Genomic DNA, 101,043 nt, shown 5'->3' with positions numbered 1-101,043 from the left:
AGTTTCACGTTTTACCTATAAGTGGCTGGACGATTTGAAGGAGAAATCTACTTAAGCTGCTGGCTGCAAAATCCCTTGAGCTAGTGATCGGTCTGAGTGGTATATTATCTTTATGGGATTTTTGGAAGTCCATAAAGATGTGGTGGTTTGGTGTGATGTGGAGTTAACGTGGTCCTAATGTTATCCGGAATATAGTGTCTGTATTTATGGAGAGATTGGTAGATTTTTCCTTCAATCGTCTTAGTAGGGTCACTATACTAGTAATGTTATTATGAAATATTTAATATTGTACATTATAAATCACACCAATGATTTATGGCCCTCTTGGGAATTATTTCCTTCTACCTTACGTACCATATTTAGTAAACACTCCTCACCTCATTCGTTCCATTCCTAAATGCATGTATTGGCATCACAATAACAACAATTTTGGACATCTGCAATTAATTCTGAAATGTGATAAAAGTGTAAAGGAGCAAATTAATATCATCACTCTGCAGAGGGTGTTATTATTATAATGGACACCCTTTAAACTCGATACGGTCTATTTCTTAAAAAGTTGTGAGAAATTCAAGTAATAAAACAGCTCAGAAGAAATAAATTCCTATTTATTCTAGAAGATTGTAATTAATGTTCTGATATTAATTACTACCTTCTAATAACAAAATTATCCCTAACTGAAATTACATGCATTGAAGACACATTAAACTAAAGTATCTGTTGCTGCAGAATATAAATCAAATTAAATTCGATCATGACATTACAATACGTAATTATCCGTTTTCTTGAGTCTTCGATGTCCCCGATAGTGTAGACCAATTCTTTTCAAGCATATAAATCTGGGAAACTTCTTATTATCCAGCGGTTTTCATACGTACTATTTAAAAACGTTATCATATTTAAGCTGATCTATACTAGGGCACTCTAATACTCTTGTAGTTAACGGGGGTACATTACCTAGTAAAGGACGTAATTCTTATACACAACAATAGCACTCACTAGTTAATCTAAAGTAGAAAACGTGACCCAATTAAAAGATCACTTCTTACCAAATGTTAACAGCAAACTGATATTGATGTCTACATTTTTGGAAAGTTTTGAATTGCATCTCTTCAGAAACTAGCTTCGTCCGAACAACAAAACTAACAAAAGTTTGAACCCTATATGTACGGATATAACTATTCTTTTAATATCATCCATACAATTAATGCATTACCATTTAATTCTGTTGCATTTTTTATTATCTAAGAATTTTCTTTATTTCGTTATGCATTGCTTTAGATTTTATTTTTTTATTTCGATATGGTAAATAATATGAAAAAATTGTTTCTAAATAAAATATAAAATAAAAAAAAAAATAATGTCATTTTATAAAAGACGCGCGCGACTGGGAACGCTAGTAGGATTCCTAACAGGACACTGCCATCTAAAAAGCCGCTCATATCATGGGGATGGAGATAACAGCACATGCAGACTAACTAGCTGTGCTTCCGCTACGGGCAACCGATTAAGAGTACAAGAAGCTAACATTTATTGAGCCTGAGGAATAGGAAAAAGTAATAAATTCTCGTTAGGTATGCAAAGGGAGTACAGAATACAACAAATTATTACTTAAGCCACTTTTATTGTTTGTCATTGATTGGGGGTTTACATAAATTTATGGATTTTGCCTATTAATATCCATTCATCAACACTGAAAATGTTGTGCCAAAGTCGAGTCGCAAAAATACTCGCAAAAAAAAAATAATTTTATTTTTAGAGAACAATATAAGGCATTATGTAACTGGTGATCCATTATAAATGTTACCCCCCTCTAAGTTTTTTATTTTAGAAAAAGAAGCTGCAGGATTTAATATGTAGATTTTATATTACATTCGTATATTTACATGTAAGGAGTGACTGCTAACTGATAATTGATAATTTTCTTAAATCGGAAGCCCTGTATATTATTTCAGAAAAGTTCTTTATGCTGATTTCAAAAATATATGCCATGTTGTAGTTATTTTTTCTATTATGGCCAGAACTAGCCAAAAATTAAATCGCTACTAAGTTAACCATTATCTTTTCTTTAATTATGGTTGTGGCATATCTTGAATATTATTATCGTTCAAAATTAGATAAAATTAGACTTGACGCTTGAAGAAGATGAAAAATACTGTCGTATAAAACATAGGGAAATGTAATTTTGCTATATGTAATAGTTTTGGTGGTTAACCAATCAATAATTTGTTGTTTTCTCCAAGTTGCAGTTGGACACCTCTTTACCTATCTTCCTATCCTATCTATCTTCCTATCTTCCTAGTAATAATTCGATTTCTTAGGTCTTCTACATTTTTCACAGGACTAACGTAAACCTAAACGTTAACTCTAGGTGGTTCCATGTGAAAAAAATCGAGAGGGTTTAAATCCGGGAATCGTGCAGGCCATAAGTGAAGTCCACCTGGGCCAATCCAGCGATTTCCGTACCTTAGAGCAACCTGACTACAATCGGCAGGTGCCCTATAGTTCATAAACCACATTGAATTTCTTATTGTCAATGGTACGTTCTCCAGATATCCAAAAAGTTGCGATACAGCTCTGAGGTAAGTTTTCGTGGTAGGTCCAATTAGGCAGTCACCCACAATTCCAACCAAACATTCAACGACAAATTTATTTGTTTTTATTTAAATTTAATCTTGTTAACTTTAACATACATACAGGGTATTTTAATTTGATAGAATTTATTCACTGTCTGCATATATAAAATAAAATGTTTACTTGCATTATTCATATTAAAAATATTTCTTTATATTTACGATATTGTTATAATTTTTTGTATATACATATATATATTTTTTAAAAGTCAAATAATTCCACAATCGCCATATATAGAATAGATATAGAAGGTGGTAGACTAAAGGCATAATATACAGGGTATTTATTTACAAATTTCGAAACTCATACAATTAAAAAGACACCCGGTATAATTGTAGACTCTAAAATCATGAAAATTCATTATACCCAAGTTTTAGAATGCTTCTGCGAAAACATTCAATGTTCTGTAAGCTTTATCTTTACCTAATATTTTTCGCACAACAACTTTTTTGTCCCAATACGCGAAATGTCAATAAAAATCAAACGGCATTTTATTGTGTGCGCGAAAATACGAAACGGCGCGCGAAAAATTCGACAAAATTTAGTTCCATCCACGCTTACGTCCTATCGATCTCCCTGTTCGAAAAAATACACGCGCTCAGTTTTCTACTTTTATACAGCGCGCTATCTGTTAGTCCGGGGAATTATATTTTCAGTTCGTCCCGCCTAACCTTTTCGAACAGGCTATGCAGGTGGGCCGACGCCACCCGACCCGACACGATCGCGCCCGACCGATTCAAACTGGTCTTGAAACTTGGCGTATTTTCCATCGCGCTCCAGTGACGGACGGTGCTCGGTTGTTTTGTGTCGTGCGTTTCTCCAAGTATACGCTAATACCGTTGATGTACTGTGTGTTCCGTTTCTACTCTTCGCTCATTCGACTCGCATATTATTATTGAGATGCCGGTTGACGCGACAATGTCGCCGTCCAGCCCCAACAATTAACGATGTGGTTTGGAACTCAGGTAAGCGTTATTTTGTATTTTCCCGCTGAATTTCCGCGGCCGGTTCATTGGATTCGATTGGACACACTGCCTATTTCGATTGTTTTAAATATGACCGTGCTTCGCCTCTTGTTATAAATTAATTCTTTGGGATGAAGATGCACGTGACCTGAACGTCAAAGTCGGATCCAATTGCTTCTTCTATCGAGACACACGTGTTTTGTTTTGAAGCGAGCGCGGCGATTTCAATGTGCATTCAAATAACTGTCAGATCGCGCGCGACAGATGTGACGTCACTCATTTTTAATGCGCCAGCAATATCAAAAGGTGCGAGCGCCGCTAGTATTGTTTACTTTTTTTTTTTCGACGTTATATTCCGGTAACTTGTGTGCGTAGTATTTTTTTTTTGCGAAGTAACGAATAAGCGAAATCGAGGCGCTCGTCCGGAGAGAGCTATACCGTGTGTTACGCCCACAGTTGCCATGGCTACACACCAACGCAAAGCCTCGTCAAACTATAACTCTCCCGTTCCCCCGAATCGATAAATAGCGTAACGTGCCCCCAATTTGGGAAATTTGTTGCCGGCTTTTGGTCAATGGGGACGACAAGGTATCCAACGGGGCGGGTAAATCTCGCTTGAAGTCTGGCGTAGCAGTTCTGTGAAATCTTTGTTTTCTGTGGAGCTCATAAAAAAATTTTGAAATTATTTTTAGATTTTTAGAAATTTTTGTTATATTCCAGTTGCAATCCACAAAGTTACTTGGCGCTTTGAGGTTATAAATCATATATTTTTTATGGCACATACGATGCATTTTTCAGAACAAAATGGGCTTGATTATTTTGGTGGTACTTTGTTTTTAAGGTTGTTTTTTTTAATTTTCAGACAATAAACGATAATTTTTAATATCTGGTGTTAAACAGCTAAATTTTATGCGGAATTGCTTTTATCATTCATATAATAACTTTTGGGTGTATAAGGAAAATTCATAATCCCAATACTAAAAAGGAAGAAGTTATATTAATTTATGCATTTTCCAAAACTACTTTCTGTGCAATTCTCTTTAGGGTAAATTTAGGTTACACATTGAGATACAGTTTTGTAAACAAATTGTTTGTTGGTATATTTGGGAGGCGAAAATTCCATCTGCAATACGATGAAGCAATGAACCTGTCTATACAATTTTTCCATTTAAATTTTTAAGTCATCTGTTATGATTTTAACTTTATTTACATTTTTCATAGGCGTTAAACGTATAAGTTTATTTAAAAAAATGCTTTGCAAGTAATTTTATAGACAAGTTGCAATATTTGCAGATATAAAGTCTGTTCATAGATATAAGAAAGTGACTAACTGATACGAATTAAGCAAAGACCCGGGCAAGCTGTAAGAATATGGCAGAATAGGTCCGTACTTTGCTTAGAATTTAATTTGGGGGTTTTGTTAGGAAAGATACTAAACAATATTTATTTATGTATTTATATTTAAATCTAAAATAAAATTACAAATTGTTTTTATTACCTACTTAATTGTCAGCATCGCTTCTTTTTTTCCTGGCTGAAATGGGATTATTCACAATTTTCCATACAGTTCATGTTGGAATTTTCGTCAATGTGGCCGTTTCTTCTAAAGATGCTTGCTTGCTGGCACCATGTTCAATGAGAATCAAATAAATATTATTTAAAACTTCCTTAGTCTCAATAGAATAGTGTTTTCTAAGCAGAATTATATATATATAGAAGTTAAAGAAAAAAATGAAAAACAAAATTTGACAATATAAAAAATGTTTAAACCCGTTTTGAAAACTTATGGAATTTATAAAATTTATATTTATTAATTTAACACCGACTACACTGCTCACGTTTAATTTAATTGTTTTTTAATTTCGAGGGCATACAAAATTTTTCCACAGTACCTAAAAATTATTTTTCAAAATTGACGAAATACGTAAAATTTTAACGTTGTGCGAAATCTGGTGTATCAGTTTTATATGTTGGAATGTAGGGAAAAATTGATCCAGTTAAAATAGTAAATAACGAAAATTGCTGATTATTTTCGAAAAAAAAAATCGGATAAATTCCTACAGTGTTGTCATATTTGTAATGAATTTGGGGGAATTTGTGGTTTTGGTTAGAAAGAACTGCTGCGAGTTTGTAAAATTAATACACGAAGAGGACTATAAAGGAATCATAAATGAAGTTCTGGAATAAAGTAATACTCACTGATGAAAGCAAGATTAACGTGTTTGAATCGAACGGTATTGAAAAGTGAAAAGGAGAAAAACAGGAGAGGCATTAAATCCAAAAAATACAATGCTGTGGGAGTATGAAGGCATCAGGTAATTTTGTAATAATTGAAGGAACAATGGATGAAAATGTTTACCTAAATATTTTAAGTGAAGATTTGCAAGAGCGTGCACAAAAGCTTGGGTTAGATGGTGACCATTATTTCCAGCAAGACGACGACCCAAAGCACACTGCGCATGTTGTTCGTGTTGTGTTGTGAGTTACAATACAAGGCTTGAAACTCATCCTCAAAGTCTGGATCTCCATCCAACTGAGCACTTGTGGGATATATAAGGAAAAAGAATTCGGTGTCATGACATAACCAATAAAAATAAATTAAGAGAAGATTTATTAGATGCATAGAAAAAAATTAGTGGAAGAAATAACATAGCACAAACTGGTTTTATTCTATTAATAGTTTTTTTTTGTATGTCCCTGAACTTTTGCTGTTATAATTTCTAATAATTTAATACTTTTCAGAAAAATGTTTTTCATTTGCTGCTATTAAACCATACTGAACTTTTTTAATATTTTTTATACAAGCCTTTTCAAAAAAATTGTTACTATGCCCAGCCTTTTGCTGGCTACTGCAGGTAGAGGTCGTTTTACCGCTCAAAGAACAACTTTCGCATCGGGATAGTATATCTATTATATACCATTAAAGCCGCATAATTGGATAACGTGTGCGCTCATAACCGCTATGAAGACAATGAACTTGAAAAACAAATATTATAATTTAAAACCGGGCGACATACAAACACGGGACGTCACGCGGCGCTTCGTCATACGGTTCGATGACGTCACCGCATTTATTTTGTCCCAAACGGCGATAAACGCACGATGAATGGGCGTCAAAACGGTTAACGGGAACAAAAATAATGCGATTTCGAACGAATCGCCTTTTTAAAGGATGCCGCGCTTGTTATTATCGGCAGCGATCAACGATTATTACATTGTAATAGGTTAGGGTTATTATATTGTTACTTACGGGCCGGCAGTTAATTATAAATACGCACACTAGATGTGGTGGGAACGCGCGCGGATCATTTTTATGTAAATATGTCGAGATAAAAACGTTCCATTGTTATTTATTTGTGTTTACGTTTTTATTAGACCGGCGGAGCACGCTGCCGCCTCGCGAACGCGATTCGACGATTTGGCGGCCAATAAAAGCCAATTTTGTGAACCCAAATTTCGTATTCTACTTCTGACCGCGATATGCCCGAAACTATTTTTATCAAGGTTAATATCGAATTTTCTTCAAATTTCAAACATTAAAAATAATCGGAATCGCATTTTAATTTTGTATTCCTACAAAAATTAGAGCGTGGAATATACAGCCCAGTGAAAAAACAACGTAGTTTTATAGTAATTATAACGTATTAATACAACTTGCAACGTAAAATACAACAATGTCGTAATATAAATGAATTTCACCAATTGTTTGTGACAATATTCCCTAACTCTTATGACGCACGGTAGGTGTAGGGCTAGGTGGCTGCCTGCCATATGAAAGGTAAGGGACGCAATCGGCACTCATAGTCGCACTGTGGTCGATTTGGCAAAATTAGCAGTACTAAAATCAAAGTTATGTGGATAATGACATTTGTTTGTTTTAATTAACTTCCGTTTGTTAATGGTAAAAAATAATAATAAGCGCCTTTTTATAATTTTTGTACAGGGTATAAGTAAAACATACCAAAGCAACCATAAACCTATCATTTTTAGACAACGATTTACAATTATTTTTTATTTTATTTAAATATAGATTTAAGTAATTTATAATTAGAACGCAAAATTTGCGAATACCTCTATAAAGAATAAAGTAATTAGAATATGTAAAAGTATAGTATCTTTTCATTTATTTAATCTATTCAGGATTTCTCAATAAACTTAAATCGTCATTTTTAACAGACAATTTTTGTTGAATCAAACCTTTGGTTTTTTCGCTTAATATTTTTCGAGTATTTTGTTCTCGATAATACATGTATTCATTATGCAGAGCCTCTTGAACATCTTCAGACAGCTGGTCGATGAGTAAAAGTAATGATTCTGTAACATCAGCCCCATCAATAGACATATACAGACATATAAAGCCAAGGGTAAAGTCTTACAAACAGCTTTGCAGTTTCCAAGGTATAATTTCTAAACTAATCAACGTCAACGTGGTAATCACTTGGAGAATAATGGAAAAACATTGAATGCGTGCCTCATTAACCCGAGTGATTTCACTTGCTTTTCAGCAGTCTTCAAAAAACCTGCGAGAGTTGTTTCTGTCATTGATATTCCTATATCCTTGATTTGCACTGTCAACAAAAGGACCCAGTTCTGACTTAAGAGAAGATATAATTAATTTTTTTCTTTCTTCAAATGGATTTTTTTCTGTATCTTATAAAAAAGTTTCTTTAAATGTCCTCATAAATAAAAATGTAAAGGATTCAAGATAGGGGATCCTGTGGCCATGCTACGGGCCATATGTTATATGAATACACATTCTATTTCTCACTGCAGATCATTCCTCAGAAAATTTAAATATGACAAATGATTCAGTCTGGGTGAGAGAATAATTGGACCAATACTTTGATTTCTAATAATACCGGCCCAAATATATAAAGAAAACTAATACTGCAAATTTGCTACTCTTAGTAAATAGGGATTTTCTTCTATAAGTTACGAAAATTTATAATTCCCTTTCTTGTAAATGATGCTTCGTCTGTAAAAAGAACATGACGAGATCTCTTGGTAGAAGTTGTTGCACACATTTCCTTAGAAACGATTCCTATAACTTGCAGAGGATCACGTTACAACACTGCATTGAGAACAGCCTCCTCAAGTCGAGGTCGACGCGCCCGGAATTAGATTTTAAAGACTACCTTTTTTTTTGACCGGTCAATTGACCACTTTCCTTAATTGACTAGTCAAATTCGATAATAATGTTTTAAATAACATCTTGCAATTGTTGCAATTTCATAATAATATGAACTTTATAATATATTGTTATCTGTTTCTGATGTCCAATTATTACAATTATTCTTAGCGATCATCATTTTCTTCAATTTACAAGTTTTAGTTTCTAATACTTTGACAAGTCAATGACAGTGGCAACTTTTAGACCAGGACATAGCATATTAGATTTTCAGTGGATTAGGGATAAGTTTTAGAGAGATAATTAAAATCGCCTATATTGCCCATACGCACGACAGTGGTCAAGTTGCCAAAACTTTTTTTGTAGTAAAATACTAGTTTAAATATCTTTTACCCTACAAATTTTGACTATAGCAACGTTTTGGATCAATTTGGAGTAAATCAAAAAAATATAAATTTTTTAACATTCTGTAGCTACGAAACGAAGCAGAATCCCTTCAGTACATGTTTTTTGAAACACCCTGTGTAAACGTAATTCTGGACCATACCTAAAGCTAGTTTTCATCAACTGAATACGAGATAATGACTACAGTGCGACGCAGGAGAAATCCAGATGAAGTGGAGCTGCCATCTCAAAGTGACACGTTCAATTCTTTAACTAAAACTCCATATTTTTACTCTGCTTTAATAATATCAATTTCATTTTACTTAAAACCCTCTGACCGCGCGATATTTAGCTCGTCGCGAATTCGACCGCAGTCGTTTTATATTATGCACGTATTTCGTAACGCGCGTAAAAGCGTTTTATTTCAATTTTAAATGAGGAACGAAGTCGTTCGCCTCCCGTATTTTTTTATTGTTATTATTATTCTGTTCCCCGTGACGAACGAACGTTATGAATGATACGCGCGTATACGTAGACTTTTACTTTCTGCCGCGGTGATTTTGTTTTGACGGGGCAGACGATTTATATTTATGATCGTTATGCCGTGTTTGCGGAATTTTTAAAGGCGAAGCATTGACCTTCGCGAAGCGCAGCCTTATTTGGGCGTCGGCTCGCCGCTCGATCGACAGGACGGACCGTCGCGGTGCGATTTATGGTGTCGACGGTTGCGTACGTACTGCTAGTGCGTCACGCCGATCCTACTGCCATTATAACACAGAACTGGATCTAAAAAGTAAGAGTTAAAAAATAAGAAAAAATAAACGTAAATTATTGTTTTTAGATAAAGCGGTTGTATTGATCATCCCTTCCAACGTTAAGCCGTTATGGGTACGTCTTACTATCAAGTTTTCCACATTTCTGATAAGTCATAAGATGTGCAGTTTTAATGTGCAGCCATTTAAGGCAAAATTTTTAGTGTCATTGTAATTTTTTCCGCACCCAACACACACATTTTCATCGAAATCATACCCTTTCACCATTTTAACTGTCGGATATGATTTCTATTTTTTCCCCTCTTTGATACTTGAGGTGTCAAATTTTGCCTTTTTAGGATTTTTTTATGATTTTTCAAGTCCTTCTTATTTAAGTGCTTTTATTTTCTATGAAACCGATGGAGACAAATCCTGAAGAATTTTGGAGGCAGTTATTCTATCTGATGAAGCTATTGCTTGGCAATCTAGATGTATTAGCTATTGGTTGACTTGAAGTCAACGATGTAGTCTGAATTTTAGTAGTCGTTGGATTTGGATTTGTATGTAAATGCATAATTGGGTATTACTTCACGATTGAAGAGTATCGTTTATCTAAATCCTGAAGAATGGTTTTGTATTGTAACGGCAAGATTCGCAGAAATATCCTTTTAAGGATTAAACAAAAACTTCTGTCCAATATGTGAAGATAGTGCGTTGTGTGGCTTGGTAAACATTTGACTCACCAAGCTCTAGCAGTTTAAGGGAATTTACATGAGAAGTATGTCCATCCAGAATTATTAAAACTTTTCCCTTTGGTTTTCGCGGAACAAACTGAAGACGCAGCCACTGTGGACATGTTGTGGAATTAATATAGGCAGACTTCACTGACACTCTTGCTTCTTGCTCTTATCCCTAATGATAATCGCTGATGGTAGAAACTTGCCCTCAGCATTGCAGCAAGCAATTGTTTCTCATTGTCGGTGAAAATTAACGTTGAAACAGCTTTCGATTCTTTTTCATCGGGTTTGTTGTTTCGCGGCAGACCCGTTAAAAAAAAGGTTAAAAATATTTTCAGGTTTGTCAAATAAATCGTTTTGTTCCATTTCAGCATCATGTAAAGTAGAATATTAAATTTCAAGATTTTTTTTGACTGGGCAAAGACAACCACTTATTAATATCTAACCACTCACTAGTTCTCACGCTGTCTATCGCATGGCCATTTAACCCGTTTAAACACCGGGTACGAATTTTAAAGACACTTCACTGAATCCTATATAGTGAAGAATTCAAGTGACGTTTTTATGATTTATCAAGTCAATAGTATACTGTGCAACAAGTGTGGTAAACGGCATTGAGTCACGAGTTTATTTTGGCACGACAGACCGAGTGTTTAATAACCGAGTGCCGTTTACCGCACTTGTTGCGTAATATACTATAATAGCATACGTACTATTAAGCCAATTAAGGAGAGTTCTTTGTTTGCTTTTTATAATATTATTTTTTTTTAGTCCACGCCACTTCTCTGTAGAATTTTAATTTTGAAATTTTGTTTGCAAACATTTTTTCTTCTTTCCTGCCATTCTGCCAGAGAGTTTGGATTAGTTTTTGTAGCAGTTTGATATTAGCAGTTATCCAAGGGCTATACTTATAGTAGTTACTCTTTCTGTCAAACTTTTTAAGCGGTGCATGTATTCATTTACTGAGTGTTAAAATTTGTATGTCACACAGTGTATACTATCAATTTCAATGAATGTAAATAAAAACTAAAGGTAACTTTAAGATAAAATTTTTCAGGCAGAGTTGGACAGTGAAGTTCTTGTTCAAGTTGGTGCATTTGAACCAAAACTCATAAGATCGCATTTGAACTGTTCATAATTATTTGGTATGTATCTCAATCTTGCCCCAGTGCAATATAAAGACGATTTATGCAGTGATGTCGACTCACTTGTTGCCGCTCCCGGAAATAATAATTTCGATAAGTTTAAAGGATCTTCCGAAGATCGGGACATGGTGAGCGACTCTGCGAAAAGGCTCCTCCGCTAGTTAGAAGGAGAGGGAAATTGAAGATATAAATAATCGCATTATATCGGCGGAAGATGAGAGCAAACTGCTTACCTTCACTACTTCACATAACATGAATGAATCGGCGCTGTGTGGCGGCTTTATCTCCGGGAGAATTTCGATTCCTTTGCATTTTGCTACGTTGCAATCGAGAGTAAATTGCATTCATTCACGAACTTTTTGAAGAAGTGTTCAATAACTATAACGATGTATATATATGTTATACGTAAAGTTAACCTTGTCCACATCCAAAGAAACACAGAGGAACATTTTGTTGCCGGTTGTCGCAACTTGTTTATGGAAACAGAAACAACAGGAAAAGTTCAAAAGTGCATGCTCATTTTGGTGAATGTTTCATTGTGTTACTGCAGTGTGTTCCTAGTTTCTAAACAATGTTGATGTTGCACGACAAAGATTCACACGCAGCAACAGCAGCTGCAAATGTAATTATTTTACAAAACCCGAAAAAACGAGTCCGTAAATGTTGGACTGGGCCGAGTCTTTTAGACGGAAAGTCTAAAAGTCTAAAGTTTTTTAAGTTTCTTAAAAAAAGATGTGCCACCAAATTTTGAATTTTTCTTTTCACTTCATCAACACTTATACCAAGGCCAGTCCTATTACTGTACTATTTGTGAATAAATTCTTTTTTTGTTAACGGTCTTGTGGATTCCACTATTCCATTATTAATTATTGTTTTTATTATTAATAAACTCAATCAAATTATCAATCAAATGTTTTTGGAAACAAGGAATGACGTGTCCACACTAATAAAAATACTTTTGCGAAACACAAAATGTTTTTTGTATTTCCTTTGATCTTTGTCGCTAAATATGGGAACAAGCAACTTAATAGGATCTTTTGTTGCTGCAACCGCAAACAATGAGGAACTTCAATAAACTTTTGGCAACTTTCAGAAACGATTTTCAGGAACAAGTAACATAAACATAATGTTGATTTCGGTGTGAACGTAGCTTTAAGTTTACCCACCGGGTAAACTGCGAGATATATAATATTATTATTATAAGTATTTAGCGGATTTTTTTCTTTGCTACGTTGAAGTTTCAGGAATGTTGTAGTAAACGTTGACGAAAGTCTCTTCAAACAGTTTTTTAACATTTAAATGCGTTGAAACAGGCAGTACGTGCAATTGTCCGATAATGAGGATAAAAATTAAAGTATTATATAAATTTTACCTTCATTATACTCGTGAAACGATTCTGTTGCAGCACATATTCAAAAGACACTTTTTTTTCGTTTCCTTCGTTAGTCTGATTTTGAAATTTCCAATATGTCCACACTTCTAGAATAAAAATACCTCCGTGTACTGATTAACGGTTTAAGTCGGTTATTGCTTTATTGCTCTGTTTATTGAGGGTAAAGGGCGTTCCGTTTATGATAGACCAGACACTTGTTGATCATTTATTGTGTGCTGGAAGCTGGAAGATTTGTCTGGCACAAGAATGTCGCATTGAATTCGACATCTTATTAATCACGGTTCGATAAGAAAACACACCAAATCGTCAACGTAGAGCGAACGAAACCGCCACGAGTCGCTGCCGGCCTGTACCGCGAAAGTTTCCCGAAACTTCAAAAGCACAAAACAAAATAGAAAGTTGCGACCTTTCACGGAAAGCAAGTATATGGATCGTGACATCATTCGGCCGCCGTCGTCGCGCCTCACACACACATACTCGCTCATACACCTATTTCCGATTCATGTTCGGCCGGATGGCGGTGACGTCTCGATGTAGGTCAGGGATTTTGTGATAAAACTTCAGTCGGGCCACTTACTACTGCACATTCGCAACCCTCAAGTTTGCTCGCTGGGAATTTACTACGAATTATTGCTCCCGGTAGAGGGGTGGGGCGCCGACAAACGCCGGACCGGTCAATAGGAGACCTAGACGCGTGCTTGAATGACTTTCCGTTTATAATGAGGCGATAATTCTTAAGTGGTCGTTTGGAGATGTTGGCAGACGCGGACTCCGACCACTTGCCTGACACATATTTCATCGCAAACAAGAGGCCCTCGCAGACGCGAATCGACCTTTGATGATCGCATACCTTCATTGTTTGCTGTTCAAATTTTCTTTACCTGTGAAGTGAGCAAAGACTGATTTGATTATTAACCGATGTGTGGGGCAACTCGTCTTCGAGACTTCGGGTAAAAAATTTTATTACTAAGGTGGCTAAAAAAAAGAACCTGTTATTGGTAGTAGGAGATGCATGGGGTCAAATAATACACGCTGGATTTTGATGCTATAGAAATATTTAATTTCTTTTTCTTTTACGACCACACTCGGAACGTATCAAGGCAACTGGCGATCGACTGTATATATCATTCATATTTTAGAATGCTTTAAAAGCGTTTGGATCGCGCGGACGCGTGATCTTACATAATGATTTCATTCATAACAGCACGAAGTCCCTTCGTGATTCCTATATTATAAACATAAACATACCGAGCCAGCCGAGGGAAATCTGAACCAAAGAACCCTTGAAATGAAATTTTCGCAATATCCGTTGTAAATTCAGGCACAGCAACAATGTCTAAAAAAAATACTAATAACTATATCATCATAACTATTATCATTTTACAATAATTAAATTAATTTTAAAATCAAATAAAAAATGACACCAAACTCATAAGATTTTTATGCTGTTAGACGCTTTTTCTAAGAGAATGATGCTCCTAGCTTTTGTCCTCAAAATGATTCTCGCCATAGATATATAATCAAGATAGATGGCATTGTTGACATTTTAACGTGATGACAATTTCTTAACGGGCTGAGACAATGTTGCCAGTGCTGAGCCGTCGAAGTTTTCAAAGGATTAATACATACGAGGTGTGTTCAAAAAGTAAAGCGACTTTTGTAATTGGGCCGGTTACGTAAATTCGATCTTCGATATTTTTTTGTTATGTCAAATAAAATAGAACAAAGATTTTGTTGAAATGGTATATGGTGAATTTACTTTGAGCAAAAAAAATGTTTATAAGTGGTACAAGATATTCCAAGATGGCCAAAAACACGCCGATGAGGAACCTCGCTCTGGATGCCAATGTCAATAACTGATGAAAGCGTTTAAGTGAAACAAATGGTGTTGAAAAATCGTCGAATTGTTATTAGAGAAGTGGCTGAAGACGTCGGCATCTCCATTGGCTTGTGCCATTCAATTTTTCCGAAGTATTGTGCATGAAAAGTGTAGCTGCAAAATTTGTTCCGAAACTGTTTAATTTTCGCTCAAGAGCTATTCACCAACGTCAATGATGGTCCCGATAAGCTCAAAAAAGTGTAAAGCTCATAGGTGTATCGTTATGACATCGAAATCCAGCCCAATTTTCCCAATGGAAGAACCCAGAATCGCCAAGACCGAAGAACGCCCAAGTTCGATGAAATATCAAGGTTTTGCTTACTGTTTTCTTTGATTATCGTACATCAAGAGTTCTTACCACAAAGTCGTGCGGTCAATAAAGAGTATTACCTTGAAGTGATATGCCGTTTAGAAGCAATACGAAGAAGACATATTTGGCCAAAAACAAAACCACAATCATGCCTCAGCCACCATATTCCCCCGATATGGCCCCCTGCGACTTTTTTCTGTTCCCAAAACTGTACAAGAAACTGGCACAAGTCTATTATATCTGGGGAGTATTACTTTGAAGAGTAAAACATTAAGTTTGATAAATAAAAGAATACCTTTTGATAAAACTTAAAAGTCACCTTACTCTCTGAACTCTCTGAACACACCTTGTACACAATAAAATTTTTAAGTATAAAAAAGTATAGATAAATTAGTAATTTTATTCTATGTAGGCTAACAAAATGGCATGTTACTATTTCATTAAGCATAATCCATAAAATTACAAGTAAGTCTTTTTATCCTAATAGCAATATGGTTAGTAAGAAATGCCCTTTTATCATGTGAGAACATCCAAATTTTCTTTGTTTTTGTATGAATTTTTAAAATTGAAAAAGTGTCTTAAGACAATAATATTATAAAAAGTGATAGTGAAAATACCACAAACGGTGTGAAGTTTGTATTAAACTTGCCGGTTTGAATTCCAGTGTGTCATTTCACGGGTATGTAAATAAATCTGGAAAATCTGAAATTTGTAGCGTCTACTTTGAAACTTCAGACATAGGTGTTTTTCTAAAAATACTATATATTATAACTTAATACACTTATCTTAATATGACTATGGAATGTATGTTATTTCACAGAATTTAGAACCTTGATCTTGTTCCGCCATAAAATAAAATAGATATTAAAAATGTTATTCCTTTTTTTTGCAAGAATAGCGTGAACGGTTTGGTGAAGTCTTTCCAAGTATTCTACAAAAAAGAAACCAGAATTGTTTTTAAAGATATTTCATATGAAATTAAAGTAATTATAGAACTTGTGTTTTGAATCCACCTATCGCAATAAACAATTTTTTTGTTATTAATTTACAGACGTTACTTTATGTTATGTTATTCATTGCTCTTCTCGGGAATGGTTTGGTGAAGTCTTTCCAAGCATTTTACAAAAAATAAACCAGAATTGTTTTTAAAGATATTTCATATGAAATTAAAGTAATTAGGAACTTGTGTTTTGAATCCACCTATCGCAATATACAAATATTTTGTTATTAATTCACAGAAGTTACTTTATGATTCATTGCTCTTCTCGGGAATTATTTCCTCACATCTTACATCGTTACTTAGTAACCGTTCATATTTAGGCACACTCTTCACCGGACTTGTCCTTTGTCTATTCTGCCACTAGCTTCTAACCACAATTTAGCACTAAAACGCAGAATTGATATTAAATGTTGATTGTTGATATAACATCTCTACAAGAACATATCACAAGAACTGCGTTTATTATTCATTTCACCGCTTTTATAATAGCTTTGTTGAAACAGAAATTTTCATTTCTTTTGTGGATGAGAAGATTAAACACACAGTATAATTAATAGGTATGCCATCGGAATGCAGTTATTTTCGTGAAAAAGTGATAATTGTAAATCACATTAGGAATAGGTGAAATATAAACAAAAATGCAAGGCAAATGTAGGTACTTACCGATTAATATCTTTCTGGAAAAAAACAAAGCCACTCCTCCAGCAGTTTTTGAATGACATCCGCTCAAATCCAGATATATTTAAAAACTTTTGTAGACAAAATATAGCAAAAATCACTTCGGCTACACGATCGGCAAGCAGTTGACAGATATCCACATTATCTCGCACATGCGCATAAAAAATCTGCTCCCGCTTTGTCGCTTCTCTATGGGTTCGTTTTTCTCTGATGTAAACGTGTACGTGTACGTAAAACGGATACATTTGTTTAGGTTTAGCACCGCCACCATCGAGATGGAAAACAATACGCGGCGGCGGCGGCGGCGTCCACCAGATTCCGATCGAGTCGGCCGTGACCTCCACTTGTCTGCAACTAGATCGCCGCGGCCGCGTAAAAACCGCATAAAAACAACAAATCATCAATCACGGGCCCTCTTCGGCGTCACTGACCTGAGTTTAAGCACTCCGGCGCCGCACAGGCACTAGTTATGTGGCACTTCCGATTTATAATATCGTATCGGCGGCAGGGATAACGCAGTTGCCGCCCTCTTTATCGCTTTTATTACATCTCGACGACGCAACGGCACGGGTTCACCTGTGCACCCGAGTTCCAAACAAGTGACAGTTGGCACGCGCCGAACTTTATCACCGTCATTGCTCTTCCGACTTTAATTATTATTATTCAGACGTGTTTCGTTGCTCTCTCCGTCACTCCTTACGGTAGTAGCGGAGGGCTGTACATAGTTCGATTTTATCAGCTGTCTGCATAATGAGCGTACGTTTGTAGTCAGTACGACAGACAAAATCACGACCTCGAGCGGAATCTCTGTACAAGCGTGTGTGGCATTATTGTCGTCTTCAAGGCGGCGTCGCACAGGGCCAGGAAATTAGATTTAGTTTCAAATACGACCGATGAATTTACCTGTAATTGGAGAGGTCCAACTTTTGGCACATATTTGGCGAGCTGGGTCTAGGCTTGTGGAATTGACCGGTCAATTTTTTTTATGTCAATTGACCGAAATAATTTTAAAAATACCATGAAATTTATATTTATTTATAGTGTGTTACGTCGCCGTCGAATTGTTCGGGGAACCAAATGGAGTCTATATTATTATTGGGACTCCCCGAATCGCCAAGTATCGTATTGGGATATTCCTTGCATAGAGTTATAGGTAAATTGGACCTCACAAACGCATAATAATTTAATATAAAATACATATTATTAAATAATGATAGATAACACTCTACAATTGCATGCGAGATGTTATTCAAAACATTTTTTGACTACTCAATTAAGAAGTGGCCAATTGACCACGGTCAGTTGACTAGTCTCAACACTAGGTGGCTCACTGGTCCCCTTTTTTTTCAAAATTACTTAAACTTCAAACTTAAAGAAATTTATTTTCACATAACTTTTCCAAAGCATTATATTCCACTATGATGAACTCATAACCAAAAAAATAATTAGGAAAATAAATTAATACATAAAAAACAGAAAATTTTGAAGCTTCTATTGAAAAAGCAAAATAGAAAAAAAAAATGTCTGTTAAAAAATAATTTAAAGTGTTTATTTTTTTAACCTATCAAATTACCATAATAAAAAATACTACGTTTCTTCTTAAAAACTACAATAGTTTTTTACACGCAATCTTTACAAATTGCTAAGTTGCACATGTAGCAAATAGGCACCTTGCTATTTAAGCACCTAAGTCTCTTCTCTAGCGCTGCAATCATGCGCTCTTAAGGAACATCATTTTTCAGGAGGAGGCTATATTTTGTCTGACTTGCCATAGAATTTGACCTTCTTTCCATGTGATACTCAAAAAGCTGTCATGCCAAAGATTTAATGAAATCGTATCTGGATTTGTGGGGATTTTCTGGTAGTTATGAATATATTATGAACGTTTACAGATATAATAATTAATCTCAAATTATTTAAAAAATAGTAAGTGGCGACCTTCGACTTCTACCATGGGTAGAATTACACTATACATTTTTCATCTAATGTGTCTACGCCTCTTTTTGTATTATTATAAAATTCAATATATTTTTTTCATTAACAGTGCTATTGTAGTGTATTGACAACATAAAAAGTACCGTTTTGCGTGGCTTTGGTACGTAAGAAACTAAAGTAATTCTAGTAAAATCCAAATAAAGAAGTGCCCATAGATCTACTTTTAGATGGAAGGAATGACATAAGCATCTCTCTTTTTTACAAAACTTTTTCTTCAAGACTGAGCTGCTTTTTTTACGTTTAACAGCACGAATTTTTTTTCTCTTCCAGCTGCATGCACAAGTGTTGCCAATGGTGCTTTTTCACAACCGTAACAGCTTTGTGTCATTTCCTTTCAGATTATAAATCGTTAGTTCTGCTGTAATCGCGAGTTTAAATTTAACACCGAATCATTTTGTACTTCCCTGCTGCGTTGCTGCTTTTGTCGAAAACGGTTAGGTATATATCTAGAACTTCCCAAAATGGCTATTTGCTAAAAACGATTCTGAAATAAAATGGTTTACGTGAGCGTTGCCGTGTGTTTTTTTAATCACTCTGTATATGCTTGTTATATTAAGATTGTTATTGATAATTGATAATTATTTGTCTGATTTTACTAAAGCTTTAATTTGTTTAACAGTATGACAAAATAATATCATTGGGATAAACAAATGGCCATAATGGCGTGATTCTCATTTGTAACATAAACAAAAAAACGTTAATTTTAAATAAACTTCTCGTATCTTCTATTTTTAAAGAAAATATATCCTATCCAAGTGCCGAAATGGTACTAAACAAGATTATTATAAAAATGTGTAGTTTCTATTTAAAAAATAAATAAAAAAATTGTTTCTTCGATTTCGTTGTAATTTTTCCTAATTCTTTCGCAAAGTTTTCAAGTTAATTCACTAGATAACCATTTTGTCGGCATTTATCTTCTTTCGGTCACAGCGCCGCAGCTAACCTCTGGCTCCGACTCGGACTTTGTCGGGACTGTGGGTGCGGCGTTGCCGCCTTTGACATTACTAAAATCCGTTTATTTACCTTATCCTTATTTTTTAAATCATCTTTTTTTGTTAGATTTTCAGAAATTACTGAAACCTGTTTTTATTATGGTATATAATATATATATATATATATATATATATATATATATATATATATATATATATATATATATATATATATATATATATATATATATATATATATATATATATATATATATATATATATATATATATATATATATAGCTAATTTAGATATTTTATTTTGACAAGCATGGATAAATTCGTTTAATTTTGGTTTAAATTTTGCATTGGAAATTTGGCGTATAAAGTTCCCCTATTTGCGCTGGAGTGTAAAGGAAGGCAACACGGACTGCTGCTACTGTTTCAAAATCCATTTTTCGAGAATAATGATTTACCTATTTGAAGTTATGTTCGCTCAAATCGAACACCATACGGCCTACTGTTTTGATATTCCATTCTTATTATTCAGGTTAATTTTATTAAAAACTACAACCACCATGTTGAGTGTTGATTCAACCACGCGACTTTTGAAGAACCAACTCTCCGGAATATGTTTTCTTACTGGAAAATATTTCAATTTCATCCCTAAAATTTAATTGACTGTTGAATTCTTCGAAAAATTATAGATTTGGCAACGTAGTCTGACTGCGAGTATCTATTTTGGCGTCATATCAACAGTTCGCCGTTAGTCGAGGTGGCAGGAGATTTAACAAAGCTGAAAGGTTACGTCATGTACCCTTCTTATGTGTTTTAGTTTTTAGTGCTGTTCTCTTTTGTTGAACATTTAGTTTTTCTGAAAGATGGTGTAATACTTTTATGCCGTAACCCTTATCTACGAAAAATCTCTCTTTTCTTCTTTCACCTGCTACCCATTTCTGGTCCAACCTACTAGTTATCGCGGTTATGTTTACGAACTCGCCCGAACCAAAAAATTATATGTAACTTGGCGATTAGACTATCGAACTCATTACCTCCTAGATGTTTGTAGTGTTTGTTCCATTCTTGAAGGTTTATTTCCAATAAAGGATCCATTTTTTTTTATTTTAATTATATTTACTATATCTGTGGTCTTTATATGGTAACCATTACCTTTGAGCTTTCATCTAATTTACTTTTTGAATCTTCCTTTGGTACATGTTTTCTGAAGTTGGTTTGCAGACCCAAAACTTTGTCTTAACATTGAATTCAAAATAGATGTCGTGGTCTCTTCGACATAGTCTTTTTAAATCAATTTCTATGTTGAGGCTCTATGCCTTGCTCTGTGCTTGAAGTGGAATTCTTTATTACAAGCACTCATTTCTCTATCTCTACTAACACAGTGGGTACACCCCCTATAGGGACAATGATACACAAATTTTTTATCGAAATTAAACCGGGTTTAAAAATGTCATAGAGTTGCTGAATTGCTCTACCAGGACCAGGAACGTGGCTTATATTTTATATTGACATTTTCTTCATAAATTGATCCCTGAAATTGCGTATGAACCATTTTAAGAGATGTAATGCACAAATTTAATAACAAATACAAATTTCTTCATAAATTTATTCACTTTCTGGGAAATTTTTGCGCCAAGCAGATCTTTATCATATACCACAAAACAATTATGAGTATAAAACAAAGAAAAATTGTTCATTTGTAGAAATTCGTTCATGAAAATGTCTTATATTATATACTCTACAAAACATTAGGCTTCTGAAGAAATAAAAATAAAGTTACTTTAAGTGTCTCGACTTTGCCAAGACTCAGTATTTTATCAACTATGGTTAAATAATCTCAAAAAGTGTTTAATAAGACCCTTTTATAGTTTTTTATCAGTTATAACCCGTTATTATATTCTAGACAAGGCCTGACCATCCACCTTATTTAAATGTTAGGTAGCTGAAAATAAATAAATAAGAGCTATCATGTTCCGAAACAACAAGAACTATAGTTTTTCATAGTTTGTGGATTGGAAATGTCCTTTAGTGCCGTGGCTGAGTCACTTTACTTCGAGTTACTTCGAGAGTTATTCGAGTTTTTCTAACTACGGACACTACTTCACGAGCAGTCAACTTTTTTTTGCCGACCACAACGGGACTTTATTTTGTATGAACCAGTGGTCGCTTTACGATATAATGCACGTGTTTTACTTCTAGTTGTAGCAATCATGCTGTAAGATTTTTCCTTCCTTTCTTCCATAAGTCCATAACAATTTTTGCATATAATTTGGAATTTCACGGTTTCTTTCACTCATTTTAATAAAACTCTTCACCATTAACCACTAAGTTCAAATAACTCCTAATAAATGCAAGATGTTCATTTGCTCTATAAAAAAGAATGACCGATAAAATATGCCTACTTGATAAATGGCTCTATGCAGTACTAATAAAATAATGATATACGAGTAGTGTATGAAGATTTTTTTGATATATTTTTGCTCATTAATTAACTAACAATATGTTTGGTCGTTAATAAACCGTCAGTTCGAGGTGTTGCTTATTTTAGTCATTATAGAATAAGTCATCAGATATAAACATAGCATTTGCCTTTAATTAATACCTACGAAAATATTAAATGCTTTCGTGTATATCACAAAATTCCGCGAGTATTGAATTCCGTCCGCTGCGGATTTGCAACGCGCGTACACGCGCTTCGCCCTGTACATTAAAATTATAAAGTAGCGCCTCGGAGCGAGCGGCCAGTAACGCAAATAATGTTTTAGAAACTCGGACTTTTTTCACGACGGTATCAGGAACGGTTCATGCGGTTGGCCTTCTTTTTCAACGTCCTGCGCGACATCGGACCGGTTCGGCTGCGTTCGGCGTCAACGCGTTTGCGCACCGACGATAGCCGAATCGGTCGTGTCTCGTACGAACTTATCGGCATCGGGGGCCCAGGCAAGGAGCGCGCTGACGTTAAGGTCGAGAATCGCTTAGCCCAGCCCGAGAATCAAGGCGACCGAATATCGTACGGCGCAGATAACAACGTAGCGAGACAAACAACCGTCGCCGCCGTCGACTTTCTTGGACCGTTCGTTGGTTTGCGCGAGAGAGCGATGGGAAAATGTTTTTCGACCACTTGTTTACGACGGCCGCACGCCATACGCGGATAATTCGATTGTGGCGCGTCGATCTATCGGCGTGTACTTTCAAAAAATATATATGCATACCGGAAGATATGGCACGCGCTAAAACTACGGATCTATTTTTTTCTCAATTTTTATTTTAAACGTCACGGCGGCTAATATTAAACGCGGTTAATCACGCTTGTTTTTTTTTACACTTACGATGCTTATTTACCCGGATCACTTCGATACGGCGAAGATTTGGTTCAAGGTCCTGTGGCAGCAGTATTTTGCCTCAACATCACTCCTTATTTAAGTTGTTCCCAAAATTTCTCGGACGACACTTTCGCACCTCTTTTGAAATATCCGTTATGGGTTAGTAACCGGTTATGACTTAGAGTTTCATCATGCTTCCACTGCTGGATATGGTTTTACCCCATTATTTTTCTCTGTGTCCTATACTAAGCGCCCTGCATCCAGTTGTCATTCATATTTTGGATGTCGTCTGCCCAACGTGTGGGCAGATCTTCTGTCCCCCATTGGTCTCTATTGAAGTAGTCTCCTCGCTCATATTCCGTCTGTCAATTGGGCAAGTGAATTTTTTATTAATATATTAAGAAGAATTTCAGAAAGGTGTAGATTAATAAAACGTCATTATGATGTGAGTATGCTAAAAGGGATCCAACGAAAATGCCAACAAATATTTTATATTACAATAAATAATCTGATGACGTCCGTGGTTAAATAAGTAGTGAGTAATATTAATATAAAGAATATGTACACACAAGATTTAGGTTTAATGAATTTTGGAATAATTATACTGCGTGTTTTTTATTTATTGTATTACTTTCGAAATTTTTAAATACCGAGAACTCTTTTTTTTAAGGCATCCTGTATATTATACCTTTAGTAGAAGGTAAATACAACACCTATATATAGAGTTATTGCGGAATTATTTGTTGTTGTTTCATTTTTTTGGGCATTCTATTTAAAAAACTAATTTAACACGAGTATTGCATTCCTGAAAAAAAAAATGCATATCTAAGACAAAAAATATAACAATATCGTGAACTTAAACAAATACTTGTATTATGAATAATTCAAGGAAAAATTTTATTTTACATTTAATAGTATATAATCCAACAAGTGTGGTACACGGCATTTGAGACTTTTGAGTTTATTTGGCACGAGCGGAGGGAGTGTTCAATAAACGATAATAAACATAAAAAGTTTACCAAATGTGTTGCATACTATACTTTTTCTACGACCATTAATTTTTGGGTACATTTTTACAACGCAACACGAATACATTCACTGACATGACCGTCAGAATTGACAGAGTGACTTAAAAAGTTTACCAAACGTGTTACATAGTATACTTTTTCTACGACTGTTAGTTTTTCGGTACATGTTTGCAAAACAACATGAATACATTTACTGACATGACCGTCAGAATTTACAAACGTCAAAATTCAAAACCCAGTAGCCCGGAAATGTCTGAAATGGCTCGGACCCGTGGGACAAGAATCTCACGTAGTAAAGTGACGCTTGCCGCACGCTAGATCGGTGTATAATTAGGTATTTTACAGACGGGAGTACAAAAAAAGATTTAAAGTTCAAATATGCCGAAAGTCAGTAAATTGTTTCAAATTAAAATATCATGTATAATTTTCTGTAATTCAGGTAGTATATACTTGGCCTTCATGATTCGGATTGCATCTCGTACAGTCCAGTTGGCTTCATTAAATGTGTGTGGTGGACGGTATCTACATTGTTAAGTAGCACAACCTATATAATTCTTGGGTCCGGTCGTTCACACTTAATTCAATTTATACGTTTTACTGAATTTTAAATTAAAACAACTTCCCGATTTGCCTATTAAAAAATACGATCAGTCTACTAAAATTTCCGTGTGCGTAAACATGGGTGTGAATTGAGCCTTAGCAAAAACCAAATTCCTCGTATTTCGTAATTCTCCTATTTTACATTTTAAGACCGTCCCCAGCTTGATGCGGTGATCATTTCTTAAGGTAAGGAGGTTTTTCCGTTATTCCCATATTTCGCTTCAGGATAAGGTGGTTTCTGGCGCTAGCGCATCCACCGAACTGTCGCTTACACCATAAAATAATGGGCAATTGCATTACGGGAGCCGCGCCGCTGCCGCCGCCACGTGCTTTTTTTTATTTCCCGTTCCGTTCTAGGTAGCGGCCACCCGTAGTATTGATATCGGATATTGCAGGCCCCGCCCCTGCGTGCGCGCGCATCCTCCCCGCGCCGGAACAAAAGGGAGCGAGCCGGGCTATTTTCGAATATGACAGAAAAACTTCCTCCATCGCTTGCCGGCGCGCAACCCGCGCCGTCCTGCACTCCCACGACATTAAAGGAATAAATATTTTTGCTCATACAACCAGCACTTTTTTCCGGAATTATACCTAGAATTATAATTTGCTATTAAGTGAAATAAAAAATTTGAAGAACTTTTTATTTTTAGGCTGATTTTCATAGTTTGTTTAGAAAACTTTAGATTAAAATTTTTATCCACGTATTTAGTTGTTTGACAAATGTTTGCGTCTTAGTCACTATACAGGGTCAATTGAATGGCTGCATCATGACTTCAATTTTAAAACACCCTGTGGAATAATTTCGTCATCAAATTTTTGAAAAGGCCATTCTTTCATTATCTACAGTTTGTTTTTTGGTTGTTTTGGTTGGTGTTTATGTGCATCGGTTCATTTTTAAGAGCAAAATAATAAATAAATTATTTAAAAAACATTGATTTATTTTTTCTACGAAGAAGCGGTCTTGCTCGTTGTTGCTCTAATGTAAGTTGAATGACGTATTTCTTCACGCCAGACGTTCTTTGCTATTGTTGTAGTGTTAAGTATTGCGCAAATGCTGTTGCACTTGTCGAAAACGGACAAAGTTATGAATATTTTGCAAGAACCTTCATGTTCACCGCGCTAGCATAATCAAAAGAGAGTTCTAACGTTTTCGACAAACGTCAATCGAAGGAAAAGGGTATGAAGAAGGACCGGAGAAAGATTTGCAGAGTGCACTTTTAGTCTCCGTTTAAGTCATAGAGTGTCAGTAGGTAATAGTGTGGGGAGTAATAACTCGAAAGGTTCGCACCGACTTGGTTGTGGTCGCTAGATCGTTGACTGCTTACCCATATTATATAGACGAAATATTAAGGTAATCACGTTATATATTTCAGTGTGATTGTCAGTAATTTATCCTCATGCAAGACAATGCACCCCATACAGCAAGATGTGTCATACAATTGCTGGCGGAGCTTGAAATCAACAAAATGCACCTATGCACATAAAGCTATGAACCAAAAAACAAACTGTAAGAAATAAATGGTTTAAAATTAAGGTCCCGAAGCACCCATTCAATTAACCCTTTATAATGACTAAAACGCCAACATTTTTCGAACGACTAGATATGTGGATGAAAATTGACCATTTCATCTCAGTTTTCTAAAAAATGTATGAAAATCAGTCTAAAAAGTATAAAACCTGCGTGTGGTAAATTGATAAATTGATGATAGAATAAAGCAATCAAAACAAACAAATCATAATACATGATACTTCGTTGAAACTCGATAATTAAATTACATACATATATTTTTACCTAAAATTGTTCCCAAAACATTTATTAATTTCCAATTGATAATAATATAAAATGATGTCTTACAAATCTATACAATTTGGAATTTAGCCAATGGCTGTCACTATGGTCACTCGTAAAGGACACTGCTGCCGTGTAAGAATAACTTAACTACTTTAAATTAAAACGCAAAAAAAATTACTCCTCATTGAAAAGTTTTGCCAACTATCTGAGGATAAGTATAATAACATTTTCAAATATCTGATTTTACTTAATTCACCCTACAATATACACATGAACATATGTAACGACTTTAATTGCTTTACTTGCACACCCAAAATCTAGTTATAACTTTTAATTTCTTATATTGAAAAAAAACACTTTGATTTTTCTTATTATAATTATTTGGAATAAAACTAAATTAATTAGTTTAGATTCGATTTGATAGATTGGTTTGAAAATTGGTTATTCGGCGCATTCTCTTTTATTGTTGATTTATGGTAGCGTCTATACTTATTATTGGTAAACTTTGTAGTAAAGCTTATAGTATTTTTGCGAATTAAAAAAAAAACAAAACTTTGCGCTCTATAGTCCTTAATTTCACGACTCCTTATAAACTTTGCCATACCATACTTCCTGGAGATACTTATGTAAAGCATTTTATATAGGTCTTTCAGAGTGTGTCCGAAATTCGTTGTCGTTGCTGGATATCTTGATTATGAATAAAACTAGAGGCTTGCAGGTCATGGTGCTACTTTTTTGTGAAACGAAAAATACCGTCAACTGAATTTTCTTATTCCATTGCGTTTCTGAGCTACAGAGTAATTTTGAAAAGTCGAGATTTGCGGCACTCCTAACTCCGTTAATATTTAAGTGTCGAAAAAATAAAAATACGTGTATAGAATTTTTTTTACGTAGAATCCAATGTTGTAGCTGGTTTTTTTAGATTAATTTTTGCATTATGATATAAATTTGTGTATTTTTAAATGGGATACCCTGTATAGTTTTACGTCAGGGCTTTCCGAACATATACACTTTATTTACCATTTGTTTTTATTTCCGGTCTGTATTTAATATTATAATATTTTGAAATGAAATGAAATACAAATAAATTATTATTAGTAAATATTTTATTTAATAACTATTTATTTAATAACTAATAATTATGCGCAGGATCTCCGTCCTGAAGAAATATACTGTTTAACTGAGCTAACGGGACTTCGCTTCGCATATTTCTGTTATTTTCCAGTATTCCAAATATTATTTTATTAGGTTGGCTTCTTTCTGAATACCTACATACATTTGTTAAAGGTACATAAAACTTTATTAGCAAATACAGTTTTCAGTCGCCTCATCCGTATTTTCACGACACGGCACAAAACAACGCAGCGTTACATTTTCATTTCCAAAGTCTTTGTTGTTAATTTTTAATTAACAAATTAAATAGGTTAATTGGATTCTACGCAAAAAATCTCTAAACGTATTTTTACTTTTTCGATGCTTAAATATTAACGGAGATACGAGTACGAGGAATGCCGCAAAACGTGTAATTTTCAAAATCATCCGTAGCTCAGAAACGCACTGGGATAAGAAAATTCTGTTGACGGCATCCTTCGTTTCACAATATTCCGTAATGACATCGAATTTCGGACACACTGTACATAGCATGAACGCCGATCGAGGATCCTGTATTATTCGTTCATGACTATTTATCCTTTCCTTTATACCACAGGCGTTTATAAATACATTTTTCTACATATGAAGGTCGAGAAAAAGATGGTCATCGTACTAAGCAAAATGCCCAAAACCTGAAGTGAAGAAGAAAAAGATTTACCTCCTCGGCTGCATGAAAATGTATTAGTAACTATTAGAAAAAGTTAGTATAGAGTGCGGCAAATTGGAATTGACCAACTCCTTAATCTTTTTCTGTAGGTGAATTTTTTTGTTTTTAACTCGAAATATGAACTGAGTTTAAATGTGCGGGAGTCGATGATGGTATTGTTCGTTAAAGCAAATCCGGAATTTTCTCCCGTGAAATCCCGTTTGGGCGTCGGGTCGCCGCCGCTGTCATGGCAACATCCCATGGCACACATCTCCCTATCCGACTAGCACGGCGCGAGGGGAAGCTTCCAGCGTATACGGGCGGGTGCGCAGCTCCGGCAATCCCTCCCGTACTTCCTCCCCTTCCCCTCCCCTTTGCGAGGACGCCGCTTTCTACGTCGTTTTAATTTTGAACGTTCGGTACGGGAAGTTTTCTCTTTTTAACTCTCTCCAGCGCGCGTTGCGCTAGGGGTTGTTTTTGGTGGCTTTTTGTGCCCCGTTCGGTTTTTGTTCGGGCGCCACGGCTGTAACGTTCGGGGGCGAACGGCCATGACGAAATCGTATTAATGGCTTTTTGGAAATGTTTCAAATTTCGTTTGACGCTTTTTCACATTTTTGTTGCGGTACTTGCTTAAGTCAATTTTTATTTTCCGTTTTGCCAATACACTCTAGGCTAAATCGTTTGATTTATTTTTTATATATACTTAAGTGCAAAAAAAAAACGTAATTGTCTAAGTGTCTAAAGTTTTCTAAAAAAATAAAAAAGTCGTGATTTCTAAAATTTAGCCAAAAATTTCACTGGTGCCTTTTTTGCATCTGAGTGTACAGGTGCAGGTCAAATTGGATACTAAGAAAACAGTAATAAAAATCGCCATTTCAGAGTTTAGAATATTTTTCGTTCCGTTACAATAGAAAATTTTGTTTTTCTATGAAAACATTTGTAAACCACATTTCTATAACAACAATACGATAAGTTTTATTTCCATCGACAGTAATACATTGTATAGGAAAAGTAATTCTTTTAACACAACTTTGACAAGCTTTAAAGATTTGCACATCTTTATCTTATTTGGCAAATTATAAAAGTCGAATGTCGAATAGCAAATATTTGTAAGGAAGTCGGAACTACCGGTAGTATTCAAATTGTGTATATCACTTTTTTTTTTAATTATCACTATTTATGAAAACAAAGATGCATATTTTATACAGAAACAAAGACGGCGCCATTAAAAATTTATTTTTCTACTCCTTTCTGTAAAATACCAAATTATACACCGATCTAGCGTGGATTTCTTGTCTCACGGATCCGAGCCATTTCGGAGATTTCCGGAATATCACCTGACGGGTTGGGGAGCAATCGGATATATTCGAAGATTTTACCGCACGGTTTGAATTTTGACGTTTGTCAATTTGACGGTCATGCCATTGAGTGTATTGTTTTGCAAAAGAGTACCAAAAAACTAACGGTCGTGGCAAAAGTATAGTATGCAACACGTTTGGTAAACTTTTTAAGTCATTCGTTTATTAAACACTCGTTCTGCGCGTGTCAAATAAACTCTTGACTCAAATGCCGTTTTCCGCACTTCTTGCCTAATATAATAATACACGATTATGTATGATGAAATCGCATAAGCCTAGTAGATGGGGTTTAAGTAAAGTTAGTAAGGAGAGTAACCACAGAACCAACCATTAATTTCTTTATATATTTTTTCTTTATATTTCTTTTTTTTTGCTTGCTAAAACTGTGTCAGAGTTATCTGAAATTAAAGACGAAACATCATCTGCGAAAGCTGTAAATAGACCATTAGGACCTATAGTACCAAATTGGTTAATAAATAAGATAAAGAATTTCGAACCTGGAATCACAAAACTCAGTCTCATTCACTAAAATTATAATTTTTTTAATGATTTGGTTTGCACAAGGTTACGAAATATATTATTTTCAGTGACATTTATAATAATATACTAACAAAACAAAGCGTTAATATTTTAAATAATCAATGTAAATCTTTGTAATCCGTTTTTCCCCGTTCCTTTTTGCCTTCTCATATATATATATATTTTCCCCTCAACAATGTTCGTATTTCCGACCCCGAGAACGACGACAGTTCCCTCAGACTTGCCTACCCGTGGGGTTGTTGGGTTCCGAGAAGGGTGAGTAGTCCTCCGCGTTCCCTAAACGCGAGGGGCTGCTGCTACCCCGCTTTATTGGGTACGCACTAATGTTAACCGATCTTTCCTTCGCTCTCTCCGCCGTAGTCGTCTACTCAGAAGCGGTATAAATTAACATTCGAAAGAGAGGGAGGGGACTGTTACGTATTGTATGCCCCGTATATAACGTAACACTTTTAATTTTTTTAATTCTGGAATTGCGTTACAGAGTTGCCGATGGGACAAGTATCTGGAGCTTTAAAGTAAACTGCTCACTTCATATTTTTTTAAGCTTGCACCTGTTGAATATTTACTTAATTTCCTGTTTACACCTGCGCGATTTTGGTTTTAAAAGAAAAATTGCGGACTCCCTCTTTGCCGACGGATCCAGCTTGGCGTATAGAAAGATGATTTTTTTTTAATAGAAATGATCTGTGGATACATATCGAATGGTGGAGAAGAGAAAAAGAGTCAGCGAAGAATTGTTTTTCTGCCTGCTATGATTAGTTTTGTTTTTCTAAACTGATAATCCTGTTTTGTATGGACAAAAACTTTGGTTCGTTATTTGATTGCAAATCGGAGTTGTTGCATTATCACATTGTTAATCGATGATAAACAGAATCGTCAAACATTTATTTGAGTAATTATTTTGCTTCATGTTAGTTCTATGATATATCAAAATAATGTCATTTTTAGTAGTTAATATTATTTGGAAAACTTCAAAGTGTCAATTCTATACTTTTGCTATGACCATCATCAATTCTTGGGTACAGTTTTACAAAACGGCACGAATAAATTTACTGCGTGACGTGACGTGACCATCAGAATGACAAATGTCAGAATCATTTTAAACGTCCCTGCATGTACAATCTAGGGTGCATTAATCTAAGGACAGCTAAATATATAAATATAAATAAACAACTACTTTATTCAAAACAGTTACAATTTAAGTTACAGAGTATTTGGAGTGTTTAATACGCTTGACGATATAACCTCCACGAAACAAAGGAAAACAAAAAAAGCGAACAAAAAGTCCTGCGTAAACTAGGTCAAAAAACAAATAGATTAAATAGCCAAAAACAGGAGAGAAGAAAATTGTGAAATTATGAGATATTATCTCCACACAAAAAAAAAACAATAGTAAACCTTTCTGATTTCGAATTTAAATGCTCTGTTTTATGTTATCTGAAAGTCGTCAGTGTACTGATGGCTACCGCGATTATTCAAAGATTTGGGTAAGTCGGATGTATAACGAAAAAAGGGTTATGGTTGTGCTTTCCTCTGGACACTCTGACGGGACCTTAAAAAATCCGAAGTTTCGCCATTCCATTCCAACAGTGAGCCAGAATAAATTCAAGGAATAAATGTAAAGCTGTTAGTCCAAGAAATTTTAATTTTGTTAAAAGAATTGAGTGATTAAGGTTATCAAAGGCTTTGCTATAATCTAGTCGACTAAGACAGGTATTTAGTTTCTTATCGGATAGTGCTGAAATGGTACTGTGAAACTCTATAAAGCTGACGGCGTTGAAAGACTGCCAATAGGACGAAAGTCCGAAAACTCCATTGCGGAAAACCTTTTAGGTAGAAGTATTATATTAGTTCTCGTTGGGGAATGATCCAGTAATTAAACACTTGTTAATAATTTAGGTACGTTTGTCTTAATAATTTCGAAATATCAGTCCCATTGGTAACTCTTGTAGGTACGTCAATTAACTGAATTAAACCGAACTTACTTAGATAGTTCTTAATCTTTTAAGGAGAAAATTTTAAAGACATCTTTTGAATGCCATTTCTACCATTTTCAAAACGGTTTCAAAAGTAAGATTTACCAAGTTAATTTTGAATTTATTATCAAAGTAACCAGGAATGGGGGAAAATAAAGTCAGTATCTGACCCGTGTGCAGGTAAATTTCTTCGTGAATCCGGCAGGGCATTCGAAATACGACATAACCGTTCTTCTTTACCCAAGACCTTTTACCTGAATGTTATCCGCACCATACGGTCACTAGGAATAGGGCGGATCTTTTTAGACGACCCAGGTAGGTAGACGGCACAGGCAACATTTGTCGTCGAGGGTTGGCGTGAACCGTATTTTTGGGGTTTCAGTAGGTTTGGCAGTAAAAAGAAGATGGTTGGATTTTGGAAACACATATGCAAGCCAAGCACAAAGGAAAACATTAGCCGAAATCCTCTGGAAATTCTTCATACTGTATATACCATCTAAATTCCTCTACGGCCTTGTCCGTCGAGATTTTTTATTGGAAGGGAAACTTCAATTTCTAGATAATCGTGATGTAGATTGCGGGGTACCTCTAATAAATAAAAACAACTATAGATTTTTTGGACTTTAGATTTTAGTTACGAGTTAATTTAGCATGAGCGGAATCCAGGTCAATAAACGAGTGGCTGATAAAAATCATTTGTTGGGCAAATTTTTGCAAAACAGCATGTGAGATGACCGACAGAATTGAAAAACGTTAAAATACAATCCTTGGCTAAAATCTACCGAAAATATCTGTTACTGATTAATAATTTTTGTATTTTTCTACAAATTAGTTTCAAATTTTCATGCAAAAATATATTTTCAAAAATCAAAAATTTACTTTTTTAGATCCTGTATCTCCGATATTATGCAAAAATATATTTTCAAAAATCAAAAATTTACTTTTTTAGATCCTGTATCTCCGATATTATCAACTTTTGTACTTAACCAAATTTCATCAATGGGAGTTTCATTGTGTACCATTATGGGACACCCTGTACGACTAATGTATAATTACAAAAATTTTCAGGGCCTATTCGTCAGCTTCATTGTAGTAACTGAAAAACTTTGGAATTCACAATTTCTTTCTCATTTTTATGACCCCAGATAAGCATACAAAGTTTTTGAGTTGAATTGAAGTTTTCTTGTAAATAATAGTTTTTTTTTTAATAACATTTGTTACAATTGATGTATTTTCACATTATTCTTGGTTCTATATAAGTATTTATTTACTTGATCTTAAAATATTTCAATTACCTGCCCGACTCTGGAATTCCAATCATATATAATTACTACAGTTTTTCTTTATTCTTCATCCCTGAAATAATGTTCGAGTTCTTTAAATTTTTATGTTTGCAGTGTAGATCTTTAAGAAACTAGGTATAGTACCTATTCTCGGGAAAAAAATTGGCAAAGCAATTTCTAGGTAACTACCAAGTCCAAAACAGCCCAAAACGATGATAACTATGTAGGGGAAGCAAACGGACAACCAAGCAGGCAAAAAAGAATCGCGGTGAAACTCGCCTGGCTACGGGTCTTACGTCCGGTGAGCGGAGCAACGGCGGGCAGCAACGCCATCGAACAAGAACCCAACCATCCAACGAAGCTTTGCGTTTTATATAAGAAGTGCGCTTTCTATTTAATACGCCGCTTCGTGTATGCTCGTCGTTCGCCTTGATACAGTCTGTTAACCGTCGACCATTTTCCGAAATGTGCTCCAATGTACAGGGTGATCAATTATAAATGTCCGTCCTAACTTTTTCTATCAGGTTTAAGAAAAAAAAAGGTTAATACAAGAGTCGTAGGGTACAACTGAAAGTTCTCTTTCGTGTTATTTTCACGTATACAGAAACAGAAAAAATGCACTATTAGTCTACATAAAATGCAGCAAAATATTTTGAAGTCGTCGTTAATGCTTAGTTAATGGAGTTATAAAGAACAAAATTGTATGCCCTATATTTTATGAAGGTGCGTTATTAGGTGATAGGTAACATCGGATTATATGAGAAGTTGCAGAAAAGTCAACCTGAACAGTGATGGAAAAAGGTATGGACATTTTTTATCACAAGCATATCTGTTTCTGCAAATTATGGCATCGTTTATGTAATTATAATGTTTTTTAAAACGGTATTTTATCATTTTACAATGAATTTTTTTCTTTCAAATTTAATTTTTGTAGAGTTTCTGCAGGATTTTGCGACCACTTTGATTTAATAATATTAAAGAGTTGAAAAACATGACCGGCCCATTATGTTCCCTCTCCATGTTTCACAGTAGGCATTTGGTACTTTGCCTTGCGCCAGCTGTTCTTATATATTGTCTGCCATCAGATCCTAACCGGGAAAATTTGCTTTCACTCCAAAAATGTTTTCGTTTTTAGTTTGTCTGGATGATTCTCGAGGTCAAGTTTCGATGTTGTAAAAATGGTTTTATCAGTCCTGGAAGTAGTTTTATGAGGTCTTCCCGATTTGGGTGCATTTTGTAGATCACCACAACTCTCATATTTTTGTAATATTTTCGTTACAGCAGTTTCCGAAATATTTAACAACTTTTTTTTTACAATTTTAAACGAATCCACAATTTTTTCTCCGGCAGAATGGGGACACATTCCTTTTACATTTGTTTGTCTCTTAATGTATGGAAATTAAAAAAGCTCTAGCTTACTTCAATCATTAATAATATAAACATTATTAAAAGTTTCCATGAGTTTTCAACCATTGTATATAATAATAATTGTCCCATCTGACCAATTCATAACGTTTAGGTCCGATGCATTTTCGCTTTCTTTTTTCCGTTGCATTTGATGGTGATCCTAAAACGTTTAAAGTGAACCTATTTTTAGTTTATTAATTATTTATTTAATAATTTAACACTGGAACAAGAACATTTAAAACTTGTAAGTATTTGGGAGTGGTGTTCAACAAACAAGGAAATAGTCGAGATAAAATAAAATAAACGATAAATAAGGAAAAACAAGTTACACGTTTTCTAAACTCAACACTTTGGGATAAGAAAATTACCACAGAAATAAAGAAAGGAATATACAAGACCATATTTGAAACTATAATCACATATGGAACGGAAGGATAGTGATAGCAGAAACCGCAGTAAATTTTTCTCTGCTGAGATGGATTTCTTAGCTGCAAGAAGTCTAGATTAGATAGAACTAGGAATGACACGAAACATGACGAAAACAGAATCAAGTTTGATAGAATCCAACAAAAACCGCTCACTCAAAAAGAATGGAAAAACCGCGAATGGGAATGGGGGCCTCGACGATACTCGAATACTGGAATGGATTTCCAGAGAAAGGAAAAAAGTAGGACAACCAAGAAGATGCTGGTGGGCCGAGGGATTAGGAAGATTTGCGATTTCACAGAAAAATTTGAAACTGGGAACGGGATGGCTTATAGCCATTAGTAAGTACTTATTACTTTTGAATTGCTGAATTAGAGTCAATGATTAGTCAATTAATAAGCAAAAAGAACTTTAATACTCAAACCGTACAAAGAAAAGAAGTCTTATGGCGAAATTGGAAAAATAGTAGGTAGATGTAAACTAACTATTAGAAAACAGCGAAAAAAAAAGACTAGTTAAAGAAAATCCATGATATGTGCACCTAAAATAGCCGCACAAAATCAATATTTGTATAAAAAATTGGATTAAAATCCTGCACCGCTAGAAAAAAATCACTATTTAGTAATATAAATACACGAAGAAGACTTAATTTTGCAAAACCATACAGAAATCTTGGAATAGACTTCTGGAATAAGATAATAAGATAATAAGCAAGTTAAAGGTGTGTGGAGAAAACCAGGAGAGATATTAAATCCTAAAAATACAATTAAGGCTGTTGGAATGCTGTGGAAGTGGAGGCATAATGGTATGTGATATTCTAGTGACTTCAGGTGTTGGAATTTAGTAATAAGTGAATGAACAATGGATAAAAATATTTACCTAAATATTTTAAGAGGAAATCTGCAAGAGAATAACGAGGGTTAGATAGTGATTACTATTTTAGCTAAAAAATAACACAAAAGCTAGTGCAATCTATCAGCATTTTCAAACCATGCCTAGACTTTCGCTGACTACTGTATATATGATTTGGTCAAAGTTGGTGTTTCCATAAGCCAACTTTTTGACATCACCATTCTGATTTGACCACGTCGATATATGACAATAAACAATTTAGGCCGCATGCACTTTGTCGTAAAAACCCTATAACTCGATATTTCCACAGAGGGACTTTCAAACTTCTATGCCTATGGGGCATGGAACAGTCGATCGACGTTGCTTTCTATAGAATTTTATTATTTTGTAGCAGTTTCACCGGCAAAAGAGGTATACGCGTTCACTCAGTGGTCAAGTCGGCCGCCGTCGCCGTCGCCACGATGGTAGCGGGTTCGGGCCGGTTTTACACCGTCGAAGGCCGATCACTTCGCTTGTGTCACGATGAGAAACTACGCTCCCAAGGTTATTTTCGACGTCGACTTGCGCTTACTACATATATAAACGCGTACGTTTCGAATCGGCGTTGCCGCTAATTTCTCGAAAACATGACGCAAACATCCTGTTGTTGGCTCGACAACGACGACGACGACGGCGACCACGATTTCGGTAGATTGCTCGGCTAGGGCAGCCAGATATATATGTTTTTTTTTCGTACGTTTCGTTGTCCGAAATGGGATTTTTCCAGCGGCGTCATTCTAAATCCGGTTACTCATGACTGTCGAGCAGTAAAACACGTGACCGGTGTCGTCATAATGGTTAATAAAAAATGATTTCCCCTGTAATACTACCCAGCATTTTTCGACCACATCTTTACGTCAATGATGGTCGCGTTTCTAAAGAGGGTATGTTCTGGTTTCTTCAATCCAAGCGGTTTTTTGTTCCTTAAAACGAAAATTCAAATAATTTTCAACAAATTTTCTTTCAAGATTTTTGATTAAATATTCTATATGGTTGCAAAAATACTTACTGCTAGAGAACTTTGATTTTGATTATATAAAAAAAAAGAAAAATTAATCTTTCAATAGAATATCAAAAGGCAGAAGAGCTTACAGAGGTTAGTTGCAGATCCATAGCAAGGCAAAGCGTTGTGGAAATCATAAATTAAGTAACACATAGTGGTCCCAAAACATTTAAAAAGTAAAAATGACTCTTGAACCATCTGATACTATCATAAAATCTAGTTACTCACAAGATGAGGCACTTGCTTTGGTGGTTGATTTAAAATTATCAAACCATCAATACATTGCAATACAGAAGGGAGCAACTGAAAGAAATGTGAATCTCTATCGCCCATACTATGAGGTGAGATACTTCGTCTTCAATACAACCGAAATTACTTTGCAGAAGTGATTAGATTACACTAGTCAACGTTTGGTTGAAATTCAAGATGAAATTCTGAAATTTATCCTTTAGGGCTGAAAATGGCGCTTAGATGGTAGTGGCAGACAATTCGACATACAAACAAAATTCTTCTACTGAAAATTTTAATAGCAGTGATGAGATTCTTTTAAATTCTGTGGTACACTTTGCAAATCTATTACCAACGAAATTATTCACATCCTCGGGCCACGAAATTCATGTAGAACACATTTTACATAAAAAAAAGGTGGATATGAAAATTTGCAATTCGTTAATGGGAAATTCTGTCCCTCCAGTATGTTATATTTGTGGAGCTATTTCGAAACATAAAACTATTTACAAAGGTCTTCTACACGGCACGCATATATACAATTTTTTGAATGCATTCTGCATCTGTCATACAGGCTATACATAAGTAAATGGCCAGTTCGGGACATAAATGAAGAAAAATGTGGGTTTGAAGAAAGAACAAAATTAATTATATCTTAAATCAGGGCTGGGTCTTTTAGTTGATGTTGTAATTGATATTGGTATGACGGAAACACCTTTCGCAGGTTTTTTGAGGACGACTGGGGTTAATGAGGTACTTATTCGTAGTTTATTCAATATTCCAAGCTTTGTTTAGTGGTTACCATGTTGATGTTGGTCAGTTGAGAAACCTGTTTGCAGACAAGGTGTAATTTCAATTATTACTAAAATCCAACACGTGAAGTCACCATAATTGCACATACCATTATGCCTCCACTTCTATTCCTAACAGTCTTAATTGTATTTTTAGGATTTAATACCTCTGCTGGTTTTCTCCACACTTTTTGAAGCCGTCTCCAAACACGTTAAACTTCCTTTGATAATGAGTGAATATTATCTTATTCCAGAAGTCTATTCCATGATTGCTGTTTAGTTTTGCAAAATTAAGCTGTATGGTCTTCTTCGTGTATTAGTTTTACCAACTAGTGATTTTTTCTATTGGTATAGAATTTTAATCCAATTTTTTATACAAATTTTCCTTTTGTGCGGCGCGGCTATTTTAGGTGTATATAGTCGCGGATTTTCGTTAACTAGCTTTTTTTTAGCTCTTCTCTAGTTAGTTTTCGTGGACGCCCCGACCGAGCCTTATTTTCAGTTCTGTTTTCATTTTTGTAGCTCAGGATAATATATCTTATTGTAAATCTACTTCTACCCATTATTTTTCCAATTTCGAAATTTCTTTGTACGGTTTGAGTATTAAAGTTCTTTTCGCTTGTTAGTTGACTAATAAAAACAGTTCTATCGTAGAACTATTGATTTGACATTTTAATTTTTTTTAGTCAAAGCCTAATTCAGCAATTGAAAGTAATAAATCAGCCAACAGTTTATATATGCCTGTTCCTATCGAAAAGCTTTCTGGGGATGTGCAAGAGGTTTTTAAAGGATGCAGGCTTTATCGAGACCCCAATACTAGAAAAATATTAATAAAAAAAAACCATTGAAGATATTTTTTAGTTTTGTCAGATCCAATGATTTCAGATATAAGTGTAATATAATAAATATAATATAATAAGTGTAATATAATCTAATTATTTTTATTAGTTAGTTGTGGTTTCTTATTTTGACTCGTTTATTTTTTAACACTGCATTATTAGATATATTCGTAAAAGTTATGTTCTAATTCTAAATTCCTAAAATTTATATTTTAATGAAATAAAAAATTATTTTCTAAAAATTGTTGGAAGTTTATGTGTGCTTTGGTATGTTATTGTTTGTACATCGAAGGGATTCTTGAACATAGGGCCAATAATAAAGGTGTCATCAATGTACCGTTCCCATAAATTTCTTAAAAGCTTCCTTACGTATATTTATAACTGGTGATAATGCAGAAGCTATAGCTGGTTCTGATATTTGTTCATAAATTTAATTGTTACAAGAAAAATATGTTCCAGACAAGCATTTTTCAATTAAGATGAGAAAGTTTAATTCCAGATTCTCAGATTTTTATTTATCTGGAATAATGTTGAGAGTTTCGGGAATAGTAGAATTAAGAATGAGGTACCGGACTCTTTCGAAAGTGACCAGAGTATCGTTTTTAATTGTTCAATGCAGAGAAAGAAATCAAGTACAAGACTATCATTTTTTGCGTGTAAGGGTTTTAATATCAAAGATATTTTTCTAGAGAATAGGTTGGAGAACAAACCAAGAAGAGGTCGACAGGGTAATCCTGGTTTTTGAATTTTATGGAGTCCCTAGGAATTTTGGAATCGTGAGGGGAACAGATTTTTTCACGGATTCTAATAAAGAAAAGACTTTAGAATTAATATCTTGAATTTTTTTTTTTGATAGGCAATTGGGTTTATAACATGTCCTTTATCTGCTTTGAGAATTACTACGTCAAAATTAGATTTTAGAGATTTTAGAGTTAAATGTTTACCGGTTTACGGGTTTGTATTTTTTAAATATTTTCGCGGTTTGAATCGAATTTCATTAACTATCAACAAAAAGTAACGTATAACGTTTTCTCTTTTCCAGAATTGTGCAATGATGGGTTTGCAGGCAACCACCACGGCGGTAGCAGCAGGCAAGCGCAAGTTGGACGTGGCGTCCCTCGCAGAATTTGAATCCTCGCCGGCGAAAAACGGCCGCTATGAACCGCCCATAAATAACACTATCACTACCACTGATGACTGCATAGCGAGACTTAGGGCAGTAGCGGTACCCGCGGCGGATACGTGGCGCGCTCCAACACCTTCCCTCGCCGCCACCCTTCTCAGCGAAGATGAGTTCGACGACGACGAGTTTGAAGACGAACTCAGCGACGACGAGAAGTGCGCGGGGATGGTACCGCCCCCCGATCCACTTCGCTTTGCTCATCCCGCTTCCGCCACCACGCAGTCTTACCATAACAGGTCAGCACTTATTTCCAGCTCGCGTATAGTCTAAATATATACTCTAAATCATAGTTTCGATGTTCCTAGCGAATAAAGTAGCAAACTCTTTCTACTGGAAATTGACCGCTGGAATTGTAAATTTTTATTCCGATAGTTTTATGTCTTTTTTAGCATTTTTTTCCTGTTGTAATAAATCCTGGTGCACCAGCTGAATGAAATCTGTGAATTCTTAACATATTTCTAAAATTATGTTCTAATTTAAAAAAATGTTTTTTTTTTCTACCCAATTATACACCGATGTAGCGCGCGGGAATCGGATGTTTTCGGAGATTTTACCGCACGGTTTGAATTTTGAAGTTTGTCAATTCTGACAGTCAGGTCACACTTCACTCTTCGTGCTGTTTCAGTTCAGTCAGTTGTTTATTAAGCACTCGCTCTGCTACTCTCCTCCGACACCAAAACAGAACATTGCTCAATATAATAAATCGTAATATTTTATTGTTCTATTATCATTTTTAAGGTAAAAAATACAAACATTCTTTTTCCGAAATATTTGTTGCGCGAAATCTCCCCAATTGTTGGATTTTGATCCACGTGTATATAACAAACTACCCTTCATTTAAAATATCGAATCACAAGTTTTTCGCATTTGTTTAAAAAAAAAACCCTGATTTCGACTATTCTAGAGCCCGGGGAATGGAAATATTTTTGCAAAAAAATGTTTGTCTCTGTTCTTCATAAAGGCTTCTAAAAGACAAAAGCGTAATCCTTATTTATGTAAATTATTTTGGACTAAACGAATATTCAGCAGTGTTCTCTTCGGGGTTATCAAGGTTCGTGTCGCGAAATACATAGAACCCATCGACCCGTCCGGTCCAGAAACGAACGCAAATCTGTACCACAAGTTTGTGATGCAAGAGTGCTTGGGCTACATATTTATAATAAGTGTTGTATGTATGTACAGTTAAACATGGTCTCCTATTTTAGGGTGGTTCCCCTCAATGTCATAAAGTATCAAATTGCAACAACGAGCTGTAGAGAAATAAATATTGCCGATGCGTCGAGGTACGGCCACTGTAAAGATTTTTTAAAACTCTATCCCTTACAGTATTTAACAGTGACTTTCATACCAGATGTAGCAATAAGTTAACTTATCCTGCACATAGACTAGGATTGATTGAGAAGTCGCCACTATACCGCTTTAGTAAAAAGTATCTTCAAAACTGCCACTGGAACGATAAAATTCAATACCTGGGGGTTTATGTTTATTTATTATTATTTATTATATTTATGAATATTCAGTGTTGTCAGATTTACCAAAATTCTTAACATCTTAAAATTTTGCAGGTTCTTGAACATAGGAAACTTTAGAAGTGTTTCAGTGAATGGTTACCATAATTATAAATATCACCGCTAAATTTGATATCATTGCGCGTAGCATTTTGGAGATATTTAAGATCTGGTACTTTTTATTAACCCGGTATGCGGGAGCTAAATTCTATAGAAAATTGTCAGCTCAATAGTATAGATGAATATTTTAATAAATTTATTGATCCCAATTCTGCGATGTCAGCAGGGCATTGGGCTGTGTCAACCAAAATAATTTTTGATTTTGATTTTAAAAAAGAGGTTGGTTCTGTGATGACTCTCTTCACGCAAACACACATCTAATCCGACGCCTGTGCGATTTCATGATGCACAAAATAACGTAAATAAATTAAAAATTGAATCGGATAACTCTCGCTACAAATGTTTTTATTGCCTATTATCTTGCTGGAAAACCAAATTTATAGTTGCAGAGACTATTTAAAAAAATATATATTTTAATAAAATTAAAGAGAGCACCTATAAATTTTCTTTTAAAAAAGTCCATTGAACAGGCCCATGCGCGAGATTTAAAAATTTGTTTTTAATCAACGACCCTGCGGCATTCAACAACCATCATGACCGCTGGGGAAGCGGGTTGGGTATGTGGGAAGCCGCTGTTTAGAACGAAAATAGCGCGGAAAATCATTACCTTCTCTAGGGAAATATCAATGTCGTCTGCTACGCATAAATTCTTACTGTAGTAGGGCCACTATAATATCTAAGAACTATGTTTCTGTATACATACATAACTTAAAGACTAGAAACTAGCACATATTGGATTTCAGTCCTCATCGAAATGTAGGACCATTACTTTTACAAAGCTTGTCAAAGTTATTTGAAAAGCCTTTTTTTTAGAAGAAACTTTTTATCATGTAGAAAATTATTTACAAATTGTATCAAACCCGTGCATAATTTTTTGTTTTTTCTTTTAGGTTAGTATTAGGAATGACTTTTCCTATACAATATATTATTGACGATGGAAATGAACATATTGTATTTAACATTACGTACGAAGTTAAAAAAATTTGATTTTTATTTTGTAAAGGATCGAATTTCCAATACCAATTTAAATTTGTCTTTTCGTTCGCAGGTACCAAATGGACTACTGGCAATACTACCAATCGCCGCAACAGCAAACGATCCGCTGCGAAGAAAACGGCAAGTCTTACCTTGAGCTTGGCGCATCGCCGCAGATGAAGACGCGGTGTTGCGACGGCCGAACCAGGTGGTGTCACGTGCCGTGTTATCGGCAGAGACGATTGGCCGTGCTCAACCTCTCTATGTGCAAGTTGGCCAGATACAGACAGTGTTCCGATCCGTCGCTGCGCAGGTCGGTACTCATTTGCAACACGCTGCGACGGCTAGAACGCGAGATGGAAGCGGAACCGTCGGAGTCGACCTACTCACCGTTACCGGAGATAAACCAACCGGCCAGACCGAACCCGGTGACGGAGCCTAGTTACGAACAAAGCCTTCGGGAGGTGGGTAACTTTTCGGGCAGGGCTACGCCGTTCCCTTCGACGACGACGACCGACACAGACTCGGGACTAGGTGATGACGAAATGACGAAGCCGATCAACTGGAGTTCTGTGTTGAGTTTGACGTCACAGACCGATCTGGAATCGCTGAACAATAACGAACTGTATGCCGAGCTGGGTTTAAGTAATGGCGACCAAGACTGGAAAGAGTCGCGGACAGATCCGATCAACGAATGGGACGGGTTTATGCATGTGCTAGTTGGCGGCACGTAGCATTAAACCGGGAAACAATTGACATAGTTTTACTTCAGGTTGTGATTCAATTTAAGTAAAAGACATTGACTCTCGGGTGGTTATCGAAAGCGACTGGACTAGGTACTTATAGTACGTAACTTTTAAGTCGATTTCGATCGCTCAAACTGTACAAGCGCAGCATAGATAATGGGCTTTTGGAGTTTTTTTTTTAACGATTGTTGACTGTTCTCCCCGCCACGCAATTATTTTACACGGCGTGCTGACTTTTGATACTTTCAAGTGCGACAAATAAGACCCGGTTAAGGAACGATAATTTTCATAATATAAAGTATACTCTTTTTAATCAAAACACAGTGTTTGGTATGCAAAAACTTGCATCAGGTATAAAACGCATAGTATGTCATCTAGCAATGCAAACATCCCTTATTTTCTATGCTTGGATATAATAATGTCTATTATTTTTTCCGGGTGAGGCGGTATAGCCCAAACATTGATCACTTGCTCATTCCTTTGAACATAAAGCTTTTTGAGTGCTTTTTACAATTTTGGACGAAATTTTTTTTCCTTTTGCTGTAAATTCAGCATATTTTTCTGCAGTTTTCTGGGATACATAAACGCCAGCAGCACGCGCTTCCAACTTTTGTTTTGCTATGGCATCATTTCTTGAAAATTAGTGTTTAAGGGGTCATTTTAGGAGGGAATTTATCTTCACTGCTACATTTTGCGTCAAGTGACTCCATGCCTTTCACTCCAGGTTCGATGTTAGGACGATAATTCACATTATTTTCGTTGGTACTACATCTAGACCAAACCTTGGTAAATATTAAGTTGAACATTGATTTGGTTATTCTTCTGTCTGGATAATTTCTTCAAAAGCGCAACACTTCTTGATCCCAATGGGATTCAAAAGATTTGTAGACTGACTTGTCCAACGGTTGGAGTTTGTGAGTTATATTGCTGGGAAGGCATAACAACTCTTATGCTTATCTGCTTTTTCTACGTTGGTGTAGTCCAAATGCGACGCAGCTTCGTCAAAGACCAAAAGAATTCGCCCAGCTATTTTGAATTTTGATAAATGGCAAATAGACAATACGAAAAGCTTGTAGTTGTTTTCGGGGCTTTTGACCAATGGCCCAGCTGGTAAGTTATCTTCAAATTCTGGTTTCATGCCTTTGCCTTTGAAGAGGATCATTAGAGGAATTGAATTTCCAGTAGCTGAAACGTATCCCACAACACTGGCATTCTCAGCGTGCCGAGGAGAAACTAGATGTAAGAGTTTCGTTCCTTTCAGTGATAAGATTGTTTGCTGGGGGTGCATGTCAATCTGCAGCCCGACTCGCGATATTCATATTCTGCGCTATTTTGTTAGCCTCTACAAATTTAAAGATTTGGTGTCGCATGATCTGTGGAGTGATGGGATATCCAATATCATCCAGCCTTACAATTCAAGCTACACTTTCCTTTTCTTCTTGAATTTCTACCCATTTTTGGTACAATTCTACCGCTTCTGATGTGATTCCTAATTGTCCGCACTTGCACAAGGCCTATGCGAAAGAAATATGACCTGAGGAACAAAACGCAAGGACATTATTTCCGGCGTGCAAAATTTAGTTATTTTGCAAATATTACAAAAAATTGAAATTTGTATCTAATCTTATCGCCAGTAGTAAATGTATGATTCACCTCCTAGTGAAGGTATGCGCCACCTGCAAGTTGCACTGCAGGATTCTATTGTCAAATTTTAACGGGAAATCCACTGCTGTCTTATTTGTCGCATCTACCTTATTGGATGCATATTTGAAATAAAATTTTCAATATCTCGGATAAATTTGAAGTACCTTGATTTTTCTCTAAAAAAAGCTAAACCGGCCATAGGTAAAGTAAAATTTTACATTGTTTTGGGCGCTACGGTAGTGTCACCATTGCAGCGTTGCCGTTTACCTGTAAATTTGACAACAAATATTTTGCGATTTAAACCGCTAACTCCCAAAGCGGATAAACGACACTGTTGGAACGACTAAATTAACGCAACTTTTCGAAAATTTGATTAGAAACAAAACCTTTTAGTTCTTGATTGGTTAGGTGAAATTAATGAAAATAAAATTTTACCGTTGCTTACCTTACCTTTTTTTGTGCGTTTTATGGATTGGGTTGCAATTAAGATTGTGATGGCCAAATCAGATTATTGTAGTAGTTGCTTTAATTTTGTCCGATACCGTAGTTGTTTAAGAAGTATAATTTTTATATTGGATGGTAAATAAAATTTCAATCCGGCAACTAAAAAATTTGATATCTTTTCCACTTTCTAAGACTATTTTTTCACAAAATTTTACATTTGGTAGGTATCACAGTGACATTTTTAAAAATTTCGAACTTGATGACGATCACAGTGGACATGATTGGTAGTGTTTTTCAGGAACTTTTTTCATTAAACACGCGTCTGTTATTTTTACATTAGACATACCTGCCGCGTGTTCAATTTAAACAATCCAAATTGTTGTAAAGTTTAAGAGGAAACGGAACACATGGTACTTCGCGCCAACAAGTACGGGGTGTCCCGTTTTTGATACTTTCGGGGGATATCTCACTTGTTTTCGAAGCTAGAAAGATGTGGTTTTCGCAAATGTGCAAAAAATGGGACACGCGCTACCCGGCCTATCGGTTCTATTATCTTTTATGATCAAAATAACTTTAACAGTCAAAATAGATGAAGTGTCCCTTTTGTTTTCGCCAGCCGGTACAGTACTCAAGTACATTACTAAACTCGATACGATGTTTTGTCGACAATAATAAATTGCGCCATTGACTTTTTATGTTTTTTTTTCATATTAGGCAGCTAAAAATGCCAGTTGACGATGTCTTTTTTAGCATCTGAGTTAATTGTCAAAAGAAAATATAAAAAACGGAAACTAAAAACCCATTTCTAAAACCACACCTTTTCATGGAAAAACGTAAATTTAAATAGAAGTAACATGAATACAGTCACCAAAAAATTATCATTTAATGTTTGGCAGCGTACTTTTTCATCATATCTTTATTATATCGTTGCAATAGTCTATTTTAACTCCAAGTAAATCCGTCTAAATTTACGACATGCAGCACAGTTCGAATAATTCTTTCCGTCTATGCTGTGAGGCTCAAAGAAATCCGCAAAGAATGGTTTATATTTTGTAAAAATAATTAGTATAACTAAGGCGCCTTCTCGCCTTAGCGGAAGAAGGGTCGACAACTGTAAATACTTAAACAATTATGTAACATTGCATTGTACATAATGTAAATAAGAGGAAATAATTCTAATAGCAATTAGTTGTATATGTTTGTAATGTAATAATGTACATTACTACACCTGTTTTTTTTTTAATGAGAAAAAGTTATAAGTATATAAGCGAGTAAATTTTGCCTGGCTGGCTTTAAGAGAACTACAAAAAGAAAATTTTGTGATACCGAATGTAAAACGCTACAATTTTTCGACTTTCGTCTTCGTTGAATCAGCTGAGGCGAGTTCTAGTCATCCGTTGCCGGGTCCGACTTGAGAAGTAGCAAGCCAGTATTACAAACCTAAAAAAAACAGAAAAATTTTGACTACTTTTTAACAAACCGTCCTATCAGCGCTTCTTAAACGGCGCAGGCAACGGAAACCTTAGTATATGCCATAAATTATTATGTATCCTTTTAAACTAGCCCTCTTGTTGGGCGCTCTACTAATAAAAATTCTTGCCATGACATCTTTTTAGCGAAATCACAACTTTTTCAACTTTCGCAACATTAATCGTTAATATGATTTCTCACCCTTTAATAGCAGTGTCAGATATCTGTTTAATGGTTATTCACTCGTTAAATAGCTCCGGCTGATCGCGAATCTCCGAACTTCAAGGTCTAAAGCAAGTTCGGTAGCATCGAAATGTTTCAAGCCGCCAACGACAGCTTAAAACATTTACTTTCAAAATGTGCAATGACTGCATTTATCACTGAACTTATCTGTAGTTCGCGACTTTGTTAACTGCTGAAGAAATAAAAAATTAAAAGTGCTTATATACTTTTGAAAGTTCTTCCTAGACAAGTATGGTATCTGACTCTGTTCATCATAACTAGTTTCTTCCGGCAAAGTTTTAAATGCGAATTTCGACGATGGTTTTATTAAAATATACTTACATAACGAGGGCACAAATATTACTGTTGTTAATGTTGTTGAATTTTCTCAAATATATTCCAAAACATAAAAAGAACTGGTAGCAAGAAAATTCTACGAATAAACATAATGGCAATCATATTATTATAAATAAAATCACGGATCTTGAAAAGAAATAGCTGTGTCTTTGTTCTAAAAGGATAATATATATGTACACAGAAACATTTTAACTATTTTGGTAAATATCGAATCAAATGTCTTCGTGTAACTTCTTAATTTGTACAAAATGAGTATGAAAACAACGACTTCAAATATTTTGGAGAAAATTTCGCCAAACGGCGCCTTTCGCAGTTGTCCCTCAGACATCAAAACGGGTTTATAGTCTTTGAGAAAGGTCATTACAATTAGTTGGTTAGAGAATACTATATACCTAAAAATATTTGTCGTCCCACATCGACGTTACGTCAATAATAAATTTTACGTACAACACTTGGATGTGTGCAAATAAACATGTGATACCATGTAATATGTTAGTGTTAAAAATAAATTGGTATATTATACATATTACCTCATTTATTGTTTTATATTTTTATGTTTTAATATATTGAACCAAATATAGTGCGCATTTTATTTCACAAACAATAAACGCACCATTTAACCGCAAGCAAAGGTATATTAACATGAACAAAATTCTGATAATTTAATAATAGCAATTTGTTGTGGCCCACTAAGAAGAACCTATCCACGAAGATTCAAATTGTGTGTGTCGCACATTGCATGATTTTACATGGAGCAGCACGTGAACAGCTGCTGCTAAGACAGGAGTTTTTAACTTTTTGAATATGATATTTTTCTATATATTATCTAGACAAGCCGCGAATACGCTGTTATACAATGATTAATACTGGACATGCAGAGGCTCTCCCCATTCTAATAGTAAAGGAACTCGTGAAGCAACTATGTAAAAAAAATTGGAGGTCTGTTCAATCAATGGCGGCGTTAATTGAATTTCTGACATTCAACCCATAAGGCCTTGCGGCTTCCAACAACCAATATGGCGGATAGCGGGTCGTCAATGTTTGGATGCTGCATTTTTACGACGGCAGTATTTTCACAAAATATGTCGAAATCCCATTAAATTTTCAGGCACAAAAGGTATTAAGGTGTAGAAAGTGTTGTTAAAAAAAATTAGCGATAAGTCCACAGTTACTATTATGTAGAATTACAGCACACGGATCGGCGTCCTTCTGCAAGTATTTTATCATTTTGGTTCTTTAAGCGCTATAAACACGATAGCAGCTAATTTTTCCCGAATTTGTGCCCGTTAAATCGGCGCAAACAGTTTGTTTTTATAAACTTATTGTTTTAACCTCTATTAAAGATGGAAATAAAGTCAAAATTCACGAAATATGACTCTAAAAGTGTAAATATAACTTTAAGGTACTAGATATCGCACAAGAAACATGTAAGTGGAAAAAATGTTCAACAGGCACCTCATATAGATAGAACGCTCATCGCAAGTCTAGTAATTAAAGAAAGTTTCGCCTCCGAAATATATAATTATGAAAAGTACCAATGGACAATTTCTTTAAAAACTAGGTATTGGAAAATGTAACCCAGAAAATTAAAAACTAGTATAAAACAAGTCAATAAACAATTAGCCCTAAATGTAACAGAATTAATATTACCTACCAAACTCTAAAAAGTGTAGTTTATTGTCTCAAAATCAATTAAATTAACTTGATTTGGTTAGTATAAATAAATAAATGAATTATTAAATAAGGCTTTTATTGAAAAGAACAAAAATATATTGTTGCTTATAAACACAATAAGGAATTGCATTAAAAAATATGCTGCATTTTTTAATAGCATATTATTTAATTTTTATTTTTCAAGGAACTTTTAGATTACTTCCTTTGAGAGGATCACCACCTTTAAAAATTGCAAAAAAGAAGATGAAACCAATAAAAAAAAATTTCATTTATAATGTAATAAAACACTGTTAATTATTAGTAGAATAACTACAGCAAAAATTTCATTCACTGAAAATTCGAAAGAAAATTTACATCAGAAGCACTTGTCAATATATTGCTGTGCCTTAAGTTCTTTTTAAAAACAGATGACCGCTGGTTATTCTGTGCCAGGCTTCTCTATAACTTGTAATGTTGCACTACCACTGAAGATTAAAGATCTGCTGGTGTCTGCTGTAGTTCTACCTAGGAAGGAAATTATTATTTTGACTTGTTGGAAATAAAGCTTAAAAACGCCTCCCTATCAACAAAAATTTCTCTTATATATAATAAAATAATATTTTATATTTTTGAGGAATGTGAAATTATTTGATAAATAACCAGAAAACAAGTAACCCGATTTATACCTGATCACAATATCTACCTACTTTATCAGGACTTTACCATCTCTTCTATAGCTTAAAGGAGTGATGTCAACCCCACATATGAATGATTTCTAAGGCTACCAGCCTCTCTAGAAGCTCCAATTTCATCTTTTGGTAAACTAAAAAATAAAATATAAATTGAATGACACTACCTGGATAAGTGATTATTATATCAAAACTAAGAAACAGACATATATGCAAGTCTACAAAAAAATGGGATACAGTACATGGATCAGTCCCATAACTTGTCCAAAAACTTGTGCTAAATATTTATTCACACAAGGGAGGTAGGCGGTACTTGCGAAACAAGGAGATAGTTTACTCTCAAGGTAAGCAAGGGTTGGGAAAATAGTCGGAGACTCATCAATCTCTTCCTTCCAAGTTGTGCATATAATATTTTTCCTACTCAAGTTGTCCCGAATCTAACAAGCAGATGTACAAAATCAGTATTTATTGATAGAAGCGGTTCTATTTAATCAGTGTTAAATTGTGTATGTACATACTGCAGTATTCACTTACCTCCCTCAGGAGGAAGTTGACCTACAAATGAAGTACCCCAAAATTTTGAACAGTTGCCTAGAATTCCTGGTAATTCTCAAAGATTTCCTGTAATGCCTTCAGACTTCCCAAAAAAATCCTGCAGATTTATAGTTTAAGTTCTTTCTGTTGCAGCTGAACTGATTCTGGTAATTCCCTACTTTCTGCGGTAATAATTTCTGTAATTCTTGACCAACTGAAATGCAATGTGATGATGACAAACGAACACTTTACAAGGATTTGTAACTATCAAGAAGTATTTCTTGTGATTGTTCTAGTAAAAGTTGCAGCTGAATTGTTTTCTTACATTTCCTGTAATTCTTGTACACTAAAACATATTACCCAAACATCTTTCCTATGTAGCTATTTAAGTGTACCTTGTAGTTTGTTGAATCACTCGTTTGTCTGAGATCCTATTAGGTCCTCATATTTGCCACACTTGTTGAAATTTCGTGAAGGAGCAAGTAAGAATTGAAAGCACCAATTATACAAGTTTGTGAGTGGGAGTCCTCTAAAAACCACTTTTAAATCTTTTTAATTAACTTGTACATAATGCAACACTTACCCGTATATAGGCACATTCTTTTCCTTAGAATTTTGACCACAAACACAACAAGTTTTTCGCAAAAACACGAAAAAGGGACGGAGAGAATCATAACTACCAAAAATGTAAACAACAATGTCACAGACTGTTAGCATTCTCTGACCATAGCAATTCCAAGCTCAACGTTGCCAATTATATTTGGATTTCAGAGACTGATTTTGCGATCTTATGAAAATTAGTCAATTTTTTCAGAAAAACTACGGCAATGTGGCAACTCAGTTAGTTGGCGACGACGCATGCGCATAAGATCCACACCTTCCCTACGAAAATATCACCTTCGGCGCATCACTTTTTACCGTAGAAAGGAGACTATATTATCTCATAGCCAAAGAGTATAAATAAGGTAGAGGGAAAGGCTCCCTTTAGTGGCAATGTTAAAAAGCGTAGTTGAGTTTCAACGCCGCTAGTGATTGTGTCCAGTCATGAAAACAGAAAACGCGCGGGACGTACGGTTCAATTCAATTTAAAGTTTGAAAGGTGAAATGTGAAAAAAAAATTATGTCGAAATAGTTTTAATTTTTTTTTTAATTAAAATATAAATAAAGTGTTATCCGTTACAAGCTCAGTGTAGTATTCTCAGTGTGGCGCATTACTTGAATGCGCCATGACAGTACTTTAGTACTTGGACACAAATAATCGATGGCATTCGTAACAGTCTACACGACCTTCCCCTCTATCTTATACTCTTTGCTCATAGCTATATGGGGTGACGCATGCGCAAAAAATCCACAACTTCTCTACAGAAATATAACAGCCACCTGCCGCGCATCACTTTTTACTGTAGAGGGGTCACTATATTTTCTTATGGTTAATATGGTACTGAAATAAGCTTTTTAGTATTCTGAGTGACAATTTTCATAAATTAATTTTAGGTTACTGTATGCAATCTTTACCTTGCTTATAACGTACTGTCTAAATTTTATCCGAGAATATAAAGTACCTAGCAACTACTCCAAGAATTTTTTATAGAGAAGTTTACGTAGTTTTTAATATTATCAACTCGGTTGTCATTTCCGAATATCACCACTGAGGATTTATTAGTATGAAGTACAGAATTATTACTGTTGCTTTCTTCGTTAAGGCATTTCATAGAAAAAGAAAAGTACAGTTGGGTGTCATCGGCACAAAGATAACCTCAAAACTATAATGACGTAAACCTAGATGTAAAAATCGCAACCAGAAGTAACCTAAAGTACCACCATCGGGTACTCCCTTCTTACTAGTCAAAGGCGGAATTAACAAAACACTTAATTGAATCCCACGTAATGAAGAATTGAAGTGACGATTTGCTGATTTATCATGTCATAGATTTCGCTAAAATTAAGCAAAAAAATTATACACGAATCTGATGGTGGGGCTGCTAAACTTAAATAAATGTGCCAATTTTACTAGCAGTCTCAATGTTTATATGTACCTTTGATGACGCAAGAGCAACAACTTACGATAATATTTAAAGTGTAATGTGAAATTTCTAGAAGGCCAAGCATTGTTACAGGTAAAACATATAATCGATATACTTCTTGAAGAAGGTAATGATTTTCCGCGCATGCCTCTACATTTCACTCACTAACCTGCATTGTGTGCAATTTTCTTTCTTAACAGCCACTTCCACACACTTAACTCTCTTTGAAAGAACATTTAACGAGATCTAAACATATTTTGAAAAAATACTGCTCTAAAAATGCCCCATACAAGATCATTCGTTGAAAACGGAATTAAATCTCGCGCATGCGCATTTTGAATGGAGTCTTAAATGTTGAAAAACTAGGATTATGTAGAGAGCGGACAAGAATCAACCTACCTACAGAATCCAGGAAAAAAAATGACCGTAGGTTTTTGTACGAATACCAAGAATACACGGCATGAATGTTCGTCTCCTTTTACTTTTCACATTAAGTTGGACACGAATGCTCGAGTCCATGGATAATTTTTTTTTTATTTTATGTGTTATGCAGAACACAAGTGATGAGAAGCAGATGTTGGACTTAACCTTTTTAAAATTAACTTTAATAATGTTATAAAAATGTTTTATATTATTGGATTGGGTCTCGGAGATTACAAAGATGTCACCGTGAAAGGACTGGAAATAATAAAGCAGTGTGATCGCGTATACTTAGAGGCCTATACTTCAATTTTAACATGCGGAAAAGAAGCATTAGTATGCGGAATGTTTTTAAACATATATTAATTTTAAGCTGTTCTAATTTCAGGAAAAATTTTATGGAAAAGACTTGATTATAGCGGACAGAGAATTAGTAGAGCAAGGCGCAGATGAAATTTTAGTGGGGTCTGATAGTTCAAATGTAGCTTTCTTAGTGGTTGGGGATCCCTTTGGGGCAACCACTCATACAGATTTAGTGTTACGCGCAAAAAATAGGGGTATTAAAGTACACGTTGTCCACAATGCTTCTATATTAAATGCTGTTGGTTGTTGTGGTTTGCAACTGTATATGTTTGGCGAAACAGTGTCAATCCCTTTTTGGACTGAAACATGGCAACCTGATAGTTTTGTGGACAAAATTTTTAACAATTACAGAAACCAGTTGCACACATTATGTTTGTTGGGTAATTCTTTCAAATTTAATTTGATGGAGTGGTAATGATGTGAATTTATAGATATTAAAGTGAAGGAACCCACAATAGAAAGTTTGACTAAGAAGAAAAAAGAATATATGCCCCCCCGTTTCATGTCTGTTTCAGAAGCTGCCAATCAGTTATTAAAAATAATTGAAAACCGAAGAGTAAAAGAAGTACCTGGTAGTATTATTCAGTGATAATTTTTTTTGCGGCTGGGCTTATATTTTTTATGTACTATTGTTTTAGAGATTTCATCGCAGTCTCTTTGTGTGGGTCTAGCAAGAGTTGGGATGGATGATCAGAAAATTATTGTTTGCACCTTGGAAGACATGACTGGTATTGACTTAGGCAGACCTTTACATTCCTTAATCATTGTAGGTCCTAGTTTGCACCCTATAGAAGAAGAATATTTAGAGCAGTTTAGAATTAGAATTTAAGTCAATTTTGTTATTTATATGTATCAAAGTTTATTAATGTTTCAAATTCTAGCCAATAGCCCAATAGATTTTTAATAATAAATTTCCAATTATTAATAAATTTTTTTGGTCTCAACTGAGAACTGCATTAATCTAATATGGGAATTTTATTTAAAGTGTTTAGTCAAACCAAAATTTGCTAATGATACTAATACTAAAATCAAAATTGAGGAAAGAGATATGGGTTACAAATATTGAACAAGACTGTATAGTTTTCAAAAAAGTTAATTTAACAGATGAGTGTGTTTTGAGAGGCAAATACTTTAAATCAGTCGTTGGCATATATTCAGTTTTATTGCTTCAAAATTTTAAATTTTACATTCCGCTATTCAATATACAGTACATAATACCATCATTTGTGTCTCTGAAGAATATGCAAATCTTCTACAATATCTTCTCGGCTTGCGACATAGTTGCCAAATCCTTACTTCATACCTAATTTTCTAAGCAAGTGCAAAAAATAAAATGGGTAATGATGGAACAAATCAAATCATTCTGCTGCGATCCGCTAGTGCCAAATAAACTCGTGACTCAAATGCCGTTTTTCAACTCCTGTAAAATATTTAATTATACACCGATCTAGCGTGCGGGAAGCGTCACTTTAGCACGTGAGTTTCTTGTTCCACGGTTCCGGGCCGCGTTACTAAATTGTTGAATCTGGGCGCCGTCAAGTATGCGAAGTATTTTTTTTTTAATTCAAGATTTTTTTTTGGTTTATGTTGGTTTCCAGAAAAAAAAATCATTTTCTTCAAGACTATTACCCCGATTGGCAAAATTCTTTAAGCAGCAGACGCGGAAGATCCATTACTATGACGTCCATTTCAATCATTTTTTCGATTATAAACAGGGTTTTTGAATTATGAACAAAAATGTAAGAGACCCTGAAAATTGTCCTTTTCCAGAGTATATTATTAGGCATAAAACAAATATCGTAAAAAATATATAAAATTGGTTTAAACTGTGTTATAGGCCACGTCAAGGGCTACAAATTCTCTATTTACCATTTTCGTCTATCACATACGCTGCTCGAGATATTTGAAAAAATCCGTATGAAAATCGCTATTTCTCGCATTCAATCTAGACGCGATTTACTATTACGACGTATTGCATGCTTTCAGAAAATAAGTATTTTCTCGAAAACCAGTCACCCTATTGAAAAAATTTATATACCGGGAAAAGTGGAAGATCCAGGGCTAGAACCTCTATATCGAAGATTGGTTGAATTATATCTAGGGTGTGTCGATTATGGCCACAAAATCTAAGAGTTTTCTAAAATCTCCGTTTCTGTGTATCAATTATTGGCGATAAATGAAAAACTGTTAAAGATGAAATAATTATCTTTTGAACAGTATCGTTAATTGTGTCGAGAGAGAGTTTCAGGTTTCGCCTATCATGCAGGGCACGCGAGATAATCAAAAAGGTATCATATTAAATCGCAATTACCTGTACAAATTTAGATATTTAAGAAAGTTTGTCGAAACTTTGAAGTTTCGCGAAACGTGCAAGACGCTTTATACATTGATTACATCGATTTTGCGAAAGTTCCATAGCGGTCTGCACAAGCATGTTATAAGATTGATGTGTCCCTCTAGGACAAGAAGCCGCGAAGCGGCTTTTTCGAAATACAAAGCCGCTCGCGGTCTTGTGGACTGAGTAGCGCGTAGTGTGGAGCAGTCGCCTCGCGCAGCGACGAGATTGCGAAAGCAATATTGTTACTTTCGAAAAATCTAAGAAATCAAATTTTTCGAAAGTATACGCGTTTGGCAACGAAACTTATATCTCGGCAACGATAGGTCCTAGGGGACCGCCATTGGTACAAAAATGTCAGCGTCGAAAAAAAAACTTTTTTTCTGTTCTCCGTTTCTCTGTAAACCTGGCATTAATTGGCTATATCTTTTGAACGGTTTGCAGCACGACCTTCAAATTTGGCTCCTTTTAAGCCGTGCATGAGGTATTGGTATTGGTATTAAAGGGGGACGCCCTCGCGGGTGTCCAAGCACTTAGGCCACCAGATGGGCCCGTTGTACCCCCAGCCCGCTCTAGAGGGCGTCCAGAATGCAGCCCCTCCTATAGAAGGTCAGCAACTCCTTTAGCCCAATACCGTGCACTGAGTCCGGATCGATCAGGACCGTTCCGAAGACTCCCAATCTTGCCCATGTCAAAGCAGGGCACTGTGTGAGCAGATGATACGGGGTCTCCTCCCCTTCCATGCACCACCTGCACTCCGGGTCGTCTCCAATGCCTAGCAAGCAAGATGCCTCCTAAGCCTGCAATGTCCTGTATAGGCCCCGTGTTAGTGCTTTACACTCCCTTCTGGTCAGTCTAAGCAGCTTCCTGCCTACCTCATTCCCGGAGCAACTCTCCAGCCCACCGCGAACCGGTCTCTCGCCAAGGCTTCGAGAGCTACCCGCCTCACGCACGGTGCGATCCCCAAGCGGGGCTCAGGCCCCTATATGCCTATGCGAGGAGCCGTCCCTGGCTAAGGCGTCCGCTGCCTCATTGCCCCGGATACCGGTGTGACCCGGGATCCAGACCAACGTGACTTCCTCTCCTCAGTCAGTCTCTTCAGTACCCCTTTGCACTCATTTATCAACAAGGAGCGCGTACGCACTGACTTCAGCTCCATAGGCCCTACTATCCGAGCAGAAGAAGACCCTCCTGCTTCCGTGGTTGAACCGAAGCACCTCTCTGGCCGCCATCAATAAAGTGAAAATTTCCGAGTGAAACACAGTGCAGTACTGACCCAGAGGAACCGACAAGCTCGATCCCGTTGTCTCGCAGTACGTTCCAGCTCCGGCCAAATCTCCCATTTGAACCAGACAAGTCCATCCCAAGAGCCGACTCTGCCCTCTCTCCACTCTTCCCTTGATGGGAAGAGAAAGGTCCATTTGTCAAAGAAGGTCATCTCGGGGATCATGACGTCACTCGGCATGCCCATGACCCCGCGATCCCCGCCCTAGCCCTCTAAAATGTCGTACGGACCCTGATTGAAGGGTCTCCCTCCAGAGCCCGCAACTCGCCAGCTTCACAGCCGTCCTGGCTGCCTCCATCTGCACCCGATCCGCCAGAGAGGGCAACCCCACCAGAGCCTCTAGGGCCCTCGTGGGCGCCGTTCTCATGGCGCCCGTTATGCAGAGGCAAGCCAATCTCTGCAGTTTGTCAAGAACTAGCCTTGGTCCCGCTCTTTTGGTTCCCGGCCACCATACCACTGCCCCATGCGTGAGCATAGACACCACCATGGTACCGTAGGTCCACCGCATGATCTTCGGTCCCAGGCCCCAAGTGCCCCCTACCGCTCTGCGGCACGCCCACAGAGCTCCAAAGGCTGACCTGGTCCTTGATCTTATATGTTCCTGGAAGGTGGCCCGCCACTTCGGTACGCATGCTGAGCTGGCTCTAAAGGGGCCTCCAGCTCCACCCAGTTCCTCAGATACCGGTCCACCAGTCTCTCCAGAGTCTTCATAATGAAGCTGGCGAGGCAAACAGGCCGGTACGACTTCGGGTCCGTGTAGTGACTCTCCCTACCTTGGGGATGAACACTACCCTGCTGTGTCGCCACAGCTCGGGCACCTATCCCTTCGCAACAGGTCCAACAGCGGGTGGTCAGGATCCCCGCCCGCCGACTTGAAGGGGCCAAAGCTGTCAATAGCTTACCTCAGCCTACTATGGGTAACCACCCTCCTTGCCTTCCGCCTTCCCCCCTGTGTCCGGATTAGGGGACCCTGGGAAGTGCGTGGTCAGCAACTGTTGTAGTGTGTCCGCTGGTCCCGCTCTGTAGCCACCGCCGGTCCTGCAGACAACTTCCAGTCTTCCCGCAGGGTCACTTCTGAGTACCCTAAGGAGCCTAGTCGCGTCCGGGGTATTCATTACTCCGTCGCAGTAGCCCCTCCAGGCCTTTCTCTGTGATGCCCGTAGTTCTTTTTTGTACTGTCTGCGGACCTCCCTATAGAGATCCCAGTCCGCACCTTGGCTACTGCTCCTCGCTGTATTGAACAGCCTCCGCACTCTCCTCCTGAGACGCTCCAGGGAAGAGCTCCACCAAGGAGTCCTTCCCGTCCTATGCTCCTCTGTCTCAGGGCAGTTCTTCTCGAAAGCCCGTATCATAGCGGAGCTGACGCGGTCGGCGGCCTCGTCAATCTCCTCCAACATCCGGTGTTTTCTTGGTAAACCCCCTAGGCGCCAAGCGAGCTCCTCCCTATAGAGTTCCCAGTTTGTTGCCCGGGGGTTCCTAAATCTAAGGGTTCCAGAACACCCATTTCCAACCCAAAGGTGATGTGTCTATGGTCCGACATAGAGTCCTCCCCACAGACAGTTATTTCCGGGAGCAGAGCCCTGGTACAAAGTGTTAAGTCTATAATCGAGCTCCGATCCGTCGTGAAAAACGTGGTTTCTACCCCTCTGTTGGCTACCTGCAGCCCTGCTGAGGCCATGAACTCCACGAGGTCTCCCCCCTTCTATTAGTCGCCGCGTTGCCCCACAAAACGTGGTGAGCATTGCTGTCGCAGCCAATCAAAAGAGGAAGATTCGTCTCCTCACAGTAGGACACAGTAGGAGACCAAGTCACTGATCTCCTGCGGAGGACAGCTGTGGTCGCCTGGAAAGTACGCAGAGGCGACTATTACCTCCCTCACGCCGTCTCGAGTGGGGGATCTGACCAGAATTGGAACCAGGTCCCTGGACGCCTTGTCCTTTAGAAAAAAGGCCTCCAGCCCCATGGTTAGTATACAGGCCCTGGGACCGCCCTCTAAGGAGTCAACACTATGCAGCGTCGACCCTCCCAGAGTTAAGCCCCCAACCCTTGATTTTACAATCCAGGGCTCTTGGATCAGTACAATGGATGTAACGCCCTCCGAAAATTTCCTGCATAAGTGGGCCGTTGCAGCCCTGCTGTGTTGCAGGTTAATTTGTAATATCCCCATGAAGATGTTGTTACGGGAATACCACCTGAGGGTCACGAATCCGAGCCAGAGGTAGCACCTCCCTCCGCTTCCGCTTCCTGACTGGTGGACCCTGATGGGATCCCCCGTTCAACCTCCATTCGAGATTCCTCGCCGGTTCTCCCTTCCTCGGAGGGCCCTCCGGAGGTCTCCTCCACAGAAGCTGTGAGCGCTGCCTCTCCGACAGGCCCCTCAACCTCCATGGACGAGCCCTCTTCGTGTGAGCCCCCCGCGGTCACCTCATCCCCCTGCGGCGTCTGCGCCGCCAGGTTCACTTTAACCTGAGTCGCCAGGCAGAAGAGAAGTGAGCCCTTAGCCGTGATGGCGCTTGCCGATTTCTCGTCTACGCCCACCACCAACCTTGTGCCCCTTGCGTCCTCCGTCCTCTGCCAGACCCTCCAGGCACCGCAATCTACGACATTCTGAGCTGCCAGGCAGCGAACTAGTGCCTCGTTCGAGACACCATCTCCCAAGCCCTGAATCCAGATCGCCGTCCCTCTAAGTCTCAATCTTTCCGGATCGACCTCCACCAGGTTTGCGAGCCCCTAGAGCCTGACGTGGATCAGCTCCCTGCGCACCCACTCCCTGGTTTCTTCATCCATCATCTCCATCAGGATGTGGCTCCTTCACAGCCTAACCGAGCGTATCCTGGAAGGGTTGTTTTGCCCCCCCCCCCACCCATGATATACATGCTTACGCGGAGGTTAAGAAACCCTATGAACCGCAGTAGATCCTCTGAAGACAGGTCAGTTTCCTGTCCTCTGAGGCCCACCACCAGTTCAGGCCCGCTCGCCGCCGCTTGCGCATAGGACCGAGCCCCCCTCTCAGAGTCCCCCCAGCTTTCGCCGGGCCGCGTGTCGGCCGCCGACCCCCGGCAGGTGCCTCAACCTGGGTGGTCTCTCCCATCTTCCTTTTCCGCTTCCCGCCTGCCGTTTCCGGTGTGCTCCCTATGGAGCCCTCCGTTGACGGTGTGGCGGGATTCCTGGGGTGCATGAGGTACACAAACCAGTAAAAAATGGGTTTGATCAAACCAAGGCGTCCACCTTTTTTTTCGATTTTCATCTGTTTTTTGGACTTCGCTTTGAAACACGATAAGTGTCCGAAATTTGGAGCCATCCACTTGAAATTTGACACATATATAGAGTTTAGCTCCGTAACGAAGCCTATTGAAACTGGGGGCCGGCTGGGGGGTCGGGAAGTATTTTTAAAAATTTAAAAACTGCACTTGCAGGGTATCGAGAAAAAAATAATTTCTCTAAAACGGTATATGCGATCGAAAAAATTCTTTAACCAAACGATGCGGAAGATCCGAGCCAAAAACCTTTATTTTTGATGATGAATATCGATGAAATCGAATTTTTCGAAAGTATCTGTGCTCGTATAAAAATTTTATATCTCGGCAACAGTCCTATGGGATCGCCGTTGGTACAGAAATGATCACAGTCGAAAAAAAAATTTTTTTTTTATCTGTTCTCGTCTTTTGGTTTTTCCTCAATAACTTTAGAAACCATTGGAGCTACAAAATTGAAGTTTCCCTCCTTTTTAACCCTCCACGAGGCACATAAGCTCATAAGAAATGGTCCTGATCCGATGCCGGAATCCATCTTTTTTGCGCCATTTTCGACTGTTTTTTGGACCTTGCTATGAAACACTTTGCTCTGCCGCGTGAGGGAACCTATTGAAACTGGGGGGGTCTGTGGGTCGGGAAGTATTCTAAAAAATCGCGTGTTCAAGGATCTACAAAAAACATCATTGTTCAAAAACTGTTCACCAGAAGACGCAGAATATGCGGCTCTATAAACTTTCATTCTTGACAATTTTTCAAAAATATACAGGGTGCGCTGCAAATTCAAAAAAACTGGAAAATGGGTCCCCCTATTATTGAAAATAATAAAATAACTGAAAGACTATGATTCAGATCTCACTTTCTTTTATATTGCGATGTAGCTCGCATAGACAGTAAAAACTTTTATATTTAAGGTTTTCACCTATTGTACAGGATGTTCCCGATATTCCGTGCTAAATGAAAAATGTGTTAGGTGTCCTAAATTTGCAGGTATCCACTTCAAATTTAGGTAATTTTAGCTTCCAGAAAAATATGTTTTCCTCCATAATCTTTCATCCGATTGGAAAAATACTTTAATCAGCAGATGCAGAAGATCCAGTGCAATAACATTTATTTCGGGCATTTTTTCGATTATATACAGGGTTTTCGTTTTCAAATTATAGGCAAAAATCTAAAAGACAAGAAAATTGATTTTTTACGGAGTAAATTATTAGCGGCAAATCAAAAATCGTAAAAAATATAGCTAATTGGTTCGAACGTTGTCATAGGCCGCATTAAGACCTACAATTTGTGTATTTGCAGTTTTCGTCTATCACATACGCTGCTCGAGATATTTGAAAAAATCCATATCGAAATCGTTATTTCGGGGACTGTCCAGACGCATGGTTTCAGAAAAAATTTATTTTCTCGAAAATCATTTACTTTTTTCAAAAAGTTCTTGAACCAGGACGCGTGGAAAATCCAGGCCTATAACCTCTACTTGGAACAATGATTGTATCATATACAGGGTGTGTCGTTTATGGGAAAAAAATCTAAAATAATCTAAAAATTTCCGTTTTTGTGAGTAAATTATTGGCGATAAATGAAAAACTGTTAAAAATGGGATAATTTTATTTGAACAGTATCGTAAAGCGTGTCGAGAGAGAGTTTCAGATTTCGTCAATTATATAGGGCGCGAGATATTTGAAAAAATATCCTTCGACAACGCTATTATTTGTGCTAATTTTAATATTTACCGATGTTTGCTGTAACTTTGAAGTTCGATGAGATGTGAAGGACATTTTATACAGGGTGCATGTACAATTAAATTACATCGATTTTCCGAAAGTTCCATAGTGGTCCGCAGGAGCACGATAGAAAAACAATGCGTCCCTTTACCACACGTAACCGCGAAGCTCTTTCCTTTTATAATAAAAACCTGCTACGCGTTACAAACTTGCCCCGCTTAGTAACGATTTTTCGAAAGCAATCTTGTTTGCTCTAGTCTGAGTATAACAGGATAATATTTCCCCGAAAATCAGTGATTTAGAAAAACGAAAACTGAAATATTGAGATTACTAGCATCAACTCTCCTACTTGTTACAAAATTTATAATTATATATTGATTTGTAATATTCTCTTTGCATCTACCATGTCGTCCACTATTGCTGGTAATGCCGTGGAACAATTATGATGTTTCTGGAAACAACATTGATGATCAATGATTATAGGAATTTTTTCTACTTATTGGAGTTGATTAAAATAGTCTGGGTTGCTTCCTTTTGTTGTTTGTTTTTTCAACAAAAATTAGCCAAATGTGTGATGTGCGGCAGAATAAGCATATATAAATTAATGGTCAAAATTACAATCCGTCCACACTTTATTTTTTACTTAGATTTTTTATATTTTTTTAAGAACTTCCGCCTCATAGTTGAAGTTTGTTTTCATTATAATATTCAAAGTGTCATTTTTTTATTGGGTTTTGAACAGTTTATATGTTTCAAATATGTCCGTCTATATTTTTGCTTCTTACAGTAATAAAAATTCATTTTTCTCTAGATTTAGCTAGAATCTGCACATCTTAATATGTATTCCGATAGGCAAATTTTTTGTATCTACCTAAAGTTTTATTCCTATCCATCACCATGACTTTTATGGTATCCGTGATCCGTGTTGCGCAGGGTTTTGAAAGGGACGTAAATATCAAGAAATGTCAATTTTTCGTCAATATTATTTCGGTGGTAATTGCTTTGCCAGGGAATCGAATTAAGATCAGTATATTTACGTTTTTAAAATCCCTTATAGTTTTATACACAAGAATAGTTTTTGCGCTGCTAAAGCAATAACACACGAGATCAGTTCATGATCGCCAGACAAGCTCGGAGAACTTCAGAGTTTTCGATTGAAGTTACAACAGAAAGAAGAATATAATCTAGAAGTTTAACATAGAATTCAAATTATTTTTTTACGGATGGATCTTTTATAAAATACCAAAAAATAAAAAAAAGGAAGCCTGGACTGTTAGAAATTTAATATTACTTAAACAGCAAACACGTACAAATTAATGATAAGAGGTGAAAATAATTTAAGCAAACATTTTTTGATCCGATCATTTAGAAAGCAACTTGCATTCATATTCTAAAATTTATAAAATTGCCTTTTTACAAAGTGATATGATTAGATACTTAAGAAAGAAAGGATTATTTATCATTGGTATGAAAACGCGCGTGGTGCTTCGATCCTTAGGTTGTGTGTGATGTTTGGGGTAGTCGTAAGTCAGACAAAAATGGCTTAATTAATATTTTATATAAGCAAAAAGCCCGATGAGAATATTCAGCTGTCCTGTACGTAATGAAATTGTCGCAATGTCAGTTTTAATAACTGGCCATCAATTTCTAAAAACATGGTGTCAGTCGTTTTTATTGTGCCAAGTTATGTTAAAAGATACTTATTTTATCACTCATATTTATCATTCTGGGTATTAAAAAAATATACAATTTAAAAACCCCCGCAAAGTAAGAATGGAATGGGTAATAAGCCTTTGTGTACTAAATTCCTGCTCGAATATATATTTTTTAGTTATTGCCACCCCATTTCGAGTGTTCAACACTTTATTCAAATACTATGATAAAGTTGCGTGAATCTGAATACGAGCAAATATATTTTTAGAAACAAGCCTATCAATAATTTAAACCTTATTTCTTGGAATTTCTATTTCCATGCTATATCGGTATTTAAATGTATCGAACGCAGCGCATGGTTACGGGAATGTGGTTGCCGTATACAAACAAACCGATGCTAAGGGTTCGTTATTTTCGCGTCTAGACAGAAAATCGTTTTAGTTCTTTCTTGGCGCATTGAACTGCCCATTGCTGCTCACTAGGTTAATTGTGAATTGAGAGTTAAAAAGAGGTATTTTAAAAATGTTACAAAAATTATGTAAAAATGTTTTGTTTTTTTTATTCTAATCATAGATCTATTTTTTGACCAAACAAAATGGAGACTTCAAGTTCGGTGACTTCCACTAATTCCATTGGAGGCATGGTTGTAAAACGGGTGAGCGTTCCGATAGGTTTGGAGGAAGTAATGGAGGGTTTGGCCAAGGAGGTGTTGCTGAAGAAGCCGAAGGATTTATACCGTTTTGCTTACGAATATTTTTCAAGTTTACTGCGACTGAGACGGGAGAACAAATTTGAAGGTATGATCTTTGGAAAACGTAAACAGATAAGCAATTTAGCTGCTCCATCTTGACAGGCAGCGTCGAAATAGCTTTTTATAAATACCACAAACTTAATAAGACAACGGAGTCGCACCTGGCAAAGTCTAGCTATAGTACGTGATTAATACGATTTGCCAGCATGATTTAAAAATTACAGGGAGCTGAAATATTTTTGTCTAAAAAAAGTTTAACAAAGTAACAAATAATTTGCAACTACATATATTCTTCACATTATGACAATAAAGAATTGATGTTAAAACTTAACCAAAACTAACAGAATATAAACAAAATAAACTAATTTTCAAAAACAACACAAAAACTAGCAAATATTCTTCCTTACCTCAACAAAATTAAATCTACCTTACCTACCGAATATAAAAATTATCGTCATCGGCATAAATAATTTACAAATTTTCCGGATTCCAGGAGCAGTTGTGCAGTTAAGTCACTTATAGTGACGAAATAAAAACTGGCAAACAAAATTTCTGGGTCAATTAACGACATCCTAGATCAACTAGATGAACTAGATAAATAGTCATGCTATCACGTAACTGCAGAATTGCAGTGGCTGGACTGGCTGGGCGTCTTCGAAGCTTAACTGAAACTGACTTGCATTCTACTCTGTACCTGCTTATATAGAGTTCGACGAGGGGAGCTAAAGGAGGCCATAAACATTGTCTCGGACGACTGATTCCCATATCAGTGAAATTTTGAATCTAAAGAAGGGCCACAGTAGCAAGTGTGGGGTTGCTGGAAAGAGAAGATATTAGGTGGGTTCAATGATTAGGTGATTCGGGTTGAGATAGATTTACAACTCGTTAAACAAAGGAGTTGATATTTGGGTCAGATGATGATGTGACAAGGCATTGACGTATCGGTCTGTAGATAAACCGAATGACCCAATGTTAGGTCTGATTTTCTATTAATAAGAATATCTAATGGGAGATTATTATTAGTTTTTAATCCAATGGTAAAACATATGTTATGGTGTATTCTTGACCATGAGGCCAAATAACAAATGTATCATCAACGTAGGCGTTTTCATATTTTTGGTTATCCATGCAGAGTGTCGAGAGATTTATTCTCAAAAGCTTGCATAAATATATTTGCGATGACTGTTGACATTGGAGAATGCATAGCTGCTCCTGATATTTGTTCATATATTTGACCACTATAAGAAAAATATCTTAATTTTTCATTCTCAATTAAGACGAGAAGGTTTGCTTCCAGATTCTCGGATTTTAATATATCTGAAATGATATTGATAATTTCATTAATAGGAGCTTTAGTAAGGAGGAACTTTACGTCGAAACTAACTTGAATATCGTTTGGATCTGATATTTTTGATGGTTCAATGAAGTGAAAGGAATTAACTATCAGTTTTCCCTGTTGTGGTTTTAATATAGAAGCTAGATATTGTTCGAGAGAATGGGTTGGAGATGTAATGGTGCTAACCATAGGTCGAAGGGGTTAATCCTGGTTTGTGAATTCTAAAGAGTCCATAGAAATAAGAAATTTTAGAGTCATAAGGGGAGATTTTCTATGGATTCTTAAAGAGAAGCAGCTTTAGTGGCAGATTTAATCCAATATGGGAAGCGGAGACAATATTCATATATCTGCTTTAGCTCAGCCCCCTCAAACAGTATATAAGCAGGTACAGAGTAGAATGCAAATTAGTTTCGGTTAAGCTCTGAAGAAGCCAATAGGATCATTGGCGAAAATGCAGCAAGTTAATTTATCAAAGTGATTCCACGGGCTATTGTAATACTATTTACAAATATTCTGGACTCCTCGTGCGCCAGTTGATAAATCAAACTTGTGTGTCGTATTTTTTAAAGTTTTTAAATTTAATATTGTCTAATCTAGTTGACCATTGAATTAAAATTTGTAACATGTATTACAAAAAACACAAACCGCATTAATGGAAAGAGGCTTAAAAATTTCTGAATACAAAACGACTGTTATTTTTCTTCTTTTTTTTTTCAATAATTAATATAATAATAAACAATATAACATTAAAAACAACTATAAGAGTTATACATATTTTTGATATGCTCTTCATAAACTCAATTGTATTATTCAAAAATATTCAGGGCGACACATTGTTTGGTTTATTTCTCAAAAATAATTGAAAACCTGCCTGTATGCCACCTAATTGATACATAAAAAACGGTAACAAAAATGCAGCTATGAAAATTCTCTTTGCCACAGCTTTTGTTTCTCGAAAAACCGCATGTCTCTGTTATTTTTAATAAGCGAGATACCTCGTAGCATTTCAGTGACACCGTACAGTTAGACGAGCATTTCCCTCTGACATTAGTGCGAGATATTTAATAATAAACACTAAATTATTAAATTTACTGATTAAAACACATGTATTGAGTTAACAAATTTATTTACAGCAAAACCGGTGCAGACTGTACAATCAGCCGTCCGGCTGGAAAACTCACACAAACCAACTGCCATTACCCGTAGGCAAACACGACTGTTTTCTCGTCAACTCAGCGTAAGAGAAATGAGGTTGCCTGGAGATTGGAAATCGACCGACAAAGAGACGACTAAAAGGCAACAGGCGAACAGTTCAAGTCCAAGACGATCTGAAACTGGAATTGATGCTATAAATAGGCGTATAGCCACTCGCGAAAAGCGTCAATCAAAAGCCAAATCCGAATCTTCTCTTCATAGGAACAAAAAGGAAAAGCGACAAACGGATGTGGGCTCAAATATTCCATATAAAGAGTCGCAATCCAGTGGTACACGGACACTGAGCAAGGAGCGTGCTCAAAAAAGCTTAAACGTACTGCAGAAAAACGAAATCAATCATAGAAGCTTGCACAAAAAGGGCGTAAATGGTTCGGTTCCCGGACCAAAAAAAGTAGAACTTGGAAAAGTAATCCAAAATCGAGTTTACGTGCCCAAGAACGAGAATAATGGTATGCTTGGAAATAAAATTGAGAAAAACATCGAAGTAGACTCCACGAGGGCAGTTAAACCGACCGCCCCAGACTTAGTTGGGACGTTAGTTAGTAAGCAGACTTTGCAAGATGATATAAATCATCCAATCGAAGACGATATTGATCCTGGGCAACCAAATATAATTAATGAAAATGCGATATTAAAAATCGAACCGAAATCAGAAACGGTAAACAAAGTCAAAAGTCCAGATGAAGATAACAAGGATCTTGTATCGGGCGACGAAGTAATTACCAATGAAGAGATTCAGAACGCTCAAGACGGATACGTCACCAATGAAGAACCAAATTTTGCTCCCTCTGATTCTCAACAGTTCGACGAGAAACCTCCCATTGCCGACACCTGTGGAGAGCACTTAAGCGGCGCGGGTACAGATACGACGACCAATCACGAAAAAAGCAATAAACATGAAGTTATAATTTCTTTGAATAATAAGCAAACAGAAGAAGAAACAAAACAAGGAATCAGCGAGTCTATTAATGCCCCTGCAATAGAAGTTGACATTCCTTTAGCAAATAAGCATGTAGAAAATGAGGAAACAGATAACAGAGCGAATATAAAAGAACCTAAATCGTCCTGCGAAGAAAACAATTCAGATGGGAACGACGAAATCAAAGAACGTGAATTTGCTACGCTCAATACTAATGGCGCAACTGGCACGGCAAAAGAACAGAAATTAACAACTGGGCATATTTCAAACGCCGAACAAATCCATCTCGAGATACGTAACAATAATGAAAACGTTGAATTTAATGATAGCGGAGAAACCAATCAAAGACGAAGTGAAACCATACCACCTTCCAGTCGCCAAGACGTGATTACCAATAAGCAGGATGCAATAAACTTATCGTCGAATGACAATGTCGCAATAATAGAAAACGGTAAGAATGCTCACGAAGAAGATGCTGAACAACCAACAACAAGAACTAACAGGACACCCGAAGGTTCAAAACAGAGTTTGTCGAAAATTTTAGTTGGAAAAGGTATTTTGGTAAACAATGACCCTGATAGCTCCAAAGCGGATGAAATCTTGTCAGTTAAACCATTGGAAGATTCTGCGGAAATTAAGTTGCTTAAGGACACAAAAAAATATGAAATTGCAGGTGCAGACCGCAATTCTATTTTGAAAGATGGTGAATGGGACACGAAATTCCATGCCGGGGATATTATTCGCAACAGTGAATTGGCTCAGCTATCCTTAGAAAATTCTATTTCCAATGTTGATTCCTCAGGTACCCCAAACGAAAGTTCGGCAAGGCAATTGCCACATGGAAAATGCTCCACCAGCGATGCAACAGATGCTTCTGAGAAAATGTATTCTCCAGTAGAGCTAACGGGATCTGTAGATATGCATATTATCAGAGAAAACTCTGATAACAACAACAATGCCAGTGACTTAAAGATACGAGAGGAAACGAATTTTGATGAAACAGAATTTGCCCATAATATCGATAATAACAAGACGGGGTCAAAATCATCGTCTATTGTTGTGTCACCTCATTTAGAAAAAAACCTGTTGATTAAGGATAATTTCATTAACGATCACGTCAAGGAAGTTGAACCTCGCGATTTAAAAAAGTCTGTGTTAAATAGTAAAGAAGATCCAGAAATAAAAGTCGATAAACCGGACGATATTATTCAACAAGAGCATTCTGTGAAAATACCTCAACAGGATATTAAAGTGGATACTAGAGTGCTAGTCACATCTGAACATTTCGATACAAATAATCACGAATCTATTGTTCAAGGCGATCAAAACGATGAAAATACAATCGAGTCTAATATTTTGCAACATACCCAAGCAGGCACCGGTGTAAGTGCAAGCGAAACAATGCCTAAAAATAATGAGAAAACTGAAAACGAAGGAAAAGAAAATATCACATCAGGGACAGAGCAAAGGAAAAATCATAACGCTGATATTGTTAACCTTGATGACAAAGGCAAACATACAATAAGTTCCTTTATCTTGAGCGAACAAAGAAACGTTTTTAAGGGCACGAATGATCAAGGTATAAAAACGATTCAAAAGGCTAGTAAAGATGATGGATTGAAACCTGGCATTCATACCATTGTTGTTGCTTTGCAAGAAGATCTCTTGATAGCAAAACGGATTTTGTCAGGAATTGATTTATCCAATAGTCATGACCTCGTAGTAAAAAGTTACAATGACCTTGTTGAACAACACATGTCCGTTGACAATGCTATAGTAAAAGAAAAAGAGATCACTAAAGAATATGAACGGCGGCGCAATGGGCACCAACTTACGTTCGAAGATGCAGTTTCGATCATTCAAAAAAGCTGGAAAGGCTTCCTTATGAGGAAGCAAGTGCAGAATTCAGCTTTAGTTATTGCAAAAAACGCTTCGGTCATAAAAATTCAAGCTTTGTGGAGAGGCCACAGAGCTAGGAATTATGCTAAAAAGGTAAGCATTTAAATGTCTGCTTTTCGAAAAGTCTCCTGGTTGTTTTTCGGTGTAATAAAATAAGGATCAGATCATCAATGCGAATACTTACATAAAAATAGAAGCAATAAACAAATCATCATTTTAAAGTTCAAACGAAACGTTTCATGTTGATTCCTCATTTATGCACAATCATTCATCCTCTTGTTTGGTAGTTTGTTTATTATTTCTATTTTTAGCTTAAGCAAGACTATAGAGAAGGTAAGATCGCATTCAAAGGGGTCATCTTGCTTCAGGCTCAAGTTAGAGGTTTTTTAGAAAGAAGGCGCTTTGAAAAGCTCAAAAAGAATGGTCAGCATAATTCAGCAACTTTATCCAATACAGAAGAAAAGGCAAAAACATGTTTGGATAGCAAGAAAACACATTCCGTCACAAGTGAAAACAATTACGGAAGTTTGGAAAAATCCCAAGCTAGTCGTGACTCCAACGGGCTAATTGAAGTAGAAATCAAAGATTTAGATTCGACTCTTAATAAGGACAAGGAGTCGTCCGAGAAACTTCCTGATGTGTCCGATTCACTGGTGAAGCAAGTTGTTGCTGAAAATGTTAAAGTTAAAACACAAGAAGTAAAACGTCACGAATCTGATGCTGACATTTTTCAAAAAAATGATACAGTAGCACACGATAGAGATTTGCACAACTATGACGTTAATTTTACTGGTACTAATATGAAAGAAAATAATGTAACATCTGAAAATGATTTTAAAAAGACGCTGAAAACAAAAGAGGAAGATTTGGAGGCAACTAAAAATTCTCGAATTGAAGACAGAATTGAAAATATTTCCGAACACGCACAGCTTTACGAATCCTCTGATTTAAATGAAGCAAATCTAGACGAAATAGAGAAACGCGTCAACGAAGCTAACTCTTCTTTCGACACAGGAAACCTAATTCTGCATACAGAGAAAAAACAAGTACTTCAAAATGAAAGTGCCGCTCGAGAAGTACAAAATAGTACTCAAACTCCAGCCGAATCTGAAGATCCGCATCAAAATATTAAATTAATTACAGGTAAAAATAGTGACACTGTAATAACTGATATTGCACCAAAAGAAGAAATCTTAACGCACAGCGAGAGTAGTACTGAAAACGGCCTAGATAAAATTTGTCAGCATTCGAATAACATAGGTTTAGAATGTTCGGAAGTTGACTTATCCCAAACTCATAATATAAAAGAGAATAATAATGCAGAAACAATTGGCGATGAAGCAATGGAAGGAATTTTAGTAACAGACAAAACTCGCTCTCAGGATAATAATATAGATAGCAACACGGAACATACATTATATAAACAAGATTCAAGCGTGGACCATGATAATGAGAAATCTAATAAGATTGTTTTAGAGGATAAGGGACTAACAAAATTGTCTCATAATGCGTCCAAAACAAAAGAAGCTGAAGATGTTATCGTTGAAAACAAGATCAAAAGCTTGTACCGACAGGTATCTAAAACTAATATTGATAATAATAAAAATAATAATTCCAACGTTTTTTCAAATCCAGAAGGATTAAGTGAAGTTTTAGATGGTAAACTTAATATAGAAAACGAAACTAAGGAACGTAAAGTTCCTTCTGTAGATAAATCGATTAACAAGATAAAAAATTTAAACCAACAAGAATCAAATATTCTTTCAATCCACGAAAGGTTAAATGAATTTTCCCAAGAAACATCCGAAGTAAAAAACGAAACTGCCGAAGAAGCTTTTCAAAAAATCAGTGAGACAAAAGATAACCAAGAATCAAAAAATAAAAAAGTTCTCTCAAAGACTGAAGAATTAAGTCAAATTAATCAGGATACGCCTGATATAAAGAAGGAACTTGCAAAAAACGAATACAAAGCTCTTTATGCTACAGTTAAATCAAATTCAAGCGAACAAGAAAATGTGGTACAAGCTAAAGACGCTTTGGCAGATAATGGCGTGGACATTGGCAAGACCTATGCTTATGAAAAGTCAGGATTAAATATTGATAAGATAAATCCTCCAGAAGAACAGAAATCAAATATCAAGGCAATTATTAGGAACGAATGTGCAACTAATTCGAACATTGAAGGGTTAATTCAAAGAACAGTTGAGACAGATGAAAAAGTGATTACTATCGATAATAATAAGACAAATAATATACCTACTATCAACGATGATGAGAAGATAAACCATGAACCAACTAACAGTTGCGGTGCTGCACCAGAAAGAAGAAGGAAAAGTGTTGACAACATTTTAGATATCGTTAATGATGATAATGTTATCAATAAAGATCAAAAAGTTGAGGAGGGTCAAGACAGTTCTGAAGAAATCAATGCTGCTTCGAAGTGTGAATATGAAAGTAATCTCGACGAAAAGCAAGGATCAAGTGGCAATATTAGTGGTGTTGAGGATGTGATGAGCACGTCATTGAAATTTTTGAAACAGAGTGACGCTTTAGATGAACACGTGGGTCTAATCGATCAGGTGCAAAACCAGATTTTGGACCAGATATCTGGAAAAATTTCGCAAACGGGCGATAAGTTCGACATTGAGGAATTGAGGAAAGAATTGCAGGAAGCAGCATCGTTGTATAAGTCAGATCAGCTAAGCCACTTAGATAACGATGACCAATACAAATTGGTGCAATATATAACTAGTTTTAATAAGGAGTTGGATTCCAAATACGACAATGTATCGAAGCGAAGCCCATTAAGAAATTTGCCTGATATAGAAGAGGAAGAAGTCGAGCCTAAAAAAGGTTCGGCTCTGGAAAATCACGGCACCAATGCCGTTTTCAAGTCAAATAGTCTTGATTGCGACAAGGTGCAGCTACCTGCGAAAGTAATTCGTAAAAGTAAGACTGTTCACAATTTGTTTCCAAATCAAGTTGTTGATTATTCAGTTAAAGTACAATCAAACTACGAGTTGGACGGGAATGACAAGTCGACTGGAGTTTCCGTATCTAGTGAGACTCAGTCGCGTTCGCAGAAGTTCGAAGATGGAAGCGTTTCCATCCAACGAGCGAGTCGGGAAGAATACATCGGAGAAGGGTTGTCGGTGGAAAGCGGTAATCAAACAGCAATCGCAGAGAGCCCAGGTCAAGTATTTGTTATAATTGTAAGTGAATCTCACGGTTTTATAAATAGCACGTAATATAGATGTAAATGTGTGAAACGAGTGCCGATTTTTCTATGGTTTGCTACTTTTTCGGGTAACAAAAGGTGCCACAAACAGAATTTTCATATCCATATTGATTTTTAAAAGACGGGATGTTTTTGGAAGCTTCGATACTCAGATTCTTTTCTATCTTCAACTATTTTTGAGAAATAAACTAAACTTTTTTTTTTAAATGGGTTACGCTGTATATTTTTGGAGAATACGACTGAGTGGGTTACAAGCAAAAATATATAATAATTAATATAATAATTAATGGGTGTTTTTAATACTAACCCTAATATTTAAGTTTTGAAAAAAAATTTTTTTGTTATTTGGTCATGGTGATGACAGATTATAGAAAAATTTCCACTTAAATTAACACTTCTCCTAATTTTTATTTAAGATAGAGCCCTAATATAATAAAAGTAGATATTAGTGATTAAAAAATTAAAATAAAAAAAATGAACTTAAACTTAAATTAAATTGTTTTTGTTTATGTGAATAACAATTACAATAGTTAATTTGGTGTTGTGGGTCACGCGATGAAATTTATATGGCTTCAATTTGTGTTTGAACACGTGATTAATTCCGACAGAATATAATACGTTTCTGCGACTGGTGGTATTACATTAATTTCATCAATCTCCTTGTTTTCCTTATTGTAAACATTGGGCCTAACTTTACAAACTGATCTATTTTTAATTAAATTTGATTTTAATCTTAAGAACATTCTTTTAACCGGCTTACTTCTTTCTGCATATCTATAAGTAATAGAAAAATAAATTGACTAGAAGAAACTACAATAATGCAAACCTGTTAAAATGCGCTTTTAAATCTTCATCTGCATTTTCGATACACTGAATATAACAAACTAGTATGTCGTACCTTTCAAAATTTTCAAATTTAATGGCTGCCATAGCTGGTTTTGATCTTTTAATTAGATACAAAAAATACAAACCCCGGTATTTTGACAGAAACTCAAGAATTTCTGAATATGAGAGGACTTTGATATTTTGTTTTTCAAATAACGTGTCGTGGCCAACTAAAAAAACTAAATATTACGCTTAATATTAAGAACAACCATAAGAGTTGAATATATTTTCGAGAATCTCTTGACAAGTTCGATCGTATTATCAAAAATATACAGGGTGGCCCATTTACAAATTATATTTTTAGTTTATTGTCCAAAATAATTGAAGATAGAAAAAAATCTGAGCATGCCACTAAATTCTGCGTAATAAATTGTAACAAACCCACTTTTTTCTTTTGTAATAAACTTTAGAATAACGGAGATACGAGAGATTCCCAAAAAATTAAAAGGATTATCAAAATTCTGTTTCTGGCATCTTTCGTTTCTTGAAAAAGTAGCACAGTGTTAAGAAAACTGAATCCCTCTAACTTTACTAATAACTAATAATCATCGAAAAATGGGGACCCAGTATTTTTTGCTATCCGTCTTTCTCTAGAGGAGCCTGGTTTTGTGACATTTATTCCAGTTTTCGTCGTGGAAAACGAATTTGATTTTTTAAAAAACTTTATTCAAGCGAGATGACAAAAAGCTGGCGATGTGGTTCGCACCATGGTTTTATATAAACAAATTGCTGACACTTTGGGAAACTAGTAATATAATATGTATAGGAACCTCTATTCAGCGGTTTACAATATTAAAACATTTAAAACTCCTCCGCCCTTAGATGAAAGCACGGGTACAACAAGTGCTTTCAGTTTAAATAATAATATTCTCTTCCTATTTATTAATTTTAGGTAACTTTTTAAATGGAAAACATCTATATAACAAATAAATCAAAATCATTATAATTATTAGGTACAACAAAATTGTCCAAACACTAGTTCTTGTAGAATATATAGGTAATGACATCTTTCCAAGGTTTTCTTTTGCTTCGTTCATTTGAATTTGTAGCTCCTTTATTTCCTTTAGGTTGATCGTGTCCAGTGTGAGTTCTGGTGGATCGAAGATTGTTTTCTGCTTGTGTAGTAGCGAGAGATTCACTTCCGATAGACGAGTATCATCAAATCTCAATCGATTAGGGGTATAGGTCCTTAGTTCAGTTTTTGGGGATCCAAATTATTGTACAGTGTTAATGTCGTCATTACATTGTACTGTTGCTATTGTCATCTTAGGTGTCACAACAATCCATTTTCCATTTTGGATTTTAAAAATTTTTATTTCTTGAAGTTGGATTTTAATTGGTTTACAGTTTGTCACATTGGTCTTGTGAGTTATTATTTCGGCTGAGCAAGGAGGGTGGTCCTTCATATAGGTAATATATATATTTTTACACATGAACTCATTTTTTAATAGTTTTACGCATTCAGAGTCCATAAATGAGTACATATTTCCACTCAATGCAAGGTATGGTTTGATCGGTATATTGACGTAATATTGCAGTTCTTGTTCACTATTAACTGGTAGCGGATACAACTGGTAATATTGATAAATTTCTGATTCTACTAGTGGTAGTTCCAAAATAAATGTTATTATTAATCCTCTAGAGTAGCTTTTTATTTCTATAATTTTTTCAAAATTTTATATATTTTCGATAGATAACTCGAACGGCAGTTGATTTTCCTTTAATTCTTTTTTAATGTTTTTAATTTCTTCGGATAGTTCAGACGGATCAATTATCGAATTATGTAAAGTGTTTAATTTAGCAAAGCTGATTGCGGTTTCGATTTTCTCAAAAATGTTATATATTGAATTGTACATAAAGGTAATTTGATTCATTACTACATGTATTTGGAAATACCCATAGTCGTTCGTTTGTTCAACGCTTATCTTTTTGATTATTTGATCAATTTGTAATATTTTGGATTTAAGGATGAGTTGGTTATGAGAAATATTGGATATCAAATTTTTAAATGAGTTGGGTGGGGAGAAATGGTTAGAGGTTATTTTTGCGGTACCTAGTTTATAAGGAAGGATTCCTGGATAGTTGTTCAGGTTGTGGATTTTTACTTCGTTTGCTCCGATGTTTGCGAGCCATCTGGAACAATGTTCATTATTTTAGTTTCGTTAACGTGAGTTATTTCTCTTTTATTTGTTTTTGGGTTTTCTATTTCAATTTTATTATTATCTAAGATTTTTGTTAATATGAATGGTAAGGAAAATTTTTTATTTAATTTACCTTTTCGACTTTCTATGCGCTTATACACCGTTGCGCCAATTTTTAATTCTACTGGAGTTTTGTTTTTATTAATTTTATCGATCGTTTTTTGTTTTTTTAAAAGGGAATCGTTATGTACTTTTTCGTAAAGAAGCTTAGTATTTGTTTGATGGTTATTTACATATTCACAATATATTTGAGAAGGGATTAGGTTCATATGGTCACGTGTATCAGTGTGTCCTAATGTCAATTCGAAAGGCGTAAAATTACTATTTGAGTGTATAGTACTGTTATATGCAATGATCGCATAGGGCATAAGTGAAATAATATCGGAATTTTTATGTATTTCCTTCAATAGGCGTAAGTGTTCGATGAGGGTTGAGTAAAAACGTTCGATAGGTGAATTGTATTCGTGGTGACTCGGCGTTGTGAACTGGATTTTAATTTTATGTATTTTTAATAAAGAATCTAGAACGTAATTTTTAAATTCTGTTCCGTTGTCAGAAACAATTTGTTTTGGTATTCTATAGAATGAGAAGAAATGTACTAATTATTGGCATGCTGAAATCTTCTTCGAGTGTTTTTGAAATTTCATTTGAGTCTAATTTATTCGGATCAAAATCGTTGTCTAGAAATTTGTTAATATCAAGATCAATATCTCCAGGATTATTATAAATAGAGTCGGTTTCTAAAGCATTTAATTTTATTCGTGACAAGGCGTCCGCATTTGTGTTTTGTTTGCCATTTTTATAAAGAATTTCGTAGTCAAATTCTTCTAGTTTAAGTCTCCATCTCATAAGTTTTGAATTTGGTTCTTTTAGATTAAACAACCAGACTAATGGAAAAGATACGATCTAAAATATTTACAGGCCAATACTATGGCAAGTAATTCTTTTTATGTTGTAGAGTATTTTCGTTCGGTGTCATTAAGTGTGCGACACTCGTATGCGACTGGGTTATCGTTTGGCGGTGTGCCTTGTGATAATACGGCACCTAATGCGTAATTTGATGCGTCTGTAGTTAACACGAATTGTTTCGAAAAATCTGGATATTTTAATAAATTCGGGGCTGTGTTCTACTTTAGATTTTTTCTTTAGACATAAGGTCATTGGTTTTGTGATTTTAGCAAAATCTTTAATGAATCTTCTGTAGTATCCTGCCAAACCTAGAAATGACTTAATTTCCTTTTGTGTTTGGGGGAGAGGAACATTTGTTACTGCTTTTATCTTGTCAGGATTTGGACTAACGCCTTCTTTAGTGATTTTATGACCTAAATACGCTACTTTATGTAGAAATTCTGATTTATCTAATTGAATTTTAAAGTTTGCCTCCCTTAGTCTCGGAAAAATTTTTCTTAATCGATCAATGTGTTCCTGTAGTGATGTGGAAAAAATTATAATATCATCTAAATATGCTAAACAGATTTCGTTTCGGAAGCCTCTTAACACATTATTCATGACACGTTGGAACGTCGAGGGTGAGTTTTTCAATCCGAAAGGCATGCGTTTAAATTCGAAAAGTCCAGTACCAGGCTGTCTTTGGGATGTCATCGGGATGCATTTCTATCTGATGAAAACCGTTAGCTAGATCCAGAGTTGAAAAATACTGAGCTTTACCGAGTTTATCAAGAATATCTGAAATATTAGGCAAGGGAAATTTATCATCAATTGTTTTTTCATTAAGTTTCCGGTAATCTATGACAACGCGCCATTTACTTTTATTTGATGCATCTAATTTTTTTGGTACGATCCATATAGGACTACTTCACGGGGAATGTGAGGGTTGGATTATATTATTTTTTAGCATTTCGTCTATTTGTCTATTTACTTCGGCTTCACGCATTTCAGGATAACGGTAATTTTTTGTGTAAACGAGAGTTTCGTCAGTTAGATTAATTTTGTGTTTAATTTGATTTGTGAAAGATAATGGCACTTTATCGCAATAAAATATATCTCGATATTCGTAACATAACTTCCTAATTGCTTTATATTCTTCTTTATTACAGTGATTCAGTCTTAAATTTTTTAGATTTTCCTTTTGCAGATTGTCGAAATTACTCATTGAATGTTCGATTAAATTTTGATCGTTATCTTCTATTTTTGAATAAAATTAGTTTCACATTCATTTATTAATTCAATTTCTAGAGGTTTAATAAATTGTATACTAACGGAATTTTCAGATGTGTTAGTAATAGTTGTTAACGCAAACGAATCGACAATTTTTACGAAAGCTTCGGGCATTTCAGCATTTATAATTTTTTTATATTTTAAGATTCCTATACCATTTTGTTCTGTCACGGGTATTTTAACTTTATGTGTTATTCTTGGTTGAATAATAATTTCATCGAATTTAAATTTGGATTCGTCAAAATTTTTATTTATTTTTGGATCCGCTGGGGTGGTTTTAATATTATGTTGGTAATACAGTGGAATTATTACATTTGGTGTTTCCAATGTAGACTCGCTAATATTTATTTTTGATTTTATTTGTTTCAAAAGATCTACTCCTATAAGTCCATCGAATTTTGGGAAAAAGTTAAAAAGATAGAATTTATGTTGTTGATCAGGGCAATTAAAAGAAGGAAATAATGGTATTGTCATTACTTCATTATGAACAGATGTTGCATGAGCTGACATTACTGAAAAATTTTCAATATTTATAAAGTCTGGGTAATATTTGTAAGCTAACTGTGGATTTATAAAACTTTTGGCGCTACCTGTATCTAATAGAAATTGAGCGTCATATATTGAAGTGTAGTTTTGGGGAAAATTTTGCGTTAAGTTTGGTTGCTCGTATTCGGAGTTTCCTGAAAATTTCCGTCCTGTTCATTATAACAGTACTTATTTTCGTCTAATTGATATATTTGATCGGAAAATTCTAGGTTGGGATATTCGTGATAATAAAAATCATAAAGATTTTCACTTTCAAAATTTGATATTTCGTTGTTTGAATTAGCTTGGGGGGTTGTGGATTGATTGTCCATCTCTTTTGCTAGATAGTAATTTTTATTTTTTTGAATTTGATTTATACGGGTATTGCCTGATGAAGTATCCATAGGTTCCGGTTTGTCAAATTTTGAGGTTGGATTTTGGTTATATTGATTAAACATCGGTCTTGCAATTGAATGCATAGGTCTTTGCATAAATGGGTAAGGTCTTGGATTAAATTGATGTCTTTGGATCATCGGGTTATTTCTTTGAATATTCGGGAAGTTTTGACTTTGATTATTTTGAAAATTTGGTCTTGGAATATTCTGAAAATAAGGTCTTATTTGGAAATTATTTTGAAATCTCGGGGGATTAAAATTATTAAAACTTGGTCGAATTGTTGGCGGTTGAAATGAGCTGGTAAAATTTTGTGAAGCTAATGGGTAATTAATTGGGTATTGGCCTAATAGAGGGTTTGGTTTATTTTGCATTGCAACAGGTGTAGTTTTGGTTGAAATATCAACACGATTTTTATAAGCGATAAAATTTTCTTCTTCTAACGAGAACGAAATGGCTTCTTCGAGAGATTTTGGATTTCTTAAACGTACAACTAACTGCATAAGGTAATTAAGACCGTTTATAAATGTTTTTAAAATCAGATCTTCAAATTGGATAATTTTTAGAGTTTTTGTATTGATATCTTCGCATGTAGAGTTAATTTTTGAAAATAAAACACTACGGGCATCTTGCAAGCGTAAACCAAAATTATGCGCACTTTCACTACTATTGGGTTTCATTGAAATTATATCCTATAAAAGACAATCAACTGATCTTTGATCGGAGAACGTTGCCAGAACGGCTGTTTTAATTTTTAACCAACTATCGGGTTCAGAACGAGAAGCTATTAAATCAGCTGCTCTACCAATTAATTTACTAATTATTGTATCGATTAAACAAACATTTATTGAAGCATTTGGGTTATTTACATTTTGATGATTAGTTAGAAAATTTTCGCAGATTCTAATAAAACGATTTATTTGTTTGGGATTGCCGTCGAAATGAGGGATGTTATCCGCTTGGTACCTAACTAATTGAAGATTCACCGTGTCCGGCTTTGAGTTTAAATTAATGTCAGAATCGGAATCGGAATCAGATGATGTATTAAAATTATCGACTGAAGCTACTCTAGGTTTTAACTCTAACGTTTCAAAACGAGAAATTAATCTTTCCAGCTTGAATCAGAAAAATATTTACAAAAGAAAAACTTACAGTAACAGTAAGAGTAAGAGAATGACGATTTTCATTCCTGGTTGTCTCGTTTTCTTAATCTAGTTTTCCAATAGGATGAGCGATGCTTGTCTCTTCCCTGGGCTACGTATGAAATTCGGACGGTTTTTGTTCCTTATTTCGCACCAATAGGGTTGTGGACGATGCTTGTTCCTTCCCCTGGTCAATGGAGCACTCTGCACCCACTTGAACAATTTTTTGTGTTGTTCGGATTTCGCGAATAAACTCTTGAGGGAGACCAAACATTGTCGATTTTTGAATGCTTGTTTCACGGAATTCTACGGACTGCGCCAGTTTTAGTCGTGGAAAACGAATTTGATTTTTTAAAAAACTTTATTCAAGCGAGATGACAAAAAGCTGGCGATGTGGTTCGCACCGTGGTTCTATATAAACAAATTGCTGACACTTTGGGAAACTAGTAATATAATATGTATGGGAACCTCTATTCAGCGGTTTACAATATTAAAGCATTTATAACTTTCCGAACGTTTTTATCGCGTTTTTTAAACAAAATTATTTGCCTTTTATAAAAATATATTTAATGACCCAGATTATCGCTGTCTCAATTAATTGAAAATCGCGTACTATGTGCAGTGATATCACTACTAAAAAATTAGTTTAGTATATTTCAAACATTATATTATCATATAAAATTATTATACAGGGTATTTCATAAGTATCTCACAGCGCCTTACTTCTTTATTTTAAATCGGTATATTACTTCATTTTTAGATGTTTTGAAAAAATTTTACGCCAACAATGTTCAACTAATAAAATACAAGCATTTCTTAACGTTGTCATAGCAAATTGAGTATTTTTATGAAAATTTTTTCCGATTGGGGTACCCTGAATGGTATTTCAGCGGATATTTCTTGACATAGTAAAACGTAATAACACGAAACTTTATAAAATGTCAAGAGTCGACAATCAAACAATTTATTTTGTTAAACTTTTGTACTATTTGAGAGAGACGGAGACCCGATTTTTAGTTGATATTTTTCGTCCTGTCTCTCCCGTATATTTATGGAATGCTTCTGGTGTTTCAACCGAAATTTCGTTTTTGAGGGCTTGCAGATGTGAGTGCTGGTATTAACATTGCATGTCTTAAAAACTTTTGAAATGTGTCAGGTAATGATTTGAATGTAAGCAAGGACTGCAATGACAAGTGTGAGTTTTTTTTGGAAGGTTGTGGTAATAGTATATCATGCAACAAGTGCGGTAAACGGAATTTGACTCACGAGTTTAATAAACGAGTGACATAAAAAGTTTACTGAACGTGTTGCATATTATACTTTTTCTACGACCGTTAGTTTTAGTTTCACAAAACAATACGAATAAATTTACTAACATGACCTTCAGAATTGACAATTGTCAAAATTCAAGACGTGGGAAATATCTACGAAAACATCCGAATGCTCCTGCACTTGTCTCATAATATCTCGGAAATGTCCGAGTAGCTCGGACCAGTGGGAAACGAAACTGACATGGTAAAGTGACGCTTCGCGCACGCTAGATCGGTGTGTGATTAGGTATTTTACAAACAGGAGTAGAAAAGGTGTATTTTGCAGTGAGACCCAATATCTTTAATGGAGAAATTATTTGAAATAAGTACAGATGTTAATTGTTAAGAAAATCTTGGAGGAATAGCTGTTCCTGATATTTGTTCAATATATTCCAGAAAAGCATTTTTCAATTAATATGAGAAGATTTGATTTCAGATTCTCGGATTTTAATATATCTGAAGAGGGACTCTATTTCGAAATTAACCAGAATATTGTTTGTATCTAATGTAATGGTTTGTAATTTTTCAATTAAATGAAATGAATTAAGTACGAAACAGTTTTCCTTGTAAAGGGTTTTAATATAGAAGCTAAATATTTTGCTAAACAATAGGTGCTAACAGAAGGTCGACAGGGTAACCGCGGTTTGTAAACCTTAGTGAGTCGGTAGAACAAGGAATTCTGAAGTCATGAGGGGTGAGAGATTTTTTCACGTATTCTAATATGGAAGAAGCTTTTATAGCAGATTTAAAGTTACATTATGGGAATGTCGTAGGATCTTTTTTAAGTTGACGATAGGATTCGTTTGTAAGAAACGTCAGTAAGTTCGATCTATCAACAACTGACGCAAGAGGAATGTAGAATAAGTTTAACAATAACATAACTGCGGGAGCAACATTTTCGGTGGTCATTATTTTTGGGCGCAAATAACAACTTCTGACACTCCGCATTGTCCAGTTTACGTTCACTACATCAGATTTTCGCGCCAACGAAGAAAACAACTATTATTACGCTGGTTAGAACGATGTGAAGATTTTAGTAATTTTTTGATGAGCAGTTTTTGCGGCTGCTAGTTTAACTTTTAATTTTAGCCCATTTCGGTCGCTCAATAAACAACGTGTTGCTGTCCGATTTGCAGCAGATGATGCGGCCGTGACGTCTCCTCGGAACGGGCGCGAATCTGCGACGACGCAGGCGTCAAATGAAGCGAGGCCCGCGACGCCGATCGAGAACGGTCTGCTTCAGTCGTACCCACCAAACATGGGAGATAAGCAGGATCACGGTGGCGAAGGAGGTAACACTGTCCGTAATGGCGAAATCGGGGGCGATAACGACGTGGAGGTGGAGGCAGCAACCAAGATCCAAGCCGGCTTCAGAGGCTTCCAAGTCCGGAAACAATTGAAGCAGAAGGTAAATACTGTCGATCAAATTATGACTGGGGCAGTTAGGAGCGTGTTTGTATTTTCATTAGCCGCGAAACGCGGCCTAGTAGCTCGACGATTTATTGTTTTGTTTGGGAAACACGATTTTTTTACATCGTTCGGCACGCTGGTTCGCTCTAATGGACGCATGTAGCCAAAATCTTTATTTTTACATACGATAATTTTAATTGTTGGAATTAAGAAATTTTTTAAAGATATTTCGAAGTTAATATCTTTGTTACTAGTGTTGGGATGTATCTTTATTATTTTCACATTAAGCGCAATCATAGGTTTAAACAATAATTTTATTCGCTAATTTATTAAAAAAAAACGAATTTTTTAAACTTAAAACTAAGAAATGTAGTTTTACTCAACTTTTTCTGTTACCATAAACGGTTAATTTTTCAAATAAACTTTCACAGTCGAACTTGCTAACGTTTCACCAATCATCCTGTTGGCTTCTTCAGAGCTTAACTGAAGCATTTTACCCCGTACCTGCTTATATATTGTTTGGGGGGGGGGGGGGGGGGGAGCTAAATGAGGGGCATAAAAACCGTCTCAGATGATTCCCATATTGGTGACAGGTAAAGACCTGATTAAGATTATTAGGTTGCTTATTGATTTCTATAGACTCTCGGATTTTTCGTTGGAAGAAGAATTCTTCTACCAACGAAAAATTGAGAGGACATCAAGCACAAAAGCAGAAAGCTAGAAGATCACCGACTAAAACTGGTAAGATTACTCTGTACACTGGTCTTTTTGTTACTTAATAGAGACTATCACGTTATCCCCAATTTTCTTAAAATATTCAATCATGTCAAAACTTCATACTTCGAGAAAGAATTCACCATACCCGTAAGGAAATAGGCCAAATCAATCAGGCTCTTCTGTCTCTACATCTTGAAATTGCTTCCATCTTATCCTCATCCGAGTTCGGTATCTTTTCAAACATGATTCATGACAAAGTTATAAATCTTCGTTTATCTTCTACCCAAAATCACATTCATAAATTTGAAAAACTAACGCCAGTGAAACCATCAAACTCTTCTCAACTACCAAACACTGTGATAAGTGGGTCATCGCACCAACTTTCGGAAACGAAAAAATCAGTCCTTTTAAAAGGTTCCAACTTTGCCCGTGCCCCACGTATAATCTCAAAAAAGGAAATCATTTGAAATGTAGAGTCTATCCTAAACAAACTGCCATCTCAAACAGCTAATGAAATTCGATTTAAAAAAAAAAGCAGGTAAAGGAAATGCTACGGTGGTCATGAACACAAATGAACATCAGGAAAATATTCAAGATATTATTATAGACCGATCATAGCGTCAAATAAAAAATATCCTACGTCATCTATGGAACGCAACCTTAAATCTGTCATTAGGCCTCTTCTCTATCAGACTCTGTGGAAAAGCCAGTCATCCCTAAAATTCCTCGTCTCTACGGACTTCCAAAGAGTCACGAACCAGGATTACCCCTTCGATCTATTATCAGCACCATTGGTTCTCCACAAAATGTCTAGCAAGCAAGACATTCTGGTTAGTTTCGACGTAGAATCCCTCTTTACTAAAGTCTCTATTCCTGAAACTCTCAACATCATTTCAGATATATTAAAATCCGAGAATCTGGAACCAAACCTTCTCACCTTAATTGAAAAATGCTTGTCTGGAACATATTCTTCACTATCACCAGTAATCGCGAATATGTTTATGAAAACCTTTGAGAAGAAAGCTCTCGACACCTTTCATCTAAAACCAAAATCCCTGGTAGATTTCTTAGATATTCTTATCAACAGAAAATCAGACCTAACATTGGGTCATTGTGTTTACAGAAAACCTACGGACACAGACACATCGGGTATCAACTCTCTTGTTTACAGAGCCTCTGCTCTTCTATCTCATAATTTCCACATTAAAGATTCCATCACAAAATACATTTCACCACAACCTTCCGATAGCAATGAAGCAGAAAGCAATCCCACCCTTGCGAATGTTGTACTTTTTTACATTCAAAGCATCGCTGACCACATATCAAAAGTTCTAAAGAAATATAACATCACAACTAGACTTGCCAGTTGTCCAAAAATCTGTCAACATCTTCGATCCGTCAAAGACAAAATTCCAGTTGAGATGCCAGTAGTTTACAGCCTTCCATGCATATGCGGCAAAAAATATCAACTAGATCAAAGAACATTAAAGAGCATTAAGACTAAGACAAATAAACTCATCAGCAGTTGACGAACACCAACTATCGCAACCGCAACAACTATCTTGAGATCATTTCCAAATTTTGAAATTGACTGATTAATATTAAAATTTGGCCTAAAGTTAATGCAGACGGTTATATTATGGGAATATGATCTTTAAAACGATTCTTTACGATAACAGGGTATTAAAAGGTAAAGGTTTTTTTGTTTTGTGTTAAAATAGAGAGAATCCATTCGCAATTTGCATCCAAAGTACATATTCAGTCAACGTGACGCAGCAAGGTACGGGGAGATGTGATCTCTCCTCTTTACTTCATAAATTAGGCTTAGGTGCGAGTTCTGAACCTTCTGGACACGGTAACGATTGGCAGCATCCAAATATGGTCTGTACACAGCACTGCAGTGGTTAAACTCTAAGAGGACAAGTGATTGACACAACAGTTTACGAATTCGCTGACAAAGACCTATTACCATACATTAATTTGAAATTCGCAACCCTTAGTTTATTGGTAACTTGTCCTCTGAACCGCAACAGTGAATCAAGAGTGCGACCCAAGCTATTAAGTTGAATTGTTATGCTATGGTATATGGGTTTCATTTCATTGTCATTTCCAAAGAGTGTTTAGATGATTTTGTCTGTGATGTTAAAAATATTTGATAAATTAGTATTAATGATGTCCTTAGGGAGCATGAAATTCCAATATTTATATAAGATATTTAGCTTCTGCTCAATATCATATAAATAAAGTATGAAGATTAGTATTTTTTAATGATCTCTTGTACGTATTATACAGATCCAAGACCTGTGTTTAAATTAAGCATAGTGATATTGAAATTATCAAAGCATATTATGTTATGTTGAAGTATATATTAAAAAAAAGATTCTTCAAGTGTATTAAAAAATGTTGATATGTTACTATTGGTTGGTCTATATACAGTAACGCCTATCGGAATAACTACCACCTGATCAACCCAATCACTTAGACACCAACGATGTCGTAATTGTTGCTCAATAATTGGTTTAGAAATGGGTCAAAATATCTAGAGGTTATAAAAAAAGGAAGGGAAGGTTAGAAGGAAGCAAGTAGTTATAAAGCCAAAAGTAGTGAAAACTACGAGGATACCAAAGGCAATAAAGTAGATGCTGTATGACACCGAGAGTTAAATTCAAATTTGTTATTATACAGACAGATAGATACCACAATGTATGACATATTTATATCAATAAGCCGCTGTATTACAAAATACAAAAACAATTTTTTGAAAAAGTAAATTACAGTCGGCTCATTTCCGAGAGGAATGATTGTTAACGAACATTTTTAAACTGGCAAATGTGAAGTTATCGTTACTTGATGACAATAAAAATGAAAAAAAAAAAAATAAAGAAACAAATTACATTAAATAAGTTGTTATGCGAAAATAATCCGTGTGAAGTTAGAAAAGAAGCAGACTCGAACAATTAAGGGATGTAAAAATAAATTAGCTGCTATGCGAGGGGACTATTAGTCTAAAATATAAAACATCTTTATTTTACTACATTCACCTATTCCTTAATTTCATATATGTCGTCTTCAGCCTCAACACGATACACTTTGTTACGGGATTTAATGTAAATATATCCGTTAAGACACACACATTCTTGTTCGAAAACTTTTGCATCACTCTAAATTGGTGCAGCCACGGTTGAGTTAGATCTTCTTTAATGCTTTCGGATGTTTTAAGACCATTCCTCGAGCGTCAGCACTTACCATATAGCCGCCGGTTTGTTTACTATTGGATTTTTTGCTCCTACTCTATACAAATTTTTTAAATCCTTATTGTTCACAGTAATGTTCATTTTTTCTTGGAATACTTTGTACCCGGTATGTAAATTATTGTCATACTTTTCGAACCGAACGCCGAAGACACGAATCTATCGTCATTGTTGCAGATCTTTATTTGGACATGTCGCTTTCGAACTTTTCAATTTTTGAAACAAACCCATCTCAAACGGAAGAAAAAAAAAGTTCCAAGCACACGTTCACCAGTGTTTCAAAAGTACTACAGATTTTAGCACTAAAATGAAACTTTTTCTCTATAAATTGTAAAAAAATTTGGGACACACAGCACCCGATACTTTCTCCTCTAGCGCCATCTACTCGACTGTTTTATGTTTGATTTTATTTTATTTTTATATTTTTTCGCTTTACGATAGACCAATTTTTTAAGTTAAGTGCAGTTTCTTCTGATAAAATTTTAAGTCAAAATGGTGTTTTTAGTCTTAAGTTTAAAACACCTTGTTGAAAAAGTACGCTAAAGAACCGTCTCCAAACATGATTTTTGTTTAAAAATCGACGCTTTAGAGAGATGGTCGTAATAAGAATTATGTTGCCCGCGCTTTACAAATGCCGCGATAAGATGTGGGTATCATTAAGGGATCGAAGAGCTACTACCAGTTGAATAAAACATTACTTACAACAGGCACTTTGAAAAAAACGATAAAGAAATAACCACAAGAAGACCATCGATCGACTATCTTGTAGCCCATACCTCAATCCATTTGAAAATTTTTGGGATGCATTAAGAAAACGCTTTCGCTGCTGTCCCAAAAAGCCTACAACTTTAAGACAGCTCAGGTTAGCATTAAATGAAAAATATGATCTCTTTCTCAAGAAGAAATAATTAATTGGACTGATTCGATGCCATGAAGAATACAAGCTATCATTGCGGCTAGAGGTAGACACATCCGTTATTTACTTTCGTTTTAATTTTTAGTGTTCTAATGGCAACTTTAAATGTTTGAAGTAAAAAATATTTTCTAATGCAACGTTTCATTTAATAATGCGTAGCTTGTAAAAGAAAGAAGATAGACCGATCATTTAAAAAAAAACAAGCTCCTAGGAACACATCCAGCAAACCACGGTTTGAACAAGCTTCCTTTGCGTACGTTTTCCACAGGGTCTTTTAAACTCAATATTAAAAACATAATTTTGACTTTTCCTGGTATATAAACATTAAAGCAACCAAAATTTTATCAAAAAGAATTGCATCGCAATCTTAAAGTATTGATCAACGAATAAATCATTCTAATAAAGTCAAAAATAAAAAGTCATATTAAAATTATTAAAAAAAAATTAGGTGCCGTTTTTTTTGTGGATGAGTGTATAATAATAATTATACATGATTATAATTATAGAGATTGGCAGATTATTGAGATATAAGTAAATGTAATGACAAAAGATAAATTGTAATAAATATTATTATTTAAAAACAAATCTACTAATTAAAATACAACCCCATTTATAAATTTTTGTCATCACTAGTCGTTAGAGTCCAGAAAAATAATAAGGGGCTATACAGTGTTGGAGTTTTTTCTTTCAAAGTGTTCGACAAATTCTTTTTGCTCATGGGTGGAATGAGATCATCCTTTTTCATTCTTTTCATTTCTTTTTTTAAGTAAAACGAGTGTGTTATTCTTTCTGGTTGCATTTATTACAGTTTCTAAGATTCCTGTACTTCTCCTTGGTGACCTGGGCCGCGTTTATCAATCAATCGGTATATTGTTGAAATAACCAAAACTCACCAACTTCAGTCGTATTCGGACACATTTAAAGTATTTTTGCTATTCTGAATGTTGAGTATTGGTGTGAGAGATGCGAACATATTGAGAATAATAATTTTCTCATTTTTATAAAGCGCAGTTTTACTAACCAGTTTCTCAGAACCAAATTCATGAACGCTCGCAATTTTCAATAACGAACTTTTCCAACAACTACCGGAAAGTAAGTATAATTCTAATTTAAAACACTAGCGGACCGGTAGGCAATCATTGTAGGTGAAATACTACAATTCAGTAATAATTTATAACTCTTTCGCGTTATGAAATAGAGCTTAATCTTGATATTGTCCACCTCGATATGATTTTATTTCAGCAATTGTTTCTTAAATCTTCAGATTTATAAATATACCGTATATACTATTTTTTTGACATCTTAGTTCTAGGATTGCAGTGAAGAAAATCACAATTTTTCTTAGTGGCACGCTTCGTGTTTTAATGCACTTCATTAAGCTTTAAGGTGGCTGAAAATGCAAAATCATTTAACTAACCTAACCAAAACGTTTTTAGTGAAATAATTGCTGGTAATTTGTTGAATACGTCAATGATACTAACGCATTATAAAACACATAAACGCGGAAAAAATAAATAAATGAATACTTCATGTCGTAGTCAATTACTGACCATTTGAAATTGATTAATATAAATTTCTGGCTCTAATTTTTTCAAAACCACTTTATTAGTTTAGCTTTTTTTTAAATAACACATTTGAACAATAATTCGAGCATAGGATAATTCCTAACAATTGCGTGTGATACTTTTCCACAAAATACACTTTCAACTCAAAAAAAGAAGAAAAGGCGATATAATTTTTGTTTATCAATTAGCATTACAATAAGGAACCCTTTATGACTGCTAAGTGCAACTCGCAGCGTGTTGCATATTAATCGCCACAAGATTTTATGATGTAGCAGTAGCGGTGTCTGAAATCCTGGTAGCAACCGAAGCACTATCTCTTGATTTTCAAATTGATGTTTTGTTGATCTCTTTGTTAATTTGAGGGAGTTAACAATAAAAAATCGAAAATTTACATGAAGTTCTCAAACACATTTCCATTATTTTTTATACATAGTTGTGACCTTATTCTAATTCGCCCTATTAACTCTTCTGGATAATATATTTTATGGCATGAATAGAATTACAATAGAGATCATAATCTAGTGGGTTTAAGTCAGGTGACCAAGCTCGCGAATTTACTGGGTCACTCGATCTATCCACTTGTTTTCAAAATTTTCATCTAACCAGTTTCTGACACCTTACCGTATAGGAATATTCACTAACAATTATGCCGGATCATTGGGAAATTTCAATTTATTCAATTATTTAACGTATTACCATTGATACCTGCCCAAATATTGAAAGAACACCTTTGTTGAAACTTAGTTCTTCGAGGCCTATGTCAGGGCTGTGATGAATAAGTGAGATTGAACAAACTAAACAGTGTATTTTTCTCGAAAAAGAATTATCGATATCAATTAAATGTAGTGTTTTCGCATAACAGATGACTTTTCCATTGCGCTCCACTCGTGCCAAATAAACCCGTGATCCAAATGCTGTTTACCATGATGCATGAAATCTGAATTGCCTTTTTGTTAAAATGATTCTTCATCTTTAAGTGCCTATCGGTTTCGCATGGGGCTTTCGAAATCATGGCTATTCGCACTTTTTCCACTGCCATACAAATGAATGGAACTCTTACCAGATCAGGTTGTTTTATTGACCGTGAATATAAAACAAACTTATTAAATTATTGTTTTAAATGTGAATTCACATTTACCATATCAAAAGTACTTAAAAAAAGCGATCTCATGGAACTGTCAAAATAAATCGTCGTAGCTACTAAGCCCAGAATATTGCAAAATGTGAAAAACTTAAGGGGTTGATTCCATGTTTGGCGTTGGGTCAAAAGTCAACCACCGCGCTACAAACATGGCGGAATAATAAAGTTTTTATTTTTTATCAAATTAAAAAACAATAAAATATTACGGAAGTATTCCTCTTATAAAAATACATTTTCTGCATTTTTTTTTGTTTCTTTTAATAAATCAGTTGTTTAAAAAATGACTTCACAAAATTCAAACTTTTTAATTTAATTTGGAAAAGGTTTGAATTGCATTCCTTGAGAAACTGGCTTGGCGCGAAAAGAGAATTTTTGAACAAAAAAAGAATCATCGGTATTCATTCTCCGAAACCATTGGGAAAATATCATGTATATATATATATATATATATATATATATATATATATATATATATATATATATATATATATATATATATATATATATATATATATATATATATATATATATATATATATATATATATATATATATACATGATATTTTCCCAATGGTTTCCGAGAATGAATACCGATGATTCTTTTTTTGTTCAAAAATTCTCTTTTCGCGCCAAGCCAGTTTCTCAAGGAATGCAATTCAAACCTTTTCCAAATTAAATTAAAAAGTTTGAATTTTGTGAAGTCATTTTTTAAACAACTAGATATAATACGTTACCGCAAAAACGTTGCACAATTAAGCCGAGTAAATGAAAAATGTTTAAAATATCTCTCTGTTGTTTAATCAAAATTAGGTGTTGTTTATTTTTACAACGCAATTACTAAATTGAGGCGAAGAGATTTAGTGCCAGGCGCGCAGTAAATAAATTTGTTTAATATACGTCGTCTCCGGTTCCACCCGTGTTAATGTATTTTCAGTGAGATTTGTTAAAACACCTGAAACGAAAAAGAAATTCACTGTTCTTAAGAACCTTACATGTTACATTTTATTTCTAGTTCATACAGGGTGTTTAAAAAAAATGGGAAAACTTAAGGGTGTAAGTAAGTATAGTCAGTGAACAACACGGCCTTAAGATTAACACAAACAAAACAAAAGTGATGGTTATTTCTAAAAATAAAATTATTAACAACAATACTAAGAGGTTCTGTCAACAATAAACAAAGAGTTGGAAATTCTTGACACAATTAAGAGGGAGGAAACATTGGAATTTCTTTGTCACATTTCCCGCAACGAAAAATATAGCATACCATTTTACAACTAATAATGTAAAATTGTGGGACGGAGCAGCATAGGAAGACGTCAGATTTCCTGGTTGAGGAACCCTCTCTTTCATAAAAATTCATAAATTGACCCAAACCCGGCTGGTACTACTTGCACTCGGTAAACATAAAGAAATTTGCAATGGTAAACTGAATCAAATATTCGTTGGGTCACTCTGTAGTTTTTTTGCATACCTAATGAGGTTTTTATACTCTACACCTTGCTGAAATAAACTGCAAATTACGAAACGATTACGTATTGCACGGGTTACAACTTTTTCGATCTTTGTCATATCAGCTTAATCCAAACAATACACGCGCTCACGAACTAGGCAATTAATGTTTATTATCGGGATATTAAAGTTTTGTTGCGACTATAACAAAGTGAGTATATTATTAACTGGAAATGGTGTCAAGGTTTCCGGTAGAACAAATAAATTAAAATGGCGTTAAGCAAATTAGGTGCCAGTTGGTATTCTCGACACTTGCATGTATTTTTGTTAAAAACACTTGATACATCTTTCTCTTAATCTGACTGCCAAACTAAATGTTAAAAAGCTACTTACAATCTGTCGCTCAACCTTCGTTAAGCCGAAATCACTCTCAGAAATTCAAAACATTTAAATTACTTAAACTTAAACAATATGTAATGAAAGCGGCTTGACGTGGTTAAAAATTTAGTGGTCATTCTCGACTCTTGAACTGTTTGAGTCTCCTATAGAAGCTATCATTGGGAAAGCCTTGTGTAGATTATGATTTATTCTGAAAACTACTGAAGGCTTTAAGAACCCAGCTTCTTTAATTACATTATATTGCAGTATGGTAAGAAGTGTTTTGAAGTACTCGGCAACAATTTGGAGTCCTATGTTACTGGCAACTACTGATGGGTCTATTTGTCGTACTCTTAAGGCTCTTTTATGTTTTTTTGGCTTAGTTGATATTTCTGTTCTCTAATATATTCTTTGCCGCATGTGCATCCGAGACATTGTTCATTTTCGTCCTTTAGCTTCGCCCCTTCAAACGGTAAATAGGCAGGTGCAGAGAAGAATGCAAACCAGTTTCAATTAAGCTCTGTAAATAGTATTGAAATATTATCATTCTGTATGCAAAATCTCCAGGATTTCATCTACGAGGCTTTTAGAAATTACATAAAACCCTTCGGGCCCAGAAAACCTCCATATGGTTATTGGGTTAACTACTACTAGATGATAATTTGAACGCCGAGGATTGCTGGGAGAGGAACGGTCACAAAATAATCTAGATCCACATCAGCTGATCACTGCCCCAGTACTTTGCCCAACTTAACCATTTCAAAATCAATAATGGCAGAACGCACTACTGCATCCATAACTTTTGAATAATTGACAGCCCCCACTTTCATACTGCAGCCGAATACCCTCTAACGAAGGCAGAATATCCGATCTACTGCCTCCACGAAGCTGACCGAGGAGCTATAAAATCGAGAGCTGGAACTAGGGTTCGACTTTGAACTTACTTTTTTTACTTTTTTACTTATTTTTTGTCTTCATTGTGATCTAGTGTTGTGTGTTATACATACATACCTCATTCATTTGACTGTAAGTTTTGTCCTTTTGCTTTTATTCTTTGATTTGTGTGTTATTTTAGTGCAACCTTAGTTATTCAAGTTTCACTTAACTTGTAGCCATTGCATACAGGATGATTATATTTCAATATTATTTACAGATTCGCATTCTTCTCTGCACCTATATATATATATATATATATATATATATATATATATATATATATATATATATATATATATATATATATATATATATATATATATATATATATATATATATATATATATATATATATCATCTTTTTCCTAAAATGAGTTACTTTATCATTGTTCTGCTCCAAGCAGCAAGCAAGTGACATTTATTTTTGTTTGCAGAACGAAACCGCGGAGAAACAGGTTCAAAGGAAATCCCTAAAGAAGAAAGACTCGCTAAAGTCGAACTCCAAGCCAGACTCTAACCTGGAGGAGAAATCAGCAGTCAAAATTCAAGCGGGAGTTCGGGGATTTTTGGTTCGCAGGAGACAAAAGAAAGTCAATTCTTCGCCTTCAGCGTAATCGAATATTAAATAAAAATGCCATCCTTGTGTAGTATTGTTGGTGCGGGGCCAAATGTGTTAAATATTTTCGTGGTGGTTTTTTACCCTAAATCATTGCCACTATCAATAATTCAATTTTAAGTTACCCTTTGAAGAAAGGAGGTAAAAAAAATGTTTTTTCCAGTGTGTGTACGTAAATTATTGAGGATTCGTTTATTTTCCTTTCCGGCGCAATAAAATGCGTCTCTTTTTTATATCCCGCGTGCGGTTTTACACAGGAAATTATTTCAAGGCACGCTATTTACGAAAAATGTATTTACGGATTAGCCAAATTTTCCGTTGTCGTTTTATATAACGCATTTCTAACATTGCAGTGCAGTTAATTGGAAGATTAAAATAAACCTGCGCAGTTTGGTCTTAAGAATTTTCCTTTATTAGTTTTCACATTGCTAGAAATATAATTTGAAGCATTTTGTGGCCCAATATTTCGTTGTAGCACAGAAACAATCAGGTCACTTCGAACATAGTTAAAAAAAAATAAATACAGTGTGTTTCTAAAATAAATTTTATTCTGTTATATAAAAGTAGGGTTGAAAGGCTGCTACAAATATAGCGGAAAAATAATGTTTTAATTTTTTTGTCTCAAAAACGAAAAACATGGGTGGAGGAGATTGAATTATTCTCCTTATCTAAATTTAAAATTATGTTATTTAGAAACTTTTTTTTCTTCTGTAATTTTTTCATAAAACATTATTTTAGAAAAATAATTTTGTTTGGTGCTGTGAAACAGTTGTTTTTTGTACGAACATTTATCAATTACCTAAACTATAACCTAAAATATAATTTATAACTAAATATTTCTGAAACATTTAATAATAGATGCCTGCCTTGCATTTATGCTTCCAAGCAACTTCCGTTTGCACGGCCGTACATAAAATGCATATCTGCCATTTCTGCATTACAGTACTTCACCGTTATTGAATTAAAACTCTTATTATACATTGTTCATTAAATTAGTTGTATTTTCTATTCGAACTAATTGACCAATATCAAATAAAGCTATAATAAGCGCCTAAAGAAGTGACAGCAGCTCACTAGTTTTTTATCTAATAATTTTTTCATCTCATTGTGCGTTGCTTTAGATTTAATTTTTTTATTTGGAAACTGTAACTATTATGAAAAAATTGCAGAAGAAAAAATGTTTCCAAATAAAACATAAATTTATTACTAGTTAAAAAGGAAGATATGGGTAGTCTAATTCAATCCAACCAAGTGTGTTTTTATGATAGTAATACTTCCGTAATATTTTATTGTTTTTTCTACTTTCGTTTTTAAGATGAAAATAAAAATATTATTTTTTCGCCATATTCGTGGTGCGATATCTCCCTAATTGTTGGCTTTTGACCCACCATTTATATAACAAATTGCGCTTAATTTTAAACAAGTTTTTCGCATTTGTTTTGAAACACATTAGGGAACATTTCTTATTAATGAGTTTTAGCAAATTTTGATTCTGAGGATACATCGAAAATAATAAATAAATCATTTTACCTCTTCGAATTGTAATAAAATTAATTAAACCTTATGTGGTTTTGTTGTTCTTTCTCTATTAGAATATTCAGCATACTTTTAATTTCTCGGTGCAGTGGCATATATTTGTTACCCTTGTAATGTTAACAAAAGAGAACGTAAGTGAGCAAGTACATCGATTAACATCTTGTTCATATAAGTAGTTTCATTCCTATCAGTTTAAATTAGTATACACTAAACAAAAGTTATGTCGGAAAAACCTGACCAGAAAGATAAGTTTGTCCTAAAATACGTGCATTTGTAGAAAAAAAAAAACAAACAATTTAACCTATTTTTTTAAATTCTTTATAAAATATGTCAGTTTATAAATCCTTTGAAGCACAACCAATCCCTGGATCAACATTTGATAAAACTGATTTATATCAAAAACAGATTTGATGTGGACTTTTGTGGTGAAACTGTAATAAAAAATATTCCTAGCTTATATGATTTTTGCCAATATATTAAACCCACATTTTATTGATTGAATTTGTTCGTAAAATATTCTACCAGCCAAAAATTTATTTTCCGGCAAATGCAATCCCGGATAGTGGCAAAAACGTATTTTCTCAGAGCATCAATTATCGTTAAACAAAAGTTTCTGTCAACTAACTGGAAAATGCTTTAAGTTAAAACGCAATAGGGCATTTAAAACGTATCGTTATAAGAACGTGAGCATTTATTGTTGTGTTGAATGGTTGCTCAGCAACATGATTTATAACTTTGCTTCTCCCAGTTGAACGATTGATTTTAAACTACCAAATCTAAACTAGTTAGTCGTAGTTCATGTAATATAGTTATATTTAGCGCATAGGTTGTAGCGTCCTTTATTAACTTCCAAGTTCATTATCACGCTTAGATATTAAAATATATATTTCTAGTAATTAATAAATAACATTTAGGTGGCTTTTATTTCATTTTTTCCATTAATTACCTAATATTTTAGATTTATGTATAATACCTCATTTTCAAGGCTGACGTTTCGGCTGCAGCTTATGAACTTGTGTTGTGATTTTTTTTATAGACAAATTCGCTCTGTAATACGCAGCGGCTCTGAAAATCTGCGATTATATCGGTGAAACAGAAACAATGAAAATGTATATTTTTTATATATATAGTTAACGACTAAAATATTGAACAAATTCATTTAAAAATCACAAAAGAAAAATGATGACATAAGTCCGTCATAATAATTTTTATGCATTTTTGCAGTAAACAGAAAATATACAAGGTCAAAAAGTAAACCAAAACTAACAAAGTTCCCTTTTTTTAAATAGAACACATTTTTTTGAATCCGTTTTTGAATTCGGTGTCAATTTTTACTCAAAATTCGTGTAGCATACCTTCGAAAATCGATTAAAAATAGAAACTTGTTATCGACATCTAAAAATGCGCAAAAAAAACGAGTATTTTTCTTGAAATCAAATATCCGATTTTTAAACGAAATTGTTACATATTTTGGCCGTGCACTGTATATGCTTCTATACTCAAACATTAGATAAGGATTCCAAAATAAAAGCAAGTAAACATGAAATGTTCAATCAATTGAATATAATATTTAGAAACTTTGACAGAATATTAATTAATAGTGTAAAAGTTCCCGGAAAGGTCATAATGGATGAAAAGGAATGTAGTAGTTCTAGTTTTGATAAATTTGATTATTTCTCCTTAACAATGTGGACAAATATAGAAAAATATTTTCATTAATTATAGATCAAAACTATTTTTATTACTCCCTTCTGTAAACTGCCTAATTATACACCGATCCAGCGTGCGGAAAGTGTCATTTGACTACGTCAGTTTCGTTTCCCACGGATTCGCGCCGCTTCGGAAATTAGTAGTGTGTGGGGGAGGGGGGATATCACGGTTTTGGCGGCAATGGGATGCTTTCGGAGACATTGAATTTTGACGTTGGTCAATTCTGAGGGTCATGTCAGTCAAAGCATTCGTGTTGTTTTGCATAAGTGTAATGGTCGTAGAAAAAGCATAGTATGAAACACGTTTGGTAAACTTCTGAAGTCACTCGCTTATTAAACACTCACTGCGCTGCGCTCCGCCCGTTACAAACTCGTCACTCAATTGCCGTTTACCACACTTTTTGCATAATATGCTATTACTGTACTATACTTTGTACAGCTGTTTTGTACACGTTTCTTTTGAATTATTCCACAAATAAAGTCCAATATTGTAAGATCTGCATCTCGCTGGGTAATGTCACGCGATTGTTGAACATTTCAACTCTTTTGACAATTTCATGGCTACCCAAGGAAAAAAAATTACAGAAACATTTATATTGGAATTCCTAATATTTAGGTATACGGACATGAATTGTAATTGTAATTGTTCTCCACATTAGTTGATAAAATATATTTTTTCATTTTTTGACATAATACCTACATCCTAGTTTTTAAGTGATGCCGTTCTTTTATTTCACCAATCGAAAAAGTGTTCGAAAGAAAAAATAAAATAGAAAAGTTGCTTAGTTTCATTTGGATTTTATAATTTTAATTTTTTTCATATATACAAGGCATCTCGATCATCAAATACCAGCTTTCTTATATTAAATTGAACACTCTGTATATTATTGCATTTTTTAGATTTTCAGGAAAACTCTAGATGTATTTCATGTATAATATTTAATTTTAAGTTGATGACATTTGCAAGCCCTAAACTAATAACAATTTTTATTTCCAGGGAGCCTTAATTATCTAATTTGTATACCTTTCTCGTGGAAAAGAGCTATTGTCATATATTGAGTGGATATTTTGGAAGTTTATTAATACAGGGTGAGCAAAAATGAAGTATAAAAAATAAATTAAGCATAAAAAACGTTTTTCAAATAGAAAACCCCAATTTTTATAATTTCCGATTTGAAATTAAAAATTAAAGTGACTGTATAGGATTGTCTATTGCGGAAATCATTGTCCCCTCTAGTTCTCAAAAAAGATAATTAGGATTAAAGTTCAATTTTCAAATTGTACTGTAACGCTGAAGATGGGGGTCATGTGACTTACTTTCGGAAATTTCTTTATTTGCTTTTAAATTGCTAATGTTGCACAACTATGCTCCCTCAAATCACGTTAAATTCTTCTAAAAATTGTTTTATCGGAAATGTCTCTTTGTGAATATTTTCGTCCTCTTGTGGTTAGTTTTGTTGTTTTTAGAATAATAATTACATAGTTTCAACCTTTCATGTTTTGAATTAGGGTTTTAATGGAAAAAATCAGATTAATTAAAACAAATAATCAATCACCGACTCGTGTCACACTAATAAGATGGTGTTTTGTAAAGTGACGATAAATTTCCTCAATAGACCATTTTCTACAAGGTAACCTTAATTTTTAATGCCAAATCCGATACAACATTAAGAATAGGAGGTTTCCATTTGAAAAATTTTTTTTAACCTTTTAGATATTTTAATTTTTTTGCTACATTTTTGCCCAGCCTGTATTAATTTACATCCAAAATATCCACTGAATATATGATAATAGCCCCCACCCAAAATTAAATACGAATAATTGTTAATTATTTTAGGGCCTGCAAACTTCATTTTTGACATAAATCCACCTGCTATAAATTACAAGAAAAATCACGATTTGAACGAATCTGCAGCAGTTTTACTGAATTTATAAAAAGGGAGAATTGATGTGGAACACCCTGATGAGGAACAGAATCGAAGAAAACAAAATTTTATACAAATTTGCTTTTCATATTTATTAAAGCTATTTTTATACAGTGGAAATAAATAATATACAGTAAGTATCACGTTTCGCTTGATTTAAATTTAGACAGTAGCGTAACCACAATACAGACTAATACAACAACCTAATGAAAAAAGCGATATTATAACAATATGGCAACCCAATAAATTCCGTTTCAAACAACATTTTTGTGAAATATATAATTGTCCGCCTTCGATTCCAACATCCCAACGTCTTTTAGTCGGTCATTTGTCTACTAAATGAATGCGAGAAAGTGTCGTTTTTTATCACAATCCTTGCGTAAATTAAATTGAGATCCTTCTCTACGATATAGGTCTTACTTAAGTAGAAAAAAAAATAATTGTCCGTGCGGTGAGCTATTATGAGGGGACGTCCGAAAACAGCCGTTTTCAGGACACATAGCGACAAAATATGAACAAAATGAAACACAGAGGGCGTTAAAAAAACATGGGCAACAGATGCGATTCGTAACGATGAGGTATCGAAATAAAAATCACAGAAAGGGCAGTTACGCCACCGTTAATACTGTTTTGTTCCGACGAGATCCGTTTGTTGTTTGTCCTAGCGTCCTTCGTTGTAGCATTGTAGCGTTTGTATCGAACAGCCGTGGCATCTCTCGTCCGGTTTACACATCATGCCCTCACCGCATACGCCCAGAATGTTAAGTCGCCCACCACATCTTTCGCCCGGGCCCTGAAACAAGGAAATGAATTTTAGAAAGGATCACCATTTCTCAATATTTACAGTATTTTATTTTATATTATACATGATATTTCTAAAAGGCGTATGATGATAACAAAATTACTGTCTTGGTTTTACTTGATTTGAGCAAAGCCCTTGATGATAAATCATAAAATCCTCATTTCAATTCTGCATCATAAGATTCATAATCCTTTTAAAATCATAAGAAATCAGAAAGTAATACTTAACGAATCAAGCTTTAGGCCTTTGATTGTTAGCGACGGGTGCCACTATTCTCGGCTGATATTAGGAGAGCAGCGTATTCATGCCTTGTTTAGTTAATATAGAGAAAGAGACAGATCGAATTCAAAAATTTCAATCTCCGGTCTTGGGCTGGTATATAGAGTTGGACGTAGAACTCATATTTCACCATATCTGATTAGGTCAGGCTGGTTGAATATGTTCAATCGATATAAACTTCACGCCCTACTTTATTGCAGAATCATTCAATATGCGACCCCGTTCTATCTGTACAACAAAATTAGATTTCCTGCTCTCCTCCTTACAGTGTCACGACATCGAAGAGAATATTTGTAAATGCCTTTGTCATACGAAATCGTAAATATGATTAATGAATATGTCTGCTAAATATACTTTTCTTGGACGCTATGGGCCCTGAAAAATAAATCGGAAAGATTTCATTTTCGTTTCTACTTAATTAAACCTTTACTTAGACACTTCTTTGACCGTAATTCTCTCTCGCTCCTACTCTCGTTAATTTAATGCTAAATTTTGTGATGTAACAGTACCTGGCTGTGCTAGATGTCTGATTTAATTCGGAATATAATTTTGTATTGTATGATTATTATTAACTTTCATCTTTCAAAAG

At 35.2% G+C, this 101,043-nt stretch overlaps 3 protein-coding genes and 1 long non-coding RNA gene across 16 annotated transcripts; 3 read left to right on the top strand and 1 right to left on the bottom strand.

Moving 5' to 3' along the window:
- The first annotated feature begins 3,349 nt into the window (after positions 1–3,349).
- LOC132708514 (uncharacterized) lies at positions 3,350–48,477 on the top strand. Its single transcript, XM_060680848.1, has 3 exons — positions 3,350–3,599; positions 40,271–40,647; positions 43,088–48,477. Exons 1-3 carry the CDS (start codon positions 3,582–3,584, stop codon positions 43,746–43,748), a joined length of 1,056 nt encoding a protein of 351 aa, XP_060536831.1. The 5' UTR covers positions 3,350–3,581; the 3' UTR covers positions 43,749–48,477.
- A 92-nt stretch (positions 48,478–48,569) lies between these two features.
- Positions 48,570–53,117, bottom strand: LOC132708525 (uncharacterized). Of its 7 annotated transcripts, none has more exons than XR_009619982.1 (4): positions 52,967–53,117; positions 51,357–51,655; positions 50,258–51,302; positions 48,570–50,075 (listed from the first exon to the last, which is right to left on the bottom strand). It is a non-coding gene; the product is annotated as an uncharacterized LOC132708525 (long non-coding RNA). The 7 variants fall into 7 exon arrangements; XR_009619987.1 differs by having other exon boundaries at positions 50,258–50,676; positions 50,774–51,302; positions 51,357–53,116; XR_009619984.1 differs by having other exon boundaries at positions 50,258–50,373; positions 50,482–51,302; positions 51,357–53,114.
- A 75-nt stretch (positions 53,118–53,192) lies between these two features.
- On the top strand, positions 53,193–54,529 carry LOC132708520 (diphthine methyl ester synthase). Its single transcript, XM_060680862.1, has 4 exons — positions 53,193–53,553; positions 53,606–53,960; positions 54,012–54,152; positions 54,219–54,529. Exons 1-4 carry the CDS (start codon positions 53,419–53,421, stop codon positions 54,407–54,409), a joined length of 822 nt encoding a protein of 273 aa, XP_060536845.1. The 5' UTR covers positions 53,193–53,418; the 3' UTR covers positions 54,410–54,529.
- Positions 54,530–64,218: 9,689 nt separating this feature from the next.
- On the top strand, positions 64,219–97,471 carry LOC132708011 (MATH and LRR domain-containing protein PFE0570w-like). 7 transcript variants are annotated; one of them, XM_060680085.1, is made up of 7 exons: positions 64,219–64,342; positions 64,405–64,628; positions 67,052–70,044; positions 70,263–70,284; positions 70,342–73,143; positions 82,960–83,231; positions 94,022–97,471. In XM_060680085.1, the coding sequence occupies exons 2-7, from the start codon at positions 64,427–64,429 to the stop codon at positions 94,199–94,201; spliced, it is 6,471 nt and encodes a 2,156-aa protein (XP_060536068.1). In that variant the 5' UTR covers positions 64,219–64,342; positions 64,405–64,426; the 3' UTR covers positions 94,202–97,471. The 7 variants fall into 7 exon arrangements, with proteins under 7 accessions (XP_060536068.1, XP_060536067.1, XP_060536066.1 ...); XM_060680084.1 differs by having other exon boundaries at positions 70,263–72,900; positions 72,955–73,143; XM_060680083.1 differs by having other exon boundaries at positions 70,263–72,900; positions 72,949–73,143.
- Positions 97,472–101,043: the final 3,572 nt, after the last annotated feature.

This window comes from Cylas formicarius, unplaced genomic scaffold, assembly GCF_029955315.1.
Source record: "Cylas formicarius isolate icCylForm1 unplaced genomic scaffold, icCylForm1.1 PGA_scaffold_10__41_contigs__length_53128322, whole genome shotgun sequence".
NCBI lineage: Eukaryota > Metazoa > Arthropoda > Insecta > Coleoptera > Brentidae > Cylas > Cylas formicarius.
The sequence above is the reverse complement of the archived record's forward strand: the minus strand, read 5'-3'. Positions and strand labels throughout refer to the sequence as shown.

What these genes read in the sequence shown, in the direction of transcription:
- LOC132708514 (XM_060680848.1), top strand. An exon ending in ACGCAGTCTTACCATAACAG is followed by an intron (nt 40,648 to 43,087) that starts GTCAGCACTTAT and finishes TTTCGTTCGCAG; the next exon opens with GTACCAAATGGACTACTGGC.
- LOC132708520 (XM_060680862.1), top strand. Translation starts at nt 53,419, where the DNA reads ATGTTTTATATTATTGGATTGGGTCTCGGAGATTACAAAGATGTCACC. An exon ending in GCACACATTATGTTTGTTGG is followed by an intron (nt 53,961 to 54,011) that starts GTAATTCTTTCA and finishes GTGAATTTATAG; the next exon opens with ATATTAAAGTGAAGGAACCC. An exon ending in AAGAGTAAAAGAAGTACCTG is followed by an intron (nt 54,153 to 54,218) that starts GTAGTATTATTC and finishes CTATTGTTTTAG; the next exon opens with AGATTTCATCGCAGTCTCTT.
- LOC132708011 (XM_060680081.1), top strand. Translation starts at nt 64,427, where the DNA reads ATGGAGACTTCAAGTTCGGTGACTTCCACTAATTCCATTGGAGGCATG. An exon ending in ACGGGAGAACAAATTTGAAG is followed by an intron (nt 64,629 to 67,051) that starts GTATGATCTTTG and finishes ATTTATTTACAG; the next exon opens with CAAAACCGGTGCAGACTGTA. An exon ending in AGCAATCGCAGAGAGCCCAG is followed by an intron (nt 73,144 to 82,959) that starts GTCAAGTATTTG and finishes TCCGATTTGCAG; the next exon opens with CAGATGATGCGGCCGTGACG.